Source organism: Phyllostomus discolor, chromosome 10 (assembly GCF_004126475.2).
Source record: "Phyllostomus discolor isolate MPI-MPIP mPhyDis1 chromosome 10, mPhyDis1.pri.v3, whole genome shotgun sequence".
Taxonomy (NCBI): Eukaryota; Metazoa; Chordata; class Mammalia; order Chiroptera; family Phyllostomidae; genus Phyllostomus; species Phyllostomus discolor.
The window spans coordinates 85714957-85858101 of NC_040912.2; the positions used below are offsets into that span (position 1 = coordinate 85714957).

Genomic DNA, 143145 nt, shown 5'->3' on the forward strand with positions numbered 1-143145 from the left:
TCATCTCATTCTCTTACCGCTTCACGTTGGTTTTCTTCTCACTAAATCAGCACCACCCTCCTGAGATTCCTTTAGCCACTGACCCTCAGTTCATGCACTTAACAGCTTTTAAAGTCATATGTTCTTAATTCTTGCACTGTCTAAGCTGGGTTTGTTGTTGGATACTTTAATGTCAACCCTGGCTAAATCCACTCCCTCTGGGCCCCTATGGATGGAAAGGTGGGAGTTCCTGAGTCACCCACAGCATTTGGCACTGACCAGGATACAGCCTGTCACTGTGTCGTGATCACTGCCAAATTCACTGACAGGGATTCTCTGATCCTCAGTGAAGTGCCTTTCATTGGTTCGCTGCACAGGAAACGCTTAGATCAATAGGGCACTTTGCTGACATTTAAAGAATCTATTTTCCCTGACTTGGTGTGTTGGTGTCATTTTATTAAAATCAGAAACTTCATTCCTGGCTGGTGTGGCTCATGGATTGAGGGCTGGCCTGTGAACCAAAAGGTTAGAGGCTCAATTACTGGTCAGGTCACATGCCTGTGTTATGGACAGGTCCCCAGGAGGGGGCGCCTGAGAGCCAACCACACACTGATGTTTCTTTCCCTCTCTTTATCCTTCCCATCTCCTCTCCTCTAAAATAAATAAATAAAATACCTTTTTTAATAAAGAACTTTGTAACCATACAGATTTATATCTACTGACATATAGGACTATTGGCATATTCTGTCAAATGTTAGAAACTACACAATGATACATAGAAGCTACTTCTCCTTTGCTAATAACAAAGGCACATGTCTTTCAGGTAGGCTGTGTTTTACTATGAATTTACACGAGCCAGGACAAACCTATGAAACGGACAGATCAAGGTTTTCTCAGTAATTCAACAAAGGGAGATTGGAAGTGGAAGAGGGGGATGCTTAGCACTGTGCTATGTATAAATTTGTCTCATTTATTACCAAGTTCATTTGTAAAGTATTACTCCCCAGTATCCAGTGCATATAAGACCTTCAAAAATAAAAAGAAAAAATCTCAGCTGCAAAGAAAATACTTGTGTGAAGACAGAGGAGTAAGTGGTGGCAAAGGCCAGACAGACGACTGGTGTTTCCCACCGTAAAGAGCTCAGGTGTGGGGCAATGTCCCAGGATGCAGGTGACTGTCCCAGGGATCTGCTGCACAGAACTGATGTTCACTACTGGGAGGAGGTCCCATGAGCAGTGACAGACAGTGATGTCACTCTCCACCCCATGGAGCCCAGAGAAATGAGAAGCCCTGCCCCTCTGTTCTGGGACACAAGGTCCTGGTCTGGGTGAAGCCTCCTCCTGCCCCCCTGCCCCCGCCATGGTCACCAGGCTCCTCTGCTGGGTGGCCCTTTGTCTCCTGGGAGTAGGTGAGTCCCCAGAAATGAAGAATCTGCATTTTTGGATATTCCAAGTTCCGTTCCCATTTATATCCCTTATCCTGTCCCAAACTCTGTCCTCTTCCACAGAGTCCACTCATGCTGGAGTCACCCAGACACCCAGGCACGAGGTGACAAAGAAGGGACAAGAAGTAACTATGAGCTGTGAGCCAATTTCAGGCCAGAACTTCCTTGTCTGGTACAGACAGACCTCAGTGGAAGGCATAAAGTTTCTGATTTCCTTCAGCTATGCCAAACCTGTGGACAAGTCAGGAATGCCCAAGGAGCGATTCTCAGCTCAGATGCCTAATGAGTCGTTCTCCACTCTGACGATCCAGCCCACAGAACCCGGGGACTCAGCCGTGTACCTCTGTGCCAGCAGCTTAGCCACAGCGCTGCACAGTCGCCCCCTCCATGTGCAGAAACCTCCTGCTTCCCCTTCTCTCACCAGCCCCCAGGTGTCCTGTGTAAAACCCTTCTCTGCTCCACTTGCATCCAGAGACATGTGTGGGTTTGGGGCATGACAAGGGCAGAAAGCAAAAAGTATCAACAGAGAAGCCCCAGCATAGAAAACAAAGTAGGAAATGGGCTTTAGGTTTTCCTCACACACTGTCTGTGGGCTCAGCACTCCACACACTTGAGAGACAGACCTCAGTTCCCCACCCTGTGTGAATTCCTGCCTTCCTGCCCTGGCCTTTCCACCTGAATCACAGGAGCTCCTGGTAAGGGCTCCTCAGCCACCCATTCTCCTCCCCTTCTAAGCTGATAACAGAATCCCTCCATGACCATGCGCGCACGCACGCACACACACACACACACACACACACACACACACACACCTTTTCTAGAGTCTGTTTTATAGCCAAATTCCATTCAGCATTGTTCATTCTGTCATCCAGGGGTCCTGATCTTCAATTTAGCAATAGAATAAAATTCCTACTTTGATATCAAGAGTTGGAATCTGCTTCTCTGTCCAATTTCAGTGCATTCTTGGTCCTGCAAATCCTAACTACTTATTCTAGAACATTCTCATCTCCCCGGTATTACTACACAGCTCCTCACACAGGTGGATTAGAACACCACCTTTCGTGTTGCCCCGACTTCTCTACCCTCAGACCTGTCCTCAACCCTTCCTCCCCACCACGGATCTGCCAGTACTGGGCACTCCATCAGCCTGTGGACAATTTATACATGGGTTTGCTTCCCAGTTTCCTGATCTCTTGACTTTCAGTAATATTTTGTCTCCAGTCTTATCCAAGAGCACTTCCAAGTCTAGACCATGCAGTGAGCAAAGATATCCTCCTTCCAAAATGTCCATTTCACATTCCATGCTCCTATGTCTTTCTCCTTTCTTTAAGGCAAAATCCACTCCCTGTGATTCTCATAGTCTCTAACCTTCAGCCCACACACACAACTGCTCTGAAACTCTCAGGTCTTATTCCTCACGTTATCTAATCCAGGTACAAGGATTAGTTCTATGAAGTCAACGCTGCTTGACTCCAACCCTCCTTTCCCAGGGCATCTGTTTCCCTCCCTTCACAATCACCCTTGTGTGCACTCTAAATGATTCTGGGAGAGATTAGGAAAAAGCCCCAGCTCAGCCAGAAATTACTCAGATTTGTGTGTCTGGGAGTCAGGGAGTGCCTTGACAGGACTATGAAGGATGCGAAGATCACAGTATTGTCTTTTTGGCCACATTCTGCAGTGGCTGTGGCACACGCATGTCACCATGGCAGGCAGATGGTAGACTATGGAGACATCAGGGAACAAGGAATGGTGGAAGCCCAGGGTTGTGAGAGTGACACTTGATGAAAGTCCTGGAGACTTTGAACGGTCCAACCAAACCCTAAAAGAGACATGACCTATTCTAGTCAATTCAACTCGCAATTAACGTTCACCATTGGTAGGAGGTCCTATGAGAAATGACAGACAGCGATGTTACTACCGAGACACACTCCACCTTGTGGAGCCCAGAGGAACCAGAAGCCCTGCTCCTGTGCTCAGGGTCACAAGTGCCTCGTCTGGGTGGAGCCTCCTCCTGTCCCACCCTGCCATGGCCACCAGGCTCCTCTGCTGGGTGGCCCTCTGTCTCCTGAGCAGAGGTGAGTCTCCAGAAATGAAAAATCTAATTTTTTTTGATATTCCCAATTGTGATTTCACGTATGTTCCTTATCCTATACCCAAATTCTGTCTTCTTCCACAGGGTCCACAGATGCTGGTGTCACCCAGACACCCAGACACAAAGTGACAGACAGGGGACAAGAAGTGGCTCTGAATTGTGAGCCAATTGCAGGCCATGACTACCTTTACTGGTACAGACAGACCTCAGTGGAAGGCATAAAGTTTCTGATTTCCTTCAGCTTTGCCAAACCTCAGGACGAGTCAGGAATGCCCAAGGAGAGATTCTCAGCTCACATGCCTAATAAGTCGTTCTCCACTCTGACAATCCAGCCCACAGAACCCGGGGACTCAGCCGTGTACCTCTGTGCCAGCAGCTTAGCCACAGCGCTGCACAGTCACCCCCTCCCTGTGCAGAAACCTCCTGCCTCCCCTTCTCTCGTCAGCCGCCAGGTGTCATGAATAAAAGTTTTCTCTGCTCTGAATCTCCAACAGGCTTGTGTGGGTTTGGGACAGGACAAGCACGGAGGATTACGTATCACCTTAGAAACCCCTGCAGAGGAAACAACGTAGGACATGAGCTTCAAGGAACCCTCACACATTGTCTGTGGGCTCAACACTCACCACCCTTGAGACATGGACTTTAGTCACCCTGACGTTTATTTTCTTGCTTCCTGCATTTGCCTCCAGCTGAACTGTCGGACCTCCTGGTCATGGCTCCTCAGCCTTCCCTTGTCCTCTCCCTCAAAGCTGCTAACAGAATTCCGCACCCCCATCCCCACACACACCTGTCCTAGGGTTCTATCATACAGACAAATTCAACCTACTGTTGCCCTTGTTTTTGTTATTCAGTGGCCCTTAACATCAATATGAAAGCAGAATGAATTTCTACTGTATTTACTCTGGAAGGCATGAGCTGCTTTTATGTCCAATTTAATACATTGTTTGTCCTCCCCATCCTACCTTCTGCTTCTAGAACATTTTCCTCTCGTAGGTTTTCATACTCAGTTCTTCATACGCATGGATTAGAGTGTTGGCCTTTGTTGCTAAGCTTCCTTCTCTGCCATCAGATCTGTCCTCGGTCACTGCCTTCCTCCCTGCCGATCCTGCTGTCACTGGTGCCATCACCACCATCACGTGGGCAAGTTATACACGGGTTTGGCTTCTCAGTGTCCTGACCTCCTCATGTTCTGTAACATTTTGCCTCCAGTCTTATCCAAGAAAACGACCAATTCTATACCATGGAGTGAAAAACAAATAATCTCCTCCCTAAATTTCGGTTTCATCATTCTGTGCTCCTATCTCTTTTTCCTTTCTTTCTCTAATGCAAAATACTTCCTACAATTTTTATAGTCTCTGAAAATCAGCCCATGTACCCAACTGCTCTGAAACTCTCAGGTCTTATTTCTCACATTATCTAAACCAGGTACAAGGACTAGTACGATAAAGTCAACCCTGGTTAAATCCAACCCTCCCTTCCCAGGGCATCTGTTTATGTGCCTTCATAATCACCCATACGTCCAATTCTACTCGGAGGGGTTGGGGAAAAGCCGCAGGTCAGCCTGAAATGATTCAGATTTGTGTGTCTGGGACTCAGGGAGTGCACTGAGAGGAGTGTGAAGGACCTGGGACTGGAAGTGCTGTTTTGCTGCCCAGATGCTGCAGTGCCGATGGCACACGCACGCCCCATGCCAGGGAGACTGCAGACAATGGATACAGCAGGGAACAAGGAATGGTGGCAGCACAGGGTTGGGAGAAGTGACCATTAATGAAAGTTTTGGAGACTCTGACTGGCTCAAATGGCCCCAAAAGAGACATGACCTATACCACTCAGTACAACTGAAGAGGATTAATATTCCCCTTTGGGAGGAGGATCTGTGAGAAATGACAGAGAGTGATGTCACTACCAAGATACACTCCACCTTGTGGTGCCCAGAGGAAGAAGAAGCCCTGCTCCTGTGTGCAGGCTCAACAAGTCACTTACCTGAAAGGGGCCCCTCCTGCCCCACCCAGCCATGGCCAGCAGGCTCCTCTGCTGGGTGGCCCTTTGTCTCCTGGGAGTAGGTGAGTCCCAGGAATCAAGAATCTGCATTCTCTTAATATTCTCAGTTCTGTTTCCATTTAGGTCTTTTATCCTGTTCCGAAACTCTGTCCTCTTCCACAGATTCCACAGATGCTGGCGTCACCCAGACACCCAGGCACAAGGTGACAAAGAGGGGACAAGATGTGACTATGAATTGTGAGCCAATTCCAGGCCATGACTACCTTTACTGGTACAGACAGACCTCAGTGAAGGGACTGGAGTTTATGATTTACTTCAGCTATGCAAAACCTGTGGATGACAGAGGGATTCTCAAGGGGCGATTCTCAGCTCAGATGCCTAATGAGTCATTCTGCACTCTGAAGATCCAGCCCACGGAACCCGAGGACTCAGCTGTGTACCTCTGTGCCAGCAGCGTAGCCACAGTGCTGCACAGCCGCCCCCTCCCTGTGCAGAAACCTCCTGCTTTCCCTTCTCTCATCAGCCCCCAGGTGTCCTGAGTAAAAGTCTTCTCTGCTCCACTGTCACCATGAGACATGTGTGCTTTGGGGGCATGACAAGGACAGAGAAGAAAAGTTATCAATGCAGAGAACCCTGCAAGGGGACACAATATACAAAATGTACTTTAGGTTTTCCTCACACATGGTCTCTGGGCTAAACACTCAACACATCAAAGAGACGGACTGACTTACCCACACTGGGCATGTCCCTGCCTTCCTGCACCAGCCTCTCCATCTGAACCGTCGCACCTTGTGGTAATGCCTCCTCAGACTCTCATTCTGCTCTCCTTCTGAGGTCCTACCAGAATCCACCCTCCCACCACACACAAATGGTTTCCAAGTCTGTCTTGTAGCCAAACTCTACTTCTTATTGTCCTTTTTGTCATTCAGGGATGCTGGTCTTGAAGATGAAAATTGAATAAAATTCCTACTGTAGATGCCACGGGACATGTTCTGCTTCTCTGTCCAATTTGAGAGCATACTTTGTCCTCTCACTTCTACCTACTGCTTCTAGAACATTCTCCTCTCTCGGGCTTTAGTACCCAGCTCCTCACACACATGGATTAGAATATTTCCTTCCATGTTTCCCTGACTTCTCATTCTGTGCTCCTTCACTTCCCCCCCGCCCACCACTGATCCTGCCATCCCTATGGACGTCACCCTCCTGTGGACAATGTATACTCGGGCTTGGCTTCTCAGTGTCCTGACCTCCTCACTTTAAGTAATGTTTTGCCTCTGATCTTTTCCAACAGCACTTCCAAGTCTAGACCAGGGAGTCTTGACTTGAACAACAAATAGTCTTCTTCCAAATCTTCCGTTTCAAGATTCTGTGCTCCTATATCTGTCTCCTTTCTTTCTTTAGTGCAATATCTTTGTCCTATGATTCTTATAGTCACTGAACATCAGCCCATTTACCCAAGTGCTTTGAAACTCTCATGTCTTATACCTCACATCATCTAAATGAGGTACAAGGATTAGGACCATAAGCCAACCCTGGTTAAATCCAACCCACCTTTCCCAGGGCATCTGTTTATGTACCTTCATAATCACCATTGAGTGTAATCTAAATTCTCCTTGGAGGGATTGGGTAAAAGCCCCCACTCAGCCAGAAATTATTTAGATGTGTGTGTCTTGGAGTCAGGGAGCACCGAGAGAGGAGTGCGAAGCACGTGAAGTTCAAAGTACTGTCCTGGTGCCCAGAATATGCACACCCCCTCGGAGATGCCCAGCACACAGTAGACAATGGATACAGCAGAGAGCAAGGGGCAGGAAGCACAGGACTGTGAGAAGTGAAAATTGATGAGAGTCTTGGAGACTTTGAGTGGTCCAAACAAACCTCAAAAGAGGCATGACCTATTCCACTCAATTCAACAGGGGCAGATTAATATTCGCTGTTGGAGGAGATCCCCTGAGAAATGGTGGGGAGTGATGTCACTACCACCACACTCCTCCTTGAGAAGCCGAGAGGAACAAGAAGCCCTGCCCCTGTGCTCAGGTTCACAAGGTCCCTATGTCAGGGAAGCCTCCTCCTGGCCCACCTGCCATGGCCACCAGGCTCTTGAGCTGGGTGGCCCTTTGTCTCCTGGGAGTAGGTGAGTCCTCAAAGTTTGAGAGTCTTCATTTTGTTGATATTCTCAGTTCTGTTTCCATTTACTTTCCTTATCTTGTTCCCAAACTCTGTCCTCTTCCACAGAGCCCACACAGGCTGGAGTCACGCAGACACCCAGGCACAAGGTGACAACAAGGGGACAAGAAGTGACTCTGAGCTGTGAGCCAATTTCAGGCCACCCTGACCTTTTCTGGTACAGGCAGACATTGGCACAGGGCATAAAATTACTTATTTCCTTCAGCAATCAAAGTCCGCTGGACAACACAGGGATGCCCAAGGAGCGATTCTCATCTCAGATGCCTAATGAGTCATGCTCCACTCTGAAGATCCAGCCCACAGAACCCGGGGACTCAGCCGTGTACCTCTGTGCCAGCAGCTTAGCCACAGCGCTGCACAGTTGCCCCCTCCCTGTGCAGAAACCTCCTGCTTCCCCTTCTCTCACCAGCCCCTAGGAGCTGTGAGGAAAAGACTTGTCTGTTGTGCTGTCATGAAGATAAGTGTTCTGTTTTGGGGCATGACAAGTGCAGAAAGGAAAAGGTATCAACACAGAAGTCTCTGCATGAAAGACAGTGTAAGAAATGGGCTTTAGGTTTTTCTCCCACCCTGTCTGTGGGCTCAAAGCTGCACAGACCTGGAGACAGACCTCAGTTACCCACACTGTGACCGTTGCTGCCTTCCTGCACTGCCCACTCCGTCTGAATGGTAGGAGCCTCTGCTAATGGCTTTTTGCCCTCCATTCTCCTCTCCTTCCAAGATGCTAACAGAATTCTCCCCCACAACACACTCATGTTCTAGGGTTCCTTCATGTAGGCAAATTCCAAGTATTCTTTTCTTAATTACACCATTAAGATGCTTTTTCATTTAACATAGAAATGCAATAAGATATCTACTGTGTTTATGTCCCAACATAAAACTGAACATTTAACATCTGGTTTCAGTGCATCCTTTATCCTCCCGGGTCCTCCCTGCTCCTCCTAGACCAGGCCCCTCTCCCGGCTTCACCACCCACTCCTCAAACACATGCCTCAGAACATCGCCCTTGGTTGCTAAAGTCATTGCTACTTCTCTTCTGTCAGATCCATCCTCATTCACTTCCTCTCCCCACCAGTGAAGCTGTCACCATGGGTGATGTCATTATCACACAGACACTTTCCACAGGGGTTTTGTCTCTCAGTCTCCTGACCTCCTCACTCACAATAATCTTCACCTCCCACCCTTTTCAGATGCACTTAGGTCATTGCCGTCTGTGGGATGAGACACCAGTGAGTTCCTTGCAACACTGCCATTTCATTTATCTCCTTCTCCTGCCTCATTCTATTGGTTTCCTTCTTACTAATTCAGCACCACCCTCCTAAGATGCCTTTAGCCACTGACCCTCAGTTCATGTACTTAACAGCTTTTAAATTCATATGTTCTGAATTGTCACATTGTTCTGACCAGGTTTATGTTGGATACTTTAATGTCAACCCTGGGTAAATCCACTCCCTCTGGGCCCCTATGGATGGCAAGGTGGGAGTTCCTGAGTCACCCACAGCATTCGGCAGTGATCACGACACAGTCTGGTCGCTGACAGGAATTCTTGATCCTCAGTGAAGAGCCTTTCATTGGTTCACTGCTCTGCACAGGAAGTGCATAGGTCAGTAGGATGCTTTGCTGACATTTAAAGAATCTGTTTTCATGAACCTGGTGTGTTGGTGTCATTTTATTAAAATCAGAAACTGCATCCCTGGCTGGTTCAGTGGACTGAATGCTGGCCTGGGAACCAAAAGGTCAGAGGCTCAACACCCACTCAGGTCACATGCCTGTGTTATCGCCAGGTCTCCAGTAGAGGGCCTAAGAGGAAGGCACACATTCATGTCTCTCCTCCTCTCTCCCACCATTCCCCTCTCTTTAAAAACAAAAAATAAAAATCTTAAAAAAAAAGAATATTTGTAACCCTACCATCACTAAATAATGAGACTCATGCAATAACTTCATAATGAAGCTCAATATTGGATATGATCCCATTCATGTGAAAACATATATATGAGTAAAGAAAGCAGGGAAATGCATAGATATGGATTGATATCTACTGATGCACAGGACTGTTTGGATCTTTTTTCAAATTTTAGAAATTACATGATAATCTATTGAAGCTCTTTCTATTTTTCTAAAAACAAAAGCACATGTCCTTCAGGTATGCCGTGTTCCACTATAAATTTATATGAGCCAGGACAAGTCTGTGAAACGTACAGTTCATTTCTCCCAGTAATTCAACAAAGTGGGCCTGAAGGTAGAAGAGGGGTGATGTTTAGTGCTGTGTTCCATATAAGTTTGTCTCAGTTATTGCCAAGTTAATTTTTAAAGCATTTTTACCCAGTAAGTTTTCAGTACATTAGAGATCTTTTAAAAATGAAAACAAAGGAGAATTCTCAGCTATAAAGAAAGATTAGTGTGAAGTCAGAGCAGGGAGGGGTGGTGAACGCCAGAACATGATCGGTGCTTCTCACCAGAAAGAGCCCAGGGGCAGGGCCGGGTCCCAGGAACATGAGACCGTCCCAGTGACCTGTTGCACAGAACTGATGTTCATCTTTGGGGGGAGGCCCCATGAGCAGTGACAGAGAGCCATGTTACTCTCTACCCTGTGCAGCCCAGAGGAATGAGAAACCCTGCCCCTCGATTCACGTGCACAAGGGCCTCATCTGGGTGACACTCTCTTGTGCCCCACCCTGCCATGGCCACCAGGCTCCTCTGCTGGGTGGCCCTTTGTCTCCTGGGAGTAGGTGAGTCCTCAGAAATGAAGAATCTGCATTTTTTATAATCCAAGTTCAGATTCCATTTATGTTCCTTATCCTGATTCCAAACTCTGTCCTTTTCCACAGAGCCCACACATGCTGGAGTCACCCAGACACCCAGGCACAAGGTGACAAAAAGAGGACAAGGAGTGACTATGAATTGTGAGCCAATCTCAGGCCATAGCTACGTTTACTGGTACAGACAGACCTTGGTGGAAGGCATAACGTTTCTGATTTCCTTCCTCAATCAAAGCCCTCTGGACAAGACAAGTCTGCCCAAGGAGCGATTCTCAGCTCAGATGCCTAAAGAGTCGTTGTCCACTCTGATGATCCAGCGCACAGAACCCGGGGACTCAGCCGTGTACCTCTGTGCCAGCAGCTTAGCCACAGCGCTGCACAGTCGCCCCCTCCCTGTGCAGAAACCTCCTGCTTCCCCTCCTCTCACCAGCCCCCAGGTGCCCTGTGTAAAAGACTTCTCTGTTCCACTTACACCCAGAGACATGTGTGGGTTTGGGGCATGACAAGGGTAGAAAGGAAAATGTGTCAACAGACAAACCCCAGCACAGGGAACAATGTAGGAAGTGGGCTAGATTTTCCTTACACATTGACTGTGGGCTCAGCACTCCCCACACCTGAGAGACAGAACTTAGTTACCCACACTGTGTGTGCTCCTGCCTTCCTGCCTTGGCCTCTCCATCTGAATCATAGCAGCTCCTGGTAAGGGCTCCTCAGCCACCCATTGTCCTCCCCTTCTAAGCTGATAACAGAATCCCTCCATGACCATGCGCGCACACACACACACATGTTTTCTAGAGTCTGTCTTATAGCCAAATTCCATTCAGCATTGTTCATTCTGTCATCCAGGGGTCCTGATCTTCAATTTAGCAATAGCATAAAATTCCTACTTTGATATCAAGAGTTGGAATCTGCTTCTCTGTCCAATTTCAGTGCATTCTTGGTCCTCCAAATTTTAACTACTTATTCTAGAACATTGCCCTCTCCATGGCTTTCATACAGAGTTCCTCACACAGGTGGATTACAACACTGCCTTTCATGTTGCCCCTACTTCTCTACCCTCAGACCTGTCCTCACTCCCTTCCTCCCCACCACGGATCCTGCCAGTACTGGGCACTCCATCAGCCTGTGGACAATTTATACACGGGTTTGCTTCCCAGTTTCCTGATCTCTTCACTTTCAGTAATGTTTTGTCACCAATCCTATCCAAGAGCACTTCCAAGTCTAGACCATGCAGTGAGCAAAGATATTCTCCTTCCAAAATGTCCATTTCACATTCCATGCTCCTTTGTCTTTCTCCTTTCTTTAATGCAAAATGCACTCCCTGTGATTCTCATAGTCTCTAACCTTCAGCCCACATGCACAACTGCTCTGAAACTCTCAGGTCTTATTCCTCACGTTATCTAATCCAGGTACAAGGATTAGTTCTATAAAGTCAGTGCTGCTTGACTCCAACCCTCCTATCCAGGGCATCTGTTTCCCTCCCTTCACAATCACCCTTGTGTACAAGCTAAATGATTCTGGGACAGATTAGGTAAAAGCCCCAGCTCAGCCAGAAATTACTCAGATTTGTGTGTCTGGGAGTCAGGGAGTGCCTTGACAGGCTATGAAGGATGCGAAGATCACAGTATTGTCTTCTTGGCCACATTCTGCAGTGGCTGTGGCACACCCATGCCACCATGGCAGGCAGGTGGTAGACTATGGAGACATCAGGGAACAAGGAATGGTGGAAGCCCAGGGTTGTGAGAAGTGACACTTGATGAAAGTCCTGGAGACTTTGAACGGTCCAAACAAACCCTAAAAGAGACATGACCTATTCCAGTCAGTTCAACTGACAATTAATGTTCACCGTTGGTAGGAGGTCCTATGACAAATGACAGAGAGTGATGTCACTACCAAGACACACTCCACATTGTGGAGCCCAGAGGAACCAGAAGCCCTGCTCCTGTGCTCAGGGTCACAAGGGCCTTGCCCGGGTGAAGCCTCCCCCTGTCCTACCCTGCCATGGCCACCAGGCTCCTGTGCTGGGTGGCCCTCTGTCTCCTGAGCAGAGGTGAGTCTCCAGAAATGAAAAATCTAATTTTTTTGATATTACCAATTGTGATTTCACTTATGTTCCTTGTCCTGCACCCAAATTCTGTCTTCTTCCACAGGGCCTACACATGCTGGAGTCACCCAGACACCCAGGCACAAGGTGACAGACAGTGGACAAGAAGTGGCTCTGACTTGTGAGCCAATTTCAGGCCATAACTACCTTTACTGGTACAGACAGACCTCAGTGGAAGGCATAAAGTTTCTGATTTCCTTCAGCTTTGCCAAACCTCAGGACGAGTCAGGAATGCCCAAGGAGCGATTCTCAGCTCAGATGCCTAATGAGTCATTCTCCACTCTGACGATCCAGCGCACAGAACCCGGGGACTCAGCCGTGTACCTCTGTGCCAGCAGCTTAGCCACAGCGCTGCACAGTCGCCCCCTCCCTGTGCAGAAACCTCCTGCTTCCCCTTCTCTCACCAGCCCCCAGGGGTCCTGTGTAAAAGACTTCTCTGCTCCACCTGCATCCAGAGACATGTGTGGGTTTGGGGCATGAAAGGGCAGAAAGGAAAATGTATCAACAGACAAACCCCAGCAAAGGAGACAATGTAGGAAATGGGCTTTAGGTTTTCCTCACACAGTCTGTGGGCTCTGCATTCTGCACACCTGAGTGACAGACCTCGGTTCCCCACACTGAGCACGTTCCTGCCTTCCCAGACTGGCCTTTCCATCTGATTCGTAGGAGCTCCTGGTAAAGACTCCTCAGCCTTCCATTCTCTACTCCTTCCCAGCTGCTAACAGAATCCCCCATGACCACACACACACACACACATTCTCTAGAGTCTGTCTTATAGCCAAATTCCATTTGTCTTTGTCCTTTTTGTCATTTAGTGGCCATGATCTTCAAATGGGAAATAGAATAAAAATCCTACTTTGATGCCAAGAGTCATAATCTGCTTCTCTTCCCACTTTCAGTGTGTACTGGGTCCTACAACTCCTACCTACTTATTCTAGAACATTCTCCTCTCCCTGGCTTTAATATCTAGCTCTTCACACACATGGATTAGAACACCATCTTTCATGTTGCCCTGACTTCTCTACCCTTAGATCTGTCCTCATTGCCTTCCTCCCCACCAGTGATCCTGCTACCACGGTGGCAGCATCATCATGTAGACAATTTATACACAGGTTTGGCTTCTCAGTGTCCTGACCTCCTCATGTTCTGTAACATTTTGCCTCCAGTCTTATCCAAGAAAATGAACAATTCTATACCATGGAGTGAAAAACAAATAATCTCCTCCTTAAATTTCAATTTCATCATTCTGTGCTCCTATCTCTTTTCCTTTCTTTCTTTAATGCAAAATACTTCCTACAATTCTTATAGTCCCTGAACATCAGCCCATATACCCAACTGCTCTGAAACTCTCAGGTCTTATTTCTCACGTTATCTACACCAGGTACAAGGATTAGTACGATAAAGTCAACCCTGGTTAAGTCCAACCCTCCTTTGCCAGGGCATCTGTTTATGTGCCTTCATAATCACCCATACCTCCAATTCTCCTCGGAGGGGCTGGGGAAAAGCCTCAGGTCAGCCTGAAATGATTCAGATTTGTGTGTCTGGGAGTCAGGGAGTGCACTGAGAGGAGTGTGAAGGACCTGGGACTGGAAGTGCTGTTTTGCTGCCCAGATGCTGCAGTGCCGATGGCACACGCACGCCCCCATGCCAGGGAGACTGCAGACAATGGATGTAGCAGGGAACAAGGAATGGTGGCAGCACAGGGTTGGGAGAAGTGACCATTAATGAAAGTTTTGGAGACTTTGACTGGCTCAAATGGCCCCAAAAGAGACATGACCTATACCACTCAGTACAACTGAAGAGGATTAATATTCCCCTTTGGGAGGAGGATCTGTGAGAAATGACAGAGAGTGATGTCACTACCAAGATGCACCCCACCTTGCGGAGCCCAGAGGAAGAAGAAGCCCTGCTCCTGTGTGCAGGCTGAACAAGTCACTTACCTGAGTGGGGGCCCTCATGACCCACCCAGCCATGGCCAACAGGCTCTTCTGCTGGGTGGCCCTTTGTCTCCTGGGAGTAGGTGAGTCCCAGGAATTAAGAATCTGCATTCTGTTAATATTCTCAGTTCTGTTTCCATTTATGTCTTTTATCCTGTTTCCAAAACTCTGTTGTCTTCCACAGAGCACACAGATGCCGGTGTCACCCAGACACCCAGGCACGAGGTGACAACAAGGGGACAAGATGTGACTATGAATTGTGAGCCAATTCCAGGCCATGACTACCTTTACTGGTACAGACAGACCTCAGTGAAGGGACTGGAGTTTATGATTTACTTCAGCTATGCAAAACCTCTGGATGAGACAGGGCTGCCCAAGGAGCGATTCTCAGCTCACATGCCTAATAAGTCATTCTCCACTCTGACGATCCAGCGCACAGAACCCGGGGACTCAGCCGTGTACCTCTGTGCCAGCAGATTAGCCACAGCGCTGCACAGTCACCCCCTCCCTGTGCAGAAACCTCCTGCTTCCCCTTCTCTCATCAGCCCCCAGGGGTCCTGTGTAAAAGACTTCTCTGCTCCACTTGCATCCAGAGACATGTGTGGGTTTGGGGCATGAAAGGGCAGAAAGCAAAAGGTATCAACAGACAAACCCCAGCAAAGGAAACAATGTAGGAAGGGGGCTTTAGGTTTTCCTCACACGCTGTCTTTGGGCTCAGCACTCCCCACACCTGAGAGACAGACCTCAGTTACCCACACTGTGTGTGTTCCTGGCTTCCTGCACCAACATCCTTATTTAAACTGTGGGAGCTTCTGGTAAAAACTTCTCAGCCTTCCGTTCTCCTCTCCTTCTAAGCTCCTAACAGAATGACCCAAACCTCACACACACACACCTATCCATGTTTCTAGAGTCTATCTTATCACCAAATTCCACTTGTCATTGTCCTTTTTGTTATTTTGGAATGCTAATCTTCAAGCTGGAAATAGAAAAAAATTCCTACTGTGGATGCCAACAGACACATTCTGATCCTCTGTTCAATTTCAGTGCATTCTTCATCCTCCCAATCCTACCTACTGCTTCTAGAACATTCTCTTCTCCCTGGCTTTAACTCAGCTCCTGAGAGCAGGGATTAGAACATTGCCTTTCATGTTGCCCTAAATTCTCTACATGACATCTGTCCTCATTCACTTCCCTCCCCACCACTGATCCTGTCACCACTGGTCATGTGGTGATCATGTGGACAATTTATACATGGGTTTGGCTTCTCTGTTTCCTGACCCCATGTCTTTCCCAAAAGTTTGTCTTTAATCTTTTCAAAGACCAACTTTGACTCTAGAGCATGGAGTGAACAACAAATAATCTGTTTCCAAAGTGTCCATTTCATTATTCCATACTCCTATCTCTTTGTACTTTCTTTCTTTAACGCAAAATCTACTTTCTATGATTCTTATAGTCTCTGAGCATCAGCCCATATACCTACTGCTTTGAAACTCTTATGTCCCATTTCTCACATTACCTACACCAGGTACAAGGACTAGTACCATAAAATCAACCCTGGTTAAATCCAACCCTTCTTTCCCAGGGCATCTGTTTATGTGTCTTCATAATCACCCATATGTCCAATCTAAATTCTCCTTGGTAAAAGCCCCAGCTCAGCCAGAAATTATTTAGATTTGTGTGTCTGGGAGTCAGGGAGTTCCTTCAGAGGAGCCTGAAGGATGTGAAGTTCGAAGTAGTGTCCTGCTGTCCAGAATGTGCAGTGTCAATGGCACACCCACTTGGGAATGCCCAGCAGACAGCAGGCATGTGATACAGCAGAGAACAAGGAATGGTGGAAGCACAGGGTTGTGGGAAGTGAAAATAGATGAAAGTCTTGGGTCACTGAATGGTCCAAATGGCCCCAAGAGAGACATGACCTGTTCCAGTCAATTCACCTGAAGAGGGTTAATGTTCACCATTGCGCAGAGGTCCTTTGAGAAAACACAGAGAGTGATGTCACTACCAAGCCACACTCCCCCTTGTGGAGTCCAGGGGAGCAAGAAGCCCTGCCCCTGTGCTCAGGCTCACAACAGTCTTGCCTGAGTAGAGCTTCTTCCTCCTTCACCCTTCCACGGCCACCATGCTCCTGTGCTGGGTAGCCCTTTGTCTCCTGGGAGTAGGTGAGTCCCTAGAAATTAAGAGTCTGCATTTCTGGATATTCCCCATTCTGTGTCCATTTATGCTCCTTATCCTGTTCCCAAACTCTGTCCTCTTCCACAGAGCCCACACATGCTGGAGTCACCCAGACACCCAGGCGCAAAGTGACAACAAGGGGACAAGGAGTGACTCTGAGTTGTGAGCCAATTTTAGGCCATAATGTCATTTACTGGTACTGACAGACCTCAGTGCAGGGACTGGAACTTATGATTTACTTTCGTAGTCAAACTACTGTAGGTGACACAGGGCTGCCCAACGAGCGATTCTCAGCTCAGATGCCTAAGGAGTCATGCTCCACTCTGAAGATCCAGCCCACAGAACCCGAGGACTCAGCCGTGTACCTCTGTGCCAGCAGCTTAGTGCCAGCAATTCAGCCACAGCGCTGCACAGTCGCCCCCTCCCCATGCAGAAACCTCCTGTTCCCCTTCTCTCACCAGCCCCAGGTGTCCTGTGTAAGATAGGTGTCTCCTCTGCTTGCACCAAGAGACATGTGTAGGTTTGGAGCATGACAAGGAGAGAGGAAAAAATATCAACAGAGAAACCCCAGCACAGGGAGCAATGTAGGAAGTAGGCTTTAGGTTTTCCTCACACACTGTCTGTGGGCTCAACACTCTGCACACCTGAGAGACAGACCTGAGTTACCCACACTGTGCATTTTCCTGCCTGCCTGCACCACCCTCTCCATCTAAACTGTAGCAGGTCCTACTAAGGGCTCCTCAGCCCTCTATTCTCCCCTCCCTCTAAGGTGGTAACGTAATTTCCACCCAACACACACGTGTTTTCTAGGGTTCTATCGTGCAGCCAAATTCTAGCTATGATTGTCTTAATTTACACCAAATAGGTGCTCTGCCCTTTAAGATGGATATGCAATGAAATTTCTACAGTGTTTCTTTCAAAACATAGAATCGAACACATGATGTCCAATTTCAGTGCATTCTTCATCCTCCTGGGTCCTCCCTGCTCCTCCCAGACCAGTCTGCTCTCTCTGGCTTCACCACCTACTCCTCACACACATGTCTCAGAACATCGCCCTTTGTTGCTGAACTCACTGCTACTTCTCTACCATCAGATCCGTCCTCATTCACTTCCTCTCCCCACCAGTGAAGCTGTCACCATTGGAGAATTCACCATCACTCAGACACTTTCCACAGGGGTTTGTTGTCTGTGTCTCCTAACCCCCTGACAGCAATGACTTTTTACCTCCCACACTTTTCAGATGCACTTCAGTCATTCCCGTCTGTGGGATGAGACACCAATGAGCTCCGTCCAAAATTGCCACTTCAATCAACTCATTCTCCTCCCTCATCATATTAGTTTCTTCTCACTAATTCAGCACCATCCTCCTAAGATTCCTTTAACCACTGACCCTGAGTTCATGTTTCTAACAGTTTTTAAACTCACATGTTTATAATTCTCACTGTCTAAACTGGGTTTACTGTTCGATACTTTAATTTGAACCCTGGGTAAATCCAGGGTGCTTATGGATAGCAGGGTGGGAGTTCCTGTGTCACTGAGAGCATTCGGCAGTGATCGTGACACAGCCTGGTCGCTGACAGGAACTCTTGATCCTCACTGAAGAGCCTTCCATTGGTTCACTGCTCTGCACAGGAAATGCTTAGGTCAATAGGATGCTTTGCTGACATTTAAAGAATCTATTTTCACAGACCTGGTGTGTTGGTGTCATTTTATTAAAATCAGAAACTTCATCCCTGGCTGGTGTGGCTCAGTGGATTGAGTGCTGGCCTGGGAACCAAAGGGTCAGAGGCTCAATTCCCAGTCAGGTCACATACCTGTGTCATGGCCAGATCCCCAGGAGGGGGCGCCTGAGAGGCAACCACACACTGATGTTTCTCTCTCTTTCCCCTTCCCTTCCCCTGTCTCTAAAAATAAATCAATTAAAATTTTAATTTAAAAAGGAAACTTTGTAACAGTACAATCAATCAATAATGAAGCTCATACAGTAACTTAATAATGGAGCTCAAATTAGGATATGATCCCATTCATGTGAAAACATATATATGAATAAAGAAGGCAGGAAAATGCATAGATAAAGATTGATATCTACTGACCCATAGGACTGTTTGTATCTTTTCTCAAATTTTAGAAATTACATGATGATGCATAGAAGCCCTTTCTACTTTGCTAAAAACAAAAGCACATGTCTTTCTGGTATATCATGTTTTACTATAAATTTATATGAGCCAGGACAAATCTATGAAATGTATAGATCAAGTTTTTCCCCGTAATTCAACAAAGTGAGACTGGAGGTGGAAGAGGGGTGATGCTTACTGCTGTGTTCCATATAAATTGTCTCAGTTACTACCATGTTCATTGTCAAGTATTGCTCCCCAGGATTCCTTCAGTGCATATGCGATCTTAAAAAATAGAAAAGAAGAATTCGCTACAAACAAAAGTCTGTGAGTCAGAGCAGTGAGGGGTGGTAAAGACCAGAGAGATGACCAGTGATTCTCACCAGAAAGAGTCCTGGTGGGGGGGCCACATCCCTGGTCACTTGTGACTGTCACATGTGACAGTTATATCTGGACAGATTTGGTGTTGACCTTTGGGAGGCCACCCCATGAGCAGTGGCAGGGATCGTTGTCACTCTCCACCTTGTGGAGGCAAGAAGACAAGAAGCCCAGCCCCTTGGTTCATGTTCACAGGGGCCTCACGTGGGAGAAGCCTCCTCCTGCCCCACCCTGCCATGGCCACCAGGCTCCTCTGCTGGGTGGCCCTTTGTCTCCTGGGAGTAGGTGAGTACCTATAAATGAGGAATCTGCATTTTGAGATATTGCCAGTTCAGTTTCCTTTCTTGTTCCTTATCCTGATCCCAAATTCTGTCCTCTTCCACAGAGCCCACACATGCTGGAGTCACCCAGACACCCAGGAACATGGTGACAAAGAGGGGACAAAATGTGACTATGAGTTGTGAGCCAATTTCAGGCCATAATGACCTTTACTGGTACAGACAGACCTCGGTCGAAGGCATAAACTTACTGACTTCCTTCGGCAGTACAATACTCCTGGACAAGACAAATCTGTACAATGAGCGATTCTCAGCTCATATGCCTAATGAGTCATTCTCCACTCTGAAGATCCAGCCCACAGAACCCGGGGACTCAGCCGTGTACCTCTGTGCCAGCAGCTTAGCCACAGCGCTGCATAGTCACCCCCTCCCTGTGCAGAAACCTCCTGCTTCCCCTTCTCCCATAGGTCTCAGGGTGTCCTGAGCAAAAATCTCTTTGTTCAGCTCCCACCTAGAGACACGCATGGTTTTCAAGCATGACAAGGCCAGAAAAGAAAAGGTATCAGGAGGTAAAACCCTGTGTGAGAAAAAAGGTACGAAATGGGATGTAGCGAATCTTCATACACTGTGGGCGCAAAACTCACCACACCTGAGAGACAGACCATAATTCACCTCACTGTTCATTTCCCTGCCTTCCTACATTAGCTTCCATCTCAATGTTAGGAGGTGTCGGTAATTGCTCCTCAGCCCTCCATTGTCCCCTGTCTCTAAACTGCTAACAGAATTCTCCCCGGCACACACACACAATTACTAGTGTTCTCTCATGTCGCCAAATTCCATTTATCATTGTCTTAATTTGTGCCATTAAGGTGCACTGCCCTTTAAGATGAAACGCAATAAAATTTCTATTGTGTTTATGTCAAAACATAGAATTGAACATATGATGTCCAAATTCGGTGCCTTGTTTATCCTCTCGGGTCCTCCCTGCTCCTCCCAGACCAGGCCCCTCTCCCGGCTTCACCACCCACTCCTCACACACATGCCTCAGAACATCGCCCTTTGTTGCTGAACTCGTTGCTACTTCTCTTCTGTCAGATCCGTCCTCATTCACTTCTTCTCCCCACCAGCAAAGCTGTCGCCATTGGAGACGTCATCATCACACAGGTGCTTTCTATAGGGGTTTGGGGTCTCAGTTTTTTGACCTCCTTACTTTCAATAATTTTTCCCCTCCAACACTTGTCAGACACTATTTAGTAATTCCAGAGCATGGGATGAGACACCAATGAGCTCCTTCTGAAAAGGCCATTTCAATCATCTCCTTCTCCTACCTCATCATATGGTTTTCCTACTTACTAATTCAGCACCATCCTCCTAGGATTCCTTTAGCCACTGACCCTCAGTTCATGCATTTAGCAGCTTTTAAAGTCATATGTTCTTAATTTTCACGTTGCCTAACCTGGGTTCAAGGTTGAAGACCATAGTATGAACCCTGACAAATCCAGCTCCCTCTCGGCAGCCCTGGATGGCAAGATGGGAGTTCCTGAGTCAACAGAGTGTTCGGCAGTGATCACACACAGCCTGGTCACTGGCAGGAATTCTCTGATCCTCACTGAAGAGCCTTCCATTGGCTCGCTGCTGTGCACAGGAAATGCTTAGGTCAATAGGATGCTTTGCTGACTTCCATTAAAGAACCCATTTCTGCTCACCTGTCTGTTGGTGTCTTTTTTATTAAATAACAGAAACTTTATAACCATACAGTAATTGAATAATGAAGCACAACATATAGGATATGATACCATTATGGTGAAAATATATCGATATGAATAAAGAAAGCAGGCAAATAAATAGAGCTAATTTACATCTACTGATATATACTCTGTTTGTATATTTTCTCAGAATTTAGAAATTCCAAAGTAATATATAGAAGATACTTCTACTTTGATTAAAAAAGGATATGTCTTTCATATATGCCATTAATTATCATTATAACTTTGTAGGATCCACGACAAATCTATGTAAAGTTATAAATCAAATTCTTTTTCCAGTAGCTCTGCAAGGTGGGATCAGAGGAAGGACAAAAAGGTATTATCTACTCTTGTGTTATACACATCTCTTTCTCATCTATTACTGAAGTAACATGCAAACTATTACTTTTGAAATTTCTGGCAGGGCATAGGGTATCTTTTTTTAAAAGGGGGAATTCTCAGCCATGAACAAAAGATTTGTGTGAACTCAACACAGTGACAGGTGGTAAAGGCCAGAGAGATGACCGGTGATTCTCACCAGAAAGAGCCCGGGTGCAGGGCTAGATCCCCAGTCACATGGGACTGTCCCAGTGATCTCCCGCAGAGAATTCATGTTCACCTTCGGGAGGAAATCCCATGAGCAGTGACAGAGAGCGATATCACTCTCCACCCTGTGCAGCCCAGAGGCACCACAAGCCCTGCCCTTCTGTCAAGCTCACGAGGTCCTTGTCTGGGTGAAGCCCCACCCTGCCATGGCCACCAGGCTCCTCTGCTGGGTGGCCCTTTGTCTCCTGGGAGTAGGTGAGTCCCTAGAAATGAGGAATCTGCATTTTTGGATATTCCCAGTTCAGTTTCCTTTTACATTCTTTATCCTGTCCCAAACTCTGTCCTCTTCCACAGAGCCCACACATGCTGGAGTCACCCAGACACCCAGGCACAAAGTGACAATGAAGGGACAAAAACAGAAGCACATGTCTTTCTGGTATATCATGTTTTACTATAAATTTATATGAGCCAGGACAAATCTATGAAACCTACAGATCAAGTTTTTCCCCGTAATTCAACAAAGTGAGACTGGAGGTGGAAGAGGGGTGATGCTTACTGCTGTGTTCCATATCAATTTGTCTCAGTTACTAGCATGTTCATTGTCAAGTACTGCTCCCCAGGATTCCTTCAGTGCATATGAGATCTTAAAAAATAGAAAAGAAGAATTCGCTACAAACAAAAGTCTGTGAGTCAGAGCAGTGAGGGGTGGTAAAGACCAGAGAGATGACCAGTGATTCTCACCAGAAAGAGTCCTGGTGGGGGGCCACATCCCCGGTCACTTGTGACTGTCATATGTGACAGTTATATCTGGACAGATTTGCTGTTGACCTTTGGGAGGCCTCCCCATGAGCAGTGGCAGGGATTGATGTCACTCTCCACCTTGTGGAGGCAAGAAGAAAAGAAGCCCGGCCCCTTGGTTCATGTTCACAGGGGCCTCACGTGGGAGAGGCCTCCTCCTGCCCCACCCTGCCATGGCCACCAGGCTCCTCTGCTGGGTGGCCCTTTGTCTCCTGGGAGTAGGTGAGTACCTACAAATGAGGAATCTGCATTTTTGGATATTCCCAGTTCAGTTTCCTTTCTTGTTCCTTATCCTGATCCCAAATTCTGTCCTCTTCCACAGAGCCCACACATGCTGGAGTCACCCAGACACCCAGGAACATGGTGACAAAGAGGGGACAAAATGTGACTATGAGTTGTGAGCCAATTTCAGGCCATAACTACCTTTACTGGTACAGACAGACCTCAGTGAAGGGACTGGAATTTATGATTTACTTCACCTATGCAAAACCTGTGGACAAGGCAGGAATGCCCAATGAGCGATTCTCAGCTCACATGCCTAATGCGTTACTCTCCACTCTGACGATCCAGCGCACAGAACCCGGGGACTCAGCCGTGTACCTCTGTGGCAGCAGCTTAGCCACAGCGCTGCACAGTCGCCCCCTCCGTGTGCAGAAACCTCCTGCTTCCCCTCCTCTCATCAGCCCCCAGGTGTCCTGAGTAAAAGTGTTCTCTGCTTTGCTGTCACCATGAGACATGTGTGGTTTGGGGGCACAACAAGGACAGAAAGGAAAAGTTAACAATGAAGAGAACCCTGCAAGGGAAACGGTATAGAAAATGCCCTTTAGGTTTTCCTCACACATTTTCTTTAGGCTAAACACTCAAGCCATCAAAGAGACGGACTGACTTACCCACACTGGGCATGCTCCTGCCTTCCTGCACCAGCCTCTCCATCTGAAATGTTGGACCTTGTGGTAATGCCTCCTCAGACTCCCATTCTGCTCTCCTTCTGAGGTCCTACCAGAATCCACCCTCCCACCACACACAAATGGTTTCCAAGTCTGTCTTATAGCCAAACTCTACTTCGTATTGTCCTTTCTGTCATTCAGGGATGCTGATCTTGAAGATGAAAATTGAATAAAATTCCTACTGTAGATGCCAAGGGACATGTTCTGCTTCTCTGTCCAATTTGAGAGCATACTTTGTCCTCTCACTTCGACCTACTGCTTCTAGAACATTCTCCTCTCCCTGGCTTTAGTACCCAGCTCCTCACACACATGGATTAGAATATTGCCTTCCATGTTTCCCTGACTTCTCATTCTGTGCTCCTTCACTTCCCTCCCCACCACTGATCCTGCCATCCCTGGGGACATCACCCTCCTGTGGACAATGTATACGCGGGCTTGGCTTCTCAGTGTCCTGACCTCCTCACTTTAAGTAATGTTTTGTCTCTGATCTTTTCCAACAGCACTTCCAAGTCTGGACCAGGAGGTCTTGACTTGAACAACAAAGAGTCTCCTTCCAAATTTTCCACTTCGTGATTCCGTGCTCCTATCTTTCTCCTTTCTTTCCTTAACACCATGTCTATGTCCTAAGATTCTTATAGTCTCTGAACACCAGCCCATTTACCCAACTTCTTTGAAACTCTCATGTCTTATTTCTCACAATATCTACATCAGGTACAAGAATGAGTATCATAAAGTCAACCCTGGAGAAATCCAACCCACCTTTCCCAGGGCATCTGTTTATGTACCTTCATAATCACCCATTTGTCCAACCTAAATTCTCCTTGGAGGAATGGGGCAAAAGCCTCAGCTCAGCCAGAATTATTTAGATGTGTGTGTCTGGGAGTCAGGGAGCACCGAGAGAGGAGCGTGAAGCACATGAAGTTCGACTCACTGTCCTGGTGCCCAGAATATGCACACGCCCTTGGAAATGCCCGGCAGACAGTAGACAATGGATACAGCAGAGAGCAAGGAGCGGGAAGCACAGGACTGTGAGAAGTGACAATTGATGAGAGTCTTGGAGACTTTGAGTGGTCCAAACAAACCTCAAAAGAGACATGACCTATCCCAGTCAATTCAACAGGGGAGGATTAATATTCGCTCTTGGAGGGGGTCCCCTGAGAAATGGTGGGGAGTGATGTCACTACCACCACACTCCTCCTTGAGAAGCCGAGAGGAACAAGAAGCCCTGCCCCTGTGCTCAGGTTCACAAGGTCCGCATGTCAGGGAGCCTCCTCCTGCCTCACCGGCCATGGCCACCAGGCTCCTCTGCTGGGTGGCCCTTTGTCTCCTGGGGGTAGGTGAGTCCCTAGAAATGAGGAATCTGTATTTGTTGATATTCCCAGTTCTGTTTCCATTTACTTTCCTTATCTTGTTCCCAAACTCTGTCCTCTTTCACAGAGCCCACACAGGCTGGAGTCACCCAGACACCCAGGAACATGGTGACAAACAGGGGACAAGAAGTGACTCTGAGCTGTGAGCCAATTTCAGGCCACCCTGACCTTTTCTGGTACAGGCAGACATCGGGGCAGGGCATAAAGTTACTTATTTCCTTCAGCAATCAAAGTCCGCTGGACAACACAGGGATGCCCAAGGAGCGATTCTCAGCTCAGATGCCTAATGAGTCATGCTCCACTCTGAAGATCCAGCCCACAGAACCCGGGGACTCAGCCGTGTACCTCTGTGCCAGCAGCTTAGCCACAGCACTGCACAATCGCCCCCTCCCTGTGCAGAAACCTCCGGCTTCCCCTTCTCTCGTCAGGTCCCAGAAGTTGTGAGCAAAACACTTGTCTGTTGTGCTGTCATGAAGGTAAGTGTTCTGTTTTGGGGCATGTCAAGTGCAGAAAGGAAAAGGTATCAACACAGAAGTCTCTGCATGAAAGACAGTGTAAGAAATGGGCTTTAGGTTTTTCTCACACCCTGTCTGTGGGCTCAAAGCTGCACAGACCTGGAGACAGACCTCAGGTACCCACACTGTGCCCGTTGCTGCCTTCCTGCACTGCCCATGCCATCTGAATGGTAGGAGCCTCTGCTAATGGCTTTTTGCCCTCCGTTCTCCTCTCCTTCCAAGATGCTAACAAATTTCTCTCCAGCGACACACTCATGTTTTCTAGGGTTCCTTCATGTAGACGAATTCCATGTATTATTTTCTTAATTACACCATTAAGATGCTTTGTCCTTTAAGATAGAAATGCAATAAAATATCTACTGTGTTTATGTCACAACATAAAACTGAACATTTAACATCTGGTTTCAGTGCATTCTTTATCCTCCTGGGTCCTCCCTGCTCCCCCCAGACCAGGGAGGTCTCCCCTCTCCCTGGCTTCACCACCCGCTCCTCCCACACATGCCTCAGAACATCGCCCTTGGTTGTTAAAGTCATTGCTACTTCTCTTCTGTCAGATCCATCCTCATTCCCTTCTTCTCCCCACCAGTGAAGCTGTCACCATGGGTGATGTCATTATCACACAGACACTTTCCACAGGGGTTTGGTATCTCAGTCTCCTGGCCTCCTAACTTTCAATAATTTTTACCTACCATTTTTTTCAAGTGCACTTCAGTCATTCCTGACTGTGGGATGAGACACCAATGAGCTCCTTCCAACATTGACACTTCTATCATCTCATTCTCCTGCCTCTTCACGTTAGTTTCCTTCTCACTAATTCAGCACCATCCTCAGAACATTTCTTTAGCCACTGACCCTCAGTTCATGAACTTAACAGCTTTTAAACTCATATGTTCATAATTCTCCCATTGTCTAAACCAGGTGTACTGTTGGATACTTTAATGTCAAATGGTGGTAAGTCCTTCTTCCTCTGAGCACCTGCGGACAACAAGGTGGGAGTCCCTGAGTCACTGAGAGCATTTGGCAGTGATCACGACACAGCCTGGTCGCTGACCTGGATTCTCTGATCCTCAGTGAAGGGACTTCCGGTGGATCCCTGCTGTACACAGGAAGTGCATAGGTCAATAGGATGCTTTGCTGACATCTAAAGAATCTATTTTCCCTGACCTGGTGTGTTGGTATCATTTTATCAAAATCAGAAACTTCGGCCTTTCCTGGTGTGTTCAGTGGATTGAGTGCTGGCCTGTGAACCAAAGAGTGGCTGCTTTACTTCCCAGTCAGGTCACAGCGTGCGTTATTGCCAGGACCGCAGTAGGGGGCGCATGAGAGGAAACCACACACTGTTGTTTCTTTCTCTTCTTCTTCCCTTCCCCTGTCTCTAAAATTAAATAAATTAAAATTTTAATTAAAAAGAAACTTCGTAACAGTACAATCAATCAATAATGAAGCTCATCCAATAACTTAATAATGAAGCTCAAATTAGAATATGATCCCATTCATATGAAAACATTTATATGAATAAAGAAAGCAGGCAAATGCATAGATACAGGTTTATATCTACTGATGCATAGGACTGTTTGTATCTTTTCTCAAATTTTAGAAATTACATGAGGATGCATAGAAGCCCTTTCCATTTTCTAAAAACGAAAGTTCATCTTTCAGGTAAGCCTTGTTTTACTATAAAGTTTACATAAGCCAGGACAAATCTATGAAACGTACAGATGAACTTTTTCCCCATAATTCAACAAAGTGGGACTGGAGGTGGAAGAGGGGTGATGCTTACTTAGTGCTGTGTTCTATATAAACTTGTCTCACTTATTGCCAAATTATTTGGTAAAGTATTATCCCCCAGTATTTTTTCAGTGCATTAGAGATCTTTTAAAAATGAAAACAAGGGAGAACTCTCAACTATAAAGAGAGAGATGTGTGAAGTCAGAGCAGGGAGGGGTGGTAAAGGCCAGAACATGATCGGTGTTTCTCACCAGAAAGAGCCCAGGGGCAGGGCCGGGTCCCAGGACCCGTGAGACCGTCCCAGTGACCTGCTGCACAGAACTGATGTTCGCCTTTGGGGGGAGGTTCTTTGTGCAACCACAGAGAATCATGTCACTCTCCACCCTGTGCAGCCCAGAGGAACCACAAGCCCTGCCCCTGTGTTCAGGCTCACAAGGGCCTCGTCTGGGTGAGGCCTCCTCCTGCCCCACCCTGCCATGGCCACCAGGCTCCTCTGCTGGGTGGCCCTTGGTCTCCTGGGAGTAGGTGAGTCCCAAGAAATTAAGAATCTGCATTTTGTTAATATTCTCAGTTCTGTTTCCATTTATGTTCCTTATCCTGCTCCCAAACCCTGTCCTCTTCCACAGAGCCCTCACATGCTGGAGTCACCCAGACACCCAGGCAGAAGGTGACAAAGAGGGGACAAGATGTGACTATGAATTGTGAGCCAGTTTCAGGCCATAATGACCTTTACTGGTACAGACAGACCTTGGTGGAAGGAATAGAGTTTCTGATTTCCTTCAGATATACAAAACCTCTGGATGAGACAGGGCTGCCCAAGGAGCGATTCTCAGCTCAGATGCCTAATAAGTCATTCTCCACTCTGACGATCCAGCCCACAGAACCCGGGGACTCAGCTGTGTACCTCTGTGCCAGCAGCTTAGCCACAGCGCTGCACAGTCGCCCCCCTCCCTGTGCAGAAACCTCCTGCTTCCCCTCCTCTCATCAGCCCCCAGGTGTCCTGTGTAAAAAATATCTCTGCTCAGCTGTCACCATGAGACATGTATGGGTTTGGGGCATGACAAGGGCAGAAAGCAAAAGCTATCAACAAAGAGAAACCCCAGCAGAGGGAACAATGTAGGAAATGGGCTTTAGGTTTTCCTCACACACTGTCTGTGGGATCAGCACTCCCCACACCTGAGAGACGAACCTTAGTTACCCACACTGTGCATGTTCCAGCTTTCTTGCCCTGGCCCTCCATCTAAACCACAGGAACTCCCACTATGGACTTCTCAGCCATCCATTCTTCTCACCTTCTAAGCTGATAACAGAATCCCTCCATGACCACACACACACACACACACACACACACACACACACACATTTTCTAGAGTGTGTCTTATAGCCAAATTCCATTCGTCATTGTTCACTCTGTTATCCAAGGGTCCTGATATTCAAGTTGCCAATAGAATAAGATTCCTACTTTGATATCAAAGGTTGGAATCTGCGTCTCTGTCCAATTTCAGTGCACTCTTCGTCCTGCAAATCCTAACTAATTATTCTAGAACATTCCCCTCTCCCTGGTTTTACTACACAGCTCCTCACACAGGTGGATTACAACACTGCCTTTCATGTTTCCTGACTTCTCTACCCTCAGACCTGTCCTCACTCCTTTCCTCCCCACCACGGATCCTGCCACCCACTGGGGATGTCATCAGCCTGTGGACAATTTATACACGGGTTTACTTCCCAGCTTCTTGATCTCTTCGCTTTCAGGAATATTTTGTCTAAAATCCTATCCAAGAGCACTTCCAAGTCTAGACCATGCAGTGAGCAAAGATATTCTCCTTCCAAAATGTCCATTTCACATTCCATGCTCCTATGTCTTTCTCCTTTCTTTAATGCAAAATCCACTCCCTGTGATTCTCATAGTCTCTAACCGTCAGCCCACACACCCAACTGCTCTGAAACCTCAGGTCTTATTTCTCATATTATCTAATCCAGGTACAAGGATTAGTTCTATGAAGTCAATGCTGCTTGACTCCAACCCTCCTATCCAGGGCATCTGTTTCCCTCCCTTCACAATCACCCTTGTGTGCAATCTAAATGATTCTGGGACAGATTAGGAAAAAGCCCCAGCTCAGCCAGAAATTACTCAGATTTGTGTGTCTGGGAGTCAGGGAGAGCCTTGACAGGACTATGAAGGATGCGAAGATCACAGTATTGTCTTTTTGGCCACATTCTGCAGTGGCTGTGGCACACGCATGTCACCACGGCAGGCAGATGGTAGACTATGGATACATCAGGGAACAAGGAATGGTAGAAGCACAGGGTTGTGAGAAGTGACACTTGATGAAAGTCCTAGAGACTTTGAATGGTCCAAACAAACCCTAAAAGAGTCATGGCCTATTCCAGTCAATTCAACTGACAATTAATGTTCACCGTTGGTAGGGGGTCCTATGAGAAATGACAGACAGCGATGTCACTACCGAGACACACTCCACCTTGTGGAGCCCAGAAGAACCACAAGCCCTGCTCCTGTGTTCAGGGTCACAAGGGCCTCGTTCCGGTGTAGCCTGCTCCTGTCCCACCCTGCCATGGCCACCAGGCTCCTCTGCTGGGTGGCCCTCTGTCTCCTGAGCAGAGGTGAGTCTCCAGAAATGAAAAATCTAATTTTTTTGATATTACCAGTTGTGACTTCACTTATGTTCCTTATCCTATACCCACACTCTGTCTTCTTCCACAGGGCCCACACATGCTGAAGTCACCCAGACACCCAGACACAAGATGACAGACCGAGGACAAGAAGTGGCTCTGACTTGTGAGCCAATTGCAGGCCATGACTACCTTTACTGGTACAGACAGACCTCAGTGGAAGGCATGAAGTTTCTGATTTCCCTCACCTTTGCCAAACTTCTGGACAAGTCAGGAATGCCCAATGAGCGATTCTCAGCTCACATGCCTAATGTGTTACTCTCCACTCTGAAGATCCAACCCACAGAACCTGAGGACTCAGCCCTGTACCTCTGTGCCAGCAGCTTAGCCACAGCGCTGCACAGTCGCCCCCTCCCTGTGCAGAAACCTCCTGCTCCCCTTCAGCCCCCAGGTGTCGTGAATAAAAGACTTCTCTGCTCCATTCTCACCAGGAGACATGTGTATCTTTGGACATGACAAGGAGACAAAGGATAAGTGATAAATTTAAAATTCTTGTGTAGGGAACAGTGTAGAAATGCACTTTAGGCTTTCCTCCCACATTGTGGGCTCAACACTCTGCATATCTGGGCACAGTCCGTTGTTACCCACACAGTGCCTGTTCCTGCCTGCCTGCCCTGGCCTTTCCTTCTAAACGGTAGGAGCTCCTGCTAAGGGCTCCTCAGCCCTCCATTCTCCTTTCCCTCTAAGATGCTACCAGAACTCTCCCCACCACACACACACCAAATATTTTCCAGGGTTCTAACATGTAGCCAGATTGCACTTATCATTCTGTTAATTACACCATTAAGGTCCTCTGCCCTTTCAGATGGGAAGCAAAAAAATTTCTTCTGTATTTGTTTCACAACATGGAATTGACTGTTTTGTCTTCTATTTCAGTGTATTCTTTATCCTCCTGGGTCCTCCCTACTCCTCCCAGACGAGGCCCCTCTCCCGGCTTCACCATCCACTCCTCACACACCTGGCATCAGAACATCGCCCTTTGTTGCTGAACTTATTGCTATTTCCTTACCGTCAGATCCGTCCTCATTCACTTCTTCTCCCCTCCAGTGAAGTTGTCACCACTGGAGACGTCACCATCACTCAGACACTTTCCACAGGGGTTTGGTGTCTCAGTCTCCAGACCTCCTGACTTGTAATAATCTTTACCTCCAACACTTTTTGCATGCACTTCAGTCATTCCTGTCTGTGGGATGAGACACCAATGAGCTCCTTCCAAAAGTGCCAGTTTGATCATCTCATTCTCCTGCCTCTTCACATTGGTTTCCTTCTCACTAATTCAGCACCACCGTCCTGAGATTCCTTTAGGCACTGACCCTCAGTTCATGTACTTAACGGCTTTTAAAGTCATGTGTTCTTAATTCTCCCATTGTGTAAACCAGATGTATTGTTGGATACTTTAATGTCAACTGGTGGTAGCCCTTCCTCCTCTGGGCACCTAGAGACAACAAGGTGGGAGTCCCTGAGTCACCCACAGCATTCAGAAGTGATCACACACAGCCTGGTCGCTGACAGGGATTCTCTGATCCTCACTGAAGAGCCTTCCATTGGTTCACCACTGTGCACAGGAAATGCTTAGCTCAATGGGACAGATTGCTGACATTTAAAGAATCTATTTTCCCTGACCTGATGTGTTGGTGTCATTTTATCAAAATCAGAATCTTCATCCCTGGCTGGCGTGGCTCAGTGGATTGAGTGCTGGCCTGGGAACCAAAGGGTCAGAGGCTCACCTCCCAGTCAGGTCACATGCCTGTGTCATGGCCAGATCCCCAGGAGGGGGCGCCTGAGAGGCAACCACACACTGATGTTTCTTTCCCTCTCTTTATCCTTCCCATTTCCTCTCTTCTAAAATAAATAAACAAAATACTTTTTTAAAAAAGGACTTTGTAACCATACAATCTAAATCTTAGCTACAATAACTAAATAATGAAGCAAAAACTAGGATATGATTCCATTTATGTGAAAATATATATATATATATCAATAAGGAAAGCAGGCAGAGAAATAGATGCAGATTTGTACCTACTGCGCATAGGACTGTTTGTATATTTTGTTAAATGTTAGAAATTACGTGATGATACATAGAAGCTCTTTCTAGTTTGCTAATAACAAAAGCACATGTCTTTCAGGTATGCCATGTTTTACTATAAATTTATATGAGCCAGGACAAATCTATGAAACGTACAGATCAAGGTTTTCTCAGTAATTCAACAAAGTGAGGTTGGAGGTGGAAGAGGGTTGGTGCTTAGCACTGTGTTATACATAAATTTTTCTCCCTTATTACCAAGTTCATTGTAAAGTATTACTCCCCAGTCTTCAGCGCATATAACATCTTTTAAAAAATTAAAAGAAAAAATCTCAGCTATAAAGAGAGAGATGTGTGAAGTCAGAGCAGGGAGGGTTGGTAGAGGCCCGAACATGATCCGTGTTTATCACCAGAAAGAGGCCAGGGGCAGGGCCGGGTCCCAGGACTCCAGGGACCATCCCAGTGACCTGCTGCACAGAACTGATGTTCGCCTTTGGGGGGAGGTTCTTTGTGCAACGACAGAGAACCATGTCACTCTCCACCCTGTGCAGCCCAGAGGAATGGAAGCCCTGCCCCTCGATTCACATACACAAGGTCTTCATCCGGGTGAACTCTCCTCCTTCCCCACCCTGCCATGGCCACCAGGCTCCTTTGCTGGGTGGCCCTTTGTCTCCTGGGAGTAGGTGAGTCCTCAGAAATGAAGAATCTGCATTTTTTATAATCCAAGTTCAGATTCCATTTATGTTCCTTATCCTGATCCCAAACTCTGTCCTCTTCCACAGAGCCCACACATGCTGGAGTCACCCAGACACCCAGGCACAAGGTGACAAAGAGGGGACAAGAAGTGGCTATGAGTTGTGAGCCAGTCTCAGGCCATAATACCCTTTACTGGTACAGACAGACCTCCGTGGAAGGCATAAAGCTTCTGATTTACTTCGTCAATCAAAGCCCTGTGGACAAGGCAGGGCTGCCCAAGGAGCGATTCTCAGCTCTGATGCCTAATAAGTCGTTCTCCACTCTGACGATCCAGCGCACAGAACCCGGGGACTCAGCCGTGTACCTCTGTGCCAGCAGCTTAGCCACAGCGCTGCACAGTTGCCCCCTCCCTGTGCAGAAACCTCCTGCTTCCCCTTCTCTCACCAGACCCCAGATGTTCTGGGTAAAATTCCTTTTTCTGCTTTCACCAAGAGACATACTTGGCTTTGGGGCATGACAAGCACAGAAAGGATAAGGGATCAGGAGAAAAAGTGTCTCATAGTAAACAATGTAGGAAATGAGCTTTAGGTTTCCCTCACACACTGTCTGTGGGCCCAGCACTCTGCACTCATGAGAGGCAGACCTCAGTTCCCCACACTGTGTGTGTTCCTGCCTGCCTGCGCCGGCCTCTGCATCTGAATGGTAGGAGCTCCTGGTAACAGCTGCTCAGCCCTCCCTTCTTCTCCTTCTCTAAGGGACTAAGAGAATTCACCACGCCCCCCACACACATGTTCTCTAGGGTTGTAGCATGTAGCCCGATTCCATGTATCATTGTCTTCATTACTCCATTAAGGTGCTCTGCCCTTTAAGGAGGACATGCAGTAAAGTGTGTACTGTCTTTATTTTAAAACAGAATCAAACACATGATGCCCAATTTCAGTGCATTCTTTATCCCCCTGGGTCTTCCCTGATTCTTCCAGACCAGTCCCATCTTCCCGGCTTCAATTCCACTCCTCACACACATGCCTCAGAACATCGCCCTTTGTTGCTGAACTCACTGCTACTTCCCTACCGTCAGATCTGTCCTCATTCACTTCCTCTCCCCACCAGTGAGGATGTCACCACTGGGGATGTCACCATCACTCAGACACTTTCCACAAGGGGTTGGTGTCTCAGTCTCCTGACCTCCTGACTTGCAATAATTTCTACCTCCAACACTTTTCAGACACACTTCAGTAATTCCCGTCTGTGGAATGAGACCCCAATGAGCTACTTCCAAAATTTCCATTTCAGTCATCTGATTCTCCTCCCTTTTCATATTGGCTTTCTTCTCACTAAATCAGCACCATCCTCCTAAGATTCCTTTAGCCACTGACTCTCGGTTCATATACTTAACAGCTTTTAAACTCCTATGTTCTTAATTTTCGCACTGTCTAAGCTGGGTTTGTTGTTGGATACTTTAATGTCAACCCTGGCTAAATCCACTCCCTCTGGGCCCCTATGGACGGAAAGGTGGGAGTTCCTGAGTCACCCACAGCAATTGGCAGTGACCAGGAAACAGCCTGTCACTGTGTGGTGATCACTGCCAAATTCACTGACAGGGATTCTCTGATCCTCAGTGAAGAGCCTTTCATTGGTTCGCTGCTGTGCACAGGAAGTGCTTAGATCAATAGGGCACTTTGCTGACATTTAAAGAATCTATTTTCCCTGACCTGGTGTGTTGGTGTCATTTTATCAAAATCAGAAACTTCATTCCTGGCTGGTGTGGCTCAGTGGATTGAGGGCTGGCCTGTGAACCAAAAAGTCAGAGGCTCAATTACCGGTCAGGTCACATGCCTGTGTTATGGCCAGATCCCCAGGAGGGGGCGCCTGAGAGGCAACCACACACTGATGTTTCTTTCCCTCTCTTTATCCTTCCCATCTCCTCTCCTCTAAAATAAATAAATAAAATATCTTTTTAAAAAAGGAACTTTGTAACCATACAGATTTGTATCTACTGACAAGTAGGACTGTTTGCATATGTTGTCAAACGTTAGAAACTACACAATGATGCATAGAAGCTGCTTCTCCTTTGCTAATAACACAGGCACATGTCCTTCATGTATGCCGTGTTTTACTATGAATTTACACGAGCCAGGACAAACCTATGAAACGGACAGATCAAGGTTTTCTCAGTAATTCAACAAAGGGAGGTTGGAGGTGGAAGAGCGGTGATGCTTAACAATGCGCTATGTATAAATTTGTCTCATTTATTACCAAGTTCATTTGTAAAGTATTACTCCCCAGTATCCAGTGCATATAAGACCTTCAAAAATAAAAAGAAAAAATCTCAGCTGCAAAGAAAATACTTGTGTGAAGACAGAGGAGTAAGTGGTGGCAAAGGCCAGACAGACGACTGGTGTTTCCCACCGTAAAGAGCTCAGGTGTGGGGCAATGTCCCAGGATGCAGGTGACTGTCCCAGGGATCTGCTGCACAGAACTGATGTTCACTACTGGGAGGAGGTCCCATGAGCAGCGACAGACAGTGATGTCACTCTCCACCCTGTGGAGCCCAGAGAAATGAGAAGCCCTGCCCCTCTGTTCTGGGACACAAGGTCCTGGTCTGGGTGAAGCCTCCTCCTGCCCCCCTGCCCCCGCCATGGTCACCAGGCTCCTCTGCTGGGTGGCCCTTTGTCTCCTGGGAGTAGGTGAGTCCCCAGAAATGAAGAATCTGCATTTTTGGATATTCCAAGTTCCGTTTCCATTTATATCCCTTATCCTGTCCCAAACTCTGTCCTCTTCCACAGAGTCCACTCATGCTGGAGTCACCCAGACACCCAGGCACGAGGTGACAAAGAAGGGACAAGAAGTAACTATGAGCTGTGAGCCAATTTCAGGCCAGAACTTCCTTGTCTGGTACAGACAGACCTCAGTGGAAGGCATAAAGTTTCTGATTTCCTTCAGCTATGCCAAACCTCTGGACAAGTCAGGAATGCCCAAGGAGCGATTCTCAGCTCAGATGCCTAATGAGTCGTTCTCCACTCTGACGATCCAGCCCACAGAACCCGGGGACTCAGCCGTGTACCTCTGTGCCAGCAGCTTAGCCACAGCGCTGCACAGTCGCCCCCTCCCTGTGCAGAAACCTCCTGCTTCCCCTTCTCTCACCAGCCCCCAGGTGTCCTGTGTAAAACCCTTCTCTGCTCCACTTGCATCCAGAGACATGTGTGGGTTTGGGGCATGACAAGGGCAGAAAGCAAAAAGTATCAACAGAGAAGCCCCAGCATAGGAAACAATGTAGGAAATGGGCTTTAGGTTTTCCTCACACACTGTCTGTGGGCTCAGCACTCCACACACTTGAGAGACAGACCTCAGTTCCCCACCCTGTGTGAATTCCTGCCTTCCTGCCCTGGCCTTTCCACCTGAATCACAGGAGCTCCTGGTAAGGGCTCCTCAGCCACCCATTCTCCTCCCCTTCTAAGCTGATAACAGAATCCCTCCATGACCATGCGCACACGCGCACACACACACACACACACACACACACACACACACACGTTTTCTAGAGTCTGTTTTATAGCCAAATTGCATTCAGCATTGTTCATTCTGTCATCCAGGGGTCCTGATCTTCAATTTAGCAATAGAATAAAATTCCTACTTTGATATCAAGAGTTGGAATCTGCTTCTCTGTCCAATTTCAGTGCATTCTTGGTCCTGCAAATCCTAACTACTTATTCTAGAACATTCGCCTCTCCCCGGTATTACTACACAGCTCCTCACACAGGTGGATTAGAACACCACCTTTCGTGTTGCCCCGACTTCTCTACCCTCAGACCTGTCCTCAACCCTTCCTCCCCACCACGGATCTGCCAGTACTGGGCACTCCATCAGCCTGTGGACAATTTATACATGGGTTTGCTTCCCAGTTTCCTGATCTCTTGACTTTCAGTAATATTTTGTCTCCAGTCTTATCCAAGAGCACTTCCAAGTCTAGACCATGCAGTGAGCAAAGATATTCTCCTTCCAAAATGTCCATTTCACATTCCATGCTCCTATGTCTTTCTCCTTTCTTTAAGGCAAAATCCACTCCCTGTGATTCTCATAGTCTCTGAACTTCAGCCCACACACGCAACTGCTCTGGAACCTCCGGTCTTATTCCTCACGTTATCTAAACCAGGTACAAGGACTAGTTCTATAAAGCCAATGGTGCTTGACTCCAACCCTCCTATCCAGGGCATCTGTTTATCCCCCTTCACAATCACCCTTGGGTGCAATCTAAATGATTCTGGGACAGATTAGGAAAAAGCCCAGCTCAGCCAGAAATTACTCAGATTTGTGTGTCTGGGAGTCAGGGAGTGCCTTGACAGGACTGTGAAGGATGCAAAGATCACAGTATTCTCTTTTTGGCCACATTCTGCAGTGGCTATGACACACGCATGTCACCATGGCAGGCAGATGGTAGACTATGGAGACATCAGGGAACAAGGAATGGTGGAAGCACAGGGTTGTGAGAGTGACACTTGATGAAAGTCCTGGAGACTTTGAACGGTCCAACCAAACCCTAAAAGAGACATGACCTATTCTAGTCAATTCAACTCGCAATTAACGTTCACCATTGGTAGGAGGTCCTATGAGAAATGACAGACAGCGATGTCACTACCGAGACACACTCCACCTTGTGGAGCCCAGAGGAACCAGAAGCCCTGCTCCTGTGCTCAGGGTCACAAGTGCCTCATCTGGGTGGAGCCTCCTCCTGTCCCACCCTGCCATGGCCACCAGGATCCTCTGCTGGGTGGCCCTCTGTCTCCTGAGCAGAAGTGAGTCTCCAGAAATGAAAAATCTAATTTTTTTGATATTCCCAATTGTGATTTCACGTATGTTCCTTATCCTATACCCAAATTCTGTCTTCTTCCACAGGGTCCACAGATGCTGGTGTCACCCAGACACCCAGACACAAAGTGACAGACAAGGGACAAGAAGTGGCTCTGAATTGTGAGCCAATTGCAGGCCATAACTACCTTTACTGGTACAGACAGACCTCAGTGGAAGGCATAAAGTTTCTGATTTCCTTCAGCTTTGCCAAACCTCAGGACGAGTCAGGAATGCCCAAGGAGAGATTCTCAGCTCACATGCCTAATAAGTCGTTCTCCACTCTGACAATCCAGCCCACAGAACCCGGGGACTCAGCCGTGTACCTCTGTGCCAGCAGCTTAGCCACAGCGCTGCACAGTCACCCCCTCCCTGTGCAGAAACCTCCTGCTTCCCCTTCTCTCGTCAGCCGCCAGGTGTCATGAATAAAAGTTTTCTCTGCTCTGAATCTCCAAGAGACTTGTGTGGGTTTGGGACAGGACAAGGACAGAAAGGATTAGGTATCAACTTAGAAACCCCTGCGTAGGAAACAACGTAGGACATGAGCTTCAGGGAACCCTCACACATTGTCTGTGGGCTCAACACTCACCACGCTTGAGACATGGACTTTAGTCACCCTGACATTTATTTTCTTGCTTCCTGCATTTGCCTCCAGCTGAACTGTCGGACCTCCTGGTCATGGCTCCTCAGCCTTCCCTTGTCCTCTCCCTCAAAGCTGCTAACAGAATTCCGCACCCCCATCCCCACACACACCTGTCCTAGGGTTCTATCATACAGACAAATTCAACCTGCTGTTGCCCTTGTTTTTGTTATTCAGTGGCCCTTAACATCAATATGAAAGCAGAATGAATTTCTACTCTATGTACTCTGGAAGGCATGAGCTGCCTTTATGTCCAATTTAATACATTGTTTGTCCTCCCCATCCTACCTTCTGCTTCTAGAACATTTTCCTCTCATAGGTTTTCATACTCAGTTCTTCATACGCATGGATTAGAGTGTTGGCCTTTGTTGCTAAGCTTCCTTCTCTGCCATCAGATCTGTCCTCGGTCACTGCCTTCCTCCCTGCCGATCCTGCTGTCACTGGTGCCATCACCACCATCATGTGGGCAAGTTATACACGGGTTTGGCATCTCAGTGTCCTGACCTCCTCACTGTCAATAATATTTTGGGTTTGGGGCATGACAAGGACAGAAAGGACTAGGTATCAACTTAGAAACCCCAGCACAGGGAACAATGTAGGAAATGGGCTTTAGGTTTTCCTCACACTGTCTGTGGGCTCAACATTCCGCACACCTGAGTGACAGACCTCCGTTCCCCACACTGAGCACATTCCTGCCTTCCCAGACCGGCCTTTCCATCTGATTCGTAGGAGCTCCTGGTAAAGACTCCTCAGCCTTCCATTCTCTATTCCTTCCCAGCTGCTAACAGAATCCCCCATGACCACACACACACACACACACACACACACACATTTTCTAGAGTCTGTCTTATAGCCAAATCCCATTTGTCTTTGTCCTTTTTGTCATTCAGTGTCCCTGATCTTCAAATGGGAAATAGAATAAAATTCCTACTTTGATGCCAAGAGTCATAATCTGCTTCTATTCTCACTTTCAGTGTGTACTGGGTCCTACAACTCCTACCTGCTTATTCTAGAACATTCTCCTCTCCTCTCCTATCTAGCTCTTCACACACATGGATTAGAACACCATCTTTCATGTTGCCCTGACTTCTCTACCCTTAGATCTGTCCTCATTGCCTTCCTCCCCATCACTGATCCTGCTACCACGGTGGCAGCATCATCATGTAGACAATTTATACACGGGTTTGGCTTCTCAGTGTCCTGACCTCCTCATGTTCTGTAACATTTTGCGTCCAGTCTTATCCAAGAAAACGACCAATTCTATACCATGGAGTGAAGAACAAATAATCTCCTCCCTAAATTTTGATTTCATCATTCAGTGCTCCTATCTCTTTTTCCCTTCTTTCTCTAATGCAAAATACTTCCTACAATTTTTATAGTCTCTGAACATCAGCCCATATACCCAACTGCTCTGAAACTCTCATGTCTTATTTCTCACATTATCTAAACCAGGTACAAGGACTAGTACGATAAAGTCAACCCTGGTTAAATCCAACCCTCCTTTCCCAGGGCATCTGTTTATGTGCCTTCATAATCACCCATACCTCCAATTCTCCTCGGAGGGGTTGGGGAAAAGCCTCAGGTCAGCCTGAAATGATTCAGATTTGTGTGTCTGGGACTCAGGGAGTGCACTGAGAGGAGTGTGAAGGACGTGGGACTGGAAGTGCTGTTCTGCTGCCCAGATGCTGCAGTGCCGATGGCACACGCACGCCCCATGCCAGGGAGACTGCAGACAATGGATGTAGCAGGGAACAAGGAATGGTGGCAGCACAGGGTTGGGAGAAGTGACCATTAATGAAAGTTTTGGAGACTCTGACTGGCTCAAATGGCCCCAAAAGAGACGTGACCTATACCACTCAGTACAACTGAGGAGGATTAATATTCCCCTTTGGGAGGAGGATCTGTGAGAAATGACAGAGAGTGATGTCACAACCAAGATGCACCCCACCTTGTGGAGCCCAGAGGAAGAAGAAGCCCTGCTCCTGTGTTCAAGCTCAACAAGTCACTTACCTGAGCGGACCCCCTCCTGCCCCATCCAGCCATGGCCAGCAGGCTCCTCTGCTGGGTGGCCCTTTGTCTCCTGGGACTAGGTGAGTCCCAGGAATCAAGAATCTGCATTCTGTTAATATTCTCAGTTCTGTTTCCATTTAGGTCTTTAATCCTGTTCCGAAACTCTGTCCTCTTCCACAGATTCCACAGATGCTGGCGTCACCCAGACACCCAAGCACAAGGTGACAAAGAGGGGACAAGATGTGACTATGAATTGTGAGCCAATTCCAGGCCATGACTACCTTTACTGGTACAGACAGACCTCAGTGAAGGGGCTGGAGTTTATGATTTACTTCAGCTATGCAAAACCTGTGGATGACAGAGGGATTCTCAAGGGGCGATTCTCAGCTCAGATGCCTAATGAGTCATTCTGCACTCTGAAGATCCAGCCCACAGAACCCGGGGACTCAGCCGTGTACCTCTGTGCCAGCAGCTTAGCCACAGCGCTGCACAGCCGCCCCCTCCCTGTGCAGAAACCTCCTGCTTCCCCTCCTCTCATCAGCTCCCAGGTGTCCTGAGTAAAAGTCTTCTCTGCTCCGCTGTCACCATGAGACATGTGTGCTTTGGGGGCATGACAAGGACAGAGAAGAAAAGTTATCAATGCAGAGAACCCTGCAAGGGGACACAATATACAAAATGTACTTTAGGTTTTCCTCACACATGGTCTCTGGGCTAAACACTCAACCCATCAAAGAGACGGACTGACTTACCCACATTGGGCATTCTCCTGCCTTCCTGCACCAGAGTCTCCATCGGAACTATAGAACCTTGTGGTAATGCCTCCTCAGACTCCCATTCTGCTCTCCTTCTGAGGTCTTACCAGAATCCACCCTCCCACCACACACAAATGGTTTCCAAGTCTGTCTTGTATCCAAACTCTACTTCTTATTGTCCTTTTTGTCATTCAGAGATGCTGATCTTGAAGATGAAAATTGAATAAAATTCCTACTGTAGATGCCAAAGGACATGTTCTGCTTCTCTGTCCAATTTCAGAGCATACTTTGTCCTCTCACTTCTACCTACTGCTTCTAGAACATTCTCCTCTCCCTGGCTTTAGTACCCAGCTCCTCACACACATGGATTAGAATATTTCCTTCCATGTTTCCCTGACTTCTCATTCTGTGCTCCTTCATTTCCCCCTCCCACCACTGATCCTGCCATCCCTGGGGACGTCACCCTCCTGTGGACAATGTATACTCGGGCTTGGCTCCTCAGTGTCCTGACCTCCTCACTTTAAGTAATGTGTTGCCTCTGACCTTTTCCAAGAGCACTTCCAAGTCTAGACCAGGGAGTCTTGACTTGAACGACAAATAGTCTTCTTCCAAATCTTCCGTTTCAAGATTCCGTGCTCCTATATCTGTCTCCTTTCTTTCTTTAATGCAATATCTTCGTCCTATGATTCTTATAGTCACTGAACATCAGCCCATATACCCAAGTGCTTTGAAACCCTCATGTCTTATACCTCACATCATCTAAATGAGGTACAAGGGTTAGGACCATAAGCCAACCCTGGTTAAATCCAACCCACCTTTCCCAGGGCATCTGTTTATGTACCTTCAAAATCACCCATTTGTCCAATCTAAATTCTCCTTGGAGGAATCGGGCAAAAGCCGCAGCTCAGCCAGAAATTATTTACATTTGTGTGTCTGGGAGTCAGGGAGCACCGAGGAGGAGTGCGAAGCACGTGAAGTTCGAAGTACTGTCCTGGCGCCCAGAATACACACACACCCTTGGAAATGCCCAGCAGACAGTAGACAATGGATACAGCAGAGGGAAGAGGGAATGGTGGAAGCATAGGATTGTGAGAAGTAACAATTGATGAGAGTCTTGGAGACTTTGAGTGGTCCAAACAAACCTCAAAAGAGACATGACCCATCCCAGTCAATTCAATAGGGGCAGATTAATATTCACTGTTGGAGGGGGTCCCCTGAGAAATGGTGGGGAGTGATGTCACTACCGCCACACTCCTCCTTGAGAAGCCGAGAGGAACAAGAAGCCCTGCCCCTGTGCTCAGGTTCACAAGGTCCCCATCTAGGGAGCCTCCTCCTGCCCCACCGGCCATGGCCACCAGGCTCCTCTGCTGGGTGGCCCTTTGTCTCCTGGGAGTAGGTGAGTCCTCAAAGTTCGAGAGTCTTCATTTTGTTGATATTCTCAGTTCTGTTTCCATTTACTTTCCTTATCTTGTTCCCAAACTCTGTCCTCTTTCACAGAGCCCACACATGCTGGAGTCACCTAGACACCCAGGCACAAGGTGACAACAAGTGGACAAGAAGTGACTCTGAGCTGTGAGCCAATTTCAGGCCACCCCGACCTTTTCTGGTACAGGCAGACATCCGGGCAGGGCATAAAGTTACTTATTTCCTTCAGCAATCAAAGTCCACTGGACAACACAGGGCTGCCCAAGGAGCGATTCTCAGCTCAGATGCCTAATGAGTCATGCTCCACTCTGAAGATCCAGCCCACAGAACCCAGGGACTCAGCCGTGTACCTCTGTGCCAGCAGCTTAGCCACAGTGCTGCACAGTCGCCCCCTCCCTGTGCAGAACCCTCCTGCTTCCCCTTCTCTCACCAGCCCCTAGGAGCTGTGAGGAAAAGACTTGTCTGTTGTGCTGTCATGAAGATAAGTGTTCTATTTTGGGGCATGACAAGTGCAGAAAGGAAAAGGTATCAACACAGAAGTCTCTGCAGGAAAGACATTGTAAGAAATGGGCTTTAGGTTTTTCTCACACCCTGTCTGTGGGCTCAAAGCTGCACAGACCTGGAGACAGACCTCAGTTACCCACACTGTGCCCGTTGCTGCCTTCCTGCACTGCCCATGCCATCTGAATGGTAGGAGCCTCTGCTAATGGCTTTTTGCCCTCCATTCTCCTCTCCTTCCAAGATGCTAACAGAATTCTCCCCCACAACACACTCATGTTTTCTAGGGTTCCTTCATGTAGACGAATTCCAAGTATTCTTTTCTTAATTACACCATTAAGATGCTTTTTCATTTAAGATAGAAATGCAATAAAATATCTACTGTGTTTATGTCACAACATAAAACTGAACATTTAACATCTGGTTTCAGTGCATCCTTTATCCTCCCGGGTCCTCCCTGCTCCTCCTAGACCAGGCGGAGCCTGCCTCAGATGCCTCATGCCTCAGAACACATGCCTCAGAACATCGCCCTTTGTTGCTAAAGTCATTGCTACTTCTCTTCTGTCAGATCCGTCCTCATTCACTTCCTCTCCCCACCAGTGAGGATGTCACCATGGGTGATGTCATTATCACACAGACACTTTCCACAGGGGTTTGGTGTCTCAGTCTCCTGACCTCCTCACTCACAATAATCTTCACCTCCCACCCTTTTCAGATGCACTTAGGTCATTCCCGTCTGTGGGATGAGACACCAGTGAGCTCCTTGCAACATTGCCATTTCATTTGTCTCCTTCTCCTGCCTCATCCTGTTGGTTTCCTTCTCACTAATTCAGCACCACCCTCCTAAGATGCCTTTAGCCACTGACCCTCAGTTCATGTACTTAACAGCTTTTAAATTCACATGTTCTGAATTGTCACATTGTTCTGACCAGGTTTATGTTGGATACTTTAATGTCAACCCTGGGTAAATCCACTCCCTTTGGGCCCCTATGGATGGCAAGGTGGTAGTACCTGAGTCACCCACAGCATTCGGCAGTGATCACGGCACAGTCTGGTCACTGACAGGAATTCTTGATCCTCAGTGAAGAGCCTTTCATTGGTTCGCTGCTCTGCACAGGAAGTGCATATTCAGTAGGATGCTTTGCTGACATTTAAAGAATCTGTTTTCATGAACCTGGTGTGTTGGTGTCATTTTATTAAAATCAGAAACTGCATCCCTGGCTGGTTCAGTGGACTGAGTGCTGACCTGGGAACCAAAAGGTCAGAGGCTCAACACCCAGTCAGGTCACTGGCCTGTGTTATCGCCAGGTCCCCAGTAGAGGGCCTAAGAGGAAGGCACACACTCATGTCTCTCCTCCTCTCTCTCTCCCAACCTTCCCCTCTCTTTAAAAACAAAAAATAAAATCTTATAAAAAAAGAATATTTGTAACCCTACCATCAGTAAGTAATGAGACTCATGCAATAACTTCATAATGAAGCTCAATATTGGATATGATCCCATTCATGTGAAAACATACATATGAGTAAACAAAGCAGGGAGATGCATAGATATGGATGGATATCTACTGATGCACAGGACTGTTTGTATCTTTTTTCAAATTTTAGAAATTACATGATAATCTATTGAAGCTCTTTCTATTTTTCTAAAAACAAAAGCACATGTCCTTCAGGTATGCCGTGTTTTACTATAAATTTATATGAGCCAGGACAAGTCTGTGAAACGTACAGTTCATTTCTCCCAGTAATTCAACAAAGTGGGACTGGAGGTAGAAGAGGGGTAACGTTTAGTGCTGTGTTCCATATAAATTTGTCTCAGTTATTGCCAAGTTAATTTTTAAAGCATTTTTCCCCAGTAAGTTTTCAGTCCATTACAGATCTCTTAAAAATGAAAACAAAGGAGAGCTCTCAGCTATAAAGAAAGATTTGTGTGAAGTCAGAGCGGGGGGGGGGGGGGGTGGTTGAGGACAGAACATGATCGGTGTTTCTCACCAGAAAGAGCCCAGGGGCAGGGCCGGGTCCCAGGTCTCGTGAGACCGTCCCAGTGACCTGCTGCACAGACCTGATGTTCGTCTTTGGGGGGAGGCCCCATGAGCAGTGACAGAGAGCCATGTCACTCTCCACCCTGTGCAGCCCAGAGGAATGAGAAACCCTGCCCCTCTGTTCACCTGCACAAGGGCCTCATCTGGGTGACACTCCCTCGTGCCCCACCCTGCCATGGCCACCAGGCTCCTGTGCTGGGTGGCCCTTTGTCTCCTGGGAGTAGGTGAGTCCTCAGAAATGAAGAATCTGCATTTTTTATAATCCAAGTTCAGATTCCATTTATGTCCCTTATCCTGTTCCTAACTCTGTCCTCTTCCACAGAGCCCACACATGCTGGAGTCACCCAGACACCCAGGCACAAGGTGACAAAAAGAGGACAAGGAGTGACTATGAATTGTGAGCCAATCTCAGGCCATAGCTACGTTTACTGGTACAGACAGACCTCGGTGGAAAGCATAACGTTTCTGATTTCCTTCCTCAATCAAAGCCCTCTGGACAAGACAAGTCTGCCCAAGGAGCGATTCTCAGCTCAGATGCTTAATGAGTCTTTCTCCACTCTGACGATCCAGCCCACAGAACCCGGGGACTCAGCCGTGTACCTCTGTGCCAGCAGCTTAGCCACAGCGCTGCACAGTCGCCCCCTCCCTGTGCAGAAACCTCCTGCTTCCCCTTCTCTCATCAGCTCCCAGAAGTTGTGAGCAAAAGACTTGTCTGTTGTGCTGTCATGAAGATAAGTGTTCTGTTTTGGGGCATGTCAAGTGCAGAAAGGAAAAGGTATCAACACAGAAGTCTCTGCAGGAAAGACATTGTAAGAAATGGGCTTTAGGTTTTTCTCACACCCTGTCTGTGGGCTCAAAGCTGCACAGACCTGGAGACAGACCTCAGTTACCCACACTATGCCCGTTGCTGCCTTCCTGCACTGCCCATGCCATCTGAATGGTAGGAGCCTCTGCTAATGGCTTTTTGCCCTCCATTCTCCTCTCTTTCCAAGATGCTAACAAATTTCTCTCCAGCGACACACTCATGTTTTCTAGGGTTCCTTCATGTAGACGAATTCCACGTATTATTTTCTTAATTACACCATTAAGATGCTTTGTCCTTTAAGATAGAAATGCAATAAAATATCTACTGTGTTTATGTCACAACATAAAACTGAACATTTAACATCTGGTTTCAGTGCATTCTTTATCCTCCTGGGTCCTCCCTGCTCCTCCCAGACCAGGGAGGTCCCCCCTCTCCCCGTTTCACCACCCGCTCCTCACACACATGCCTCAGAACATCGCCCTTTGTTGCTAAAGTCATTGCTACTTCTCTTCTGTCAGATCCGTCCTCATTCCCTTCTTCTCCCCACCAGTGAAGCTGTCACCATGGGTGATGTCATTATCACACAGACACTTTCCACAGGGGTTTGGTGTCTCAGTCTCCTGACCTCCTGACTTGTAATAATCTTTACCTCCAACACTTTTCAGATGCACTTCAGTCATTCCCGTCTGTGGGATGAGACAATATGAGCTCTTTCCAAAATTGCCATTTCATTTGTCTCCTTCTCCTGCCTCATCCTATTGGTTTCCTTCTCACTAATTCGGCACCACCCTCCTAAGATTCCTTTAGCCACTGACCCTCAGTTCATGTACTTAACAGCCTTTGACCTCATATGTTCTTAATTCTCACATTGTTCTGACCAGGTTTATGTTGGATACTTTAATGTCAACCCTGGGTAAATCCACTCCCTTTTGGCCCCTATGGATGGCAAGGTGGTAGTACCTGAGTCACCCACAGCATTTGGCAGTGATCACACACAGCCTAGTCACTGACAGAGATTCTCTGGTCCTCACTGAAGGGATGTTCATTGGTTCACCATGGTGCATAGGAATTGCATAGGTCAATAGGACACTTGCTGACATTTAAAGAATCTATTTGGGCTGACCTGATGTGTTGGTGTCATTTTATTAAAATCAGAAACTGCATCCCTGGCTGGTGTGGTTCAGTGGACTGAATGCTGGCCTGTGAACCAAAAGGTCAGAGGCTCAACACCCAGTCAGGTCACTGGCCTGTGTTATGGCCCAGTCTCCAGTAAAGGGCCTAAGAGGAAGGCACACACTCATGTCTCTCTTCCTCTCTCTCTCCCTCCCTTCCCCTTTCTTTAAAAACAAAAAATAAAATCTTAAAAAAAAAAGAATATTTGTAACCCTACCATCAGTAAGTAATGAGACTCATGCAATAACTTCATAATGAAGCTCAATATTGGATATGATCCCATTCATGAGAAAACATACATATGAGTAAAGAAAGCAGGGAGACGCAAAGGTATGGATGGATATCTACTGATGCACAGGACTGTTCGTATCTTTTTTCAAATTTTAGAAATTACATGATAATCTATTGAAGCTCTTTCTATTTTTCTAAAAACAAAAGCACATATCCTTCAGGTATGCCATATTTCACTATAAATTTATATGAGCCAGGACAAGTCTGTGAAACGTACAGTTCATTTCTCCCAGTAATTCAACAAAGTGGGACTGGAGGTGGAAGAGGGGTGATGTTTAGTGCTGTGTTCCATATAAATTTGTCTCAGTTATTGCCAAGTTAATTTTTAAAGCATTTTCCCCAGTAAGTTTTCAGTACATTAGAGATCTTTCAAAAATGAAAACAAAGGTGAACTCTCAGCTATAAAGAAAGATTTGTGTGAAGTCAGAACAGGGAGGGGTGGTGAATGCCAGAACATGATCGGTGTTTCTCACCAGAAAGAGCCCAGGGGAGGGGCCGGGTCCCAGGTTTCATGAGACCGTCCCAGTGACCTGCTGCACAGAACTGATGTTCGTCTTTGGGGGGAGGCCCCATGAGCAGTGACAGAGAGCCATGCCACTCTCCACCTTGTGCAGCCCAGAGGAATGAGAAACCCTGCCCCTCGATTCACATGCACAAGGGCCTCATCTGGGTGACACTCTCTCCTGCCCCACCCTGCCATGGCCACCAGGCTCCTGTGCTGGGTGGCCCTTTGTCTCCTGGGAGTAGGTGAGTCCTCAGAAATGAAGAATCTGCATTTTTTATAATCCAATTTCAGATTTCATTTATGTCCCTTATCCTGTTCCCAAACTCTGTCCTCTTCCACAGATTCCACACATGCTGGAGTCACCCAGACACCCAGGCACGAGGTGACAAAGAGGGGACAAGATGTGACTATGAATTGTGAGCCAATTTCAAGTCATAACTACCTTTACTGGTACAGACAGACCTCACTGAAAGGACTGGAGTTTCTGATTTCCTTCAGCTATGCAAAAGCTCTGGATGAGACAGGGCTGCCCAAGGAGCGATTCTCAGCTCAGATGCCTAATAAGTCTTTGTCCACTCTGACAATCCAGCGCACAGAACCCGGGGACTCAGCCGTGTACCTCTGTGCCAGCAGCTTAGCCACAGCGCTGCACAGTTGCCCCCTCCCTATGCAGAAACCTCCTGCTTCCCCTTCTCTCACCAGCCCCCAGGTGTCCTGTGTAAAAACTATCTCTGCTCAGCTGTCACCAAGAGACGTGTGTGGGTTTGGAGCATGACAAGGGCAGAAAGCAAAAGGTATCAACAGAGAAACCCCTGTGAAGGAGCAATGTAGGAAATGGCCTTTACCTTTTCCTTACACACTGTCTGTGAGCTCAGCACTCCCCACACCTGAGAGGCACACCTCAGTTACAGACACTGTGTGTGTTCCAGCCTTCTTGCCCTGGCCTCTCCATCTAAACCACAGGAACTCCCGCTATGGACTCCTCAGCCATCCATTCTTCTCACCTTCTAAGCTGTAAACAGAATCCCTCCATGACCACACACACACACACACACACACACACATTTTCAAGTCTGTCTTATAGCCAAATTCCATTCATCATTGTTCATTCTGTCATCCAACGGTCCTGATCTTCAAGTTGGCAATAGAATAAGATTCCTACTTTGATATCAAAAGTTGGAATCTGCTTCTCTGTCCAATTTCAGTGCATTCTTGGTCCTGCAAATCCTAACTACTTATTCTAGAACATTCGCCTCTCCCGGTATTACTACACAGCTCCTCACACATGTGGATTAGAACATGGCCTTTCATGTTGCCCTGACTTCTCTACACTCAGACCTGTCCTCACTCCCTCCCTCCCCACCACGGATCCTGCCAGTACTGAGGACGTCATCAGCCTGTGGAAAATTTATACACGGGTTTGCCTCCCAGTTTCCTGATCTCTTGACTTTCAGTAATGTTTTGTCTCCAATCCTATCCAAGAGCACTTCCAAGTCTAGACCATGCAGTGAGCAAAGATAATCTTCCAAAATGTCCATTTCACATTCCATGCTCCTATGCCTTTCTCCTTTCTTTAATGCAAAATCCACTCCCTGTGATTCTCATAGTCTCTAAACTGCAGTCCACACACGCAACTGCTCTGAAACTCTCAGGTCTTATTCCTCACGTTATCTAATCCAGGTACAAGGATTAGTTCTATAAAGCCAACGCTGCTTGACTCCAACCCTCCTATCCCAGGGCATCTGTTTCCCTCCCTTCACAATCACCCTTGTGTGCAATCTAAATGATTCTGGGACAGATTAGGTAAAAACCCCAGCTCAGCCAGAAATTATTCAGATTTGTGTGTCCGGGAGTCAGGGAGTGCCTTGACAGGCTATGAAAGATGCGAAGATCACAGTATTGTCTTTTTGGCCACAATCTGCAGTGGCTATGGCACACGCATGTGGCCATGGCAGGCAGATGGTAGACTATGGAGACATCAGGGAACAAGGAATGGTGGAAGCACAGGGTTGTGAGAAGTGACACTTGATGAAAGTCCTGGAGACTTTGAATGGTCCAACCAAACCCTAAAAGAGACATGGCCTATTCCAGTCAATTCAACTGACAATTAATGGTAGGAGGTCCCATGACAAATGACAGACAGCGATGTCACTACCAAGACACACTCCACCTTGTGGAGCCCAGAGGAACAAGAAGCCCTGCTCCTGTGTTCAGGGTCACAAGGGCCTCGTCCGGGTAGAGTCTCCTCCTGTCCCACCCTGCCATGGCCACCAGGCTCCTCTGCTGGGTGGCCCTCTGTCTCCTGAGCAGAGGTGAGTCTCCAGAAATGAAAAATCTAATTTTTTTGATATTACCAATTGTGATATCACTTATGTTCCTTATCCTATACCCACACTCTGTCTTCTTCCACAGGGCCCACACATGCTGAAGTCACCCAGACACCCAGACACAAGGTGACAGACCAAGGACAAGAAGTGACTCTGACTTGTGAGCCAATTGCAGGCCATGACTACCTTTACTGGTACAGACAGACCTCAGTGGAAGGCATGAAGTTTCTGATTTCCTTCACCTTTGCCAAACTTCTGGACAAGTCAGGAATGCCCAAGGAGCGATTCTCAGCTGAGATGCTTAATAAGTCGTTCTCCACTCTGAAGATCCAGCCCACAGAACCTGAGGACTCAGCCGTGTACCTCTGTGCCAGCAGCTTACCACAGCGCTGCACAGTCACCCCCTCCCTGTGCAGAAACCTCCTGCTCCCCTTCAGCCCCCAGGTGTCGTGAATAAAAGACTTCTCTGCTCCATTCTCACCAGTAGACATGTGTATCTTTGGACATGACAAGGAGACAAAGGATAAGTGATAAATTTAAAATTCTTGTGTAGGGAACAGTGTAGAAATGCACTTGAGGCTTTCCTCCCACATTGTGGGCTCAACACTCTGCATATCTGGGCACAGACCCTTGTTACCCACACAGTGCCTGTTCCTGCCTGCCTGCCCTGGCCTTTCCTTCTAAACGGTAGGAGCTCCTGCTAAGGGCTCCTCAGCCCTCCATTCTCCTTTCCCTCTAAGATGCTACCAGAATTCTCCCCACCACACACACACAAATATTTTCCAGGGTTCTAACATGTAGCCAGATTGCACTTATCATTCTGTTAATTACACCATTAAGGTCCTCTGCCCTTTCAGATGGGAAGCAAAAAAATTTCTTCTGTCTTTATTTCACAACATGGAATTGACCATTTTGTCTTCTATTTCAGTGTATTGTTTATCCTCCTGGGTATTCCCTACTTCTTCCAGACCAGGCCCCTCTCCTCGGCTTCACCACCCAGTCCTCACACACATGCCTCAGAAGATCACCCTTTGTTGCTGAACTTACTGCTACTTCCCTACCGTCAGATCCGTCCTCATTCACTTCCTCTCCCCTCCAGTGAAGTTGTCTCCAATGGAGACGTCACCATCACTCAGACACTTTCCACAGGGGTTTGGTGTCTCAGTCTCCAGACTTCCTGACTTGTAATAATCTTTACCTCCAACACTTTTTGCATGCACTTCAGTCATTCCTCTCTGTGGGATGAGACACCAATGAGCTCCTGCCAAAATTGCCAGTTTGATCATCTCATTCTCCTGCCTCTTCACGCTGGTTTCCTTCTCACTAATTCAGCACCACCCTCCTGAGATTCCTTTAGGCACTGACCCTCAGTTCATGTACTTAACAGCTTTTAAAGTCATGTGTTCTTAATTCTCACATTGTGTAAACCAGATGTATTGTTGGATACTTTAATGTCAACTGGTGGTAGCCCTTCCTCCTCTGGGCACCTAGAGACAACAAGGTGGGAGTCCCTGAGTCACCCACAGCATTCAGCAGTGATCACACACAGCCTGGTCGCTGACAGGGATTCTCTGATCCTCAGTGAAGAGCCTTCCATTGGTTCGCTGCTGTGCACAGGAAATGCTTAGCTCAATGGGACAGATTGCTGACATTTAAAGAATCTATTTTCCCTGACCTGATGTGTTGGTGTCATTTTATCAAAATCAGAATCTTCATCCCTGGCTGGCGTGGCTCAGTGGATTGAGTGCTGGCCTGGGAACCAAAGGGTCAGAGGCTCACCTCCCAGTCAGGTCACATGCCTGTGTCATGGCCAGATCCCCAGGAGGGGGCGCCTGAGAGGCAACTACATACTGATGTTTCTTTCCCTCAATTTATCCTTCCCATCTCCTCTCTTCTAAAATAAATAAATAAAATACTTTTTTAAAAAAGAACTTTGTAACCATACAATCAGTATATAAGGAAGCTACAATAACTAAATAATGAAGCAAAAACTAGGATATGATTCCATTTATGTGAATATATATATATATATATATATATATATATATATCAATAAGGAAAGCAGGCAGAGAAATAGATGCATATTTGTACCTACTGCGCATAGGACTGTTTGTATATTTTGTTAAATGTTAGAAATTATGTGATGATACATAGAAGCTCTTTCTAGTTTGCTAATAACAAAAGCACATGTCTTTCAGGTATGCCGTGGTTTACTATAAATTTATATGAGCCAGGACAAATCTATGAAACGTACAGATCAAGGTTTTCTCAGTCATTCAACAAAGTGAGATTGGAGGTGGAAGAGGGGTGGTGCTTAGCACTGTGTTATACATAAATTTTTCTCTCTTATTACCAAGTTCATTGTAAAGTATTACTCCCCAGTCTTCAGCGCATATAACATCTTTAAAAAATTAAAAGAAACTCTCAGCTACAAACAGAGACATGTGTGAAGTCAGAGCAGGGAGGGGTGGTGAACGCCAGAACATGATCCGTGTTTCTCACCAGAAAGAGCCCAGGGGCAGGGCCGGGTCCCAGGACCCGTGAGACCGTCCCAGTGACCTGCTGCACAGAACTGATGTTCGTCTTTGGGGGGAGGTTCTTTGTGCAACGACAGAGAACCATGTCACTCTCCACCCTGTGCAGCCCAGAGGAATGAGAAACCCTGCCCCTCGATTCACATGCACAAGGTCTTCATCCGGGTGAACTCTCCTCCTTCCCCACCCTGCCATGGCCACCAGGCTCCTCTGCTGGGTGGCCCTTTGTCTCCTGGGCATAGGTGAGTCCCCAGAAATGAAGAATCTGCATTTTTTATAATCCAATTTCAGATTCCATTTATGTTCCTTATCCTGATCCCAAACTCTGTCCTCTTCCACAGAGCCCACACATGCTGGAGTCACCCAGACACCCAGGCACAAGGTGACAAAGAGGGGACAAGATGTGACTATGAGTTGTGAGCCAGTCTCAGGCCATGACTACCTTTACTGGTACAGACAGACCTCCGTGGAAGGCATAAAGTTTCTGATTTACTTCGTCAATCAAAGCCCTACGGACAAGACAGGGCTGCCCAAGGAGCGATTCTCAGCTCAGATGCCTAATAAGTCGTTCTCCACTCTGACGATCCAGCCCACAGAACCTGGGGACTCAGCCGTGTACCTCTGTGCCAGCAGCTTAGCCACAGCGCTGCACAGTCATCCCCTCCCTGTGCAGAAACCTCCTGCTTCCCCTTCTCTCACCAGCCCCAGGTGTTCTGTGTAAAGGTCCTTTTTTCCGCTTTCACCAGGAGACATACTTGGCTTTGGGGCATGACAAGCACAGAAAGGGTAAGGGATCAAGAGAAAAAATGCCTTCAGGACACAATGTAGGAAATGGGTTTTAGGGCATTGTGATACATTGTGGACTCAAAAGTAACCATACTGAGAGATTAGGCCTTAATTATTCTCACTGTTATTTTCTCCCTTCCTACATTAGATTCCATCCGAATGGTAGGTGCTCCTGGTAATGGCTCCTCAGACTTCCATTCTCCAACCCCTCTAAGCTGTTAAGAGATATTTCCCTCCCCCTCCCTTTTTACCATTGTATCATATAGCCAAATTCCACTTATCATTGTGCTAATTTACTCCATTAATGTGTTCTGCCCTTAAGATGGAAATGCAATAGAATTTCTACTCTGTTTATGTCACAAGACAGAATCAAACACATGATGTCTAGTTTCAGTGCCTTGTTTATCCTCCCGGGTCCTCCCTGCTCCTCCCAGACCAGGCCCCTCTCCTGGCTTCACCACCCACTCCTCACACACATGCCTCAGAACATCACCCTTTGTTGCTGAACTTACTGCCACTTCCCTACCGTCAGATCTGTCCTCATTCACTTCTTCTCCCCACCAGTGAAGTTCTCACCACTGGAGACGTCACCATCACACAGACACTTTCCACAGGGTTTGGTGTCTGAGTTCCCTGGCCTCCTCACTTTCAATAATCTTTACCTCCCACACTTTTCAGATGCACTTCAGTCATTCCCGTCTGTGGGATGGGACCCCAATGAGCTCCTTCCACAATTGCCATTTCAATCATCTCATTCTCCTACCTCTTCACATTGGTTTTCTTCTCACTAATTCAGCACCATCCTCCTAAGATTCTCTCAGCTACTCATCCCCAGTTCCTGTACCTAAGAGTTTTTAAACTCACATGTTCTTAAATCTCGCATTGTCTAAACCAGGTTCAAGGTTGGAAACTATAGTATCAAGCCCGGTAAACCCATCTTGTCACCTGCATAAGGCAAAGCGGGAGTTCCTCAGTTAACCGAGAGCATTCGGCAGTGATGATGACAGCCTGGTCACTGGCAGGAATTCTTGATCCTCACTGAAGAGCCTTCCATTGGTTCCCCGCTGTGCACAGGAAGTGCTTAGGTCAATAGAACATTTAGCTGACATTTAAGGGATCTATTTCTACTGACTTGGTGTTTTGGTGGGTTTTTTTTATTATATGTGAAAAAACCATATAACCATAAAATAACTAAATAATGAAGCTCAAAATATAGGATATGATTTCATTTATGTGAAAATATATCGACATGAACAAAGAAAGCAGGCCAATAGTACTAGATGTGCATCTACTGATGTATATGAATGTGTATAAATTTTGTCAAATTTCAGAAATTACAAGATAATGTACAGAAGCTCCTTTACACTGATTAAAAGAAAAGAATATATCTTTTATATATGCCATGTTTTACTGAAAATGTATATGAGCAAGGATAAATCTATCAAACATTATAGATCAAGTTCTTCTTACGACACGTCAAAAGTGCGGTTGGAGGAAGGACAGAGTGGGGTTGCCTAGCCTTCTGTTCTATGCAACCCTCCCTCACTTATTGCTGGGGAACTTATAAAATATCACCTCGGAAATTCTTGCAGAGCAAAGGGAATCTTTTTTTTTAAACAAAGCAGAATCCTCAGCCATGAAGTAAAGAGATGTTTGATGTCAGGGCAGCGAGGGGTTGCACAGGCCAGAAAGACGCCCGGTGTTTCTCATCAGGAAGAGCACAGGTGCAGGTCCAAATCCCAGGACACGTGTGACCATCCAGGGACATCTGTGCAGAACTGTTCTCCCCTTGGGAGGAGGTCCCTTGAGCAATGACAGAGAGTGATGTCACGCTCCACCCAGGGGAATGCGAAGTCCTGCCCCTCCGTTCACCATCACAAGGGGCTCTTCTGGGTGATGCCTCCTCCTGTCCCACCCTGCCATGGCCACCAGGCTCCTCTGCTGGGTGGCCCTTTGTGTCCTGGGCATAGGTGAGTCCCCAGACATGAAGATTCTGTATGCTTTTAATAGTCCCAGTTCTGTTTCCATTTATGTCCCTTAATCTGTTCCCAAACTCTGTCTTCTCCCACAGAGCCCACACATGCTGGTGTCACCCAGACACCCAGGCACAAGGTAACAAAGAGGGGACAAGATGTGACTATGAGTTGTGAGCCAGTCTCAGGCCATGACTACCTTTACTGGTACAGACAGACCTCAGCAGAAGGCATAAAGTTTTTGATTTATTTCGGTGATACCAAACCTCTGGACAAGTCAGGAATGCCCAAGGAGCGATTCTCAGCTCTGATGCCTAATGAGTCGTTCTCCACTCTGACGATCAAGCCCACAGAACCCGGGGACTCAGCCGTGTACCTCTGTGCCAGCAGCTTAGCCACAGCGCTGCACAGTCGCCCCCTCCCTGTGCAGAAACCTCCTGCTTCCCCTCCTCTCATCAGCCCCCAGGTGTCCTGAGTAAAAGTCTTTTCTGTTCTGCTGTCACCAAGAGACATGCATGCGTTTGGGGCATGACAAGCACAGAAAGGATAAGGGATCAAGAGAAAAAGTGTCTCATAGTAAACAATGTGGGAAATGAGCTTTAGGTTTCCCTCACACACTGTCTGTGGGCCCAGCACTCTGCACTCCTGAGAGGCAGACCTCAGTTCCCCACACTGTGTGTGTTCCTGCCTGCCTGCGCCGGCCTCTGCATCTGAATGGTAGGAGCTCCTGGTAACGGCTGCTCAGCCCTCCCTTCTTCTCCTTCTCTAAGGGGCTAAGAGAATTCACCATGCCCCCCACACACATGTTCTCTAGGGTTGTAGCATGCAGCCCGATTCCACGTATCACTGTCTTCACTACTCCACTAAGGTGCTCTGCCCTTTAAGGAGGACATGCAGTAAAGTGTGCACTGTGTTTATTTTAAAACAGAATCAAACACATAATGCCCAATTTCAGTGCATTCTTAATCTCCTGGGTCCTCCCTGACTCTTCCAGACCAGGCCCCTCTCCCGGCTTCAGTCCTACTCCTCACACTCATGTCTCAGAACATCGTCCTTTGTTGCTGAACTTATTGCTGCTTCCCTACCATCAGATCCGTCCTCATTCACTTCTTCTCCCCACCAGTGAGGATGTCACCACTGGGGATGTCACCATCACTCAGACACTTTCCACAGGGCTTTGGTGTCTCAGTCTCCTGGCCTCCTACTTTGAATAATTTTTACCTCCAACATTTTTCAGACACACTTCAGTAATTCCCATCTGTGGGATGAGACACCAAAGAGCTCCTTCCAAAATTGCCATTTCAATCATCTCATTCTCCTCCCTCTTCATATTGGTTTCCTTCTCACTAATTCTGCACCACCCTCCTCAGATTCCTTTAGCCACTGACTCTCAGTTCACGTACCTAAGAGCTTTTAAACTCCTATGTTCTTAATTCTCACATTGTCTAAACCAGGTTCAAGGTTTAACCACACTCTCAACTGTGACAAATCCAGCTCCCTCTGGGCAGCCCTGGATGGCAAAGTGGGGGTTTCTGAGTCACCCACAGCATTCGGCAGTGATCACGACACAGCCTGGTCGCTGACAGGAATTCCCTGATCCTCACTGAAGAGCCTTCCATTGGTTTGCTGCTGTGCACAGGAAGTGCATAGGTCAATAGGATGCTTTGCTGACATTTAAAGAATCTATTTCCACTGACCTGGTGTGTTGGTGTCATTTTATTAAAATCGGAAACTTCATCCCTGGCTGGTGTGGCTCAGTGGATTGAGTGTGGGCCTGGGAACCAAAGAGTCACAGGTTCAATACTCAGTCTGGGCACTTGCCTGTGTTATGGCCAGATCCCCAGTGAGGGTGTGTGAGAGGCAACCACACATTGCTGTTTTCCTTCTTCCCTTCCTCTCTCTCTAAACATAAAGAAATAAAATATTTTAAAAAAGAAACTTTGTAACCATCCAATCAGTAATTAATAAAGCTCATGCAATAACTTAATAATGAAGCTCAAATCAGGACATGATCCCATTCATATGAAAACATTTATATGAATAAAGAAAGCAGGCAAATGCATAGATATAGGTTTATATCTACTGATGCATAGGACTGTTTGTATCTTTTCTCAAATTTTAGAAATTACATGATGATGCATAGAAGCTCTTTCTATTTTTCTAAAAACAAAAGCACATGACTTTCAGGTATGCCTTGTGTTACTATAAATTTATGTGAACCAGGACGAATCTATGAGATGTACAGATCAAGTTTTTCCCAGTAATTCAACAAAGTGGGACAGGAGGTTGAAGAAGGGTGATGCTTACTTAGTGTTGTGTTCCCTATAAATTTGTCTCACTTATTGCCAAGTCCTTTGGTAAAGTATTATTCCCCAGTATTTCTTCAGTGCATTAGAGATCTTTTAAAAATGAAAACAAGGGAGAACTCTCAGCTACAAAGAGAGAGATGCGTGAAGTCAGAGCAGGGAGGGGTGGTGAACGCCAGAAGATGATCGGTGTTTCCCACCAGAAAGAGCCCAGGGGCAGGGCCGGGTCCCAGGACCCGTGAGACCGTCCCAGTGACCTGCTGCACAGAACTGATGTTCGCCTGTGGGTGGAGGTTCTCTGTGCAACGACAGAGAGCCAAGTCACTCTCCACCCTGTGCAGCCCAGAGGAACCAGAAGCCCTGCCCCTGTGCTCAGGCTCACAAGGGCCTTGTCTGGGTGAGGCCTCCTCCTGCCCCACCCTGCCATGGGCACCAGGCTCCTGTGCTGGGTGGCCCTTTGTCTCCTGGGAGTAGGTGAGTCCTCAGAAATGAAGAATCTGCATTTTTTAATAGTCCCAGTTCTGTTTCCATTTATGTGTCTTAATCTGTCCCCCAACTCTGTGTTCCTCCACAGAGCCGTCACATGCTGGAGTCACCCAGACACCCAGACACAAGGTGACAACAAGGGGCCAAGGAGTGACTCTGAGCTGTGAGCCCATTTCAGGCCACCGTGTCCTTTATTGGTACAGTCAGACATCGGGGCAGGGCATAAAATTCCTTATTTACTTCAGCGATCAATTTCCTGTGGATGACACAGGGCTGCCCAAGGAGCGATTCTTAGCTCAGATGCCTAATAAGTCATTCTCCACTCTGATGATCCAGCGCACAGAACCCGGGGACTCAGCCGTGTACCTCTGTGCCAGCAGCTTAGCCACAGCGCTGCACAGTCACCCCCTCCCTGTGCAGAAACCTCCTGCTTCCCCTCTAGCCCCATCCCTCCCTAGCCGGCTTTCTGGGGCTTCCTGCTATCAGAGCGCAAGCAGGGGTTTAGTTCCCCGCCTCTCAGTAGGGAAGCCAAGGACACAATCCACCGAATGTATCACATTAGGAAACTTCTAGAAACAAAGGCAGTAGGGGCTGGTTCCTGGCATTGCTCACAAATGTTCACAGAGGGTGGCTGAGTCCAAGGCAGAGGGTTAATGTGTCCATGGGGCTTTCGAGTGATGAAGCAGCTTAAAATGGTGCACCTGCTGCACACGGATCATTACCCAGGCGGACTGTCTCAGGTAGTCATCAGTGGTCCCTCCTGCCTGTGCCCGCGCCATGCAGTGGTTAAGTGGGACTACGGTTATGTCCTCAGATCTGCTCAGCCCTTTCCACTTTCTTCTAACTCTTCCGTGATTATCTTCCTAATTGTCACAAGACACCCTTTTCACATTCTCAGAAGGCCCCTTTCCTTCACTTATCAGCTAAAAATAGCGGTAGATTCACAGGAAGTTGCAAAGGAGAATGAAAGCGTCCAGTGTACCCTTCATGCTGCCCCTACCGATGGTTACATCTTCCACAATTATCCTCAAATATCGAGGCCAGGAAACTGACCTTGTCGCCAAGTGCAAGTAGTTCGAAGTCATTTGTATTCACATATGAAGATGCAATCAAGATACAGAGCTAGCGCAGCACCACAGTCTGCCCAACCACACACACACACACACACACACACACACACACGTGTGTGTGCACGCCATCCCTGACCCCTGGGAAGCACCGATCAATTCTCCATTTCTGTGATGTCACTTTGAGAATGTTTTATACATGCACCCATACAGTAGGTGGTCTTTTTTGAGACTGGTTCTTTTCACTCATGCATTGCCTTTGAGATTCGTCTGATTTGTTACATTTATCAGTAATTCTTTTTTTAAAATTTTATTGCTGATAAGCTCTCCACGGCCTGGATGCACCAAAGCCCGTGTAGCCACCCCCCTGTGGTTGGACATTTTGGTTGTCTCCAAGTTTTGACGATTACAAATTAAGTGGCTATGCATGAACTTTTGTGCACAGGGTTCTGTGTGGACATAAATTCTTATTCCTCTGGGGTCAATTTATGCCCCGGAGTGAGCCTGAGATTGCTGGGTCATATGGGAAGCATATTTTTATTTTTCAAGGACACTACCCAATTATTTTCCAGCGTGGCTGTACCATTTTACATTCCTGGAGATTCACTTCGTTTATTGTTTTCTCTGTTATAGTTGCTCCCGCTCCCCCCCCATTCCCACCTTCACCCAGCCCCACCCTCTCCCCTCCCTCAATCAGTCCCCACATTGTCTGTGTCCATGCGCCATATGCATAATTTCACTCACCTGTAACATCGCACTTTATTATCTCCAACACACACGTGCAGATTAGTACAAGAACAGAAACCTGGTGGACCCACATACACTTTTCTGTGGGTGTTTTTGATCTCTTTGTAAATATCTGAATCCTTTCCCTCCCTTATCTAATGGGGGTCTGTCTGCACACCGCGTCCCCTGTCCTAGGAAGCTGCCTGGCCCATAAAACAGCATCCCAGGTACATCTTAATTAAATTTCATAAATCAACCAAAACATTTATGGGTCATGTATTAAGTTGCAGGGACATTTTAAGGCCTCACATTTTATTCCGAGAGGATCAAAACCTATCGACCTGGAAAGGAAATTACACTGTTTACTGCGGCAGCTTCTTCATGACTATGTAGGAGGATGGCTCCTATTTAAATGCAGAAACAGGTCAATGTCGTTGGCCTGAGGGGTGGTGCTTCATCACCCCTCAAGGGACAAACTTGAGAGAAACTTCACTCTTTCTGCTACGCTTCTTCTTCCCTAGAGGGCGCTCTTGAGACTACAGGTGTTGGTGACCACGGTGATATCTTTCCGGGACACTTCTTACAGGGCCAAGGGGACTCGGATTTGCTGTCATTCTTTGCTCTTCTGTACCCGTCCTGTCCTTATTTCTCTCTGGATCCTGCCATGGTTTGCAGGCTTCTCAGCGTGGTGTCCCTTTGTCTCCTGGGAGCAAGTGAGTCCTTCCATGTGGGAATGTCTCCACGTGGCCTTTGCCCCAGACACTCTTCCTATGTATTCTATGCTCTCGCCTTTTCCCACAGGACCCGTCTCCGCTGGAGTCACTCAGTTCCCCAGCCACAGGGTCATAGAGAAGGAACAGGCCGTGACTCTGAGATGTGACCCGATTTCCGGACATGAGACTCTCCTTTGGTACCAACGTGCCACGGGGAAGGAAATAACCTTTCTCATCAGCTTCCTGAAAGAGCTCGTGCGGGATAAATCAGGGATGCCCGCCGATCGGTTCTCAGCCGAGAGGACCGAAGGGACGTTTTCCACCCTGAAGATCCAGCCTGCACGGCCGGAGGACTCCGGAGTTTACTTCTGTGCCAGCAGCCTCACCACAGCGCTGCAGACTCAGGCCCTCCCTGCGCGAAAACGCGCCCTCTGCCTGCCCCGCGCCCCCAGTGGCAGCTCCAGACAGAAGCCCTCCCCTGAGCGTCATCCGCCGCGGAGGAGGAGAGAGGCAGAACCGGCTTTAACTCTTGAAATGCAAGAGTATCTGGGACACGTCCGTGGTCCGGGTCCTGGGGCTCCTTACACAGAGCTCGGCCTATCACCTCTGTTTTTGAGGTGAGTGTGTCGTCCCATTGGGGGTGGGGGAGCGGGGGAGGCACCGTGTGATTCTTGCTCACCGCGCTGCTCTGATCTGAAAGGGATCGGGACTCTGATTGTGGCCACATCGTCACACCCCTTCTCCCCACGATTTACATGACTCCTCGATGGAAATAAAAACAGGAGTAAACACGCATTGACTCCTGGTTTGGAGGTTGCTCCCTGACAGAGGTGGCAACGGTGCTGGTAAGTTTAAGTTACGTTTGTCCCACATAAATCCATTTCCAAACACTGTTTTAAATCTCGTTTGTAAGTGGGATGGCCAAGTTGATGAACACTGATGAAAGCCGGTTTTCCTTTCTCCGTCCGTCTGATTTTTAAATGGAGAAAGCGTGGGTTAGCCCCACACAGAGACGTGTCAGCCAACCCTGAGCGTCTCGGAGGTCAATTCCAGTTGTCACAATGGGGCCATGTTACCTTTGGGGATGCTTGCCAGTCCCCTGGCATGTGCTGGTCCCAGGGCAAGGGCCTAGTAGGAGCAGAGTGGGGCTAGGCACGCTTCTAAGCCGTCTGTGTCCTCACCCACAGCCCAGGTCTCCTCCCGCAGTGTGGGAAGGCTGCTCCCGACACTTTTCTAGTGGCCACAAGGGGGCAGTGCGTCATCACCGATTTCCTTGATGTGCCGTGGAAAGGACGGGGCTTGATTTCGGCATGTGGGTGGGGCTGGTGGGCAGATAACTTTCATGCATCGAGGTCGTAGATAACAAACCAAAGACATGGCGCCATAGATTTATGAGTGCAACCTGAGCAAAAGCTAGCCATGCGCTGAGGAACGTGTGACCTGCCTTAAAGGATGCAAGCAGTGAGGAGGGGACTGGATGAATATGAGTGAGACACAGGAAGAGGGACAAATAGGAAGACATCTCCTCTGTTTCATGCCTCATCCAGCTCAGCCCAGCCTCTCCCACCACGCAGGAAACTGCGTACAATATCACAGGGAGTGGCCCTTGCCCTGGTGACGTCAACAGTAGCTCTGTCATCACAGGCAGACCTGCCTCTCAGGGACCAGGGGCTCTCAGAGCTCCCCCCTCCAAACCCAGAGACCAGCGTCTGGGACAGACAGATGCCCCACGCCTGCTCTGGCCCTGCCATGGGCCCCAGGCTCCTCCACTGTGTGGCCCTTTGCCTCCTGGGAGCGAGTGAGTCCTGGGCAGGAGGGCATTTTTAACTAAAGCCATCACATCCCCAGTTCGGTGTCTTTCTTTACAGCAGCAACATCCGTCTCCCTCGTGACTCTGTCTGCAAATGTTCCTTCTTTCTCTGCAGGTCATGTGCGAGCCACGGTCACCCAGAGCCCAAGATACCAGATTACCAGGACGGGGCAACCAGTGACCTTGACTTGTTCTCAGGACCTGAGCCACGACACCATGTACTGGTACCAACAGAAGCTGAGCCAAGCCCCAAAGCTGCTGCTCTACTACTATGACCAGATACTTAACAAAGAAACAGACACCTCGGACAACTTCCAGCCCAGCCGGGCTAACACTTCCTTCTGCTCGCTGGGCCTGCGAGCGCCGGGCTTGGGCGACTCCGCCCTGTACCTCTGTGCGAGCAGCAAAGGCACAGAGGGCGAGCGCTGCCTCCCCACCACTCACAAACCTGCTCCGGGCCCACGCACCCGCTCCAGACCTCACTGCCCTCCCACACAGCTGCCGTGGGAAGTGGGTTCCCGGCTGTCATCATCCCCTGTGCAGATGGGGCTTGGCATAGACCTACAAAACCCTGGACGGTTACGCCGAGCGTGGAGACGTGGTTACACTCGCCCAACATTCAGTTGGTGGTGTTTTCCCAGAATCACTTTAGTCACCTGCTCTGTTCTCTGCAGTAGACAAATAGGAACTTCTGTTTTGTTTTGTTTTTTAATTGAAGTTGGAGACTTAGCAGTATGTTAAGCAGGGCGCCCAACCCCTGGCCCATGGGCCACATGTGCCCGAGGATGGCTATGAATGAGGCCCAACACAAAATCATAAACTTACTTAAAACATTACTAAATTGTTTGGTTTTCATTAGTGTTTGTGTATTTTTTAAATTTTATTTTAATCATTGTTCAAAAACAGTTTTCTCCTTTTTACTCCCAATCCAGCCCCCCTCCCACCCTTCCCCACTTCCCTCCCATTACCACCCTCCCTCTAGCTTTTGTCCATGTGTCCTTTAAGTTTGTTCCTGTGAACCCTTCCCAACATCCCAACGTTCCCTCTACTCTCCCCTGTGGTCAGTGTCAGCCTGTCCTCTATTTCAGTGTCTTTGGTTATATTTTGCTTGTTTCTTTGTTTTGTTGTTTAGATTCCTGTTAAAGGTGAGATCACGTGGTATTTGTCTCTCACTACCTGGCTCGTTTCGCTTAGCATAATGCTCTCCAGCTCCATCCAAGCTGTTGCAAAGGGTAGGAGCTCCTTCTTTCTTTCTGCTGCACAGAATTCCATTGTGTAAATGTACCATAGCTTTTTGATCCACTCATTTACTGATGGGCATCTAGGTTGCTTCCAGCACCTAGCTATTGCAAATTGTGCTGCTATGAACATCAGGGTGCATAGGTTCTTTTGGGTTGGTGTTTTAGTGTTCTTAGGATATAATCCCAGCAGTGGAATCACAGGGTCAAAAGGCAGATCCATTTTTAGTTTTCTGAGGAAGTTCCATACTGTTTTCCATAGTGGTTGTACCAGTCTGCAGTCCCACCAGCAGTGCACTAGGGACCCCTTTTCTCCACAACCTCTCCAAGTGTTTGTGTGTTTAATGTGTGGCCTAAGACAACTCCTCTTCTTCCAGTGTGGCCCAGAGATGCCAAAAGGTCAGACATCTCTGTAAGAGCAGGCCCAGGTAAGTGGTAGACCCCTCCCATAAATCCTCTCCCAAAGGAGAAGAAGCCACCCTCGTGGGCATGCTGAGGCCATGCCCCAGGTTTCTTATCAATAAGGACAACTAGAACCTCTAAAAACTCGTTCCAGATTCAAAGGCACAGGCATTGCCTGGAGCGTGCGTTATTCCCAACGCACTCAAATATTTCACCTGATGTAAATCAATGAACCATTTAAGTGGCACAGACAGGACTCCTAGCCAAAGCTCGATGTGGGGCTTTAGAAGATACATTAAAATTACTAGAGTTTGCTCCACGGGCATCGGTTCAGGTCCTCCAAGAAGCGGGGGCCAAGCCTGGGTTCGAGAATGCCTGTGAGAGAAAACGGGAAGGAGTGAGGAGCCCGGGAGAACCGTGACCCCGGTGCGGAGAGAGGGAAGGAAGAAAGGAGGGAAGCAGCAAAGAAGTTCATTCATAAGAAAAGTCATAAGAAAAGGTCAGCAGGGCCTGGTGGGTCCCTAAGTCAAGGTTGAGCTATGCCTGTGGCCCGTCCCACCCTGTGGACAGAACTCTGCACCACAGCTCCACTGCAGGGGGCAGGGATGGTGGCCCACTTCCCTTGGAGGGGGTTCCTGCTCTCTGGGTGGGCCCCTGGATGGGGTGGTATGCCTTGCTCTTCTTGATTGCCCCTCCCACCATGGAATCTCCACCCTATAAGGAAGCCAGAATGGGGAGGATTGGGACCAACTATTATTGGCATGTTGTTTCTGGAACAGAGGGACCACCCTACACGTGGGTGCTCCAAGGAGGGAGGAACCAGAGGTCTGGCTGCATTTGCCAGAACAGAGTTTCCACACCACGCAACTGGTGGGAATGAGAAGAGCTGGCAACTTGCCCCTCCCTGGGGAACGGATGGGTCCTTGCTGTATGCTCTTGAGATAATTTTCTTTTTTAAAAAATTTTATTTATTTACTTTTAGAGAGGGGGGAAGGGAGGGAGAGAGGGAGAGAAACATCAATGAGTGAGAGATACATTGGTCAGTTGCCTCTCACATCCCCCCAACTGGAGACCTGGCCCATAACCCAGGCATGTGCCCTGACTGGGAATCAAACTGGTGACCTTTTGGTTCTCAGGCCAGTGCTCAGTGCACTGAGCCACACCAGCCAGAGCCTCTTGAGATAATTTTCAAAGGCTTTCAATGGTTGTTTCGAAACTTTCAGCAGTTTTTTTTTTCTAGAAAGCTTTGACAAGCTCTTCATGCTGGCATTGTGGAAATGCTTCTCACCCTAAAAACTATTTACATCACAGATGGCCAGCCTCAGGGCTGTAATTTGCCTTCTCCTGCTCTAGCCTAATCCTGTCCCACTGCTAAACTCGGCCATTCTGGGGATGCTGGTGAATCTTCTCTGTGATTCCTCTCTAATGTCTGTTTGTTTAATCCTCGCCCAAGGATAAGTCTATTTATCTTAGAGAGAAAGGAAGGAGAGAGACAGACATTAACCCACTAACCAGTTACCTCCTGTGTGCACCCCAACAGAGGATTGAACAAACCCACCACCTTTCAGTGTAGGGGTCAACACTCCGACCAACTGAGCCATCCAACCAGGGCCCTCTCAATTGCTTTTTTTTGTTTGTTTTTCTGAAGTTTAATCCTATACGGACACTGTTGAGACAAAAGTTCTGGTCCTTGTGAAGGTTTGCAGATTTCTTTGTGTAGCTTTCTCTCTGGTAGTCTTCCTCGCGAACCCTAGCTGCCTTTGTTCCCTCTAACCTTTAACCTCTGTCTACTCAACTCAGAAAATGTTTCATGTTCTGTCCCCCACCCCCACTGTGTGTGGACATGGCCCCTTTTTTTTCTTGCTTTTGAAGAATCACAGCCCTGTGTCAACTTTTCCAACAACTGAGTATAGTTGTTTCATGTTCTTCTTTTTTTTTTTACTTGATCAGACCAGGATCCTAAATTTAATGGGTAGAATTAAGTGCTGAAAAGTACATGAAAAAAAAGCATGCATTAATTAAAAATAATGTGAATGAAGCTGAGGGAAGAGAAATTTCCAGAACTTCAGAATAATCAATATTGCCAAATGCTTCAAAAAGTTCAAGCAAGCAGAGAAACAAAAACATGTTTTTGTGCTAGGATGTCTGTGATGTTAATCATTAGGGGAATAATTCATAAGGATATATAGATTTTTTTTAAATCCATTAAGAAGCTGGAGATGGCAGCTAAAGCAGTGGTTCCACTGTGACAAAAGCAAAGGTGTCTTCATGCAAAGGCTGCTGGGTTCTACGAAGTGATCATGTCACAGAGCAGCTACGTGCAGGGGCCGAGGAAGCCTCAGGGCACGCCACCTGACCCCGTGTTTTCCTGCGTCTGCCATGGGCGCCGCAGCCATCTGCTCCATGGTCCTCTGTCTCCTGGGTGCAGGTAAGTCCCTGTTCTGAGCTGTCAGCTCCCCCTTTCCTGCCACCAGTGTCCCCCCCGGGCTAGGTCTCCAACTTCCATCTGCTCTCTCCCCAGGCTCCCTTGACGCAGCAGAAGTCACCCAGACCCCAGGGCACCTGATCACAGGGAAAGGACAGAATGTGAAAATGTCTTGTGTCTACCCACAGGGACATCGTTATGTTTACTGGTACCAACAGATCCTGGCAAAAGAGTTCAAGTTCTTGGTTTCCTTCCAGGACAAAAATGTTTTTGAAACAGAAATGCCCAAGGACAGATTTTTAGCTGAGTGTCCCCCAGACTCACCCTGTAGCCTGGAGATCCAGGGTGTGGAGCTGCAGGATTCAGCCACGTACCTCTGCGCCAGCGTTGAACGCACAGTGCTAAATATCAGCTCTGCCTGCTGCACAAACTCACCCTGGGCCCGGCTCGGGGAGCAGGTGGTGCACCAGGTCAGAAGGCGATGAAAGCTACCTAGATAAAGCCAGCTTACACCAAAGCGGAATTTGTTGCCAGGCTAAATGTATAGCCCACGGCACCAAAGAAAAGACACAGGGATTTCTCCAGAACAAAGTGGAATGAAGTCCTGGAATCATCACACGGCTGATTTGACAATTCATTTCTTTTTCCGTCTTGTTGGCCCCGTATTCTTCCTTGTTATTAACTGCCTTCCCCATTTCTTAGATCTCACAGTGGGTACGAGATTATAGAGTCAGATGCCAGCACTTCAGCCACATTGAGAAGGGCCAACTTGACCTTCCCTCGCGCTAGATTACAAATCCAGGAAACAGGAGAAAAAAAAATGAATCTGTTTTACTCAAGAACATGCTCTTGGAAAATTCAACATTAGCCAAGAGGGTGGGGTTATTTTGAACAACATGGCAGCTTGGGGGCTCGTCACTTTGACCTTATGAATCAAGGACACCCAGCAGGTGTCCCTCACACGTGAGGAACGAAGGAGTATTACTACATTTGCTGGACACCGAGAACCTAGGAAAAGAGAAGGAATTAGGGAGGCAATTCAATCCTTAGTTTTTACAATGTCAGACCGAGTGGGGACTCTGGTGAATTTCTTTATTAAGGAATTAAATCCAGGTAGTGCAAAAAGCATGTCAATTTAGACCCTACCTACAAAGTTGCTAATTAGTGTCCCTAGAGCTGAGGGAAGAGACAGACTAATGCGTTCGCAGTGACAAAACACCTACTGTGCAACGGAAAGTGGAGGCAGACACGGAAACACCCTCGGGCGTGTGGTCCAAACTGTGATGGGGAGCAACACGTTCATCATCGAATGTACACGAAAGGAGGCGTCCTGGCATTGGCCCCACCTAGCGAGGTCACTCCATCACATCGAGCAGACACCGGGGTCGAGCACCTCTGTTAAAATTTGGTGATCATTCCGCTTACAAACTGGTTGTTGCTACACCACGCGCCACTCAGTTTTAGCAAAGTTTATATATTCTGTCTAGTTGCATTGGCTCTTACTTCAATACAAGCTAACCCCAGTTGTCTTACTCCCCGAAGTCCAAATGTACTTCTTTTCATTGTGACCCCTGGAAGTAGAAGCCCCCACTTTTCCAGTCTATCCAGTGTCATGGCCTCTGTTTCTAAGTCCCTTTCCCAGGGCTCAGGCGTGAGTGCTTCCCAGTGGCTGTGTCCATTCCTCTCCGAACCCAGTCGGACCCCGCGGACCCACGCAGTGGCTTTCCCACAGAGGGGCGAGCCCTTCGAATGCTCTCTTCAGCTTTTTCTGGGACCATGTCCATTCTCCTGAGACTATCCTCCTAAAGATTAAAACTATATTCTCACTAGACCAGAGGTTTATTTTTGTTTCTCTGCTTGCTTATTCTCTTTGAAGCATTTGACAATATTAACTAACCCTTAGGTTCTGGAAATTTCTGTTCTTTCAGCTTTAGTCAAATTGTTTTCAATTAGGTTTCCTGTTTCCCATCTACTTTTTTTAATGCAATTTTCAGAACTTAAATGGGTCCATTAAATATTCCTTCCTCAGAAAAATTTCTCTTGTTCCTTGTCCTACTTAAATTTTAGCATTCCAGTTTAATGCATGAAGCAGTCTTTTTGTTAGTGTAGCCTATTAAAATCTCTATTCAACAAAAATTTTTAATTGGTCTGAGACCGCAAGCCTCAGTGTCACTTCAAGTGTAGGTTCAACAGGTGTATTCTAGGACTGGGTCAAATGTCAGAGTGTGCATTTCTGGACGTGGGTTATAGGAATAAATATAATTTTGCCACCCCCTGCTGATTTTTGTTCATGCTGAAATTGGAGAACTCAGCCAAGAGAACTTGATGAGGTTGATAAAATTGCAACTCTAGTGTAGTCCTCAACCATTTTCTTGCTCCTTCTGTTTCTTCTTACTCTTTTTCCCTTTTCCACTTCCTCTTATGTTGTCCCTGAACTTCGACTTCCCTAAGAACCCTCGCGTGGGTTGGAGCCTGTTGACATATCCGTGTAACGACATAAACATGCAGCCGAGCATTTGGACCACGGATTCTCCCTCTCCCGCAGAAGGTGCCCCCCCCCCCCCCCGCGCGGGGCTGTGGGATGTCCCAGCCAGATCCTACCTTGTGGGGCCCAGGGAACTCTTTGCTGTGGCGCATGAGAAACCATGGCTGGGAAAACGTCATGCGGCTGCTGACCGTGCCCAGGGCACCAGGCTCCTCCGCCGGACCCACGCTCTGTCTCCGGGAGGCATGTGAGCTCGGGAATGCGTGGGAACTTGGGTAGAAGCCGCTTTCCTCCCGCTGCCCTTCACTCTCTATGGCTCTGTCTTTTCCCACGGGACACACAGGCTGTGGAGGTAGCTGGAGTCCCTGCCCCAGGGTCACACACGTGGGACCAGGGGTGATTCTGAGATGTGATCCAATCTCTGGGCACGTATTTGTTTACTGCTATCGACAAAATCTCAGGCAGGAAATGGAATTCCTGATTTCCTCCCAATGCCGAAACCCTGAGGCTAAGCTGGGAATGCCCGAGAAGACCCCGCCCACAGAGCTGGCGGACCCTGCTCGGTGTCTCTGCGCCTCGGTGGTGCTGGCGTGGTGAGGCCGGGTGAGTTCCCTCCAGGGTGCAACTCAGGCGCCACTAGCTTCTTCCTCTCCCCCCAAGTCCACAAAGACACTTGAAAAGGCCCCTTCCTCACCTCTCTGCCCCAGAACGAGCAGGGTGATTGTGGGGTCTCCTGCTGCCCCCAGGAGAGAGCAGAACCACAGATTGCCCCTTCAGCGATCGAGAGGACGTGCCCCTGGGCTGCTGAAATCTCTCCACAGCAGTGCGGAATCGGGCAGTCTGGGGACCCCAAGTTTCTAAATGCAGCCCCCCACAACACCAGATATCTGAGGTTGATAGTACCAACACGCTAAGAAGCCCCGACTGATTTTATCTCAAACCCATCTCCCCCCGCAGACTGCTTGCCCACCAACGTGCCCCGCAGAGGCCGTGAGCTCTCGGTGGAAGAACCGAGTGTGACGGCTGCAGGTGCAGGCGGCCCTTGCACCACCACTGAGCCTCCTCGAGGCTGTGATTGTGCGGGAACGCCTGTGAGGGTGCAGCCGCCACGACCCCTCCGGGGGAAGGGAGGAGAGACGCCGATAAGGAATCTGCACTCAGGGGCCCACTCCAGGGAATTCAAACCTCAAGTCCCTGCCCAGCTGCCTCGGAAGCAGGGACTTCTACGCTGTGATTTCGAACACCCAGCTTCTCCTTTCTCTCTCTTGCAGGCTCCAGAGCCAGAGGGACTCTGGGACTGAAGTCAGGAAACCTGCTTCCTAATTAACTCGGGACTTTTAAAACGTTTAATTAAATTAAGTCATGTATTTATTTTTAGCTGCAAGACGTTGGCAAGTGCCCTCACCCTTCTGAGACTCGGTGTTCTCCTGTTTAAAATAAGAGACCTGCACTGTTTGGGCTCCAAGGTCCGACGTGACTGTGATTCTTTGATTCGGCATGGATCCTCATGTTTTCCCACGTGTGTGACCACCAGGGACTGCTGTGGGAGACACGCTGCAGCCATCTGATAATTACTGTCACTGGACATGGGGACAACACAGATCCAGAGACCGTCTGGTTGGAAGGGACATGAGAGGTCATTCCTGTACGTTTCAACATTGACATTGACTTGGAATGTGGTCATGTCAAAGAAAATGTTACCTATTTATTTCCTGCAATCTCCCAATGACGCCAGATGGCGGTAAAGGAACGTGTCAGAAAGTCCACCCGCCCTGGCAAGGTGCTCAGTTGGTGAGAGCTCCGTCCTCATAGGGCAAGGTTGCGGATTCGCTCTCCAGTCGGGGGTACACACGAGAATCAACCAATAAATGCTTAAGTAAGTGGAGCAACAAATCAACATTTATCACTCTAAAAATCAATTTTAAAAAAGAAGAAAGAAAGAGAGAGAGAGAGAGAAAGAAAAGAAGAAAGGAAAAGAAAGAAAGAAAGAAAGAAAGAAAGAAAGAAAGAAAGAAAGAAAGAAAAGAAAGAAAGAAAGAAAAGAAAGAAAGAAAAGTCATCCGTGTATCCAAGGCTCTGATTACCATGGCTGTCCTGGTCCAGGCCTATGGTCCTGGAATAATTATTAATATTAATTATTAATTAATATCCTCTCTTACATATTAAAGGGCCCATTTTGGACAATACTCTGTCTGATCATTGAAGATTCCAACACACGCTTGCTGCTTGAATCTGTTAGGTACTCATCACTGTGAGAGGGAGGTTTGCTCTGTCTGAAACACGCAGTAGTGGACAGGAAAGAGTAAAATTGGATGGTTAAGGCATCTGTCCCAACCCCTTGGATTGGGTTTGAGCCTGCAGACAGAAGCCTGGTGACATCCAGCTGATGGAACCAGTCACAAGCTGCAGAGTTTCTCTGGGCCCTAAGTAACCAGGTCAGCTCAGAGTTGATGAGACGATTCTTCTCCCCGTGGTTGTGTGAACTCCAGCCCTGACCTAGCAGCCTGAGGGCCGGTGGCTCTAACAGCACCCAGGAAACATCCCTGTGGGCTAGGCATGGTGCTCAGTGATGGCATTTCCATCAACAGCATTTGTGAGCAATTCCAGTATTTCCAGAAGCATTTCCAGAAGAAATAACTGGGCTGACTCTGAGCAGCTGCCTTTTGATTGAATTATACATTAGCGGAAGCCTACTTACTGAATTCTCCCCAAATAATGAGAGCCTTTGAGGGAGGCCTTAGGATCCTGCTATTAATAAGATGGAGCCGTAAGCCATGATTTGGACACTAAAGATGAACGTGATCTTATTGATCACTCAAAGCCTGGGGGGTTCTGGAGGCACAGGCTGCATCGCCTCGGGGTGCCCTGTAAACTCTACCAGGGTGGGATCGTGCCTCCTTCTTCTTTGGCTCTTCTTTCCACTCTTCCAGCAACAAGTGGGCTTTCCTGTAATTTCTATTCACTGCCACGGGGCAGGGAAGGAGAACAGAAGAGTGGAAGGAAGAAAGACCCCTCAAGCATCAGTAGCCCGTCACTGACTAAAGAGAATAATTCGGAGAGACGCACAGAATCAAAGGACATGAGGTGAGAGGGGGAGTTTGTCATTTTCAATGTTTGTTCTTTGAAATCGGCACTTACATTAAAAAACACAAATAGAATAACAAGAGATAAACAAAACAAGTTATCAACCATAAAACCATAAGATCGTTTCAGCTTGCAATGATCGCTTAGCTGAGATGAAGGAGGAAAGAAGGAAACTGAGTCGAATCATTTCCTGCCTCTAATTTGTCCTCTTTGCCCCAGCCACCCGATCTCTGCCTCCCTGTGAACCTACAGATCCCACCTGGTCACTCTCTCTGCTCAGCAGCACCAAATGGAAAGATAGCGTGGACCAACACAAGGGAAACAAACAAGCAAATGATAAGAAAATGTGCGTGGAGAGGGTAGAAGAAGGTAAAGGGGGAATAAACGGTGATGGAGGGAGACTGGACTTGGGGTGATGAACACACATTACAACATACAGATGACTTAATACAAATGGTACACCGGAAACCTACATAATTATATTAACCAACGTCACCCCAATAGATTCAACAAAAAATAAAACATGGAGAGGGATGGGGTGGAAAATGAATCACTCATCAACTAAGGACCAATCACGAAGGTGCTCATCTCCCTCAGCTTTACTGCACGACACTATACTAACACACATTGAGCCAGGCTGTTGGTATTGTTCTGAGAAGAAAAAAAAAAGGTGTCTTATTCCACTGATGTACAAGATCGCTTGTAGAGACCGTGGGATCCACTGGAGATGGTGACGTCACAGGAGGACCCGCCTCCTGGGTGGCAGCTGTGAGGCCGAGCTCCCTGAGCTGCTGCAGGCCGAGCTTCCTTGCGCTGCACGCGGACCCTCCTTGTGCCTACCTCTGCCATGGGCTCCACACTCCGCTGCTGGGTGCTCATCTGGCTCCTGGGGGCAGGTGAGTTCGGGGCTGACGATCGGCATCATGCAGAGTTGTCTGTGGTTCCTTAGCTGTGTCTCAAACATGCTCTGGCCCTCCGCGTGGCCCAAGACTTTCTGAAAGGTACTGACATGTCTATAAAACAGAGCTGCGATATGGGCCAAAAGCAAAACTCAGGTGAATTTTTAAAGGGACGGAGGAAACTCCAGAGCTATTTGCGCTCACCTTGGGTCGCCTCATTGTAAGCTACAAACTTCCTCTGCCGTTAGGACTCAGTCTCATGCCATCTCTTCTCCCCTGAGGTCCCGCGAATGCCAGCGTCACCCAGCACCCCAGACACCTGGTCGTGGAGCGAGGACAGGAAGCGACCCTGAGGTGCAGCCCCATGAAAGGCCACACTTATGTTTTCTGGTATCGGCAGCTCCCAGAGGAAGGGCTGAAGTTCATGATTTCCCTGCGGAGACAACAAATCATGGACAAGTCAGGAATGCCATCAGAACGCTTTTCTGCCACATTTCCCAAAGAGGGGCCCAGCGTCTTCAACGTCCAGCGGGCAGAGCCCGGTGACTCCACCGTGTATTTCTGCGCTAGCTCCTTGTCCACACCAGCTCAGAGTCACATCCTCCCAGAGCACAAACCTCCTCGGGGCCCCGCCCCCACGCAGCCACAGCTGGGGGAGGAGCCTCCCAGCCCGCGCTCCCCCATTCAGACTCTGCCCCGTGCAAAAGGTGACACAATTTCTGAAGCAAAATATTTATTGACTCACACTTCTCCTTTCTTTACTTCATAGTCTATTTCAAGTCCTCTCCGTGTTCGCTTTAAATACAGAATTTTATTGGAAAGGCAAGATAATCAAGCAAAGGAAATGCTTCTTCATTTTCCATAGGAGAAAATCTGGTTCCAGAAGTTTATGTTTCTTTCTCACACTCAAGAAAGTGGGGAGCTGGAAAAGTGAGAGAGAGAGAGAGAGAGAGAGAGAGAGGAAGGGGGAGAGGGAGAGGGAAAGAGGGGGAGGGGGAGGGAGAGGGGGAGAGAGAATATAAACCTATCAACCAGGGTCTGTGTACCTCAGAGGTTGAGCTTTGGGCACCAGGCTGAACAGCCTCTTACCCTTCTGGAACGATCCTGGTTCTGTGGCCTTGTGCTTGAGCTGCTATGTGACACCCCAGAGATGCAGAATATGGAGTTGGATATACCTGTCTGAGATGCAGGAGACTTGTCTGGCCCTCAAATTTTGCTCATGAGAAACATATCATCTCCACTTTTCGTTATCGCTTTGAATAATTCTTTAAATCTCATCACTGAACAGATGTTGGGAACCTAGAGAACAGTTTCTCCTCCTTTATTCCATGAAACAACTTCGGAAAATCAAAAGGCTGATGCATGCAAAGGCATTTCAAGTTCCTAGTACCGAGGATGCCCACCCTTACTGGGACGGATATAAACCACGCTGCTCTGCTCGGTTTCCTGCCTCTTCATTTCCTGAAATAGCTGCACACACTGGGGTTCCTCCCCTCCCTGCCCTGCAGGAGCAGGGGGAAGTGGAGAAACTGCCAGAGGACAGAGAGGGCTGGGGAGGGTTGGAGAGACCCCAGGAGAAGAGCCCCCATTCCTGCCTCCTTGGAGTCTGACCTGAGCCAGACTGGATGGGGAGAGGGTCAAAGTGCACTCCATTTAAAGGGCCAGGCACCAGACCTAAAGAGAAGGACTTGAGAATACTGAGTTTTGAGGGAGGAAAAAAAGTCAAAATGGAACGAAGAAGAGTCCTCTGGCCCTGGGTAGTGAGGGAAAAAAAGAAGAAATAGGGGAAATTTTAGAGTCCTGGAAAACAGATGACAACTATGAAATCACAGGACTCACACCACCCTCCACCCCATAGAAGCAAAACTTACAGAAGTGCTTAGACTTTGCTAGAACAATGGGATTAAACTGTATATATTATACAAGTAATAAAAATAAACAATAGAAACATAAAATCCATCAGATACAGAGAAAAAAAACACCTTCCACAAGAAACAATCTTGTGTCAAGAGAAAAATTTAAGCCTACCATCCAAACACATATATTCAAGCAAGCAGTTGAAGAAAACAAACCAGAAGATCAAATTTACAAACAGAAAAAGCAAAACAGAGACAAAAAATTTTTTTAAATGAAGTCAGGAAAGAAATGAAAGGAAAAGACAAACTTATCTAAGACATGAAGAATGCATTAATAGATACGCATGGAACACTCAGATGGAACTCTAGTTCAGGCCCTGAAGAAAAGAAGGCAAACATCTAAGAGACTATAAATGGCAACAGGAAACCAGCCAGGGAGAAGGTTCTGGAAAGAAACAGGGCCCTGGCGTGAATGCAGGATGGATGTGAGCAGAGCGGTACCCATGCAGTGATGGGACTAAGGATGCACGCTACGTTCTCACGGGACCCACTTGTCTCCAGGCTGCTGCCATGAGCAAACCCCACCTTCACTAGGAAGGGAGCAGCCAGCGGGCCAATCACAGGGAGACTCTGCTGGGAGTCAGCCACTCAGGCCAGAGGGAGGCACAAGGGGATGGGGTGCAGGGAGTCCAGGTCTCCTCCACTCTGTCTCCCCATCTGCACAGTTAGGGAGCCCGAACTGAATACTTCCCAGGTCTCTTCCCACTGTCTCTCTAGCCTTCTGCACATTCTGCACACACAGGCAGGGGGTCCCCACAGCTAAGTCTCCTGTCTCATTGGTCTTCCTGCAAGTGCCTGTAGCTACCAGGGGCCCCCTTCCCACTATGGGCAGCCAGGTGCTCTGCTGCGTGCTCCTTTGTCTCCTGGGAGCAGGTGAGTCCTGGGTTCAGGGAGCAAATTCCTGTCCTGAGGGTGCCACACTCCATGTCTAACTAAGCCTTTTCCCATAACAGCAATAGGAGTACCCTCCTGGGTTGTGTTTTGAGAATGTCCCTCTTTCTTCCACAGGCACATTGGGTGGCAGAATCACTCAGACCCCAAAATACCTGTCCAAGGAGGAAGGACAAGATGTGACCCTGCACTGTGAACAGGACTTTGGTCATGACTACATGTCCTGGTACCGACAGGACCCCGGGCAGGGGCTGAGGCTGATCTACTTCTCCAGAGGTGAAACCAGTGTTGAGGAGGGAGACCTGGCTACAGGCTACCGGGCCTCTCGGGAGAAGAAGGCATCCTTTCCTCTCACCGTGCCATCGACCAGGAAGAACCAGACAGCTGTGTACCTCTGTGCCAGCAGCTTAGACACAGTGGGGCACAGCCACCTCCTGTCTGTGCACAAATGGGTCCCCAGGGCTGCTTGCTCACCAGGTGGCAGGGCTCCGTTGTGCTCAGTCCCCGGCCCTGCCCACCTTCTTCCACCTCAGCCCATCCCCCACAGCAGCTGCAGCCATCACCTTGCTATGTGGAATGAAATGTTATTTCGGACATCCACTCCCTAGTCCTCTTTATCCACCTATCTGTATGTGAGGGAAAGAAAGACAGAGAGAGAGACAGAGAGAAAGACAGAGAGAGAGACGGGTTGATTTTACAAGTCAACTTTTTATTTTCTACTTGACCAAACACTGGAAAAGAGAAGTGAGCTGAAAATGATTCCACACGGGAAATAACAAAGCCCAGTGGGGAGGAAATGTGGAGAAGACACACACTATACCCACATGTCATGCAACGCACCCTGTGATCAGAGGTGTCAAGCAGGACAGGAAGGAGCACGTCCATTCTGTCTGGTGACACCAGGAAGGGCGTCAAAGAGGAGGCCAGCTGTGAGATGGAACTCAGATGAGGAGCAGGTTTCACCAGACGCACAAGCCTGGGCAGAGTGACATGGGCCTTGGGGGCTATGGCAGGAGGGGGTGATGTATCACATTGGGATGAAGGTGATGGCCACCACCCCCGGCATGGCCTTAGGGGAAAGCTGGAAGAGACAGTTTTGAACACAACTGAGTTTCTTGTTCTAGTGGCTCCTCCTTGTGTATGAGCATAAAAATACCTACTAGACTCCTTTAAATGTACACCTGGGCCTTAGAAGACAGAGTCAGACTCCAGGGAAACATTTGAAGGACTAATCAGCAGAGAGGTGGTCGGTATTACTTTGTGAATAGTCTTTGTGCTTTCAGAGTATTTTCTCCATTTCTGGTCTGCCATTGTATACTGAATGAAAAGGCCGGCGGTGTTAGTTCTCGGAACTGCATTTCTTCATGTATTTTTGTTTGATCTCATAATTCTGTTTCTAGAAATGAATGGCAGGCTGTTGTATTCAGACTAACCACCCCACGTCATGCAACAAAGCATGCTGGATTGGATATATTTTAAAACGTTCTTGTAAGTAATTACAGACCCCACTTACTCTGCACAGACTGGTGTTTCCTCAGGATCAGCAACCTATGGAAACATGCAGCAAATCCCTGACCATAACCTACAAAGCTTGCTCCACAGATTTTTATCACGATTCCCTCCCAAATTCTGTGTGAGCTTCGGCTTTCTTCTCCCACACATTCTGTGGAAGGTGGACGCACACAGATACTGCTGCAGTGAGCTACAGAGGTGGGAAAGAGACAGCGGCCCCTGAGTAGGATTTGAACTTGGAAGTGTGGTCTGATGGGCACTCTAAGCCGTCACAGCCACCAATGTTTCCTAACAAGTGTTAACAAACAAAGGAACAAACCAAAACATTGGGAGTGGGCTGGATCTAAATCACTTTGCGTTGACTCTTCCAGTCACATGCACAGACACTTGCAGATCAGTGGATTCCGGAGCCAGCTGCTGGCTCAGGGACGTCTGGGCAGTGGGGACACAGCCCCAAAGCTCCCTGCTCCCCGTGTGCGGGTCATACTCCGCAGGTGATGGGCTGGGGCCAGCTGTTTGTCCAATGAGAGAAGGAGATTAAGCAGAAGACAGTAAGAGACAGACAGTAAGAGACAGGCAGACTTATACTTCTTGGACATAACTAGAAGGGGTCCAGAGTCCCTCTTGTCACTAAAAAAATATACAAAAGAAAGCCTATGACCTTCCTGGATTTTAAATTTCCACTGTAAAACAGCTACACATGCACTTCAGATTTGCACAGCCTATTATAAGTATTGTAACCGCTTGCTTTTCCCTGATACTGAAAAGACGTCTCTAGCTGCCCAGGCAACTTCCTCATAGCCCCATGCCATGAGCAAGCCGTCACAGAGCTGTTGCAGGAAATGAATCCAAAGGGTGGAAAAATCACTAAGGTTTCCAGAATAAGTTTTAGGAAACTGTCCTATCTATTATTAACTAGGACAAAAAATGCATAGAAAAAATATAATCAAAGGAGGATAATATTTATTAGGTACAAGAAACATAATTTCTGAATTTAAACTAATCATGGAAGTCATAAGTAGCCAATAAGGCAACTCAGAAAGCCAACTTGTGACCTGTGTACTAACAGAAGAAATATCCCAGAATTCCGAGGAAACACAAAAGGATGTGAGAGGACTGTTGCGACCCAGCAGCTTTATCCACAGGGACCTCACACTGGAAAGCACTTGAATGCCCATCAACAGTGCAGTAGATCACTAGTGTCATATGTATGCAACAGAATAAAAGAGAGCAAATGTTTAAACAATATTTGCATAAACATGGATGGATGAATCTCATAAGGTGTTGAAGGAGAGAAGCCGAACATGCTGTAGGAGGTGAGACAAGCGTGAGCTGTCTCACAGGCACCAGTGGAGTCAGAGCTGAGTGCAGGGCTCAGCCCCCGATTACCAATGCTGTGGCTGCCCCAGCCCTTTAGCTCTTGTTGTGACCCCTAGAATCCCTGGGCAACACCCTCAGGACACTTTGAAAAGACACAGGTTTGTGGCTGACAAGTCCTGGAAATTATCCAGCACACCTGAGTCACAGAGCAAGGCTGCAGGTAGAGAGAGTTTGCAGGGCCCTGGGATCAGCTTTTCAGGATGGCCAGTGGGACCTAGTGTTTCCTGGACTCAGTCTGTATTATTGAATGTGAAGCAACAAAGCAGGAATGTAAAGGAAGGAGGAGGAATCCCAAGGATCTCAAAGTGGTCAGTTACTGAAATCAGCCCAAGAGCCCTAGAATGCAGGAGCCTGGGTGGGGCGGCTGGAGCTGAGAGCCTGCTGCCTGGGTCTTTATCTATCTGGTCCCCAGGCCTGGCCAGGCCCTGTGATCCCCACACAGCCGGCTTTGAAGTGGATGCCTCAATCAATCACAGCATGACTCAGGCATTTGCACCACAAAAACAAAAACAAAAAACTGTGGGGACTTTACACCACCTACTCTGAGGCCATTGTGACCCGGAAGAAGTGACCTTAATGCCATTTACTGCACAAATGCACTCCCTTCCTCACGTAAGTCTAACAACTCAACTTTAAGTCCCTTCGAAATCGGAAAAGCTGACCTTTGATCTTCTGGCTGCCTGTCCCGGACAGAACCCAATCACCGGAGACAGGGACTGGTTTTCTGGGCGCTTTATTCAGAAGGCTGGCGACCTGAGAAGACAGCAGATTTGTAAGACCCTTATGGACCATCTTACATGTCCTCCCAGTCAGCGTTTTGATAAAAGAGATGAAAATGACGGGGAGGGTTTTTGAGATTCAGGGAAAATTAAAGGAAGAACTGCAGCATTCTAACCCCGGGCAGGCGGGCAGTCCTCTGTCTATCCTGGAACTCGTAGGCTGGGATGTCCCCAGCTGTGGCCCAGGTGGTGGTCTCCAGCTGTGCCCCGGGGGTCCCTGTCTCTTCCAGGAGTGGTGAGCCCTCCATACCTGCACTTGCTGAGACAACAGCTTTATCATATGTGTTACCTACTAGGCTTATTAATTGTTTACCTTTAAACATTTTCCAACTCTTGAGTTCCCTATCACCTTCAATGTTCTAGGTCTCAGTGTATCACTATACAATTAGGAGTGGACTCAGAACATTTCCGAGGCCCCTTCCCCCACTGTCTGTCTGGTTCTCCAATAGGGAGAAAGACCAATGCACCTGCCTCATTGGGACAGATCCCCACCAGGGGGCAGAAGAGAGCACCCAGGGGATCTGGAAACACCCTCCCAGGTTCATCCATCCTGGGGGTGGAGAAAGGAAGAAGGAAGGGCTGGCCACACCTCTCTTGAGACCTGTGTGGTGGGAGGCCATCACCCAAGGATGCTGCTCCTTCTGCTGCTTGTGCTGCTTCTGGGGCCCAGTAAGAGCCTGATTATCTGAGTGGCTTGGGCGAGTGTGCGTGGGTGCTGGCATGAGTGAGGGGGTGGCTAGGGCTGGTGGACTTTCTATGCTAATAGCAAGGAGAGGAGTCAAGTGAGAGGTCACCAGTCAAGGCAGGAAGGGGCTTCTGATCCCAGGGAGTCTGACAAGAAGATCTCACCCATAAACGGGACTCTGGGGGCTGGAGAGAAAGGGGAGGGAGCAGGGGGCAAAGCCCCTGGTTTCCTGCCTGTGGTCAGCTGGGATGGTCCCGCTGGCCTCCTTCACGGCTCTGACCTCTGTCCCTGCAGGCTCTGGGCTCGGTGCTGTCGTCTCTCAGAGTCCAAGAAGGGTCGTCTGTGCACGTGGGACCCGTGTGACGATCGAGTGCCATGCAGTGGACTTTCAGGCCTTCACTGTGTTTTGGTATCAGCAGTTCCCGAATCAGGGCCTCGTCCCCATGGCCACTTCCAATGTGGGCTCTCCTGCCACACATGAGCAAGGTTTCCCCCAGGACAGCTTTCGCATCAGCCACCCAAACCAGTCTTTCTGGGATCTGACGGTGACGAGTGCGCGCCCTGAACACAGCGGCCTCTACTTCTGTGCTGCCAGTGACACAGCGCTGGGCAGACATGAGAGGCCCAGGCAGGAACCTCTGCCCCTCTCCCCTGCACCCAGCCCGGGGAGCCCTGTGGGAGGGGGTTTGGAGGGAGGGAAACCACAGCTCCTCTGAGGGAACCATCTGTGTGAGGAGAGAGAGGAGAGAGAATATAAACCTGTAAACCGAGTTCTGCGGAACTCCAGGGATGTGCTTCTTATACATAATAAAGAGTGGCAAACTCGCCACCCACCTCTGCCCCATAAAACAAAACTTACAGAAGCATTCACACTTGGCTAGAAAACTGGAAAATGACCCCATTAAACTGTGCATATTGTAGGCATCCCAACAGCATGACAATGCAGAAAAGGAACCAAGTCCATGGGACAGAGAAAAACAACCCTTTCCAGTGCCCCCCCATAAAAAAATCAGGTATCAAAAGTAAAACATAAGTCTACACTTCAAACAAATGTATTCAAGTGAGCAGTGGAAGATAACCACCCTAAACAACAAGTTGAAAAACTATGAACATAAAGGGCAAAAGCAGGGAGAGAAAACCTTTTTACTTGAACTCAGCACAGAAATGAAACAGAGGACACACTCATCTAAGAAACGAAGAATGTATCAAAAGAAACCCATGGAACACTCAGATGGAAATCTAGTTCAGGCCCTGAAGACAAGCAGGGAAATATATAAGAGATTAGAAAGGTCAACAGTAGATTAGAAATGCAAACCAGCCATGGAGAAGGTTCTGTGATAAAACAGGGCCCTGGCGTGAACGCAGGACGGATGTGAGCAGAGCAGTACCCAGGCAGTGATGGGACTAAGGATGCATGCTACGTTCTCACATGACCCACTTGTCTCCAGGCTGCTGCCATGAGCAAACCCCACCTTCACTAGGAAGGGAACAGCCAGCGGGCCAATCACAGGGAGGCTCTGCTGGGAGCCAGCCACTCAGGCCAGAGGGAGGCACAAGGGGATGATGGGGTGCAGGGAGTCCAGGTCTCCTCCACTCTGTCTCCCCATCTGCACAGTTAGGGAGCCCGAACTGAATACCTCCAAGGTTTCTTCCCACTGTCTCTCTAGCCTTCTGGCACATTCTGCACACACAGGCAGGGGATCCCCACAGCTAATTGTTTTTCCTCATTTGTCTTCCTGCAAGTGCCTGTAGCTACCAGGGGCCCCCTTCCCACTATGGGCAGCCAGGTGCTCTGCTGCGTGCTCCTTTGTCTCCTGGGAGCAGGTGAGTCCTGGGTTCAGGGAGCAAATTCCTGTCCTGAGGGTGCCACGCTCCAGGTAGAACTAAGCCTTTTCCCATAACAGCAATAGGAGTACCCTCCTCGGCTGTGTTTCGAGAATCTTCCTCTTTCTTCCACAGGCACATTGGGTGGCAGAATCACTCAGACCCCAAAATACCTGTCCAAGGAGGAAGGACGAGATGTGACCCTGCACTGTGAACAGGACTTTGGTCATAACTACATGTACTGGTACCGACAGGACCCCGGGCAGGGGCTGAGGCTGATCTACTTCTCACGAGCAGAAAACCTTGTTGAGGAGGGAGACCTGGCTGCAGGCTACCAGGCCTCTCGGGAGAAGGAGGCATCCTTTCCTCTCACTGTGCCATCCACCCGGAAGAACCAGACAGCTGTGTACCTCTGTGCCAGCAGCTTAGACACAGTGGGGCACAGCCACCTCCTGTCTGTGCACAAATGGGTCCCCAGGGCTGCTTGCTCACCAGGTGGCAGGGCTTTGTTGTGCTCAGTCCCCGGCCCTGCCCGCCTTCTTCCACCTCAGCCCACCACCCACAACAGCTAGGCTGTCACCATGCCGTGTGCAATGGAATGTTATTTCAGATTTCCAGTCCTTCTCTGTCTATTCATGCATCTCTCTATCTGTGTATGTGTCTGTGTAGGCTAAAAGGAGCACACATTAGAAAATGCTAGTCTCTTTCCCCTTCCTTTCTATCTGTGTAACCATTTATGTAGTATCCATCTATCTGTACAGAAGGGTAGAGAAAGAGAGGTTGATTTTGCATGTCAACTTTTTTTCTACTTTATCAAACCCTGGAAGAGAGAAAAGAACAGAAATGCTTCCTTTTTTCAGGAACATAGTAAAGCCCAGTGGGGAGAAAACCACGGAGAAGACAAATTCTGTAACCAAATGTCCTGTAATGTGCCCGTCAGTCAGAGGTGTCAGCCGGCCAATCCTGTCTGGTGACACCAGGAAGGGCTTCAAAGAGGAGGCCACCTGTGAGAGGAAACCCAACTGATGAGTAGGTCTCAGGAGATGGACAAGGCCAGGCGGAGTGATACAGGCCTTGGGGCTAAGGCAGGAGAGAGTGATGGTATCACATTGGGATAAAGGTGATCGCTACTCCCTGACACAAGGCCATAGGGGAAATTTGGATAAATTAGAGCTAAGTGACTCATCACAACTGAGTGTTCGGTTCCAGTGGTTCCTCCTTGGGTATCTGCATGCAGTACCTGCTCGACTCCTGTGAATGCACGGCTGGCAGTTAGAGGAGAGACTCGGGCTCTAGGGAAATATTTGCAGGATGGTCAGCAGAGGGGTGGTCAGTGTTACTTTGCAAATGGTCCTCATGTTCTCAGTGTATTTTGAACCCCAAGTATGTTGAACTAAAAGGCAGCTGTTACTTCTTCAAACAGCATTTGTTTACGTATTTTAGTTTGATCACATAATTCTGTTTCTAGAAATGAATGGCAGACTGTAGTATTCAGACTAATCCCCCACCATTACATACAACTGAACACACTGAATTGGATTTATTTTAAAGTTTTCGTGGAAGTGTTTACGGACCCCCGTCTGCTCTGGGTGGCCTTGTGTTTCCTCAGGATCAGCAAGTTCTGGAAACATGTAAAGAGTCCCTGACCATAACACACAAACTTTGTTCCATGCATTTTATTGTGATTTCTTCCTGAATTTACGTCAGCTTCGGCTTTCTTCTCCCACACATTCTGTGCCAGGTGGACGCACACAGATACTGCTGCACTGAGCTACAGAGGTGGGAAAGAGACAGCGGCCCCTGAGTAGGATTTGAACTTGGAAGTGTGGTCTGATGGGCACTCTAAGCCGTCACAGCCACCAATGTTCTCTAACAAGTGTTAACAAACAAGGGAACAAACCATAACGTTGGGAGTGGGATGGATCTAAATCACTTTGCGTTGACTCTTCCAGTCACATGCACAGACACTTGCAGATCAGTGGATTCCGGAGCCAGCTGCTGGCTCAGGGACGTCTGGGCAGTGGGGACACAGCCCCAAAGCTCCTGCTCCCCGTGTGCGGGTCATACTCCTCAGGTGACGGGCTGGGGCCAGTTTTCTGTCCAATGAGAGAAGGAGATTAAGCAGAAGACACTAAGAGACAGACAGCAAGAGACAGACAGCCTTATATTTCTTGGACACAACTAGAAGGGGTCCAGAGTCCCTCTTCTCACTAAAAAAATATACAAAAGAAAGCCTATGACCTTCCTGGATTTTAAATTTCCACTGTAAAACAGCTACACATGCACTTCAGATTTACATAGCCTCTTATCACTATTTTAACCGCTTCCTTTTCCCTGATACTGAAAAACGTCTCTAGCTGCCCAGGCAACTTCCTCATAGCCCCATGCCATGAGCAAGCTGTCACAGAGCTGTTGCAGGAAATGAATCCAAAGGGTTGGAATATCACTAAGGTTTCTAGACAAGTTTTAGGAAACTATCACATCTATTATTAAATAGGACAAAAAATGCATAGAAAAAATTTCATCAAAGGAGGATAATATTTATTAGGTACAAGAAACATAATTTCTGAATTTAAGCTAGTCATGGAAGCTATTAGTAGCCAATAAGGCAACTCAGAAAGCCAACTTGTGACCTGGGTACTAACGGAAGCAATATCCAAGGATTCCGAGGAAACAGAAAAGGACATGAGACGAACGTGCTGTCCCAGCAGCTTTATCCACAGGGACCTCACACTGGAAAACACTCGAATGCCCATCAACAATGCAGTAGATCACTAGTGACATATGTATGCAACAGAATAAAAGAGAGCAAAAGTGTAAACATCATTTGCGCAATCACGGATGGGTGAATCTCACAAACAGTGTTGAAGGAGAGAAGCCGACACGCTGTAGGAGGTGAGACAAGCGTGAGCTGTCTCACAGGCACCAGTGGAGTCAGGGCTGAGTGCAGGGCTCAGCCCCCGATCACCAATGCTGTGGCTGCCCCAGCCCTTTGGCTCTTTTTGTGACTCCTAGACTCCCTGGGCAACACCCTCAGGACACTTTGAAAAGACACAGGCTGCCCTGGCTGGCATGGCTGAGTGGACTGAACACGGGCTACAAACCAAAGTGTCACAGGTTCCATCCACAGCCAGGGTACATGCCTGGGTTGCAAGCCATAACCCCCAGCAAATGCACATTGATGTTTCTCTCAGTCTCTCTCTATCATCCTCCCTTCCCTCTCTAAAAATAAATAAATAAATGAAATCTTTTAAAAAAAATTAAGTCCCTTAAAAAAAGAAAAAGAAAAAAGAAAAGACACAGGTTTGTGGCTGACAAGTCCTGGAAATTACCCAGCACACCTGAGTCACAGAGCAAGGCTGCAGGTGGACAGAGTTTGCAGGGCCCTGGGATCTGCTTTTCAGGATGGCCAGTGGGCCCTAGTGTTTCCTGGACTCAGTCTGTATTGCTGAATGTGAAGCAACAAAGCAGGAATGTAAAGGAAGGAGGAGAAATACCAAGGATCTCAAAGTGGTCAGTTACCGAAATCAGCCCAGGAGCCCTAGAACCCAGGAGCCTGGGTGGGGCAGCTGGAGCTGAGAGCCTGCTGCCTGGGTCTTTATCTATCTGGTCCCCAGGCCTGGCCAGGCCCTGTGACCCCACACAGCCGGCTTTGAAGTGGACGCCTCAATAATCACAGCATGACTCAGGCATTTGCACCACAAAAACAAAAACAAAACTGTGGGGACTTTATACCACTTACTCTGAGGCTATTGTGACCTGGAAGAAGTGACCTTAATGCCATTTACTACACAAATACATTCCTTTCCTCAGGTAAGTCTAACAACTCAACTTTAAGTCCCTCCGAAATCGGAAAAGCCGGCCTTCGGGCTGCCCGTCCCGGACTGAACCCAATCACCGGAGACAGGGACTGGTTTTCTGGGCGCTTTATTCAGAAGGCTGGCGACCTGAGAAGACAGCAGATTTGTAAGACCCTTATGGACCATCTTACATGTCCTCCCAGTCAGCGTTTTGATAAAAGAGATGAAAATGAGGGGAGGGTTTTTGAGATTCAGGGAAAATTAAAGTAAGAACTGCAGCATTCTAACCCCGGGCGGGCGGGCGGTCGGTCCTCTGTCTCTCCTGGAACACAAAGGCTGGGATGTCTCCAGCTGTGCCCCGGGGATCCCTGTCTCTCCCGGGAGTGGTGAGCCCTTCATACCTGCACTTGCTGAGACAACAGCTTTATCATATGTGTTACCTACTAGGCTTATTAATTGTTTACCTTTAAACTAAACATCTTCCAACTCTTGAGTTCCCTATCACCTTCAATGTTCTAAGTCTCAGTGTATCACTGTATAGTTAGGAGTGGACTCAGAACATTTCCAAGGCCCCTTCCCCCACTGTCTGTCTGGTTCTCCAATAGGGAGAAAGAGCAGTGCACCCTGTCTCATTGGGACAGATCCCCAGCAGGGGGCAGAAGAGAGCACCCAGAGGATCTGGAAACACCCTCCCAGGTTCATCCATCCTGGGGGTGGAGAAAGGAAGAAGGAAGGGCTGGCCACACCTCTCTTGAGACCTGTGTGAGGCCATCACCCAAGGATGCTGCTGCTTCTGCTGCTTCTGCTGCTTCTGGGGCCCAGTAAGAGCCTGATTATCTGAGTGGCTTGGGCAAGTGTGCGTGGGTGCTGGCATGAGTGAGGGGGTGACCAGGGCTGGTGGACTTTCTATGCTGATAGCAAGGAGAGGAGTCAAGTGAGAGGTCACCAGTCAGGGCAGGTGGGGGCTTCTGATCCCAGGGAGTCTGACAGGAAGATCTCACCCACAAACGGGACTCTGGGGGCTGGAGGAAAAGGGGAGGGGACATGGGCGAGCCCTGAGTTTCCTGCCTGCGGTCAGCAGGGATGGTCCCGCTGGCCTCCTTCACGGCTCTGACCTCTGTCCCTGCAGGCTCCGGGCTCGGTGCTGTCGTCTCTCAGAGTCCAAGCAGGGTCGTCTGTGCACCTGGGACCCGTGTGACCATCGAGTGCCGTGCAGAGGGCATTCAGGCCTTGGTTGTGCTGTGGTATCAGCAGTTCCCGAATCAGGGCCTGGTGCTGATGGCGACTTCCAATATGGGCTCTCCTGCCACACATGAGCAAGGTTTCCCCCAGGACAGCTTTCGCATCAGCCACCCAAGTCTGAGTTTCTCAGCTCTGACAGTGACGAGCGCGCGCCCTGAACACAGCGGCCTCTACTTCTGTGCTGCCAGTGACACAGCGCTGGGCAGACATGAGAGGCCCAGGCAGCAACCTCTGCCCCTCTCCCCTGCACCCAGCCCTGGAGCCCTGTGGGAGGGGGTGTGGGGGCAGGGAAGCCACAGCTCCTCTGACGGAGCCATCTGTGTGTGGGGAGAGAGAGGAGAGAGGGGAGAGAGAGAATGACAATATAAAGTTATAAATCGAGGTCTGTGTTTCTCAAAGGTTGTGCTTGTATGCCAGGCTGTGCATCCTCTTGTCCTCCTGGAATAATCCTGGTTTTGTGGCCTGGTGGCTGAGCTGCTCAAGGACACCCCAGAAGTGGAGAAAATGGAGTTGGAGAACTGTCGGAAGTTTTGGAGACAGGTCTGGCCTCCAAAGTTTGCTCATTCGAAACATATCATCCCAACTTTTTGTTATCTCTTTGAATAATTCTTTAAATCTCATCACTGAACAGATGTTGGGAACCAATGAAATAGTGTTTCTTCTCCTTTGCTTTGATGAAACGATTTCAGAAAATTAAAAGTCAGAGACATGCAAAACCATTTCAGTTGCCTAGTACTGAGGATGCCCCCCTCACCAGGGCAGGTATAGACCACGCTACTCTGTTGAGCTTCCTGCCTCTTGACTTTCTGAAATAGCTGCACACACTGGCGTCCCTCCCTCCCTGCCCCGCAGGAGCAGGGGGAAGCAGAGAAACTGCCTGAAAATGGAGAGGGCTGAGGAGGGTTGGAGAGACCCCAGGGGACGTGCCCCACCCCCTTCCCATTCCCCTAGAGTCAGACCTGTGCAGCTGGAGGGAGAGGGTCAAAGTGCACTCCTTTAAAGGGCCAGACACGAAATTTAAAGAGATGGTCCTCTGAATACTCAGATTCAGGGGTATTGGGTGGGGGGAGAAAGTTAAAGGATAGGAAGAAAGCTCGTCAGGATATTGGACAGGTAAGAAGAAAAAGAACAAATAGGGGAAATTTTAGAGTCCTGGAAAAGAGATGACAATTATGAAATAAGAGGACTCATATGACCCTCCCCCCATAAAAAAAAATTCCAGAAGTATTTGGACTTTGCTAGGACAACGGGATTGAGCTGTGTATATTGTAAATATTATGAACATGAACAATAGGAATGTAAAATCTATAGGACAGAGACAAAAAAAATCATCTACAACTGCCTCCCTGTAAAAAACATCATGTGTCAAAAGTAAACCTTAAGTTTACACTTCAAATAAATATATTCCAGTGAGCAGTTGAAGATAACCATCCTAAACTAGAGTTCAAAAATTATTAATAGAAATGACAGAAAGAGAGAGAAAGAAAAAAATATTTGATAGAACTCAGGAAACAAAAGGAAGCAAAAGTGAAACTTATCTAAGACATGAAGAATGCATTAATAGATACCCATGGAACGCTCAGATGGAAATGTAGTTGAGGCCCTGAAGAAAAAGCAGAGAAATATATGAGACTAAAAATGGAAACAGTAAAGCCAGCCAGGGAGAAAGTTCTGGAATGAAACAGGGCCCTGGCGTGAACACAGGATGGATTTGAGCAGAGCGGTACCCATGCAGTGATGGGACTAAGGATGCATGCTATGTTCTCACGGGACCCACTTGTCTCCAGGCTGCTGCCATGAGCAAACCCCACCTTCACTAGGAAGGGAGCAGCCAGCGGGCCAATCACAGGGAGACCCTGCTGGGAGCCAGCCACTCAGGCCACAGGGAGGCACAAGGGGATGGGGTGCAGGGAGTCCAGGTCTCCTGCACTGTGTCTCCCCATCTGCACAGTTAGGGAGCCCGAACTGAATGCCTCCAGGGACTCTTCCCACCGTCTCTCTAGCCTTCTGCACACATAGGCAGGGGGTCCCCACAGCTAAGCGTTTTCCTCATTTGTCTTCCTGCAAGTGCCTGTAGCTACCAGGGGCCCCCTTCCCCCTATGGGCAGCCAGGTGCTCTGCTGCGTGCTCCTTTGTCTCCTGGGAGCAGGTGAGTCCTGGGTTCAGGGAGCAAATTCCTGTCCTGAGGGTGCCACGCTCCAGCTATAACTAAGCCTTTTCACATAAAAGCAGTAGGTGTACCCTCCTGGGCTGTGTTTCGAGAATCTTCCTCTTTCTTCCATAGGCACATTGGGTGGTGGAATAACTCAGACCCCAAAATACCTGTCCAAGAAGGAAGGACAAGATGTCACCCTGCACTGTGAACAGGACTTAGACCATAACGCCATGTACTGGTACCGACAGGACCCCGGGCAGGGGCTGAGGCTGATCTACTTCTCCCCAGCAGAAAACCTTGTTGAGAATGCAGACCTGGCTGGAGGCTACCAGGCCTCTCGGGAGAAGAAGGCATCCTTTCCTCTCACCGTGCCATCGACCAGGAAGAACCAGACAGCTGTGTACCTCTGTGCCAGCAGCTTAGACACAGTGGGGCACAGCCACCTCCTGTCTGTGCACAAATGGGTCCCCAGGGCTGCTTGCTCACCAGGTGGCAGGGCTCCGTTGTGCTCAGTCCCCGGCCCTGCCCGCCTTCTTCCACCTCAGCCCATCCGCCACAGCAGCTCGGCTGTCACCTTGCCGTGTGCAATGGAATGTTATTTCAGCTTTCCAGTCCTTCTCTGTCCATTCATGTATCTATCTCTGTGTATGTGTCTGTGTAGGCTAAAAGGAGCGCACATTAGAAAATGCTAATCTCATTTCCCTTCCTTTCTATCTGTGTAACCATTTATGTAGTACCTATCTATCTGTACAGAGGGGTAGGGAAAGAGAGGTTGATTTTACATGTCAACTTTTTTTCTACTTTATCAAACACTGGAAGACAGAAAAGAACAGAAAATGGTTCCTTTTTTCAAGAACATAGTAAAGCCCAGTGGGGAGAAAATCACCAAGAAGACAAATTCTGTAACCAAATGTCCTGTAATGTGCCCGTCAGTCAGAGGTGTCAGCCGGCCAGTTCTGTCTGGTGACACCGGGAAGGGCTTCAAAGAGGAGGCCACCTGTGAGAGGAAACCCAACTGAAGAGTAGGTCTCCCCGGATGGACAAGGCCAGGCGGAGTGATACAGGCCTTGGGGGCTAAGACAGGAGAGAGCGATGGTATCACTTTGGGATAAAGGTGATCGCTACCCCCCGAAACAAGGCAATAGGGGAAATTTGGATAAATTAGAGCTAAGTGACTCATCACAAGTGAGTATTCGGTTCCAGTGGTTCCTCCTTGGGTATCTGCATGCAGTACCTGCTCGACTCCTGTGAATGCACGGTTGGCACCTAGAGGAGAGACTCGGGCTCTAGGGAAATATTTGCAGGATGGTCAGCAGAGGGGTGGTCAGTGTTACTTTGCAAATGGTCCTCATGTTCTCAGTGTTTTGAACCCCAAGTATGTTGAACTAAAAGGCAGCTGTTACTTCTTCAAACCGCATTGGTTTACATATTTTAGTTTGATCACATAATTCTGTTTCTAGAAATGAATGGCAGACTGTAGTATTCAGACTAATCCCCCCTTACATACAACTGAACACACTGAATTGGATTTATTTTAAAGTTTTCATGGAAGTGTTTACAGACCCCCCTCTGCTCTGGGTGGCCTTGTGTTTCCTCAGGATCAGCAAGGAAACATGTAAAGAGTCCCTGACCATAACACACAAACTTTGTTCCATGCATTTTATCCTGATTTCTTCCTGAATTTACGTCAGCTTCAGCTTTCTTCTCCCACACATTCTGTGCCAGGTGGGTGCACATGGATACTGCTGTGCTGAGCTACAGAGGTGGGAAAGAGACAGCGGCCCCTGAGTAGGATTTGAACTTGGAAGTGTGGTCTGATGGGCACTCTAAGCCGTCACGACCACCAATGTTCTCTAACAAGTGTTAACAAACAAGGGAGCAAATCAAAATGTTGGGAATGGGATGGATCTAAATCACTTTACGTTGACTCTTCCAGTCATGTTTGCAGATACTGCTGGGATCAGTGCTTTCTGGAGCCAGCTGCTGGCTCAGGGGCTTCTGGGGCAGGAGGGACACAGCCCCAAAGCTCCTGCTCCCCGTGTGTGGGTCATACTGCACAGGTGATGGGCTGGGGCCAGCTTTCTGTCCAATGAGACAAGGAGATTAAAGAGAAGACAGTAAGAGACAGACAGCCTTATACTTCTTGGACACAACTAGAAGGGGTCCAGAGTCCTTCTTGTCACTAAAAAAATATACAAAAGAAAGCCTATGACCTTCCTGGATTTTAAATTTCCACTGTAAAACAGCTACACATGCACTTCAGATTTGCATAGCCTCTTATAACTATTTTAAGGGCTTGCTTTTCCCTGATACTGAAAAACGTCTTCAGCTACCCCGGAAACTTCCTCATAGCCCCATGCCATGAGCAAGCCGTCACAGAGCTGTTGCAGGAAATGAATCCAAAGGGTGGAAAAATCACTAAGGTTTCCAGAACAAGTTTTAGGAAACTGTCCTATCTATTACTAACTAGGACAAAAAATGCATATAAAAAATATCATCAAAGGAGGATAATATTTATTAGGTACAAGAAACATAATTTCTGAATTTAAACTAATCATGGAAGTCATAAGTAGCCAATAAGGCAACTCAGAAAGCCAACTTGTGACCTGTGTACTAACAGAAGAAATATCCCAGAATTCCGAGGAAACACAAAAGGATGTGAGAGGACTGTTGCAACGCAGCAGCTTTATCCACAGGGACCTCACACTGGAAAACACTCGAATACCCATCAACAGTGCAGCAGATCACTAGTGTCATATGTATGCAACAGGATAAAAGAGAGGAAATGTTTAAACAATATTTGCATAAACATGGATGGATGAATCTCATAAGGTGTTGAAGGAGAGAAGCCGACACGCTGTAGGAGGTGAGACAAGCGTGAGCTGTCTCACAGGTACCAGTGGAGTCAGAGCTGAGTGCAGGGCTCAGCCTCCGATCACCAATGCTGTGGCTGCCCCAGCCCCTTAGCTCTAGTTGTGACCCCTAGACTCCCTGGGCAACACCGTCAGGACACTTTGAAAAGACACAGGCTGCCCTGGCTGGCATGGCTGAGTGGACTGAACACGGGCTACAAACCAAAGTGTCACAGGTTCCATCCCCAGCCAGGGTACATGCCTGGGTTGCAAGCCATAACCCCCAGCAAATGCACATTGATGTTTCTCTCAATCTCTCTCTATCATCCTCCCTTCCCTATCTAAAAATAAATAAATAAATGAAATCTTTAAAAAAAAATAAAGTCCCTTAAAAAAAGAAAAAGAAAAAAGAAAAGACACAGGTTTGTGGCTGACAAGTCCTGGAAATTACCCAGCACACCTGAGTCACAGAGCAAGGCTGCAGGTGGACAGAGTTTGCAGGGCCCTGGGACCTGCTTTTCAGGATGGGCAGTGGGCCCTAGTGTTTCCTGGACTCAGTCTTTATTGCTGAATGTGAAGCATCAAAGCAGGAATGTAAAGGAAGGAGGAGGAATCCCAAGGACCTCAAAGTGGTCAGTTACCGAAATCAGCCCAGGAGCCCTAGAACGCAGGAGCCTGGGTGGGGCAGCTGGAACTGAGAGCCTGCTGCCTGGGTCTGTACCTGGTCCCGGACCTGGCCAGGCCCTGTGGCCCCACACAGCCGGCTTTGAAGTGGACACCTCAATATTCACAGCATCACTCAGGCATTTGCACCACAAAAACGAAAACAAAAACAAAAAACTGTCCGTACTTTACACCACTTACTCTGAGGCCATTGTGACATGGAAGAAATGACCTTAATGCCATTTACTACACAAATGCACTCCTTTCCTCAAGTAACTCTAACAACTCAACTTTAAGTCCCTCTGAAATCGGAAAAGCCGACCTTCGGGCTGCCTGTCCTGGACCGAACCCAATCACCGGAGACAGGGACTGGTTTTCTGGGTGCTTTTCTCAGAAGGCTGGCGACCTGAGAAGACAGCAGATTCGTAAGACCCTTATGGGCCATCTTACATGTCCTTCCCAGTCAGCGTTTTCATAAAAGAGATGAAAATGAGGGGAGCGATTTTGAGATTCAGGGAAAATTAAAGGAAGAATTGCAGCATTCTAACCCCAGGCAGGCAGGCGGGCGGTCCTCTGTCTCTCCTGGAAAACGAAGGCTTGATGTCCCCAGCTGTGCCCCGGGGGTCCCTGTCTCTCCCGGGAGTGGTGAGCCCTCCATACCTGCATTTGCGTTATCATATGTGTTACCTAGTAGGCTTATTAATTGTTTACCTTTAAACTAAATATTTTCCAACTCTTGAGTTCCCTATCACCTTCAATGTTCTAAGTCTCAGTGTATCCCCATACAATTAGGAGTGGACTCAGAACATTTCCAAGGCCCCTTCCCCCACTCTCTGTCTGGTTCTCCAATAGAGAGAAAGACCAATGCACCCTGCCTCACTGGGACAGATCCCCACCAGGGGGCAGAAGAGAGCACCCAGGGGATCTGGAAACACCCTCCCAGGTTCATCCATCCTGGGGGTGGAGAAAGGAAGAAGGAAGGGCTGGCCACACCTCTCTTGAGACCTGTGTGAGGCCATCACCCAAGGATGCTGCTGCTTCTGCTGCTTCTGCTGCTTCTGGGGCCCAGTAAGAGCCTGATTATCTGAGTGGCTTGGGCGAGTGTGTGTGGGTGCTGGCCTGACGGAGGGGGTGGCTAGGGTGGTGGACTTTCTATGCTGATAGCAAGGAGAGGGGTCAAGTGAGAGGTCACCATTCAGGGCAGATGGGGGCTTCTGATCCCAGGGAGTCTGACAGGAAGATCTCACCCACAAACGGGACTCTGGGGGCTGGAGGAACAGGGGAGGGGGCATGGGCGAGGCCCTGAGTTTCCTGACTATGGTCAGCTGGGATGGTCCTGCTGGCCTCCTTCACGGCTCTGACCTCTGTCCCTGCAGGCTCCGGGCTCGGTGCTGGCGTCTCTCAGAGCCCAAGCAGGGTCGTCTGTGCACGTGGGACCCGTGTGATGATCGAGTGCCGTGCAGAGGGCATTCAGGCCTACACTGTGTTTTGGTATCAGCAGTTCCCGAATCAGGGCCTCGTCCTGATGGCGACCTCCAATGTGGGCTCCTCTGCCACACACGAACAAGGTTTCCCCCAGGACAGCTTTCGCATCAGCCACCCAAACCAGTCTTTCTCGGATCTGACGGTAGCGAGTGCGCGCCCTGAACACAGCGGCCTCTACTTCTGTGCTGCCAGGGACACAGCGCTGGGCAGACATGAGAGGCCCAGGCAGGAACCTCTGCCCCTCTCCCCTGCACCCAGCCCGGGAGCCCTGTGGGAGGGGGTGTGGGGGAGGGAAACCACAGCTCCTCTGAGGGAGCCATCTGTTGAGGAGAGAGAGGGGAGAGAGAATATAAACCTGTAAACCGAGGTCTGTGTAACTCCAGGGATGTGCTTTTTTTTTATACATAATAAAGAGTGGCAAACTCGCCACCCACCTCTACCCCATAAAACAAAACTTATTGAAGCCTTCACACTTGGCTAGAAAACTGGAAAATGACCCTATTCAACTGTGCATATTGTAGGCATCCCAACAGCATGACAATGAAGAAAAGGAACACAAAATCATGGGACAGAGAAAAACAACCCCTTCCCGTGCCCCCCCCCCATAAAAAACAATCATGTGTCAAAGTAAAACTTAAGTCTACACTTCAAACAAATGTATTCAAGAGAGCAGTTGAAGATAACCACCCTAAACAACAAATTGAAAAATTATGAACATAAAGGGCAAAGCAGGGAGAGAAAAACTTTCTGATTGAACTCAGCATAGAAATGAAACAGAGGACACACTTATCTAAGAAACGAAGAATATATTTTAAAAAAATCCATGGAACACTCAGATGGAAATCTAGTTCAGGTCCTGAGGAAAAGAAGGCAAACATCTAAGAGTCTAAAAATGGCAACAGGACAACCAGCCAGGGAGAAGGTTCTGGAATGAAACAGGGCCCTGGCGTGAACGCAGGATGGATTTGAGCAGAGCGTTACCCATGCAGTGATGGGACTAAGGATGCATGCTACGTTCTCCCATGACCCACTGGTCTCCAGGCTGCTATCATGAGCAATCCCCACCTTCACTAGGAAGGGAACAGCCAGCGGGCCAATCACAGGGAGGCCCTGCTGGGAGCCAGCCACTCAGGCCAGAGGGAGGAACAGGGGGATGGGGTGCAGGGAGTCCAGGTCTCCTCCACTCTGTCTCCCCATCTGCACAGTTAGGGAGCCCGAACTGAATGCCTCCAGGGTCTCTTCCCACTGTCTCTCTAGCCTTCTGCACATTCTGCACACACAGGCAGGGGGTCCCCACAGCTAAGTCTCTTGTCTCATTTGTCTTCTTGCAAGTGCCTGTAGATACCAGGGGCCCCCTTCCCACTATGGGCAGCCAGGTGCTCTGCTGCATGCTCCTTTGTCTCCTGGGAGCAGGTGAGTCCTGGGTTCAGGGGGCAAATTCCTGTCCTGAGGGTGCGACACTCCATGTCTAACTAAGCCTTTTCCCATAACAGAAGTAGGAGTACCCTCCTGGGCTGTGTTTCCAGAACCTTCCTCTTTCTTCCATAGGCACATTGGGTGGTAGAATCACGCAGACCCCAACATACCTGTCCAGAGAGGAAGGACGAGATGTGACCCTGCACTGTGAACAGGACTTTGGTCATGACTACATGTACTGGTACCGACAGGACCCGGGGCAGGGGCTGAGGCTGATCTACTTCTCCCGAGCAGAAAACCTTGTTGAGGAGGGAGACCTGGCTGCAGGCTACCAGGCCTCTCGGGAGAAGAAGGCATCCTTTCCTCTCACCATGCCATCGACCCGGAAGAACCAGACAGCTGTGTACCTCTGTGCCAGCAGCTTAGACACAGTGGGGCACAGCCACCTCCTGTCTGTGCACAAATGGGTCCCCAGGGCTGCTTGCTCACCAGGTGGCAGGGCTCCGTTGTGCTCAGTCCCTGGCCCTGCCCGCCTTCCTCCACCTCAGCCCATCCCCCACAGCAGCTGCTGCTATAACTATGTCATGTAGAACGGTACAGTGCTTCAGCCATCCACTCCCTATCTACCCTTTTATTTATCTGTCTGTGTGAGAGAGACAGAGACAGAGAGGCAGAGAGAGAGAGGTCGATTTCACAAATCAACCCTTTTTTTCTACTTTACCAAACACTGGAAAACAGAAATGATGTGAAAACGACTCCTTGTTTCAGGAAAACAACAAAGCCCGGTGGGGAGAAAGCCACGGAGACAACAAATACTGTAACCAAATGGCACGCAATGTGAGCTTCAGTCCGAAGTGTCAGCCAGGACAGGAAGTAGCACGTCCGTTCTGTCTGGGGACATCAGGAAGGGCTTCAAGAGGAGGCCAGGAGTGGACTGAGGAGTAGGTCTCACCAGATGGACACGTCCGGGCAGAGTAACACGGGACATGGGGGCTATGGAAGGACAGAATGATGGTATCACATTTGGATAAAGGTCATCGCCACCCCGCCCCCCAGACATGGCCATAGGGGAAAGTGGAAGAATTAGAGAAGGGAAGTTATTGATCACAATTGAGTTTTGGGTTCTAGTGGCTGTTCCTTGGGTATCTGCATTGAATACCTGCTAGACTCCTGTGAATGCGCACTTGGCAATGAGAAGACAGACTCAGGCTCCAGGGAAACATTTGCAGGACCCATCAGCAGAGGCGTGGTCAGTAGCACTTTGCAAATAGTCTTCATGTTCTCGGTGCATTTTCTCCTTTTCTCGTCTGCCCCAAGTGTGTCAAATGAAAAGGCAGGCAGTGTTAGTTCCTGGGACTGCATTTGTTTAAGTCTTTTAGTTTGATCACATGATTCTGTTTCTAGAAACAAATGGCAGGCAACAGTATTCAGACTAACCCTCCCTTTACATACAACTGAGCATACTGGATTGGATTTATTTTAAAGTCTTCATGGAAGTGTTTACGGACCCCCGTCTGCTCTGGGTGGCATTAGTTTCCTCAGGATCAGCTATTTCTAGAAACATGGACAAAATCCCTGACCATAACATACAAACTTTGTTCCATGCATTTTATCCGGATTTCTTCCTGAATTTATGTCAGCTTCAGCTTTCTTCTCCCACACATTCTGTGCCAGGTAGACTCACACAGATACTGCTGTACTGAGCTACAGGGGTGGGAAAGTGACAGCGGCCCCTGAGTAGGATTTGAACTTGGAAGTGTGGTCTGATGGGCACTCCAAACCTTCACAGCCCCCAATGTTTCCTAACAAATGTTAACAAATAAGGGAACACACCAAACTTTGGATGTGGGATGGATCTAAATCACTTTACGTTGACTCTTCCAGTCATGTTTGCAGATACTTCTGGATCAGTGGTTTCTGGAGCCAGCTGCTGGGTCAGGGACTTCTGGGCAGTGGGGACACAGCCCCAAAGCTCCTGCTCCCTGTGTGCGGGTCATACTCCTCAGGTGATGGGCTGGGGCCAGCTTTCTGTCCAATGAGAGAAGGAGATTAAGCAGAAGACAGTAAGAGACAGACAGCCTTATATTTCTTGGACACAACTAGAAGGGGTCCAGAGTCCCTCTTGTCACTAAGAAAAATATACAAAAGAAAGCCTATGACCTTCCTGGATTTTAAATTTCCACTGTAAATCAGCTACACATGCATTTCAGATTTGCATAGCCGCTTATAACTATTTTAACCGCTTGCTTTTCCCTGATACTGAAAAACGTCTTCAGCTACCCCGGAAACTTCCTCATAGCCCCATGCCATGAGCAAGCCGTCACAGAGCTGTTGCAGGAAATGAATCCAAAGGGTTGAATATCACTAAGGTTTCCAGAACAAGTTTTAGGAAACTGTCCTATCTATTATTAACTAGGACAAAAAATGCATAGAAAAAATATAATCAAAGGAGAATAATATTTATTAGGTACAAGAAACACAATTTCTGAATTTAAACTAATCATGGAAGTCATTAGTACTCAATAAGGCAACTCAGAAAGCCAACTTGTGACGTGTGTACCAACTGAAGCAATATCCCAGAATTCCAAGGAAATAGAGAAGGACGTGAGAGGAACGTGCTGTCCCAGCAGCTTTATCCACCATAACCTCACACTGGAAAACACTCGAATGTCCATCAACAATGCAGTAGATCACTAGTGTCATATGTATGCAACAGAACAAAAGAGAGGAAATGTTTAAACAATATTTGCACAATCATGGGAGGATGAATCTCACAAACAGTGTTGAACGAGAGAAGCCAACACCCTGTAGGAGGTGAGACAAGCGTGAGCTGTCTCACAGGCACCAGTGGAGTCAGAGCTGAGTGCCGGGCTCAGCCCCCGATCACCAATGCTGTGGCTGCCCCAGCCCTTTAGCTCTTGTGACTCCTAGCCTCCCTGGACAACACTGTCAGGACACTTTGAAAAGACACAGGTTTGTGGCTGACAAGTCCTGGAAACTACCCAGCACACCTGAGTCACAGAGCAAGGCTGCAGGTGGACAGAGTTTGCAGGGCCCTGGGATCTGCTTTTCAGGATGGGCAGTGGGGCCTAGTGTTTCCTGGACTCAGTCTTTATTGTTGAATGTGAAGCACCAAAGCAGGAATGTAAAGGAAGGAGAAGGAATCCCAAGGATCTCAAAGTGGTCAGTTACTGAAATCAGCCCAGGAGCCCTAGAACGCAGGAGCCTGGGGTGTGGAGGCTGGAACTGAGAGCCTGCTGCCTGGGTCTGTACCTGGTCCAGGGCCTGGCCTGGCCCTGTGACCCCACACAGCTGGCTTTGAAGTGGACGCCTCAATAATCACAGCATGACTCAGGCATTTGCACCACAAAAACGAAAACAAAAACAAAAAGCTGTCCGTACTTTACACCACTTACTCTGAGGCCATTGTGACCTGGAAGAAATTACCTTAATGCCATTTACTACACAAATGCACTCCTTTCCTCAAGTAACTCTAACAACTCAACTTTAAGTCCCTCGGAAATCGGAAAACCGACCTTAGGGCTGCCTGCCCCGGACCGAACCCAATCACCGGAGACAGGGACTGGTTTTCTGGTCGCTTTATTCAGAAGGCTGGCGACCTGACAAGACAGCAGATACATAAGACCCTTATGGACCATCTTACATGTCCTTCCCAGTCAGCCTTTTGATAAAAGAGATGAAAATGAGGGGAGGGTTTTTGAGATTCAGGGAAAATTAAAGTAAGAACTGCAGCATTCTAACCCCGGGCAGGTGGCCGGTCCTCTGTCTCTCCTGGAACACGAAGGCTGGGATGTCCCCAGCTGTGCCCCAGGTGGTGGTCTCCAGCTGTGCCCCGGGGGTCCCTGTCTCTCCCGGGAGTGGTGAGCCCTGCACACCTGCACTTGCTGAGACAACAGCTTTATCATATGTGTTACCTACTAGGCTTATTAATTGTTTGCCTTTAAACTAAACATTTTCCAACTCTTGAGTTCCCTATCACCTTCAATGTTCTAAGTCTCAGTGTATCACTGTATAGTTAGGAGTGGACTCAGAACATTTCCAAGGCCCCTTCCCCCACTGTCTGTCTGGTTCTCCAATAGGGAGAAAGAGCAGTGCACCCTGCCTCATTGGGACAGTTCCCCACCAGGGGGCAGAAGAGAGCACCCAGAGGATCTGGAAACACCCTCCTAGGTTCATCCATCCTGGGGTGGAGAAAGGAAGAATAAGGGCTGGCTACACCTCTCTTGAGACCTGTGTGGTGTGAGGCCATCAACCAAGGATGCTGCTGCTTCTGCTGCTTCTGGGGCCCAGTAAGAGCCATAGTGTCTGAGTGGCTTGGGCGAGTGTGCGTGGGTGCTGGCATGAGTGAGGGGGTGGCTAGGGCTGGTGGACTTTCTATGCTGATGGCAAGGAGAGGGGTCAAGAGAGAGGTCACCATTCAGGGCAGATGGGGGCTTCTGATCCCAGGGAGTCTGACAAGATTTCACAAAGCAAACAGGAGTCTGGGGGCTGGAGAGAAAGGGGAGGGAGCAGGGGGCAAAGCCCCTGGTTTCCTGCCTGTGGTCAGCTGGGACTGGTCCCGCTGGCCTCCTTCACGGCTCTGACTCTGTCCCTGCAGGCTCCGGGCTCGGTGCTGTCGTCTCTCAGAGTCCAAGCAGGGTCGTCAGTGCACGTGGGACCCGTGTGACGATCGAGTGCCGTGCAGAGGGCGTTCAGGCCTCAACTGTGTTTTGGTATCAGCAGGTCCCGAATCAGGGCCTGGTGCTGATGGCCACTTCCAATGTGGGCTCGCCCGCCACACATGAGCAAGGTTTCCCCCAGGACAGCTTTCCCATCAGCCACCCAAGTCTCAGTTTCTCATCTCTGACGGTGACGAGTGCGCGCCCTGAACACAGCGGCCTCTACTTCTGTGCTGCCAGTGACACAGCGCTGGGCAGACATGAGAGGCCCAGGCAGGAACCTCTGCCCCTCTCCCCAGCACCCAGCCCGGGAGCTCTGTGGGAGGGGGGCGAGGGGGGAGGGAAACCACAGCTCCTCTGAGGGAGCCATCTGTGTGAGGAGAGAGAGGGGAGAGAGAATATAAACCTGTAAACCGAGGTCTGTGTAACTCCAGGGATGTGCTTTTTTATACATATAAAAAGTGGCAAACTCGCCACCCACCTCTGCCTCATAAAACAAAACTTACAGAAGCATTCACACTTGGCTAGAAAACTGGAAAATGACCCCATTAAACTGTGCATATTGTAGGCATCCCAACAGCGTGACAATGCAGAAAAGGAACACAAAGTCCATGGGACAGAGAAAAACAACCCTTTCCCGTGTCCCCCCCCATAAAAAACAATCATGTGTCAAAGTAAAACTTATGTCTACACTTCAAACAAATATATTCAAGTGAGCAGTGGAAGATAACCACCCTAAACAACATGTTGAAAAATTATGAACATAAAGGACAAAAGCAGAGAGAGGGAGAGAAAAACTTTCTGATTGAACTCTGCAAAGAAATGAAACAGAGGACACACTCATCTAAGAAACGAAGAATATATTAAAAGAAACCCATGGAACACTCAGATGGAAATCTAGTTCAGGTCCTGAAGAAAAGCAGGGAAATATATGAGACTAAAAATGGCAACAGGAAAACCAGCCAGGGAGAAGGTTCTGGAAAGAAACAGGGCCCTGGCGGGAACGCAGGACGCATTTGAGCAGAGCGGTACCCATGCAGTGATGGGACTAAGGATGCATGCTACGTTCTCACGGGACCCACTTGTCTCCAGGCTGCTGCCATGAGCAATCCCCACCTTCACTAGGAAGGGAACAGCCAGCAGGCCAATCACAGGGAGGCTCTGCTGGGAGCCAGCCACTCATGCCAGAGGGAGGCACAAGGGGATGGGGTGCAGGGAGTCCAGGTCCCCTGCACTCTGTCTCCCCATCTGCACAGCTAGGGAGCCTGAACTGAATACCTCCAGGGTCTCTTCCCACTGTCTCTCTAGCCTTCTGCACATTCTGCACACAGAGGCAGGGGGTCCCCACAGCTAAGTCTCTTGTCTCATTGGTCTTCCTGCAAGTGCCTGTAGCTACCAGGGGCCCCCTTCCCACTATGGGCAGCCAGGTGCTCTGCTGGGTGCTCCTTTGTCTCCTGGGAGCAGGTGAGTCCTGGGTTCAGGGAGCAAATTCCTTTCCCGAGGGTACCACGCTCCAGGTAGAACTAAGCCTTTTCCCATAACAGAAGTAGGAGTACCCTCCTGGGCTTTGTTTCCAGAACCTTCCTCTTTCTTCCACAGCCACATTGGGTGGTAGAATCATGCAGACCCCAACATACCTGTCCAGAGAGGAAGGACGAGATGCGACCCTGCACTGTGAACAGGACTTTGGTCATGACTACATGTACTGGTACCGACAGGACCCCGGGCAGGGGCTGAGGCTGATCTACTTCTCCCCAGAAGAAAAAATTATTGAGAATGGAGACCTGGCTGCAGGCTACCAGGCCTCTCGAGATAAGGAGGCATCCTTTCCTCTCACTGTGCCATCCCCCCAGAAGAACCAGACAGCTGTGTACCTCTGTGCCAGCAGCTTAGACACAGTGGGGCACAGCCACCTCCTGTCAGTGCATAAATGGGTCCCCAGGGCTGCTTGCTCACCAGGTGGCAGGGCTCCGTTGTACTCAGTCCCCGGCCCTGCCCGCCTTCTTCCACCTCAGCCCACCAACTAAAGCAGCTGCTGCTATAACTATGTCATGTAGAACGGTACAGTCCTTCAGCCATCCACTCCCTATCTACCTATTTATTTATCTGTGTGTGTGAGACAGACACAGACAGAGAGACAGAGAGAGGCAGAGAGAGGGAGAGAGAGAGAGGTCGATTTCACAAATCAACCCTTTTTTTCTACTTTACCAAACACTGGAAAACAGAAATGATGTGAAAACGATTCCTTGTTTCAGGAAAAACAACAAAGCCCGATGGGGAGAAAGCCACGGAGACAACAAATACTGTAACCAAATGGCACGCAATGTGAGCTTCAGTCTGTAGTGTCAGGCAGGACAGGAAGTATCGCGTCCGTTCTGCCTGGGGACAGCAGGAAGGGCTTCAAGAGGAGGCCAGCTGTGGACTGAGGAGTAGGTCTTACCAGATGGGCACGTCCGGGCAGAGTGATACGGCACATGGGGGCTATGGAAGGACAGAATGATGGTATCACATTTGGGTAAAGGTCATTCCCACCTCCCCCCCAGACATGGCCATAGGGGAAAGTGGAAGAATTAGAGAAGGGAAGTTATTGATCACAACTGAGTTTTGGCTTCTAGTGGCCCTTCCTTGGGTATCTGCATTGAATACCTGCTAGACTCCTGTGAATGCGCAGTTGGCAATGAGAAGACAGACTCAGGCTCCAGGGAAACATTTGCAGGGCTCATCAGCAGAGGGGTGGTCAGTAGCACTTTGCAAATAGTCTTCATGTTCTCGGTGCATTTTCTCCTTTTCTCGTCTGCCCCAAGTGTGTCAAACGGAAAGGCAGGCAGTGTTAGTTCTTGGAACTGCATTTGTTTTAAGTCTTTTAGTTTGATCACATAATTCTATTTCTAGAAATGAATGGCAGGCAATAGTATTCAGACTAACCCTCCCATTACATACAACCGAGCATACAGGATTGGATTTATTTTAGCCTTGATAGAAGTGTTTACGGACCCCGTCTGCTCCGGGTGGCCTCGTGTTTCCTCAGGATCAGCAAGTTCTGGAAACATGGACAAAATCCCTGACCATAACATACAAACTTTGTTGCATGCATTTTATCGGGATTTCTTCCTGAATTTACATCAGCTTCGGCTTTCTTCTCCCACACATTCTGTGCCAGGTGGACGCACACGGATACTGCTGCGCTGAGCTACAGGGGTCGGAAAGAGACAGCGGCCCCTGAGTAGGATTTGAACTTGGAAGTGTGGTCTGATAGGCACTCTAAGCCGTCACAGCTACCAATGTTTGCTAACAAATGTTAACAAATAAGGAGACACACCAAACTTTGGGAGTGGGATGGATCTAAATCACTTTACGTTGACTCTTCCAGTCCTGTTCCCAGACACTTGCAGATCAGTGGATTCCGGAGCCAGCTGCTGGGTCAGGGACCTCTGGGCAGTGGGGACACAGCCCCAAAGCTCCCTGCTCCCCGTGTGCGGGTCACACTGCACAGGTGACGGGCTGGGGCGAGGCTGTCTGTCCAATGAGAGAAAGAGATTAAGCAGAAGACAGTAAGAGACAGAGCCTTGATTTTCTTTGTCTCCTGGGGCATAAGTAGCAGGGCCCAGAGTGCCTCCTGTCAGTAATCTACAAAACAAAGCCAGTGGGCCACACTGGATGTTAAAATTTGCACTGGAAAACTCATAATATGCACTCAAGATTTGCACAGTCTTGCCCTGGCTGGTGTGGGTCAGTGAAATGAGCACTGGCCAGAGATCCAAAGAGTCATGGGTTCGAATCCCAGCCAGGGCACATATCTGGGTTGTGGGTCAGGTCCCTAGTTGGGGGTGCAAAAGAGTTCACCACACATGGATGTTTCTCTTCCTCCTTACTCTTTCTCTAAAAATAAATAAGTAAAAATTTAAGCGAAATGGTTTGTACAGTCTGTTGTATGTGTTTTGGCCATTGGCTTATACCTGATACTGAAAGAACTCTTTAGCTGCAAAGTTTTATAATAAGCCCCATTCCTACAACCGAGCTGTAAGAGTTGTAGGAAATGAAAATCCAAATGTTAAAATATCAGTAAATGTTCCCATAATATTTTTTGAGAAGTTGTCACATCTATTATTAACTAGGAAGAACATTTTATAGAAAAATATCATCAAAGAAGGCTAATATTTTTAGATACAAGAAACGTAATTTCTGAATTTAAAATAATACAGGAAGTAATTAGTAGTAAATAAGGCAACTCAGAAAGCCAACTTGTGACCTATGTGCTAACAGAAGCAATATCCCAGAATTCCGAGGAAATAGACAAGGACGTGAGAGGAACGGGCCGTCCCAGCAGCTCTATTCACGGCGACCTCACACTGGAAAACACTCAAGTGTCCATCAACAATGCAATAGATCACTAGTGTCGTATGTATGCAACAGAATAAAAGAGAGCAAATGTGTAAACATCATTTGCACAATCATGGGTGGGTGAATCTCACAAACAGTGTTGAAGGAGAGAAGCCGACTCGCTGTAGGAGGTGAGACAAGTGTGAGCTGTCTCACAGGCACCAGTGGAGTCAGAGCTGAGTGCAGGGCTCAGCCCCCGATCACCAGTGCTGTGGCTGCCCCAGCCCTTTAGCTCTTGCTGTGACTCCTAAGCTCCCTGGGCAACACCGTCAGGACACTTTGAAAAGACACAGTTCATTCACCAGCACACCTGAGGTCACAGAGCAAGGCTGTAGGTCGAGTGAGCTGCAGGGGCCTGGGTTCTGCTCTTTGGGGTAGTCAGTGGGGGCCTAGTGTTTCTGGACTCACTCTTTGTTGCTGAATTTAAAACTTAAAAGCATGAATTTAAAGGCAGGAGGAAAATCCAAGTGACTCAAGGTGGTCAGTTACTGAAATCAAACCAAGGGCTCTGGAACACAGCAGCCTGGGCCGGGGTTAGAACCCAGAGCCCACTGCCTGGCTCTCTGTCTGGTCCCTGTGCCTGGCCTGGCCCTGTGATACCACAGGGCCGTCTTTGAAGTGGACGTCTCAGCAATCACAGTATAACCCAGGCGTTTTCAATTGGGAAAAAGAAAATCTCTCCAGATTTAACGCTACTTACTTTGAGGCTATGATACAGGAGAAGGGACCATAATACCACTTACCACACAAACATAACACTCCTTCCTTTATGTGCGTCTACAAAACTCGTTTAATTCGTTTCAGTGCTCTAAGTCTCAGTGTATCACTATACAGTTAGGAGTGGACTCAGAACATTTCCAAGGCCCCTTCCCCCACTGTCTGTCTGGTTCTCCAATAGGGAGAAAGAGCAGTGCACCCTGCCTCATTGGGACAGATCCCCAGCAGGGGGCAGAAGAGAGTACCCAGAGGATGTGGAAACACCCTCCCAGGTTCATCCATCCTGGGGGAGGAGAAAGGAAGAATGAAGGGCTGGCCACACCTCTCTTGAGACCTGTGTGCTGTGAGGCCATCACCCAAGGATGCTGCTGCTTCTGCTGCTTCTGCTGCTTCTGGGGCCCAGTAAGAACCTGATTATCTGAGTGGCTTGGGCGAGTGTGCGTGGGTGCTGGCATGAGTGAGGGGGTGGCCAGGGCTGGTGGATTTTCTGTGCTGATGGCAAGGAGAGGGGTCAAGTGAGAGGTCACCAGTCAGGGCAGATGGGGGTCTGATCCCAGGGAGTCTGACAGGAAGATCTCACCCACAAATGGGACCACCACCCCTCTGGGGGCTGGAGGAACAGGGGAGGGAGCAGGGGTGAGCCCTGAGTTTCCTGACTGGTCAGCTGGGATGGTCCTGCTGGCCTCCTTCACGGCTCTGAACTCTTTTTCTTGCAGGCTCCGGGCTCGGTGCTGTCGTCTCTCAGCATCCAAGCAGGGTCGTCTGTGCTCGTGGGACCCGTGTGACAATCGAGTGCCGTGCAGAGGGGCGTTCAGGCCACAACTATGTTGTGGTATCAGCAGTTCCCCAGTCAGGGTGTCGTTCTGATGGCGACTTCCAATATGGGCTCTCCTGCCACACATGAGCAAGGTTTCCCCCAGGACAGCTTTCGCATCAGCCACCCAAACCAGTCTTTCTCGGATTTGACAGTGACGAGTGCGCGCCCTGAACACAGCGGCCTCTACTTCTGTGCTGCTACTGACACAGTGCTGGGTGGAGATGAGAGGCCCAGGCAGGAACCTCTGCCCCTCTCCCCTGCACCCAGCCCAGGGGAGCCCTGTGGGAGGGGGCGCGGGGGGAGGGAAACCACAGCTCCTCTGAGGGAGCCATCTGTGTGTGGAGAGAGAGGGGAGAGGGGGGGAGAGGGCAGAAAGAGAGAAAAAGAGAAAAATGAGAGCATTTGAATATGACCTGGAGCTAGGCCTACAAAGTGGCCAACAGACATGAACAGATTCTTGGGCTGAAATATATTCAACTTGGATTTTTTTTTCTGACTCTGCCCTGTATTAATTATATGTTCTTGGAGATAGATTTGCACATGATCGCCTAGGCAGATCTCGAAATGCTTCTATAAAACACTGTGTGTTTTCTACACCATTGGCATTTGGCTCTCCAAGACATTCGGCACCATCCTGCCCCCGCCCAAGGCCCTGGAGGTACCGTCGTAAGACAGCCAAGCACAGTCAGTTCTCATGGACAGATTTCATGATGTGCCAAATACAGTGTTTTTACTGAAGGTGTTGGTTGAGCTGGCTCTCAAGAAAGATTTGGAAGGGAGGAGAAGGCAGGCGGAGCATGTAAGAAAGACGTCAGACAATGCGGCTTGCCTACAGAACTAGAAAGTTCTCTCAGAAACCAGAAGATCGTAAGTGGAGCAGTGGGTATCAGCCCCTCCAAAAAATCCTTTCCTAGGGAACATGGAAAAATTACATTGACCCCACACCTTGTAGGACCCAATAAAAAAAAATAAGTAAAAGAAAGTGACATGCATTTAAGAGAAGAAACATCCATGACCAGTGAACGGTTGAGGAGACCCTTAACTTCATGGGGGAGGTCAGCCAAATGTGAGCTAAGGCACAATGACATCTTCATTTATATGCATTTGAGTAATGAAATAGAAAGAGCTTAGAAATGCAAACTGTTCGGGTGTGGACTCTCAGGATTCCTGGTAGGAGCAGACGTGGTATTTGGAAACAGTTAGGTATAATCTCATATAGCTGATCACTCCTATGTCCCAGGACCCAGGAATTCCACTACGTCAGAAGGGCACTCATGCAATGGAGAAACCACACGTATCAGTCAAAATCAGCAGACGCTAGTGATGGGCAATGTCATAGGTGAGCCTTAGCCATATAATGTAAAATAGCAGGGCAAAAACTGACCCTGGTAAGATTATGTAAAGCATGAGGCACTTTCGATAAGGCTAAAAACAACAAAGTCCAGAAAATAATTTTCACCGCTACAAATATATCTGATAAAATTACATGGAAAAGAAAACAAGAAACAGGTGTTGCTGAAACTGGCTTTTTACCAGCTCATGGTTGCTGATGGTACGCATCTCTCCTGACCCCGATTTCAGCAACATCATGTTGGTAGCTTGAAATCCACTGGCCACGGCTGGTAATATTTACACCACGGTAATCAGCAGACACAACAGAACACGGCTTGCTGTATTTTCCTCCAGAGAGCTGGCTGTCACACGGTTACCAACACACACTGGCAAGGAATGATGATGACAAAATGTAGGATGGTGTTTGATAAGGGACTTGCATGGGGAGTGGCAGGAGACAGGATGGAAAAATCACAAAGCTCGATCTAAATATCGTCACAGCCTGCCTTGCATGTAGTGTTGGACTAGGTGTGGGGAGGTGATTCACAAGTACCTACAACATTTTAAATAAATAATAACCATGAGTCAACAATAGTGCCTGTGTGTTATGAACCAAGGGTAAAGATTTTCATAGATTTTTTAAGAGCAGTTTTAGGTTCCCAGCAAAATTGAGTAGAAGATACAGAGAATTCCCAAGGTTTTAGACATTTGACTTCTGTAGTCACCAGATTATTGTGTGTGTGTGTGTATGTTTGTGTGTGCTTGCACTGCATGCGTGTTTTGTGATCATCCTGGCTACGGTGCAAAAAGTAAGGGGCAACATGGAGAGAGCTGCTACAGAGAAAAGAACTCGCTCACACAGGTGCGCAGGCAGGTGACAGAGTAGCTAGGAAGACGCTGAGAAATGTGAAAGGTGTGTCAGAAGTAAAATCCAAGGACTTGGTCATTGATAGGCAGTAGGAGCAAGCAGTAGGGAGGACTGGGGATGACGACCACAGGTGGAGGGATTTGGGGGGCCACGTGGGAGGAAGATCGTGGCTTACTGGAGCCTGGGGGTGCCTCCGAGACAGGGTCTGCCTGGAAATATGCAGAAAGCAGTTGTTGCACAAGCCAGGGACTCAGAGAATGGATCAGGATGGGGGTAGAAATCCGGGACATTCAGCATAATTGGAAAATGAAAGCGCACAGGATCCCTGGATGCTGGAACACACACGGAGAAGAGCAGAACCCTTCGGAGAGCGATTTAAGGGGATGCAGTCACCTTGAATGGTGCCTGGAAAAGGTGGAAGGAGCAAATTGTACTGATAAGCCATCAATCACTGCTAGATTAATAACTGAATAAATGTGTAACTAATTACTAGTAACAACTGTGTGCATACACAGTTACCACGCCAAGGACTGCCTGTTCCCTAATTCTGCTCTGGCACCGCAGGTACCTGACTGCCGCGCACAGCGTGGGGCGGGCTACTCCCCATTCAGCAACGCAGGGAAGGCAAAGGCAGTGCGAGATCAGAGAGCAGCGGATGAACTTGCTCCCGTGACCACTAGGGGGTGATGTGGCTCTTTCCGTGAAACACCTCTGGAGCGTCAGGAGCAGGCGCAGACCTTCCTCATCTGAGAAATTGTTAGACACGTCAGGCACCTCAGGTGAGATACAGTAGGCACTGGCCGGAGAGTGATTTGCAGGTATCCTGGGATGCCAGTAGGTCCTTGAAATAGCAGGATCTGATCTTACACGTTGTAACCTGGCCCCCCCCACACACACATAGAATTTACCATGTATCTATCTGTACCTGTCGCTATATGATAGTGTTCAAAATCGGTAAATAAGTAAGTCAATGCCACCACCCTTTCAGTTCATCAATGTCCGGAGCCTCCAGCCAGTGGGACAAGAAGTAAAGGGTGAGAGTACCCACAGGAATCTAAGGAACCACTTCGTTATTAATAACCAAATGCAACGCATTTCCCGAATGTCACATAACTATGAGTCAGCTTTATTTCCGTTTACTAGCAACCAACTGTCAAAAGATGTATTTTAAAGAGAGAGGCCATTTGTAGATAGTAGCATAAAATATAAAACATAAAAGCAATCTAAGAGCAAATCTATTAGAAGACAAGCAACAGCTTAATGCAGAGAATTATTAAAATTTTAGAGGAAGACACTTTAAAAATCTGAAATAAGTGGAGATGTGGACCATGAATATGAATAAGTAAATCCACTAATAAAGGTATTCCAGATTCTGAATATCATCCATGTACTCAATGCAGCAATAACCAGAGTCACAAAAGATATCGTTTTTTAATGAAATGTGACAAAAGTAATGTGAAAATTAAGTGAAAAAGAGGGACGAGACGAGGAAAGGAAATCCTGAAGAAGTACCAAGAGAGGCAACTTGCCCTACTGATCATTAAGTTATTTTACAATTCAGGAAAATAAACAGGCGTCAGTGAACAGACGAACGGAAAACAAGAGAAACGTCACAAATACGCCCACACGGATACCTGCCCATCAGCACAGGGAATGGTGGAGCACACGGCGGGTTCTTCTGGGACAAGTGGTTATTCCCAGAGAGAAAGAGGAGTCACTCCTCTCCTCAGAGCAGAAGCAAAAATAAACTCTAAGTGAGTTAAATGCTTGAGTGCCAAACTCTAAATGCTTCAGTGTTTGGGTCAATAACACAGGAGTATATCTTTATGAGCTTGAGCCTTGACAGCATTTCTTAAAGAATTAAAAAGCGCGCCCCTCCCCCAAATAATAAGCTCTAGCCAAATTAAGAAATTCAACAACAAGGACGACAAACTGTCCCGGAGAGGGCGAAGCACAAGCCTCAGACTGGAACCACAGGAACAGCATGCAGTGATCGGGTGTGACACAGGTTTGTCATCCAGAAGCTGTCAGGAACTGTTACAATGAATAATGGCTAATCAGCCCAAAAGAAATCTGGGCAAAGGGCGGTTTACAGGAAACACCGGTGTTTTACATATTAAAAATACATTTGGCCTCCTTAGTTGTCAGAAAGATGCAGGCTAAAACTGTGGCGAGAAATGGTTTTGACCTCATAGACTGGAAAAAATTAAAAATACATTAAACACCAACTGAGTCTTAAAGGTGGAGCCTGTGAAAACACTTATAAACTGTTGATGGCACTAGTTGTTTGGCTTGATTAATTTGGAAAGCATTCTGTCCCATCATGCAAAGGTGACAATGTGACCCTAAGGTGGTCCTTACATTCCCTGGGACAGGAAAACCCTGCATTTAGGTATGCAGAGAAATGCACAAAAATGCAGTCCTGTTTGTAGCAGCATAAACACCTAGGGAAAAAAAACAGTGTACACCCATTCAAGAGTGGGTGATAAATTCTAGTGAATGAATAGAGTGGAATGCTATACATTAGTAAAAATTAATTATCTAACACTATATGCATCAACATTTTAATTTTACACAGAGTTGAATGAAAAATGAACGTGTCACAGAAAAAAAAAGGAACAGAATGATTCCCCCTTAGATGCATTTCAAAGATATACCACATTAAATAATATCTAATTTACAGGCTTTTACATGAATGCTAAAGGCTATAATGAAAAACAAATGAATTAAAATATAAACTTCAGAGTTATGGTTACTCAGACAATGATGAAAGAACACTGAAATCTTATAAAATAATATAGAGGCTTAAACATTCTCAGCGGTAATCTATCTCCTACATTGATTGGTTCAGAAAAGAGTATTCATTTTGTTGTTTCCCTAAATGCATTGCATATTTGTCATAAATATTGCTTTGCATACTCAACACTTAACTTTTTAATCCTCACCCTGAGGATATGTGCATTGATTTTAGAGAGAGATAAAGTTGAGAGAGAAAGAAATATCGATTGGTTGCCTCCCACACGCTCCCTAGCCAGAGATCAAACCCACAACCTAGGTACGTGCCCTGACTGGGTATCAAACCCTCAACCTTTTGGTGTACAGGATGACGTTCCAACCAACTGAGCCACCCTACCAGGGCTCAACATTTAATTTTTTAATGTAAGAAGCTTCTACATGGTTTCATACATACAGTAAAGGCTGTGACTGCTATACCCCAAGCTGTATCATTCATCGTCTGACATGGAAGGGAGGAGGGGGAAGGCAAATGGACAGGTTAAACAAGCAAAGAAATAAGCGATGTGTACATGATTTTATAACAAAAATGGTGAAAGAGCAGAGGCAGGGAAAAAGAAGATAAAGCAGCTTGAAACGCACACCAGTGAATTGGCCCAGCTCTCCTGGCCTCCCCCACTTCCTCTGAAATGTTTCAGTCTCGTGTACCTGGGGACTCTGTTCAAAGCGACCGTGTCACAAGGAGGTTGCTGCAAAGGGATGGCCACCTGCCACTGCTCTTTTCCTGGGCCAACCATGTGCCTAAAACTTCTCTGCTGCGTGGCCCTCTGTGTCTGGGGAGCAGGTGGGTTCCTGCCGTGACCTGGGGATGTGGGCGCCAGGGTTTCCTCTGGGTCTGCAAGGCTGGGCTGCCTCCCAGGCTTCTTCTCCACTTTCTGTCTCTCCCTCCACAGGCTCTGTGGACGACGAGGTCACCCAGAGTCCCAGACACCTGGTCAAAGGAAAAGAACAGAAAGCGAGGATGGAGTGTGTCCCCAGAAAAGGACACAGCTATGTTTACTGGTATCGTCGGAAGGCTGGAAGGGGAGCTCACATTTTTGGTTTACTTACAGAATGACCAAGTCATTGAGCGAGCAGAAGCGGTCAAGGAACGATTTTCATTTCGATGTCCCAAAGACTCGCCCTGCAGCCTGGAAATCCAGCCCACTGGGCCAGGGGACTCAGCTCAGTTTTTCTGCGCCAGCAGCGAGTACACAGTGCTAGCCATGCCAGCTCCTCCCAGTGCACAAACGTGCTGTGCGCCCCGCTCAGGAAACCAGTGGAGCATGCAGCAGGCGGTAGGAGCGACCAGAAACCCAACTTGAAAGAGCAGACGCCAGGAGGAAAAGCTCCCCCGTGGCAATGCGAGGTGAGCAGGAAGCGATGTCTCACACAGCGGATGGGACAGAACCCGGGAAGGAGAAGGACTCTGTAAGGGGGGCTCGGATTCCCCAGTTTCCAGGGTGTCCGGCAAAGGAAAGACCCAAGAAACATTTTTTTTCTTTCACGAGGGTGATGTATTTCTAACCATCTGTGTAAAAACAGGCAATTCTGTGGCTTTCACCCAGCAAAGCTGTGCCTTCAAGAGTAAGGACAACGGCAGGTCACAGTGGTCTCTTGTTTGGACCCTGCTCACCTGCCCAGCACATTCCATGGAACCAGACCTAGAGCCACCGTGAAGGATTCATGAGCCCTGACTCATGTGGCTCAGTGGATTGAGTGCACACCTGCAAACCAAAGGGTCCCTGGTTCGATTCCCAGTCAGGGCACATGCCTGGGTTGTGGGCCAGGTCTTTAGTATAGGGTGCGGGAGAGGCAACCACACATTGATGTTTCTCTTCTTCTCTTTCTCCCTCCCTTCCCCTCTCTCTAAAAATAAATACATTCTTTAAAAAAAAAAAAAGGGATTCATGATGTTCTCAGTTGGTGGAAACTCAGCAGCTCCCTCTCTCAGAATGCTGCAGTCATGCAATCTTTATTCATTCATTCATTACAGTCACTCATTCATTCACTCATTCATTCATTTTTTCATGCAACTTTTAAAACCAACATAACATACACGCAATAAAGCACGCTCATTTTACATATATATATTTCAATATATTTTCACAAACTTTTACAACCATATAACCAGCATGACAATCAAGACACAGAATATGTCCCTGTCCCCAGAAAGTGCAGTACCTGTGACAGAGTCGATAATAGGGTTGGAGGTCTTAGCATACATTGCAGTTGATATGAAAGTCGGAGGTACCTTCTGATCACAGTACATAGAGGAAATATCATTCACTCTCATCACTGCTTTGAAATCACAGCAGCTTTCAGACTCACCAGGATATACTTTATTTAACAAATTTTAACAACAAACATTAATACCTCATAAATTTGTTTTCAAATATTTTGATAACGGCATTGCACAATACTAAGTGGTTTCTTTGTAATGCGATGTATCCTACTTTATGGATTTAAAATGTTATTCTGACAAGGGGCGCTTAGGATTCATCAGGTTGCCAGAGGCGTTCATGGCCCCAACAGAGCTACGAGCCCCTGGAGGAGGCACAAGACCCTCAGCTTTGCAGCTGGACCGGAAACCGGAAGCCTTCACCCGTGGGAACACCTTGTCAGAATGTGTTTTCTCGGAGTTCCACCCGCACTGCTGTACCTGCTAACGACCCTCAGTCTAAATCATTACATCACTTCCTCTCTCCCTCTCCCTCTCTCTCTCTCCCCCTCCTCCCCTCTCCCTCTCTCTCTCTCCCTCCCTCTCTCTCTCTCTCTCTCTCCCTCTCTCTGCCCCTCCCTCTCTCTCTCTCCCTCTCTCTCCCCCTCTCTCTCTCTCTACCTCTCTCCCTCTTTCTCTCTCTCTCTCTCTCCTCTCTCCTCTCTCTCCCTCTCTCCGCCCCCCTCTCCTGCCTCCTTTCTTCCAGAAAGGGCCAGCAACAGTTCGACAGTTTCTAAGCCAACAGATTCCAACCTCAAGTTTCATCACAAAAATGTCTTTCATCACAGATAGTCTCAGACCTAAAAACAAATGATTTATCTACCACAATAATGAATTCACACTCCTACACATTTCAACTCGAGCAGGGCAATCCTGTGCCGGTGCCATCCAGTGTCAGTAAATGTCTGATTTCCCTTGACATGGTGTTAACTTCCTAAATCCTGTGCGCTAGAACGCAAGGCCCAGAAAACCATAATGGCAGACATGAATCGGGTGCTTATTCTGTATTAAGAACTGTTCTAAATTTCTTATTTGTATAAGGTTCGCAACATTAGTGTATTTTTTTGAAGCAGATACTCATTACACCCATGCCACAGATGGGAAAATCAAGGCAAATGGAGATAAAGAGGCTTGCTCAAGGTGACATGGGTGCTAAGGGGCAGCACCAGGACTCAAACCTGGGCGGTTCCCCAAATCCCTGCTCCAATCCACCACCACCAGGGGACGGTGGGCTTAGGACCCTTTGCTGTTGCTGAATTAAATGGAGCAGCCTCTGCTCCATCTCTACTGTATCAACTGTAACAAACACAGAGGTCAGGAAGAACTGACCTTACTTTTATGACAACAGAACATCTGAACCTCCTCTACCTGGGGCTTCCCTAGTTTACGGCTTTGCTGGGAAACAGCAGGTGATAGATGGACAATCAACTCTGACGGTTGTAGGTACTTCTCTTCCCAGTTCTCATCAGAGCTAGTGTGCAGGCGCATGGCATTCTGAGTGTGACTCTGACCGGGAAGTGGGGGATTCGGTCTTCTCACCATGCGGGCACTTGCCCATTTAGAATGGACATAAAGAACTCTGCAGACAGAAGGAACGAGACTTGATCTCTCCGAACCTTCATCTCCCCATCTGCACAGTCAGCTGTGGCAGTCCTTTTATAGCAATGACAGATTCTGCATTTGGAGCTAGGGGGAGCCCTGGAGCCCACCCAGCCTCTACCCTGTGCCTCTGCTAGCCTCTGTGTCTGAGCTTCGCAAAGACCCCGTCCCTGCCACTGGGCAGCTGGGCTCTCTGCTCCGCGGCCCTTTGTCTCACCTGGGAGCAGGTGAGTCCAACACCTCATCAGTAACTCCTGTGTAGGGGTGCAGACCCTCTCCAGTACCTCCTTTTTGCAACGGCGCCAGGCTCCCCTCTGGGCATTGTCCCCAGCCTTTGTACCCTTACCCCACAGGACCCATGGCTGCTGATATCTACATGCCCCCATTCCGCCTCGCTGGGGCCGGCGGGGACGTGACCCTGACGTGTAAACAGAACCTGAGGTACAACGCCATGTACTGGTACCGGCAGGACCCAGCACAAGGCCTGAGGCTGATTTATTAGTCAACGGTGGAGAAAGATGTGCAGAAAAGAGACGTAGGTGAAGACTACGGTGCCTCTCGAGAGCAGAAGGGGCTGTTTCCTCTCACTGTGCGCTTGGCCCACGCCAACCAGACGGGCCTGGACCTGTGTTCTGGCTGCTGCACCACAGCGGGGCGCGGCCACCGCCCTGCCTGCGCGCAAACCACAGGCCGCCTGCAGCCCCGCTACAGCCTCTGCTGTAACTTCTCAGATGTGTCCCTCTGCCAGGTATCCTTCCCGGACCTCTGCATGCTTATGTATCAAAACATAAATTAGAAGTAAAGAAAGATCGGCAGCAGAGTCAGAGAGCAGGGGATGAGGTCTGGAAAAGGAAAGCAAGTGATTTCAAAGACTCTGGCCGTGTGTTATTTCCTACGTGAGGTTATTTGTTCCAGTGCTCACCGTGTTGGCATGCTGCCACGTGCTCGTGTACACATTCAATGCCAATATTTTAATGGGGAGAAGGCAGCCTCATTGAACCAACGGGAGGAGCAGAGAGAAATTCATGGAAAGATACACATTAAGATGTTGACATTACTTTCCTGGAATGGGGAGGGGAGGAGGAAGAAGGGAGTAAGTAAGCAACACTAGGTCACAAATAAAGAAGTGCACTATTTAGAATAAAGGGTGATAGAGAGAAAAATCAGGGGAAAAAACAGTAGCTGTTTAAAAACAAACACTAATAAATAAATAAGCTAAAATACACCTGAAATATCAAGAACGTGAAATATTTCACGAAGGAGTGGCTAGTTTCCAAATCATACAAACAACAATAACAGCTGGGATCTGCATTATATTAAAAGATAATTAGATAATGAATCACCAAAAGCAGGGCCCAGTTCTGAGTTAGAGGCTGATGTTCCACATCAATGATAAAAAACACCCTTCAATAACTGCTAATAATATATTTTGTATCTGTTTACCTATCTATCTAGAGAAGGAAAGATCTGGAAAGAATATCACTGGGATGTTTACAATGATCATCTTTGCCCATGATACGTGGTGTTTGATTTTATCTTTATTGTCTAAGTTTCTAAAATGTAGATTTATTGTTTCCATTGGTATATATACATATACCAACAGAATATATATATATATATATATATATATATATATATAATGTTTTAAATGAATAGTGTTAAAATGAATAAAATATAAACTAGTTATATTTGCTAAGCTGAGATAAAAGCCTTCCTTCTGACACCAGGGGGCAGTTTCGCCCAGTACCACAAAGCAGTGACAGGACACCTTACGAGTCTGCAAAGGGATCACGTCACAGGAAGCTTGCGGATGGGCATACAAAGCCTCCTTCTTTTGCCACTTCGGTGCCACCATGGGCTGCAGGCTCCTCTGCTGCGTAGCCCTTTGTCTCCTGCAAGCGGGTGAGTCTTCACCACAAAAGAAAAATCCTGTTCTGGGTTGGCCAACCCCCTTGTCAGGGTCCCTCCCAAGCGTTCTGAGCTCCTTTTCCCTCTGTTACAGGTTCTAGTGATGCCCAAGTCACTCAGACTCCAGGATATCTGGTCAGAGGCAAAGGACAGAAAGCAAGGATGACTTGCACCCCCCAAAAAGGACACCCTGTTGTTTACTGGTATCAACAGATCCCGAGAAAAGAGTTTAAGTTTTTGATTTCCTTTCAGAACGAAGATATGATTGATCAAATCGAGTTGGTGAAAGAGCGATTCTTAGCAGGTTGCCCCAAAACCTCCCCGTGCAGCCTGGAAATCCAGTCCTCTGAACTAGGCGACTCGGCTGTGTATTTCTGCGCCAGCAGCCAGGCCACAGTGCTGCGATGTCAGCTGCTCCTCATGCACAAACGCATCCCGGACACAGCGCAGGAAGCAGCTGGCGCATTGGGCCTGTGACGGAAGTCAGCTGGAGTTAGCTTGAGCTACCGTGGATTTTCACACCAGGCTAATGTGTGTGGAGCAGCATTCAAGGAATGATGAACAGACAATTCTGGGGAAAAGCAAAACAAAAACAAGAACAGTAGGGCCAGGGTCTGGAATGGCTGTCCCTCCAGCTCTCATTTTTCTTTCTCTTATTCTGTCTGCTCCCTCTTTTCTTTCCCTGTCGTCTGCCTTTCTTTTTCCCTCCAGTCTTCATGACAATGATAAGATGGTCACTGAAAGTCACAGATTCAGCTCTCACCATCCCGCCACACTGATAAAGAGCAGCCCAGTTCCTTCCAAACCTGGGTTTAAAATCCCAGGGCCACCCGCAGGCTGGTCATGACCCAGCCGTGCACGGAGTCCACACCTCTTGTCTCATATGTATTTAAAGTCACATAAATCCAACTTTATTGTGTGTACAGTTTCCTCTTGGAGTTTTCACTCAGCTCCACGTGAGGGAAACGCTTCATTATTTTTCTGTATGAGTGTCTAGTTTGTTGCTTTTCAATGATGCACAGTATCCACTCACCCTCCTCCAGGGACAACACCCAATTTCCCTCCAGTTTCCGGCCAGCATTGAAAATGCTTGTACAGGTAGCTGTATATACCCAGGACTGCAGGATTATATGCCCAGAATCAGGGTTGCTGAGACATTGAAATGCCGTACATGCATGCCACTCTATATATCAGAATACCACTAGAGGGCTCTTCAGAATTGCTGTGAGTCTCGAATGCCACATAAAAGTGGGTAAGACGCCCTCTCTGCACGGCATTACGCAGTTTTCTAGATGGTTGCCGGTTCTAGCCATGTAAAAAGGTTCTCATCTTTCTCTTCCGCCCCCACCTTCTCCCAGAACACATCACTGTTAGTGTTTACCATACAGATGCAGATGACAATTTTTTAAAAATAGATAAAATCAAGAATGAGGGAGAGACAGAAAACAATGATTTTGTACTTGTGTGCTCTCACTGGGGACTTCTGAATTCTGACCAGCCCTGAGTGGACAGACCTCACTGAATGCCTTGGTCATGCCTGCAGGAGAGGGGCTCCCCCAGAGCTCTCAGAGTCAGGCACCCCAGAACTGTCCTAATGAGGCCTCCGGGGGAATCCAGCTGATCTGCAAATAAATTACCTGCCTCTTAAGGACAAATATTTTGGCACTCTCTAAATAAAGGCAAGAAAAATAAGAGCCAAACTAGACTTCCAACATTGTAGTAGCATCCATAATTCCAATCATGCAATGAAAAGGTATTAGACATGGGAAGAAATGGAAAATATGGCCTATCAATAGGGGGAAATTGACGATAAAATCCATCCCTGAAATAATACAGATGTCGAAAATTTCAGACAAGACTTTTAAGTAGCTATTATAAAAATATTTTCAAGAATTTAGAGGAGAACATGGTCATAACTTGATCAACTCGTAAAAGCAATTAATCCATAGCAATTAAGAAAAAAAGGAAAAGACATATCAATAATAAAAATAGATATCTCTGTAGGTACAACAGACATAGAAACAATGTCAGAATATCAAAAATAAGTAGTGCCAATAATGAAATAAAATTATTTGAAAAACACAACCTACCAACTCATTTATAATAACATTAGAAATGTAAACACCCACTGCAAAGGAAATTGAATTATTTATCGAAAACACTCCCTCAGTGAAAACTACAAACCCAGATTCCTTTCTGGCTGAATTTTGTCAAGCATTTAAGGAAAAAAAAAGCCAATTTACATAAACATTTCATTAGACCATAAAGATAAGGGAATACTTCACAGCTCATGATGTGAAGCCAGCAAAATCTTGATGCCAACATCTGACAAAAATATTACAGAAAAATATCCTGTGTGATCACAGATGAAAAAACCCTTCCCAATACATGAGCAAATCAAATTCAAATGTGTGTGTGTGTGTGTGTGTATATATATATATATATATATATATATATATATATGGTGATAATACCTCATAACCAGTAGGTTTGTTTCAGGACAAACAGTGGGTTTGCTTTCAAAATCAATGTATTTCATCATTTTAGCAGAATGATGAAGAATAATTATTCAACCTTTCCAACAGATGCTGAGAAAACTTTTGACAAAATCCAGTACACATTTAATATCAACACTGTCAGCAGACTGCTAATGGAAAAGCAGTCTGTCAATCCGATGGAGGGTAGCAATGAAAACTATACAGCTGATATCCTGTTTAGTGGGGAGCATTGAACACTTTCCTCCCACAACTGGGAATGAAGCATGACCTTTTCTCTCACATTACAACATGTTCTTCAGTATTATAATGGAGGTCTCAACCAGTGTGATAGGCCAAAAACATGATATAAAAGTCCCAAATATTGTAAAGGAAGAAGTAAAATGATCATTATTCTTAGATTACATGGTTGTTTACATGGAAAACCTTGAGGAATCAATGAACCACAAGTAGACATAATGAATGAACTTAGCAAGATCACAGGATACAAGGTCAATAGGAAAAAAATCAAGTGTTTTTGGACTAGTTGCAAACAACCAAAATATTAACTTTCAGGAAGAATATCATTGATACATATACAATGGTATCAATAAGAGGAATAAATTTAGCAAAAGATGTTCAGTGTAAAACTACAAACCACGGCAAAGGAAATTAATATGGAAAGATATATCATGTTTATGGGTTGAACATTTTAATGCACCGAGGTAGCAATTTTCTCAACAAATGATGTTGGAACAACTGGATAATCGCATGAAAAGAGCTAAATGTTACTGGTATGTCATACCTTAAATAAAAATCAATATGAGAAGATTCTTAGAGCTAAGTGTAAAAGCAAAGACTACAAACCCTGTAGGGGAAAATACAGGGAGACATCTTTGTGAGTGGAAGGTAGGCGAACATTTCTTATGACACAGAAAGCCAACCAGCAGGAAAAAGTCGCTTCGCATTTGGCTCATTTGGTGCCAGAAGGTATTTGTCACACAGACCAACGATTCACAAATGAGAGGAGGAAGCGGGCCCATAACCCAGACTGACAGCCACGCAACTCATATTCTCCTGGAGCAGGGAGAGCTTTAGGACCCACGCACGGGGGCCGCTCTCCGCCCAGTTCCATCGCCAGTCCAGCTTTGTGTCTCCTCCGTCCATTTCTCTGACGATAGTCTCGCTCAGCCTGCTCTGGCCTAGATCTGCTCCCAGGGCGAATTCTGCTTCTCCTCTCCCCGTCCTGCATCTGCAAACTTCTGCAGGAATCCACTGCACCTGAGTCTTGATTCTCTCAACCCATGTCATCCCGAGGCATAGCAATAGTTGAGCTCCCACATCTCTCTTCCACTCAGGTCACTGTCCCCAGCAGGGGGCAGCAAAACAGCGTGTTGACTTTAACAATGGCAAATTAGGGCGATGATATTTTTCCTGTTAAGGACAAATCCAAAATGCTAATATTCGTTTTAGTTATCCTGTGTGTATTAACTGAGACCCCTAAATGGCAAGTTATGGGAATAAGTCCACATTTCTCTTGGCATCACTAATGGCGAACTTTATCTACCCAGAAATAGAGATTAGAAGGGAGAGAACACTAGTTTATGTCATAGAGAATGCATACAGCAGGTGTAAAACGTGCTGGGGTACTCCTAAGTAAACCTGCAGCTACGTAAAATAACAAAGGAAGTACAGAAGTAGATGGAAAAGAAGCAAGGGAGGCCAGAGTTGGTACTTATCGAAGGTGGGACAGGGGGCTATTATATTAATATACCTAATCTGCATGTATTAGAAACTTTCATAATCAAAAGGAAAATATAAAAAGAAAACTTTTCCTATCATGAGTATTGATTAATTACATGGAGAGGATTTCATGCCATCATCGTTAGCTGGTGCTAAGTGTTTAAGCTGATGCATTGAAATATTGAACACCTTCCTTCTAATATCAGGAATAATTGATGTTATGCTAAAGTTACCTCTTTATTCAACTATTTTCAGTTAACTCAAAACATGAGTGAAGGTGTTAAGTATTTCTTTGAATTACATACACAGGCTAAGTGAATACCATCATGCAAGGAGCCAGTGTTTTTAGTAACAATCTTCACGCAGAAAATGTTGACCAGAAAGGCAGCAGCCATTACAGAACAGTGTGGCAATTGGGAACAAGGTTAGTAGTACTGCCTTTCTAAGAAACAAAGGATAGGAAGGAAGGAAGGAAGGCAGGAAGGCAGGCAGGGAGGGAGGGAGGGAGGGAGGGAGGGAGGGAGGAAGGAGAAAGGAGAAAGGAAAGGAAAGGAAAGGAAAGGAAAGGAAAGGAAAGGAAAGGAAAGGAAAAGACCAGGACCTGGCTAGTGTTGCTCAGTGGTTTGAACACCCACCTGAGACCCAAAGGGTTACCAGTTCAATTCCCTGTCAGGGCACATGCCTGGGTTGCAGGCCAGGTCCCCAGTAGTGGGCACGTAAGAGGCAACCACACGTTGAAGTTTCTCTCCCTCTCTTTCTCCCTCCATTCCCCTGTCTCTAAAAATAAATAAATATTTTTTAAAAAGAAAGAAGAAAGAAGAAAAAAAAACAAGAAAGCCCTTCAAGGTTTATGGTGACTATATTCAAATTGCATAGGTCACCCTGATTGGAGCTAGAAAAAAAATGAACGAATACAGAAAGAAGAGAAATGTTAGTGTCACAACCCTCCAATGAGACCAGATTCCCTTTATTTGAAGAGATTGTGAATTATAGTGATAGCCAATCCATCCGGGAGATTGATGCTTCCCCAGGCAACCAGCACAGTCAGCTGTGGAGAGAGGAGAGGCGGGCCTCTTGGAACAGACTGCAAGGAAGACCCAGTAGGGGAAGAGAGGGACAAAGAGTTTCAGCCTTCACTGACACAGGACATAGGGTGGATAAACCAGAGTGCCACCTGCCTGAGCAATAAGGGAGGAAGAAGGTTGGACCTTTGTGGGGGGACAGGAGGCGGGGCTGTGCCTTCCTCTGAGGCCTAGGAAGTCCTGAGGGCCCATGACATCACGCACTGAATCCATACACTTTTCTACCTCCCTGTCCTGCTTTCTCCAACACTCAGACCTGGAAACAACTCCACCCTGCCCCTCCCTGCCCCTCCCTGCCATGAGCTCCCTGCTCCTCTGCTGTGTGGCCTTTTGTCTCCTGGGAACAGGTGAGTTTGGGAAACAGAGGGGCAGCCCTGCCTTCCGTCTCCTGGGTCCTGGCTGGTGCTTCTCCCTTGAAGGAGAAGCAAGCAAGAGGACCCTTCCTTGGCTCTGCCTCCACTTTCTGTGTGGTTTTCCCCCAGGGTCCATGGATGCTGGAGTTACCCAGACCCCAAGGAATCAGATCGCCAAGACAGGAAACAGCATCACTCTGGAATGTTCTCAGAATATGGATCATTACAACATGTACTGGTACCGACAAGACCCAGGACTGGGGCTCCGGCTGATCTACTATTCCACTGATGTCCAAGACATTAACAATGGAGACATCCCCGATGGCTACAGTGTCTCCAGGACCGAGAAAATGAACTTCCCCCTCTCTGTGAAGACTGCCAGCCCCAACCAGACAGCTGTCTACTTCTGTGCCAGCAGTTACTCACACAGCGTTTCCGGGCCACCTGCTCTCTGCACAGAAAGACAGGCACATGGGGGAGCTACTTGCTCAAAGGCTCGGAAGGCTTCCTGCACATGGGACGTGGGACGTGGGATCTCGAGGGCTCTGAGTGGCTGACGCTGTGTGAGCCTCTCTCTGAGCCTCGGGCCACGGTGGGTCAGTGTCCCAGCCACGTGATCACTCTCACTCCACAGGCTGCACCGAACCTTCTCTCATGCCCACTGACCCTCTTTGTCTCTGCTCCTATTTTATGCCTTAATTTTTGTCCAGTACAGTTTACATTCAGTATTATTTTGTATTAGTTTTAGGCGGACAGCAGAGTAGTTAGAAAATTATATACTTTACAGCATCTCCCTCCCAGTATTTCCAGGACCCACCCAGGCCCACACATAGTTGTCACGTCATTACTGACTCTCCTCCCTGCGCTGTGCTTTACCTCCTCCTGTCTGTCCAACTACTGACCCATTATGCATATGACGTTGATAGCATGGAGGAAGGGGAGCTGCCCTCTGAGTCTGCCGTCTCCAGAGTGAGAAAGGGACGTTTTCCTCCTAACACTCGTGTAGACCAGCCCTTCTCAGCCATCTCGGCACCACACCTATGGTCTGCACAGAAAGCATCGTCACAAAGGTGAGGAAGTTCCGCCTTCACCAGCCTCTCAGCTACCGAAGCCACTGTGAATATTCCCAGCCTCCTCAGCCCCGAGTGGCCACTGTGGCCTGAGCATCACTCTGAGCGGAAAGCTACCCTGGGTCAGTGTCTCCTAGGCCAGCAGAGGCCAGGCTCTCAGTGGGGACTGACCCCTCCCCTGTGTCTACCTGCAGTGCCCACCTGGGGCTTGCACAACGGCGTCCTTCAAGATGAGTGTGATATGACAGTTGCCTATGGCCACCTGCAGGATGGCCTTGGCTGGCCGAGGGGCAGGGATAGGTTCCTATGGATGCCTGGGCTGCCTGTCTCTGACCAACGGTTCCTTCCTCACTTACAGCTCGCTACCTCCCACACAGTATCTCAAAGTCCCAACCCCGATCCCTCTCCCCACAGCCCCAGGTCCTCATTCCATGCCTCCGACCGCTTTCAGCACTCTACCTCTGAATCGCTGGACTTTTAACCAAATCTCCACGAGACAGTAACTGTGGTTGCAAAGAAAACCCTCCACCAACTCCCCTGTCTTCAGCCCCGGTTCTCTGGAGACTTCCCTGGCCACTGGGAAGCTGTTCCACAGGCCGATGCTTCTTCTCATGTGAACATGCCAAATCGGAGAGACATTGGTCCCCACGTGCATGGGACTCGACTTCGAACAGGCAACGCGCAGGCGAGGGACAAAAGTGCAGCCGTCAGCTCGGGGCCCTGTGTGTGCCGAGAAGGGGTGAGTGTGGGCTCACAGGGGGGACCTCTGTTTTGTGGTGTCCAGAGAGAAAAGCCAGGCAGAGTCTTCCTCAGCTCAGTCAGCTCAGCGTGGTACTAGTTATTATTCAAATATTGCTAGAATATGAATTAGACCTATCTGGCCACTTTTTAGTATTGCCAAGCTACTTAACCTCTCGAAAGGTAATTTCCTAATCTTTAAAGTGAACTCAATAATATGTGGCTCCCAGACATATTATTTAGTCGAGAAAGTGTATGTGGATTGCCTGACACCAACCCCAGCACAAAAGTTAGACTCAATAATAAATGATGATACTAGTAGCAGTGCTACTAGTTAACACTTTGAAAGCTAAACCTTAGTGAGTGATTCCTGTGTATTCGGCATTGTTATAACCACCGAACATATTAACTTATTTAACCCTCACAGCAGCTCTATAAGGTTTGTCCTTTTATTAGCACAAACTACAGGCAGTAAAATTGAGACACAAAACGGTTCATTCACCTGCCTAAGGTGACACACAGGCGTTGGCGTCAGAGACCGAGTCCATCGCAGTCCCCGAGGGCATGTCACCTGACGCTGCGTGAGCAGCAGGCTCCTCTGCTGTGTCGTCCTTTGTCTCATCTGAGTAGGTGAGTCCTGGGCACAGGGGAGGCACCCTGGCACTGGCTTCCCAGGCTCCAACAGCAAAATGTTTCTTCGGGACTGTAGCATCCGTGTCCCCGACCCAGGCGCTATCTTTCCTTAATCATGTTTTTCCCCATAAGCCTTCAGGATGCTGTGGTCATACAGTTCCCAAGACATAGGGTTTCAGGGACAAAAAAAGGAGTTAACTCTACCGTGTTCATTCTGCAGTGTACTGGCACCGTCAAGACCCAGGATACGGACTATAGCTGATCTACTTATTCCCTTAGTACCCGCACCATTGAAAAAGTTGTCCCCGGTGGGTATAGTGTCTCTTGAAGAGAACTGAAGCATTTTCCCCTGACCTTGGAGTTGGCCAGCACCCACCAGGCCTCCGTGCACCTCTGCGCCAGCAGTGGGTCCACAGCGAAGCTCAACCGCCTCCTCTCTGCACAAAATAGATGCAAACCAAGGAGGAAACAGGGCCCTCAAGGTTCCTGACCCGCCTTAGGAGAAGATTCCACGCAAGATTGCACTGAAACCCTGCCTTGACTTTGAAATTCCTCACTTCCCTTTTCCCACTCTTGTCCCCTCTAAGGCACCACCATTCCTGTTGTAATCAAAACCCTGGCCCCCAGTAAATATTCACTAGGCATTAACCCAATGTGCATATTTTCTAAGGCAAACTTCAGTTTTCAGCTACAGGTATGGGGAAATTTTGATGAAATTTGATTCTGATTAAGGGAGGAAAAAAAAAATAGCCCCTCATTTGGAAAAGAGCCCCTGTATCCTTGGCTGCCACTGGGCGTTTCCCTCAGTTCCTTGCAGTCCCTTTCCAGTCCCCTGCGTCTTCAAAACCAGGATGCTCGTTCAATTCTTCTTGTGCTTCAACAAGTTCCCTGACCTCTGCCTCTGCTACACTGCACTTTTAAAGGGCTCGAGAGATTAGAATTAGATTTGAGAGATTAGAATCTCTCAAAGGGCTTGAGAGATTAGGGGACCTGGATAACATCCCCTATGCCAAAATATATAACCCCAGGAGTGATAGATAGCTCATCATGTTCATAGGTTCCACCCGCACTCAAAAAGGAGGGGATAGCACTTGGGCAAGGGTCATCGGGGTCTTTCTCAGATTTCTGTCTGCCACACCCATGGGGAACAAGGCCAAGGAAAGCAAGATGCCAGAGAGCTGAGTCCCTCCACACCAGCCATGTATCAATGCGGCCATGTTCTCTGCAGAAAAGTGGCAAACCCGCCCTCATGCGCAATGTTCCATCTCTGTGTCCCTTCTCCCATGCTCTAACCACGGCAGGGAAGGGTTCTCCACCGTTAAGGACCAGTGGGATTAGATTGGGCCCAACTGGGTAATCCAGGATCCTCTTCTAAGCTCAAGGGCAGCTGATCAACAGTCGTAACTGCATCCACAACCTTCATTTTCCTTTGCAAGCTAATCATTCACAGTTTGTGAGGATTAGGACTCCGACACCTTTAGGGGCTGTTATTCTGCCCTCAGTAGTACTATTCCACTAGAGGGCGCTAAGGTATCCCTTAATATACACATGCATTTCAGATAATGATGGAGGAAGCTTAATAAAAGTGAAACACCGTGTCACCAATGAAAGGAACCCCAATATGCAAATACCTCTCATGAGGTCTTTCAAAGGTCAACCATATAGTATGGGAAAGCATAGGGCAGAGGGACTTCCTTAAGATCCAAAATGGCCTGAGTGTAAGCAAAATAGGATTTGACATGTGGTGCAAATTCTACAGCGGACATCCGGGCTTGGGGTCACCCACAGAAAAAAGATTTCTATATATTTAAAGGGATAGAACCTGTGTTCTTCTACAGGGGTTTCGGAGAAGTGGCTCCTCAGTTGGTAGAGGCAGGAGTAACTACTGTCGCCAAGACACTGGCCCCGGGAAGGGCGGATGGGAGAAGCAACAGACTATGAGGCGGGACCTCAGAGGAGGCTGAGGGCAGGCAGCGAAGAAGGCAGGTGTACAGGGACAGGCGGGCGGGGGTGGGCGGCACAGAAGGAGGGGCGTTCAAGTGTGCACGGTGGAGGGAAGCGGCTGTGGGGTGGGGGGACCCGGCCGTCCAGAGGATGGTCTCCCCTGCACAGCCCCTTTGATGGGGACATTGGAGCCTGCCCCACAGGGGGCAGGTGGAGTTCCCCAAACTCCTGAATGTGGTAGCCCTGAGAAAGAGGGATCACAGGGAAGCTTCTAGAGAGGGAGGGTGGGAAGGTGCAGCAACTAGTTCCTAACGTGAGCATATCACAACTCAGGTTAACAGCAGCACTTTAGTGTCTTGAAAAAAAAAAAAGACACCAGAGCAGCCTCACTGTCAGCAGGAGGGGGAGGAGCTCATGTCAGAGGAGAGGAATTAGCTGGTGGGGGATCAGAATACAGAACCTTGGGTTAATCTACTGTGGAAAACTCGTGGGACAAGCTGTACCTCAAGGTGGTATCATCATCGACCTCGATGATGTCGGACACACCAGGGAACCTGGGAAAATCCCGTGGACAGGAGCAGAAACAGGTAGTGACTTCCACTTTACGGAGGCGGGTACACTGTGCCGAGGTTTGCTAGGTAACTCGGAATCACCGACTTGAGGCGGGTTCTTGAGGAAGGCCTGGCTGTCCTTCCCTCCAGAACGCCTGTGCCCGGAGCTAGGCCACAGGGGACTTGTCGGGGCAGCACTGAGGTAGCAGCGAGCTTGGTCCCCACCGAGTCTTCCAGAAAGGAGCAGTGCAGAAATACAAAGAGAGGACACCCCCTCTTACAGCAGAGTGCATGTCCTGGGAGCAGCTCCGTCCCTCACTCGCACAGAACAGGGGCTGCTGGGGACAGGAAAGCCAGTTCTGAGGTTTGAGGACAGCCCTGAAGCTGGAATGACGGCCCAGTTCTTGCTTGAAGGTGACAACAATTTGATAACATACAGAAGGTACCTGGGAAGTTCCAGCGGTGGTTGGAAGCAATCAGGAGGGATGAGACAGTCCCCTTCCCTGTCCCCTTCCTCCCCACCTCACGCCACCTCACCCCACCAAGAAAACTTTGGTTCCAACAAAGCCCAAGAGAATCTGAAAGGCATTCAAGGAGGAAGATACTCTGGGCAGCCCCAGGGGAGTCGCCTCAGTGCCGGAAGGACTTAGTGACTCGGAAAAGGGAGCTATACGTGCAACTGGAGGAGGGACTGAGAAGAGAAGCAGCGACATCCCGGCTTCAGGCAGGGGCCCCATGATGTGGGCCCAGAGCAGCCCGGCTGCCACACACATTCAGGGACAGGAACCTTCCCTGGGGAGCCACGTGTGCAGAAGGCAGCAGAGCAGAGTCGGTGCGAAGAGCGCACAGAGGAACTGCGTGGGCTGCGGAAACGTGAGGCTACCGGAGAAGGAGAGAGGAGAGGGAAAGGAAGAGAGAGACGCCAAACGCCGACCTTGAGGAAGGCAGCCGCTAGCGCCCACGGCCAGTCTGCTGAGGAGGACAGAGCCTGGCAGATAGCGTTTTGAACTGATACAGACCAATAAAATAATCCAAGGGTGGGTTTGCCTGTTTTTACACGTGAGACTCTTTTTTTTAAGATTTTATTTATTTGTTTTTTAAAGAGAGAAGGGAGGGAGAAAGAGAGAGAGAAGGAAACATCAATGTGCGGTTGCTGGGGGCCGTGGCCTGCAACCCAGGCACGTACCCTGACTGGGAATTGAACCTGCGACACTTTGGTTCGCAGCCCGCACTCAATCCACTGAGCTACGCCAGCCAGGGCCACATGAGACTCTTTTTAAAGGTAGTGGCAAAAAAAAATTCATTGGTGGCTATCCACAAAGATAGAAATGGGAATTCTTTCCTGCAGAGTAGAAGTGAGGACTTCTTTAGTCTAAAAGCACAGATTTGATGATAGCGTGAGTTTCGTGTTTTCACAATTCTAAGTGATACTCAAATACGCCATGCCAATTTTCATTATAAAGTTGCCAAACGCAGAGATATCTGCCAAGTTTGACAAGCGTATGTAGAAAAGAAGACATTGTCAAATGCTTAGAAACAAGCAGCCTCAAAGCACAGCAGGGACAATGACAGGCGCCACAAGCCTCGCCAGCCTGCGTTGATGGGTACTTGTTGCTCGAGTTAAACGCCAGCCCCCTGAGAAAAGGGGAGTGGCCTCTCTCTTGGAAATGAGGGCCAGGTGGAGACATTACAGAAACCAACGGGAGCCCCCTGAGCTGGCAGACACCTGTGCAACGTGGGAATGGGGCCCCATCTCCTGGGCTGTGTGGTGCTTTGTCTCCTGGGAGCAGGTGAATCCCAGAACGCGTGGGCAGCCCTTGGACATAGCTTGCAGGTCTTAGCTGGAGCCCCTTCCTAGTGGCAGTAGCACCTAGTGGCATCCTCCTTGGCTGTCTCTAGCCCTGTCTCCTTCCTTCACAGGCCCCCTGGAAGCCGAAGTGACCCAGATGCCGAGACACCTCATCACAGAGACCAAAAAGAAGTTGACCATGACTTGTTCTCAGAATATGGATCATGAGGTTATGTACTGGTATCGACAAGACCCTGGACTGGGGCTCAAGCTGATCTATTATTCCATTAACGTGGGCCATGCTGAACCCGGAGATGTCCCTGATGGGTACAAGGTGTCTCGAACAGAGAAGACAAATTTCCCACTGACCCTGGAGTCGGCCAGCATCAGCCAGACCTCTCTGTACTTTTGTGCCAGCAGTATATCCACAGCATGTCACCACCAGGGGCCCTCCCCACAAAAAGGGCAGCCACAAAGCAAGGAGGCTCCTCCCTCCAGATGCCCCGCCCACCAGGAGGAAAACCTTCCCCCACCGTCTGTGCCCATAGGAGTCCCTCCTCCACTCCCCAGTTTCCGGGCTGGCTGTCTGCAGGTCTGGAACCTGTCTTGCTCTCACTTGCTGTCCCAGTGAGCTTGTCAAAGTTCAGGCAGGACAAGCGAACTGGGTTTGGTTTGCCAAGGTAAGGAATTCCTTTCCTAGAAGAGCAATTTCACACACCCTGCCATCCTTTCTCCTTACCGACCTTCACTGATGCCCAGGCTGAACACGGCATTCCAACCCAGTCACGCAACACAATTTTGTCCCATATTCTAGGTCCTGTTCCTGGGTGTGTTGTCGCCAGGGGAAGAGCGGGTTCTGAGTTGTTTGCTAAATCTGACACCTCCCATTTTCATCTCAGCAGCTCGCCCTGCTGTCCAACCCAAGGCTAAGGCAGAGATGTCCTCACCTTCTGCACCAATCCGTGGCCGCCCCTCTGCATTTCTAAGTATTAAATTCCCCGCAAATTTCACTGATTTTGCTAACCTCACTGATAACACCATGGTCCAGAGAATGTCATCTGTCACCTTGATTCCTTAACCACCTTTCAAGTCGCCACCCTCCCCTCTAGTTTGCTGCCTGTCCCAAGCCACAGACTACTCCCTTGAGCTTAAAACCCATCGGGGTCTTCCATGAACCTAGCTAACATCTCAAGTTCATGTTACTTTACAAGCACCCTCCTTGATGTGGTCTTGGCATACCTGTCTACCACCCTAATGCGAACTTCCTCTTTCGACACCAGAGGGGGTCCACCTGTCTCATGTCCCCAAGGATGCCCCCTGCTGACTCACTCCTGGGCCGCCGTCACCTATAACGTTCATTTTACCTGGAGCACCCTTCCTCTCCCTCTCTACCTGGATACCTCACTAATAATTCTTGTGCTTGTCACTTGAGAAGTTATTTCCCCCATGAAAATGCCCTTGAACCCCTGACTGGTTTGGTCAGTTCCTCTGTTAGGTGCTGTATGGCAGCCTGAACTTCTAACCTCACGGCAATTAACACCCCCAATTGTTTGTTATTTGAAGTTCACACTAATCAGCATGGAGGCTGATGAGAGCAGGGACCATTCCAGAGTGCCCGAAGGAAGTACTCGCAGTGTGAAGTGAACCAATGAACCAATAAACCAATCTTCTCTCCATCAGCTCTCCAACACCCTTCCAACCAGTCCAGGATCTAAGTCCCCTGCAAAGTCCCCTCCCATACAGACTGGAGAGAATCCAGGGGTCTTCACATGTGTATGTAAATGAGATGAATCATTCACTCTAGTAGAGTTTATTGTTCCTCCACTTCAGCCCCATGTTTATCTACGCCATGTGTGACCCTGACAAGGATGTTATTGCCTCTCTTCAGTACCACTGTGCCGTGGGATTCTTTTCTTTTCCTGATGGGCCCTAAACTACCTGTCAGTCACTGCTGATGCTCTGTACCGTTTTATTTCCCAAGCACCGCAATCCAGCAGGCCCTACCGTTCTTCCCAGCAGGGTCCACCATTACTCTGGGTACTGTTTCCTGCAAAGTGGTAGGTGGCTCCATTAATGAAGAGTAACAGGAAGCCTCTTGCTCAAGCTTTTCCTTTCCCTTCTCTGTGTTGGGGGGACAAGACTATGGTTCTGTTTCTGGATCCCCAATGTCTTACAGAGACTTGAGGGCAAAGTCTCACTGAATCACATACATTCCTCACCAGTCACTAAAATGGGAATTATAACGTGGAACCAGGGAATGCAAAGAACCTCATCCAGGACACAAACTCTGGCAACAAAGCCCCCACTGGGCTTAGAGTCCACTCATCCCTCCGAGAGCTATGGCTGTCTTACTGGGGTGGTCCATCCTGCCAGCCGCCCCCCTCCTTTAGGTTGAGCTCTCTCCTGGGGCATCTCACACTGCTGCACACATAGGCTTCGGGGGCTGCCATCTCTTTCTTCTGAAAGACTTTCTCAGACATTTCTTTTTTTTAAGATTTTTATTTATTTATTTTTAGAGAGGGAAGGGAGGGAGAAAGAGAGAGAGAGAGAGAGAAACATCAATGTGCGGTTGCTGGGCGCCGTGGCCCACAACCCAGGCATGTGCCCTGACTGGGAATCGAACCTGCGATGCTTTGGTTCGCAGCCCGCGCTCAATCCACTGAGCTATGCCAGCCAGGGCTCAGACATTTCTAAACAACAAAAATTGCTGCTCTTTAGGTCTAACCTGGGTTTCCACTACACTTTTCATCACATCTCCAATATAAATAGAATTATACTAACTGAATCAGAGGTGTAAGTGGAGGTTATAAGACCAAAGACCGCTCCCTGTGAAATGGATCCGCCACTCAAGGACATTATCTTAGTTCCTGGAAGTCATCATAAGTGACGACTGTACCAGTCCCCCGGGGAGCCCGGGGAGGACAATGATGGTGTAGAGAGACCCCTTCGTACTTACATAGAATTTCACGAACCTAGCCCCTGTTCTCTCAGGGCCTGGAGACAGGGTAGCCTTACCCTGAGCTCGGCCTGCTTTAGACGCCACTTCAGTCTGCGTTTCAGCCCCTGCTTCCCAGGACCAGGAGAGCTCTCAGTCTGCCCTGCCCCTAGAGGGACCCGGTCTCGGACTCCATGGAGGCTTCCAGTGTCTCACTCACACCTCACTCGGCCTCACACGTGCTAAAGAAAAGTTGATTTTCAGGCATGGAACAATTTTCATAATTTGTTTTAATATTAATTTGGGTTCCCTCCTTGCCCATGTTCTTGGTAGACCACTTTTTCTCTTTTATTCCCTTAACAATGGTTTTCTTCAGGATTCCAACCTTTTATTACATTATACACTTGCCCCGGACAATTTCACCCAAGTTCATCTCCTTTACAAAAGTCAATATTCTGATAACTCAAACTGCGTATTCTAGCCAGGTATCTGATCTGAGCACCCGTGCAATTTATACAACTGCCTGCATGATAGTGTCTCTTAGTCGCTCCGTCAGCGCGTCAAACTGGACTCATCGCCATGTCCCACCAACTCAGTGCCCCTCCCTGCCGTGATGAAAACACGTGGACGGCATCCAGCTTCCCATGTCAGCAACCGAGGAGTTTGGGAGGACAAGCCAGGAGCCCAGTGCGACACCAACCCTTAACATCGATTCCTGAACAGAACTGAGTTTTGATTGTAAGTATTTATTTCACCATGATAAAAGAAATACAAAGGTAAACATGACCAAATTGCATGCAAAAAAAAGAGAGAGAGAGAGGAAGACACACAACCACACACACACACACACACACACACGTGAAATGCTAGATTTCCCCCCGGCAGCACCCAGCAACCCAGGTCCCTCTCCTCTGAGGGGAAGCCACAGTGCTCTCCTGGCTTCTTTCTTTAGGATTCCCTACAAGCTCCTTGAACATGAAAAATAGTTATGAGATAGGCCCTTGGTTGGATAAATGCAGAAAGGAGTAAAAGGGGATGTCTAAGAATGAAAACTAAAAGTGAAGAACAGGAAACATATTCTGGCCCTGGGCTAAGCTGGGAGAACAACGTGTCTCGGGGTCTGGACTGAAACAGAGAAGGACGAAAAGGAGCGCAGGGCCGCGGAGCCGAGTGGGAGGGCGGCGTGGCGGTGCGTCTGTGGAGGGAGAGCTGAAGAGAAAAGGGGTGGGTGTGTAACACTCACTTCCCCTCCGCCTCATGGTCCTCAATGGCAGATTGGCTTCCGTCAGCAAGCTGCAGGGGACAGGGCACAATTAATGGAGGCTCGGGTGAGGGGACAGCCTTGCATGGCCCCCACAAAGGAGAACTGTTAAAGATGGAAATCTTTAAAATGAGACAGTCACTGGAATGAACGTAAATGTGGAGATTCATGTGTACATTTGTAAAAACAATTTTGAGGAGGAATTCAGGGAGACACTAGAAATGATAAGGATTCGCTCTAAGGATCCGGGCTATGGAAATAATTGGGAAATGTGATCACTATACATTAATACAAATTGGTGTCATGCTGACACGATAATGTGCATAGAGAGAAGAAGCCTAAGCACCTGACACTAATATAATATTGTTTGTCAACTGTAATTGAGAATAATAAATAAGAATTTAAACATTAAAAAAGAAGTTTAAGAGGGCAACAAAAATAAGAAGATACTGCTATAGGCCTTGTGTAAGGCCTTGTGACAGAGGCCACCAGCTACTGTCATCCCCAGCTGACAAGTCTACATAAAAGTCCCACCCAGTGCCATGGAGACAATGGGCGTGGCTTCTGGTCTTTGGAAGACGGCCTTGAGCACAGAGGCGGGGCGGACTTGACGCTGTCACAGGCCGGCACTCCAGCACCCAGGTCTTATGATCCTAACACCAGAGCTAACACAGAGCCCCTGCCCGCACACATGAAGTCACCTGCCACAAGCACTGGGGCTTCTCCCTGGTCTGCTGCCCTTTGCGGCTTTAGAGCAGGTGCCTCATGGGAACAGGCAGGATGGCCTTGAACTTGGTGGGCCAGACCGCTGCACTAAGACTGTCTCGGGTGCTTGCTTATACACTGGTGTCCCTCCTAAGCTCTCTCTTCAGGTACCATCTCTCTTCATCCACAGTGCGTATGGACAGCGGTGTCACTAAAATCCCAGGTAATTAGGTGTCAGGGTCAGAAAAGAAGGTGTCTCTGTGATGTGGCCAAAATATGTACTATGACCTATAGGTGCCGATTCAGACAAGAGCCAGGAATGAGGCTGCAACTGATCTATGGAGGATCAGTCAGCTGGTGCCAGGGGAACTGACGGATGGGAAATCTCTAAGACATACGGCCTCTTTGAAGGTAATACTGAGAATTTCCCCTAACCTGCAGGCATCTAGACATTCCTGCCAGCAGTTAACCCACAGCACTGCACAGCCGCTTCCTCTTTCCCCAGAAAGGGGTGTCACCAGGGGGGAGGTGGCTGCACCTTCCTCGGTCCAGACCCTTCTTCACCTGACACCAATCCAGCCTCCCTGGTAGCATCTGCTGGAGGGTGCTTCCCCAGACCTCAGACATGCAGGAGTCCGCTGGGCCTCCCTCCAGGGTCCCACAGTCAACAGAGCTTGCCGCGTTTCCCGTCACCGACACCCTCAACAGCAACAGCATTCAACTGTCCAGTCCGACTTGATCTCTACACAAACTGTCTTCTTTGTCGGTTCGGCTCTTGGCCCTGGGTTTCCCTTCTCCGGCTCAACACCTTATTTGGAGCCACTGGATAACTAACTGCATTGCAGGGTGACTGCCACCCGCTCCAGAGGTCCCAGACGAATGTACGTACACGCCGCCTCCTCCGCCAGGTCCACCTGGCCGACTCCTCCTTACCCTCTGGGCCTCGTGGTTGCTTCTCTGGTTCCCCAGGAGGTATACGGTCATGCACCAGGCATGCCGCAGCTCTCGTGCCTGAGATTTGTGGCAGACCTGGATACGCAGCTGGGTCAGAGGGGGAAAGACGCAGGCAGGATGAGGGAGAATCTACCCGAGATATCCCGAGTTTTCCGCCCCTCACGAGGGTGCACACTTTCACCCGGCAATGAACGTGCAGGCCCCGTGGGCAGGATGTCTGCCCAGAGAAGCCCACCAGACGCTCAGCACCCAGGTATTTTTAGCAGCTGGCATTACGGGCTGAGTTGTGTCCCCTCGAAATTCACGTTGCAGTTCCAACCCCCATACCGCAGCATGGGACTGTTTGGAGATAAGATCTTTCAAGAAGTAATTCGTGTTAATGGGGCCGTTGGGGTGGGCTGGAGTCCAGTGGGGCTGGGGTCCTGATAAGAAGAGGAAATTAGGACATGGACGTGCACAGAAGGAGGATCCTGTGAAGACAGAGAGAGACGGCCGTCTCCACACCAAGGAGAGAGGCCTCCGAAGAAACCAGCCCTGCTGACACCTTGACCTTGGACTTCTAGCCTCCAGAATAGTGAGAACACACATTTCGGCTGCTTGTCCCCCATGACGGCAGCGCCAGCCCACTGGCGCAGCAGACCCCACGGGCACCCGCCGCCCAGCACGAACCAACATTCCAGACTCCGAGAAGCCAAGTGGATGTGGGGCGTACACCTCCTGGCCGGGGCCGGCAGCTGGACACAGCCGACGGTGCTCTCACCAGCTGCTAAATGGCGGGACACTGCCGAAACCCAGGTTCCCAGGCGCAGGCCGGGAGCCTGCCTCGCCAGCGCGTCCTTGTAAGATAGGCTTCTGGGGCCTGCTGAGTTAACCTTCTACACACGCGCGCACATGCACGCGCACGCGCACACACACACACACACACACACACACCACCCCCGAAGGAGACAGAGTGGCTTTCACTCTCGCAGCTCTAAACCCTCTGGATCTGTAGGGCCCCTGAGGGCTCAGGAGTGTGGGCGGGGACAGTGACGTTAGAGACGTCAGTCAGCCATCAATCAGCCTGCAGCCGGCGCCCGGGAGAAGACCCTTTCTGGCCTGGAACCTGCCATGGGACTCAGGCTCCTCTGTGGCGTGGCCTTTTGTTTCCTGGGAGTAGGTGAGTCTGGGGAGCTAACGGCAAACCCCTGCCCTATGATTTCTAGACCCTGGACACAAGACTTTCCCCTTCTTAGAGGAAACCCCCCTAAGGCTTCCTGATAAGGGGAAAGTCTTAATCACCTCCTTTTCCCTTCTTCCTCAGGTCCCATGGATGCCGAAGTAACCCAAACCGCAAGATATCTGGTCAAGAGAAGGGGAGAGAAAGTTGTGTTGGAATGTTCCCAGGATATGGACCACGGAAGAATGTTCTGGTACCGACAAGACCCAGGTCTGGGGCTGCGGCTGCTCCATTATTCATACGGGGTTGACATTATTGACAAAGGAGATTTCCCTGATGGGTACAGTGTCTCCAGGAAGCAGAAGAAGAGCTTCTCCCTGACCCTGGAGTCGGCCACCCCCGCCCAGACATCTGTGTACTTCTGCGCCAGCAGTGATCCACAGTGCTGCACAGCCACCTCCCTCCTGCACAAAAAGGGCAGGTGCCAGAGGGAAGGGACCAAACTCAGGGCCGAGTTACACTGGCTCCTGTGGCACGTGTGTGCCACTTGGGAAAAAAGGTGGCCCCTCAGTGGAACCAAGCCCACGGACACACATCGTGGCCAGGAGAGCGCAGAACATTTTTCATGCCCTACTCACCTGCACTTCCCAGTTAGGGGCCATCCCCAAGGTAGCCGGCCCAAACCTGGATGTTGTCCCCAACCTAAATTTATGAGGCTCAACCCCAACCAGGAGGAAAATTCCTCATACCTATTTACATGGAAGAAGCACCTTTCTACCATTTTTTTTATCATTTTTTCGTTTGTTTTCTTATCCTCGTCCCTCTTACTATCATCTGCCACTTTGTTCTACCTCTTTGCTCTTAATTAATATTTCACTAGGGGGCACTCACACAGCTTAAACTCCTTCTTTAGGTCAATTTTATTGGCCACGTGCTGATTCAAGGGAAACCTTGTGGAATTTGAATTCTGAGTAAGTGCTCAGAAAATTAGCTCAGCTTTTATGCAAAAGTTAAGTCTTTTATTGGGAGGGAGGACATCGGGAGCAGAAGCCAGGTTACTGGAGTATGGGTTGAGGGAGGAATAATGGGGACAGTTTGGGACAAAGAAGATTCAACAGACAGTTGAAATTCTGAGTGATAAGTTTCCCCCATATTCTAAGGTTTTACCTTAGTTGTCTGAGGTCGGCGCTGCACCCCATTCTTGCTTTATACTTGAAGGGTAGCACATACACGCGGCACTTGGTAGTGATGGACGGCAGTTGCAAGCTGGGACTCCTTATGAGTGAAGAGCCAGACACCTCCACTAGGGGGCAGACTCATTTCCTCTATATTTTGCAGAAACTCAACTTTCTACTTAGAAGAGGGGTACAGACAACCTACAGGAAAGGAACTACACGGTGGTGAGGAAAGATGAACTTCAGTCTGACGTCTTAGTGCCTTTGCTCAGGGAAGAGGCGAGGGTGTCATCGAAAGATGCTGACTTTCCTGCTACTTCTCCTGGGCCGAGGTATGAGCCTTATAGGGCAGGGAAGTCTGGGGTTAATGCTCCTGCTGAGGAGAGGATTGGAGGGTCTGAGTCCACCAGAGGATGCTGGTGGGGGGTGTTGGATTAGAGGATTTGACAGAATAACAGTTGGCAGAACAAAAGGGAGGTGGTGCCACAGGGCTCTTTGGGAGCCAAGATAACATTGGAGCAATAGTAAAAGACCTTCCTGCCAGGGGACAAGCTGGTCAGCCCTCATGGGTTTCTCTGTCTCCCTGCAACCAGGCTCTGTGTTTGCTGCTGTCGTCTCTCAAAAGCCGAGCAGGTTCATCTGTCAACGCGGGACCTCCGTGACCATCCAGTGTCAGGCTGACAGCCAACTCGCCCTCATGTTCTGGTACCGTCAGCTTCCAGGACAGAGCTTGACACTGATTGCAACAGCGAATCAGGGCTCTGATGCCACTTACGAAAGTGGATTTACAAAGGACAAGTTTCCCATCAGCCGCCCGGACCTAACGTTCTCCATCCTGACTGTGAGCAACGCCGGCCCCGAAGACAGCAGCTCTTACTTCTGCAGCGTTGGAGACACAGTGCCGGGCAGAGATCAAAGATCCGAGCAAGAACCTCAGCGCCCTCCTCCCTGCTCCCTGCTCCCCATTCCCTCCTCCCCAGCTCCCATCCAGAGGGGCCTGAACACCCAGGCTGGAGGGAGGAAACCACAGCTCTGGGGCAGAGACAGCCGTTGGTGTGTTTGATGGGTGAGTATGAGTGTGAGTGGGGGGACAGGGAGGAAGAAAGAACTTGGAGGACTCGCCGGAGGGCTCCATTCACCGACAGGAAGCTGGCTACTGGGAGCCTGAGGCTAAAATTTCTTCCAGGAGAGTGTTTAGAAATGCTTGGTGGAGACAATCAGATAGTTTGCCTTCAAGTGCCAGGTTCAGAAATACCCTTCAACAATTTTAGCTCAATGCTCTATTTAGCCTGTTCTGGATCAGCATACCGTATTTTGCTGCGTATAATGCACACCCCGCATTTTAGCGTGTATGATACACGGGATTATTATTCCCATGGTATGTAATCATTATATCCATGTGTAATGTGCATCCTCATTTTCCCCTAAGAAATTTGGGCAAAAAAAAAAGGTACTTGTTATACACAGCAAAATATGGTAGTTTAGAAGGCCCCTAGTCATCTTGACAGCGTACTGGTCCGTTACACTGATGGCATGATGCTGATTGTTCTTGGTGAATAAAAATGATAAAGCACGCTAGGTGCCTCCTAGCGTGCACGTCCTAGCCCAAGGTAAAACCTGCAAAGTTCAGGGACCTGCCCCATTGGTGAGCTTTTGAGTAGTCCAGGGGTGTGGCACATGTTAGAGTATCCACCCTAAAGTGAGAGACCAGCTGCTGTGACTTACGGCAGCCGCTGCAGAAAGCAACGTGACGCTTCACTACGGAGTTAACATATACTGCAGGTGGGTGTGCTGCTCTGGTCCCCTACTGTGTCATCTGTAAGGCAGGGCACTGGCTGGGCCCCGAGAGTTCTGTAGCACAACAGGACTAGGATGAAAGCTGTCTTGCACCCCCACCTTAGGCCAGAGACCAAGCAGGCTCAGTTGTTCTTGAAGTACCTGTGGCCAACAGGGATACGCCGTGAGGCCCATGGCATCCTCCATTAAAGAGACCCTCGAGGCAGATGCAAAGAGTTTGGGTGTAAAGAAAGCTATACTCTCTTCTACCTGCTGACAGGCCTGCCTTCCAAAAGCTGTTCCCGGCTCTTGACCGAAAGCCTCAGTATGGCGCTCAGAACTGGGTATCATCGGATCCCCAACACTGGCAAGCTGGACAGGCAGAGTTTTCCGTGATAAGTGGAGAATGTATAGTCAAGACCAGACTCGAGCACAGCTGAAAGAAGGGAGAATTTGATTTCAAGAGCAAGTGCTAGTAACATGGTACCTGCTTCTATTTCACCCCCGACCTTGGCCTTCAGTCCACACCCGAGGCTCCATGGGAAAAGCGTGGGCCTGTTCTCTGGATAGCTCTGCACTGTCGTCTGCAATGCTCACTACTGTTCAATAGCGTGTGCCCCTGCAAGGTAGCGGCGAGAGGTAACCCTCCGAAGGGCGGGGCGTCAGTCCACACAGGTGGCTGTCCGTCCGCATGTTATTGAAGGAGATGGCGTGCAGTGTAGGGCTATCCTGTGGCAAACTCTCTCTCACACTGTCGCCTAAACTCCACTACTCACATTCTCCTTCTTTTTACTTCTTTGTGCTGCCTTATGCGTCATTTCTTTAGACCCATTCTCCGGTCTACTAACTCACACCTCAGCTCCAATGAGCCCTTTATCCCTTTAGTTGACTTTTTAATTTAAATTATATTAATTTTCATTTCTAGGAAATCTACTTGGGTCTTTTATGAAAAGGAGTAGCCCTTTTTGGAAGCACCTCACTCCTTGTGTATTTTTGAAATTATTTCTTTAAGGGTATTAAGCATCTATTCAGAGCTTGATTGGTTAATGCCAACTGCTGATGACTTTTGCATCTCATTTTCTTGTTTGTAGGTTCTGCTGGTTGTCCCTCCGGGTGGCTCAGTTTCTTGTGCATCATGTAACTTGATATTATGAATTCATCTTGGGGAATATTTTAAATCCTGGAATAAGATGGGTTTTTTAGGCCCTGGCTGGCGTAGCTCAGTGGATTGAGTGCAGGCTGCGAACCAAAGTGTCATAGGTTCGATTCCCAGTCAGGGCACATACCTGGGTTGCAGGCCCCGCCTCCCAGCAACCACACATTGATGTTTTTTTTCTCTCTCTCTCTTTCTCCCTCCCTTCCCTCTCTAAAAAGTAAATAAATAAAATCTTAAAAAAAAAGATGGGTTTTTTAGAAAAAAAATTTTTTTTTGCCTCTGCCAAGCAGTTGGGATGAACAGACCCGATGTCATTTCACTTTGTAACTCTCAGCATGTATCGTCTCGGCCCTACAATGTCTATCCCAAACCCCGAAGGGCTGACAACTCAGTGGCATGAATATTTAGAAGAAATTTTAAAGTCCTCCACCCTAAGCCAAGACCAAGAAAAACAATATTTGTTGTTGACCGCCCTCGGGATTATTTTTTCTGTTTGCCCATTCACCGAGGGTGTGGCCCTTCCCACACCCCGGCTTCACACAGGAACAATTCCCGTCTCGCTCCTCGCTCAATGCAGGGTCCCGTGGGTCTGGCCTGGTCTGCACACATGCTAGTGGGCCCCTGCCGGCTTCCCTTGCTGCCCCACGCTCCCATGTCCCCCGGGAGCAGGCACCTTCCTCTACAGGTAAGCCTTGCGTGGTGAGCACCTTCCTATACAAGCCCAAGTTTCTCCGAAGAAGCAGCAAAACACGGGTTAGAAGTTTGAATGCTGTCACCAAGCAGATGTGAGTTTAAAACTTGGTTCTACTGCTTTATCAGTGGGTCTAACCTTGAAAAAGTTGCACAAGTTCTTTACCCATCTCCTCGTATATAAAGTGAAGATAACAATGATACCCACAAAATGAATCAGGAGGGTTTGCTATGAGATGAAATTATTCATATAGACCACTTAACCCTGTGCCTGGTAAAGATGAACCATGGGATTTACTTAGCTACCACCTAAATTTATTTCTCGCTGTAATACATGAAACCTTACCATTAGCAATTCCTTTCATGAAGTTAGCTATTGTCCTGTCTGGGAAATTTTTATTTATTACTACAATTGCTTCAATTACAATATAAATGCGTGTTATTATAATATGTACATATTATTAAAATGGTCATTTTAATCATTTAAAAAAGTTAGATCATACAATACATGCTGCTTTATAATTTACTCTCTTAACCCAACAATATTTCATAAATGCCATTTTATGTCAAAAAACATACTTTATATTTACTTCCACAATACTATTTTAATGTATTAATGACCATCCTTTATATATCAGCTTTTACAGTCAATAAACGGTGGCAAGGTAAAACTCCACATGCTGGATGGCAGGGTTATTTAATTTGAAAGGCAACGGTTGTGTGTGTTGGGTCATTTCTGTTGCAGACTCAGCAGGCAATCACCAAAACCCCTTCCTCTACCTTCACAAGGCTGCCTCCTTCTTATTCAGATTCCAACTCAGATATCATCTCCCCAAAGCGATCTTTCCTGACCACCTTAGTAACTATCGCCCAGCCACCACTCACATCGATGATCACTTTATCCTGCTTCAATTACACCTGATCACCATTGTCTGATAGGAATATATAGGCCATAGATGCATAATGTATATTCTTAGTTATTGTCCATCTCCCACGGCTGGCACGCAAATCCACGTAAATGCCACGAAAGCAAGGGCCTTTTCTATCTTCTGCATCGCTGTTTCCTTACCGCTTAGAAAAACCACACACCACCACACGAACCCAATAAATAGTTACTGAATGTTATGGACTGAGTTGTGTTCTTTCAAAACCCCTGTGTTGCAGTCCTGGCCCCCACTGCTGTGGAGTGGGACTGTATGTGGAGACGGTGTCTTTAGAAAGCTAATTAAATCTAACTGAGGCCCTTGGGGTGGGCCCGAATGTCATCTGGCTGGTGTCCCTGTCAGAAGAGAGGACATACACGAAGAGACACCAGGGTCGTGCCCAGAGAGGAAAGGCCGTGCGAAGACACAGGGAGAAAGCGGCCCTCCGCCAGCCAAAGAGAGAGGCCTTGGGAAAAACCACGCCTGCCGACACCTTGATCTTGGACTTCCAGCTCCCAGACCTGTGAGAAAATACACTCCTGTTGTTTAAGACACCCAGTCTGCTGTATTCTGCTATGGCAGCCCTAGCAGGCTAATGCACCGAATAGAGAAATATGACTCCGAAATAGAGGAAAACTGGCCACGCAGTACAGCCTTCCTTGGAGGAAAAAGCAACTGAATTTAGACAACGTCAGCCCTTAAGGAAACGAACTCGATGGTTCTACCAGGAGGGAACAGCTGCTTCGACCTTTATATCTGGATAGAGCAGTGGCCCAGCAACACGTGGCAAGCCCGCTGCCGCCTCCCCCCAGGTCTGGGAAGGAAACAGGTGTAATCGGTTCTAGATACGTCAGCCCAGAACCTGCTCAAACACCGCAGCCTTGAAGTGGCTGGTCCTCCAGCCAGAACTGTGCCGGCTGGCATCTGTGTGGACGGAGCACTCGCCTCTGAACCTGGGGAGCCTTTTGCAGATGCGGCTAGAGGACAGGTCGGCCTATAGGAAGTAGGGGGACCACTTGGCTACCTTCCAAACAGACAAACCAGTCTCGAGTCTGATGAGCCACGGGAGTGGAGGGAGCCCAGTTGGCTTATCGCCACACTGGGCTTGGGGAGTTCAATCTGAGTCTAATGTGATTTAGGGAAATAAGTACACATGTCACCCATTAAACCCTGGGTGTCGTGGAGAAGTCGCGGCTGCTGCAGTAACTGCACCCCACCTGGGTCGCCCTCCTGGACTCTCTGCTGGCTCTCCTCTGCTTGCTCTCCAGTGGACTCGGGGGTCTCTTACGCAGTTTTAGTAGGTCCAGGGAAGGGACAAAGAGTGACTGAAATGCGGGCAGTGAGACGTTATATGATAGGATCCAACCTATCTTTAGGTTTAAAAAAAATAGCCTCA

The 143145-nt window shown here is 48.3% G+C and overlaps 1 protein-coding gene, 1 long non-coding RNA gene and 17 gene segments (V, D, J or C); all 19 read left to right on the top strand.

Annotated features, from left to right (window-relative positions):
- Positions 1–1338: 1338 nt before the first annotated feature.
- LOC114507382 lies at positions 1339–1920 on the top strand. The segment is given in 2 exon segments: positions 1339–1387; positions 1487–1920. Coding segments are annotated over 2 exon segments (483 nt in total).
- A 12611-nt stretch (positions 1921–14531) lies between these two features.
- On the top strand, positions 14532–15115 carry LOC118496950. The segment is given in 2 exon segments: positions 14532–14580; positions 14682–15115. Coding segments are annotated over 2 exon segments (483 nt in total).
- Positions 15116–35139: 20024 nt separating this feature from the next.
- On the top strand, positions 35140–35721 carry LOC114507384. The segment is given in 2 exon segments: positions 35140–35188; positions 35288–35721. Coding segments are annotated over 2 exon segments (483 nt in total).
- A 4306-nt stretch (positions 35722–40027) lies between these two features.
- Positions 40028–40553, top strand: LOC114507386. The segment is given in 2 exon segments: positions 40028–40076; positions 40177–40553. Coding segments are annotated over 2 exon segments (426 nt in total).
- Positions 40554–42079: 1526 nt separating this feature from the next.
- LOC118497208 lies at positions 42080–47914 on the top strand. Its single transcript, XR_004899740.1, has 3 exons — positions 42080–42144; positions 45033–45073; positions 47867–47914. It is a non-coding gene; the product is annotated as an uncharacterized LOC118497208 (long non-coding RNA).
- Positions 47915–49747: 1833 nt separating this feature from the next.
- Positions 49748–50264, top strand: LOC114507387. The segment is given in 2 exon segments: positions 49748–49796; positions 49897–50264. Coding segments are annotated over 2 exon segments (417 nt in total).
- Positions 50265–52534: 2270 nt separating this feature from the next.
- LOC118496951 lies at positions 52535–53066 on the top strand. The segment is given in 2 exon segments: positions 52535–52587; positions 52687–53066. Coding segments are annotated over 2 exon segments (429 nt in total).
- A 1945-nt stretch (positions 53067–55011) lies between these two features.
- LOC118496952 lies at positions 55012–55579 on the top strand. The segment is given in 2 exon segments: positions 55012–55101; positions 55203–55579. Coding segments are annotated over 2 exon segments (426 nt in total).
- A 2200-nt stretch (positions 55580–57779) lies between these two features.
- Positions 57780–65425, top strand: LOC114507388. The segment is given in 3 exon segments: positions 57780–57884; positions 62328–62722; positions 65393–65425. Coding segments are annotated over 3 exon segments (477 nt in total).
- Positions 65426–66188: 763 nt separating this feature from the next.
- On the top strand, positions 66189–66762 carry LOC118496953. The segment is given in 2 exon segments: positions 66189–66280; positions 66374–66762. Coding segments are annotated over 2 exon segments (438 nt in total).
- Positions 66763–75364: 8602 nt separating this feature from the next.
- Positions 75365–77562, top strand: LOC114507389. The segment is given in 3 exon segments: positions 75365–75534; positions 75670–75988; positions 77436–77562. Coding segments are annotated over 3 exon segments (495 nt in total).
- Positions 77563–81476: 3914 nt separating this feature from the next.
- LOC118496954 lies at positions 81477–90721 on the top strand. The segment is given in 3 exon segments: positions 81477–81732; positions 89059–89377; positions 90655–90721. Coding segments are annotated over 3 exon segments (435 nt in total).
- A 2705-nt stretch (positions 90722–93426) lies between these two features.
- On the top strand, positions 93427–94290 carry LOC118496955. The segment is given in 2 exon segments: positions 93427–93512; positions 93821–94290. Coding segments are annotated over 2 exon segments (510 nt in total).
- Positions 94291–95138: 848 nt separating this feature from the next.
- Positions 95139–95935, top strand: LOC118496956. The segment is given in 2 exon segments: positions 95139–95342; positions 95478–95935. Coding segments are annotated over 2 exon segments (648 nt in total).
- A 5267-nt stretch (positions 95936–101202) lies between these two features.
- Positions 101203–103251, top strand: LOC118496957. The segment is given in 3 exon segments: positions 101203–101488; positions 101624–101942; positions 103185–103251. Coding segments are annotated over 3 exon segments (435 nt in total).
- An 8283-nt stretch (positions 103252–111534) lies between these two features.
- LOC118496958 lies at positions 111535–115232 on the top strand. The gene is given in 5 exon segments (XM_036010282.1): positions 111535–111715; positions 111825–111946; positions 111948–112208; positions 114822–114957; positions 115084–115232. Coding segments are annotated over 5 exon segments (753 nt in total). The 5' UTR covers positions 111535–111630.
- Positions 115233–116447: 1215 nt separating this feature from the next.
- On the top strand, positions 116448–117204 carry LOC118497207. The segment is given in 2 exon segments: positions 116448–116632; positions 116733–117204. Coding segments are annotated over 2 exon segments (432 nt in total).
- A 4958-nt stretch (positions 117205–122162) lies between these two features.
- LOC118496959 lies at positions 122163–122847 on the top strand. The segment is given in 2 exon segments: positions 122163–122284; positions 122420–122847. Coding segments are annotated over 2 exon segments (477 nt in total).
- Positions 122848–128803: 5956 nt separating this feature from the next.
- LOC118496960 lies at positions 128804–129646 on the top strand. The segment is given in 2 exon segments: positions 128804–129016; positions 129147–129646. Coding segments are annotated over 2 exon segments (549 nt in total).
- Positions 129647–143145: the final 13499 nt, after the last annotated feature.